This window comes from Pinus tabuliformis, chromosome 7 (assembly GCF_031772625.1).
Source record: "Pinus tabuliformis cultivar Carrire ecotype Pingquan chromosome 7, CPIR1, whole genome shotgun sequence".
Taxonomy (NCBI): domain Eukaryota; kingdom Viridiplantae; phylum Streptophyta; class Pinopsida; order Pinales; family Pinaceae; genus Pinus; species Pinus tabuliformis.
In genome coordinates this window covers 535,462,734-535,606,912 of record NC_142293.1, presented here as the reverse complement: position 1 = coordinate 535,606,912, position 144,179 = coordinate 535,462,734, and the positions used below count along the sequence as shown (strand labels likewise).

Below are 144,179 nucleotides of genomic sequence, written 5' to 3'. Positions count from 1 at the left end.
TACGGCAAGCACCATCAGCGAAACCGACGTGAGGGAACACCGACATCTACAAAGTAGGAAAAAACATAATAAGCATAGAAGTTGCTTGAAAAATAACACACCAAACCACACTATAAAAAAATGAATGACACACTATTATACAAAAGTAACCATGCAAGATGACCTAAGCATAGTACTTTTGAGATAAAGCTCGTTGCGAGGCTTGTCTAAGGGATTGCCCTCATAGTCAATGAGCTCATAGGCCCCTTCCTGTAATACACATTTAACAATGTAGGGCCCATGCCACATGGGTTCGAACTTGCCTACCCCTAGCTTATCATTAGCCTGGTCATACAAAAGAACCAAATCACCCTTAGAAAAGGCTCGAGGAGAGACAGACTGATCAAAGTGGGATTTGACCCCTATTTTTTTGTGCTTCAATCTCCAGAGAAGCAAGAAGACGAGTTTCATCAAGTCATTCTAGGTACAAGAGACGCTCTTCATGGGCTGAGGTCTCGGGGAGAAGTTCGACAGCCAGCTTGAGGGATGGAATTTCGCACTCAATCAATAAAGTTGCTTCCAAACCGTAGACTAGCTGGAATGGTGTGAATCCAGTTGCATCCTTGGTTAAGGTTCAATAATCCCACAGAGCTGAAAAGACAATGAGATTCAAATTTGACTTGTGCATCCCAATGGTGCGTTGAAGCATCATGACCAGGACTTTGTTCATAGCTTCAACTTGGCCATTAGCCTTAAGGTAGTACGGGGTTGAGCCATCGTGGCACAAACCCAACGTAGAGGTCAGCCCAGCCATCATGTAATCTCGAAAATGGGAGCCATGGTCAATGATAATGGCCTAAGGCACTCCAAACCTGGAAATAACATGATTGAATAGAAATTGAGTCGTCGTTTTACCGTCTGCAATGTATGTAGGCATCGCTTTGGCCCATTTGGTGAAATAGTCCATAGAAACGATAATATACCCATGCCCCTAGCCGAACGAGAGTTACAGGTCATATAATTGATGCCCCATTTGGCAAAAGGACCGACAGTAATAACGGGGTGTAGGTGAGCGGGTGGGGCACGCATCTTTCGCTGGTAAATTTGGCATTCATGACACTTGCGAACAGCAAGGATGCAATCCTTGAAGATGGAAGGCCAGAAATAACCAGCGCAAAGGATTTTTTGAGCAGTAGCATATCCAGACATATGACTGCCACATGCCCCAAAATGGCAGTCATTCAAAACTCTCTCAACCTCCTCGAGAGTAAGACATCGGTGAATAACTGAATCGACACTAACACGGTATAAAGTATCTCCAATAATACAGTAGGGTTGGGATTGATTTCGAACGCGTCGGAAATCATCCTTAGTCAACATCGACCAGAACATGGACGTCTGGAGATACATGATGATATCACCGTACCATGGGTCGAGGGTGCTAATCAGGAAAAGAGTCTCGTCTAGGAGCTGCTCATCAACACCAGCAGGAAGGGAAACACAAGGAAGGGAGCAAATTAACTCGACAAAAACCAATGATTTCTTAGATTTGGCAGTAGTAAACACCAAATAAAATTCTTGGAGGATAACAATCCACTTTGAATATTTTCCCCACAACAACTGATGAGTCAGGATATAGGTCATGGGGTTGCATTCTGAAATCACAGTGGTAGTGGGTAAGAGAATGTAGTGTTGAAAGTGTTGAACAGCCTATACAACAGCCAAAGCCAACTTCTCGATGTGAGCATAACGCGTCTCAGTGTCAAGGATATTGTGACTGAGGTAATAAATAACATGTTCATTGCCTTTGTCATTGTCTTCTACCAGTACCATGGTGATAGTACTAGAGGCTACATCTAGATAAAGGAAGTAATTGTGATGATAGTTCGGGGGATGCAGCAAAGGAGCATTGATGAGGACAATATTTAGGTCATCAAAATACTCTTGAGTGACCTCATCCTAGACAAACGGGGTTCCTTGCTTGAGAAACCGGGTGAACCCTGAAGCTAGCTCAGCATAATTTGGGATGAAACGACTGAGGAAATTTGCTTTTCCATGCAGACTCTGCAGTTGATGCAATGAAAATGGAGGGGGTAAATTAACTATGGCCTCGACTTGAAGAGGATCAAGGCAAATTCCTTCCTGAGAGACAATAAAGCCGAGGAATCGTCCGGATTCGACACAGAAGACACATCTATGCGGATTCAAACGAATGTTGTAATGTCTACAGCAAAGGAAAATTTGTCGAAGATGATTAGGGTGATCATGGCGCTTACGAGAATGAGTAGGAAGATCATCCAAGTAAGGCTGAATGATGTTTCGAATGTCGTGGAATGCATAAGACATAGCTCTCTGAAATGTAGCCCCAACATTCTTAAGGCCAAAAGGGAGATTTTTGTACACAAAAGTACCCCACGAGCAAATAAAGGTTGTCTTTTCTTGGTCAGTCGGTGCAATGTTAATATGGTTGTAACCAGAAAAACCATCCATAAAGGAAAATATTTCATTCCCAACACATTCATCAATGATCTGATCAATGAAGGGAGTGGGATAGTTATCTTTGGGACAGGCACAATTGAGATCACGGTAATCGGCGCAAATGTGAATAGTGCCTTGTTTCCTTGTTACCGATACAATATTTGACACCCAATTTGTAAGATAGATCGGATAAATAAATCCATCTTTGAGAAATTTTTCAACTTCACCCTTGATGGCAGCCACTTTTCTAGGGTGCACTGGGCGAAGCCGTTGGCAAACGGGCTTCACATGAGGGTAATTCGGTATTTCATGCACAACTGTACTTGGGTCAATGTTGGGAATTTCTTCATATGAACACACAAACACATCCCGGAACTCTTGGAATAGACGAGTATAGAGCTTGATCTCATCTGAAGAACAAGTTACCCTGATATGTACATTTTCAACGATACCAAGCTTGACAGAAATATCAATTGGCATCGTTTGGGTAATGTTACCTATGTTTCCTTCCGACCAAACTTCATGAGTCATGATCGGTGTCTAAAGAGGTAGGGAGGGGAACTAAGAAGAGAACTCCTCAAGACAAGTAGACATGACCATCGGGCTAGGCAGGAACGAGGAACGATGATGAGTGTCGTTCCAAGGTGTTTCCTCCAGATACATTACTTCCATGATACTCTCATCAGAAAGAAAAGTCCCAGCTAAGGGATCAGGAGATTCTAAAGCACCAAGCCACATGGATTGAGAATACGCATCGAGAGATGTCCTCGACACAGGAATATTAGAGGATATGGAACTTGAGGCTGAAACAATTTCCACATAATTTATTTCAGTCGAACTTAGTGGCATAACCTCGCCCCATGTATCAACAAGATCCGGTGAAGGTATGACCCAAGGATCAGATTTGACTGAGATCATGTTGACAGAGGCAACATGAGGAGGTGGGAGCGGAAAAATTCCCATCAAAGAAGGATCTTTAAAAAGCCCTGCCCCCACACTCTCATAAGGAGCACTGGTGTGCTTGACATATGGAACATTGCCATCTGAGGAGGAAGAGGAAAAGAAGGATAGTTGGTCGACTGTGACTATCTTCCCTTGATGGGGAAAATGAATCACGCAGAACAGGGAGGAGGCTACAGCATGCATGGCATGGGTCCAACTTCGTCCGAGTAGAAGATTATAATTGAGATTAGCGTCAACGATCTCTACTTGAACGTGTAATGTCTTTCCCTCCAGAGTAATGGAAAGTTTGGGTAAGACACCGAATGGTCGTGAATCGTGCTCGTCGAAAGCTTCTAAAGTGTTAGGGTACTGGTTCAGAGTAGGAGAACCAATTTCCTTCCAACAAGTGATTAACATGATGCAGGTAGAGGCAACTTCATCGATGATGATCCTATGGATGGTTTTCTCATTGATTATTAGCTGAATGAGAAAGGTAATCCATTGAGGAAGACGTCGAACATGGTTTTCTAGATCAAAACATATAAGATTTGAATCAGTAGGATCAATAACCCCAATAACTGACAATAATGATTTCTGCTGAGACAAGCAGCTTTGAAGTACCTCGAGAGTAGACATAGTTGATGGTGCATAAGCCAAATCCTCAACAATATTATAGTGTTGAGCAGCTAAAGCGTTGGGATTGTATGAGGACTTTCGTAGCACACCTCGAAAAGCTAGTCGAACAGCGGAATCAGGGTTAGGTCGCTCTATATGAAGAGGACCAAAACTTAACGAGGTAGAAGAAGAATGGGTGGCTTGTTTTTCTTTCCCTGTTGTCGAGGTAGGAGTTTGATAATCTTTTGATCTAGTAGCCACATTAATGGGCATACTCATCATGAAAACTTTTGAACCTGAGGAAGCAAACGACTGAGGCTGGTCTACCATTTGGGTTTGATGGGATGGAAATAGATCTTTTAGGATAGTTGGGGTCCCTTTGAGAAAACGAATAACTTCGGATCATCTGGTACAATCCTTAGTATAGTGATCCTCCTCACAAATGAGGCATGGATACTTAGGCTTCTGTTGAGAAGCATCACCAGCAAATGACTTAGGAGGACCCTGTTTTGGGGCAGCGGCTTTACCCTTGCCTTTGCCTTTCTTCTTACCTTTCAAGGATTTGTCTGCTGTGGTAGACTGAACAGCGTGGACCTCTGAGGTTTTACTAGGGCCAGACAGATTACGAGAAGACTCATTGGAAGCAGTGTTGGAGATCGACTTCTATTTGGAAGAAGATTTTGCAAGGGTATGAGTCACTGAACCAATTACTCCATCAATAGGAGGTGTAGCAGGAGACTTAGATGACGTCAGATCAGATGGTGGTCTGGGTGCATCAGGTAACACATCATATAACGTGCCAGACTGTGAATAGACAAGGTCTAGATACTGGGCACGTGTGATAGCTTGTTCCTCAGTGACACATCCTCCTGTAGCTATGTCCTCAGTAATTTTGTTAGCGAAGGATTTGGTGAACCATTCGGTCAACAACTTATTAGCAATATCGAACTTAATCAGGCGATGCCTACGCCTCCATTCATGGATATGATCGGAGATGTTGGTCGTAGTGTCTTTCTTGAGCGGCGTTAGCAAATGGGTGTTGGTTTCATAGCGAACCAGCAATTGGAAATGTGTGAGAAAGGTCATAGCAAGATGGAATCATCAATGTAAGAATTCGAGGAGTACCAAAGGTGATATGTCATCACATGGGCTTGTGGATCCTCTTTTTCTTTTCCTTCAAACTTTAGAAAATCACTCGGAATCTTGGAAGGGACCGGAGGCCAGTATGGCGAATGAAGAATTGGATCATTCATGAGTCAAGACACATCTGGAAACTCTAGTGTAGCCAAGAATGGCAATTGAGTATTGAAAGGCATTGGAGGTCGATAAGCAGGTCCAATTGGAGGAGCCCATCCCTGCTGGTAAGGATTTTGTCCCCATAATGGAGGGTTTTGTCCATATGGCATTTGATTTTGCCCCCACTGTAGGTTACCTTTCCCATAGGGTGGATTTTAACCTTGAAAGCCTTGAAACTGTCAAGCCATAGGTTGCTGATAAGCAACATACAGGTTAAAAGGTTGTTGAGCATGTTGACCTTGGACATATGGGTGTTGCACCTGCTATCCTTGGACATACGGGTTCTGAACTTGTTGCCCCTAGACATAAAGATTTTGGACCTACTGCCCTAGAACAAAAGGATTTTGAACTTGTTGCCCTTGGACATTAGGATTTTGGGCCTGTTGTTGCAGGACTTGACCCTGACCTTGTCCTTGCAAGGGTTTCCCCTATTGATATGAGTATAAGGGTTGTTGTTGCTCGGTTTGGCCTTGTTGCGGCAAGGGTTGACCTTGCGGCTGAAAATCCTGTCCCTGCAATTGCAAACATTGGCCTTGCCAAGAAATAGGCTGGGAGGTTTTTTGAACATACTGCATCTGCGGTTGCATGGTTTGTTGCAACTTTTAAACAAATTGACCCTGCGACTGTTGTAGTTGTCCTTACTATGGCATCACCTGCCCCTACTGCTGCATGGATGGCCCTTGCTGCAACAAGGGTTGCCCTTGTTGCTGCAGAGGTTGTCTTTGTTGCTGCAAGGGTACTTGAACAATTCCCAGATTGATACCTTGAAAAAATTTTAGCTATATCTGGCCATAGCCATCTGGAATGGTGGACGGACTAGGATGAACATATTGTCCAGGGTGAAGGACGTAAGGTGGATTGACCATTCCTTCGGAACCATATTGAACATAAGGAGTTTGGTACTAAATTTGAGCCTCATAAGGCTGTTGATACTGGAAATTTCTTGACCCAGACGGACCAACGGGATTTTCAACCTGTTGGTACTAGACATTGCTTGATCCAGTAGGACCAACAGGGTTTTGAATAGCACTAGAAGAAGGCTGGTTCATCCCAACCATGTGAGCTTGTGAGCCACTCATGTTGGTTGTGCCTGACACCATAGAAACATTCGGATTCTGCCCCACAAGTGGCACATCCTGTCCACTTACTGGAGGGATTGACGAACCGAGAGAGACATGACTCAAGGTTGTCGATTGAATTAGACAGGTTACTTGAACTGACGAGACAAGAGGATTCGGAACGGTGGGTCGCACCAGGACTGAAGTAACTGCAGAAATCACTGTCTATTGGGAGGTCGGGTTCTGAATGAACGGACCTGTGGTAGGCATAGCACTAAATGCCCAAACAGGGTTATGATAAAGCGATGAGGCACTAGGTGTACCTGAGACCAATTGTGCTAAAGTCACATAATTAGGTGGAAAATCTCAATAAACACTGATGGGAATGCTTCACGGGTAGGGGAAACCTTTAGGTGGAAAAGGATATTCTTCCTCTTCAATAATGTGTGGAGTGGAGACCTCCGAGTGACTCGGAGAGGAGACTGGAATTTTTCGTCCGAATTCCATAGGTGGAAACAAGCGGCGAAAAACGACCGAAGATGTTCGAGGGGATAATTCCAAAGGAATACTCAGTTGAACGTACAGACTGTACAGACACTGCAGTGATATCACAACAGGATTGAACAAAGGATTCAGAGGATAAACAACCAGTCCAAGATGACCTTCAGTAGTCGGGGAACTCTCAGGAGTTTGGACAGGATTGTCTGGAGATTCTGAGCCAATATCAAAAAGTGACCCAGTATCTGAGGGAGGTGGAGTACGAGATGAAAAAGGTTGAATGCTCAAAACAATTATGAGTTCAACACCTTGGTTCTCAAGTGACTTCAGTAATTCAGGAAATGGCTCCTCAGACAATATTTCAGACGGAGGAGAGGAAGAGGAACTAGGTGAACCATATGGTTCAACCACGATGACTTCATCTCAAATAACAAGAAAAGAGAGATAAATTTCAAGGCTTTAAAATGTACTTTAAGGAATACTCACGCTTTGGTCTAGAAAATACTAACAGGGATGTTATGAGATCGTGGGCAACTATTTTTTAACACGCATAAACAAACCGGTGCTCTTTCATGTTTTAAGAGTCAAGAAAGAAACAAATATGACTATCACTTTCGATTTTAAACAAGATCAAAAGGACAAGCGCTCGAATGATATTTTAAGTTTAATGAGTCAAAAAGATCGAATGACTACTCAGCATGATCTAGTTAAAAAGGATTACCAGGTAACCGTGAATTGCAGAATACCTCCAGGCGAACCAAGAAGTACAGGCAAGCAATCTCCTGGAATGCTATGTTCGGTGTATCACGTTTACAAGGCAGCAGACTCAGCTTCCTATGGATAAAGGATTGTAACCTAATGGGGTCTCCCTTTCTATACGCGACGGTACGGGGAGCACAAGTTAGTACTAGCGTTGTCTAGTGTCAAAGCTAACAACATCTATTAGGTTTAAAGACGTCAAAACACGTCTCTGGCTTAGACCTTCTAGATGTGATCGTTAGGTTTCAAATGTGCCTTAGGTTAATTGAGTTCATTTTAAATTTTATCTTGAATTATGTCTCGGTTTTTTAGGTCTTAGCGATGTGACTCGAAAAATCCTATATGCAGCTAAATGAGACAAGACTCTTTCAATTCGATGAATTTTTTACACTAGAGAGAGTAGAAAACACAATCAAATGCAAACAATGAAGCAACTGAAAGCAAAATGATTTTTTCACTACTTTACTTTTTAAAAATAAACTAATGAAAAGCTCTTTCCAATTCCTATTTTCCTAATAAGTGCACTTCAAACAATCCTTTCACAAGTAAAGAGAATTTTTTTTTCTTTTCAAATGCAAATGCAACTCTAGTCTTCAATGATGCTAACTAACATAACATATTGATGCAACAAACTAGAATTATGTAAGTTTCTTCATGATAGGAAAGCATGTCGGGTACACTGTATAGGTCCTCCGGGATCGTAGACGTGGAGTACAAGGACAGTGAAAAAATGATGTGTAACACTCATCTTGGAATTGAGTGAACCCAGAGAGGTAATGTGGAATCATTTCACCTTTTTGCATACAAATATTTCTGAGCTTGTCCCTCAATGTCAATTTCTTGGAATCAATACCATTTTCAAAAATATAAGTGAGGGTCTTCCACATAGAAAATAGAGTCTCTTTTCCAAGTAAATTTGAGACTATGTGGTCTCTCACACCCTCCAAGAAGATCCTCCTGGATTTTGTGGTATCCTTCTTCCACTGGGCTAACTGCTACACATCCGATGCAGTTGGCTTTGGAATGTCAGTTTTGGTGTACTCCATCACACCATTATCATCGAGAATTGCTTCCATCCTATCCTTCCATGCCATGAAATTTGAGGTTCCCTCAAGGACATACTCCAATATCAATCCAATCAAAGACATCTTCCTGCACGAAAGAAAAACGGCTTCACTAAATCTGCAAATTGAAATCTTTGAAGAAGAGGCTCAATAGACCGGTTGCTAGTGTGATTTCCGCTCTAATACCATGTAGAAATTAATACAAATTTGCTACTAATGATGAAATCAAACTGAAATCAAGATATTACAAATTTCCTCTACTATTCTATGAAATGGAAATCACAATTTAGAAACATATGTAATGGCATGCCACCATTAAAACACCATAAGAACACAATGATTTACAATGGAACCCAACTAGGGAAAACCACTCTGTTGTTTTTCATTAATCAGGTGAGCATGAGAAACTATTACAATGTCTTGCTTTGATACTGAAGCACAACTTGCATTGTAAACATGTTCTCATGTTGACTATCATGTGCTCGCCAACACTTAGCCAATTCAAGGCCCCATCTTGCTCCTATTTCCTTGCGCAATCCTGGAGGAAATTAGCTCCTAAAAGATAGGAATTTTCTCCTATTTTCTTGCATAATTCCCAAGGAATGATTCACCTGCTTAACTACCAAGCTTGTACACTCAACTAGTATACAATTGATAATTACAATGTGCATTTTCCTCCACTCTAGCTAGGCAATTTGAATTACATGCATGTTTGGGATATTTTTAGTTGATTGACTAGTTTAACTAAGAGATCATTGAGTTAACAACAGTTCTACTACTCAACTGACTCAACTAGGTACTTGAGCTCAGTTAACTGAGTCAAACTGAAAATAATTGAACTAGATTGCTAAATTTTAACAATCACTACATGCACAACTCTACTTCTAGCCTATAACTCAAATTTACTGAGCAAACTAGTAGACGAGGCCATGTCACACAAGTTAAGTTCCATCCAAGTCATCCTGCTGATGTGGAAAAATGAATTACTAAATTTGACTAAGGCACGAGTGAAATTTAGCCTTTCTTGCTACACTTTCTAACAAAAATCCCTTGTCTCCTGTCTTGGACGTTGTGCATTGTTGAATGGTGTTGTTATATGTTCATGTGATGTGATGTTAACTTACGTTTTAATTTAATGTTAATGATAATCAATGCTATATGAAGTTAAAATTAACTAATTGAAGTGAAATATCAATTCACCCCTCTTTAAGTATTTTCAATAGTCAAATCCCATTTGAAACCCTTTCACCCTCAATCAGGAGTTTCATCTATTGAGAAATCTAGGGGTGACAAGTTAAGTTATTTCTCTTACTTTGATAACTGATTGTGATGTATTTTACTAAACTTAATTAGCTTCTTCTTTCACTTGATTACATTAGTGTTCTTTTCATCAAACAACTACCAAACCATAAAGAACAATAAGACAAGAAGACACAAGATATAGGCGATCAACCAAGGCAAAAACCTCTCCCCTTGAGAGAAAAACCCACAAGAATTATTCTCTTCTTATAGAACCTCAATTGACGAATTCCAAGACCTATGATCCTTGAGCCAAGGCCCCTCTAAGACCAAATCAAACCTTTCCTCCTTGATGAGTTTTACTTCTAGAAACTTCGACCTCGGCAACTTTTTACTTCTAGAAACATCAACCTCAACAATTTCTGCAATTTCAACCCCCAATAGATTCTTCTCGAACTTCAACCTCCAAGCAAATTGTTCTGCAACTTCGACCTTCCATCAAATTCTTCTGCACAAACCCTATACCTTGCATGTGTGGAAGAGATGATGTTTTTCCTTATTTTCACCTTCTCTTGGATTGGTCCTTTCTCCCTGGAAACTCGGCTTGCAAAGAATGACAATTTTATGCCCTAACTTGACTTTTGTAATTCGGTCTTAGTTCTTGCAATGAGTGACTTAGTTTCTTCGCATGTGTGGAGAGTAGTAGCCCAAAACATTCCAAAATTCTCGCTCTTCTTTTCTCCTTCTTATCCTTCTCTTCTTCGCACCCTTTTCTCTTCCTTGATCGAACTTGAGTGAAGTGAGTGAGTCCTTCAAGTGAGGTCGAAGTCTCCCTTATATATAGGTCTTTCTCTAGGTTGAATATCCTCTCGTAGAGGTTGACTTGTTCTTTGCACCATGACGAGGTCTTGGAGGGTCTTTGACTCTAGATTTGACTTAAATAAAAAAAATTACAATATGTAACATGCCCAAAAGGATCTTCCATACATGGAAATGACTCAATTTATTTGTAGACTCAATGACAAGCCTTAGAAGCACTCAATGGGTGCTTGACCTACAAAACAAAATAACCTTGAGCATGAAACACATGCCTCAAGAATAACAATAATAATTTTATTTTTCTCCTTTTCATCAAATACATAAAATCATGATTACATATGTCATTATGAAGACTGAACCTAGTTACATATTTCAACATCATATATTGCTCAATTTGAAGTAAATTTAAAGCTAATTAAACAGCAAATGAAAGGGTGGGAAAAAATGAAGAAATTGGCTAAAGACTAGCATTTAGAGGTGATTGAAAGGCATCTCTAGGATATAGCCACTCAGGAGGAGGAATTTAACACTCCATTTTCTAGAGAGGTTCTCATCAACCTTGAAAAAAGGAAAAATGAAATCCTAACTGTCAGTGAGGAGGAATGGCGCCTAAAAACTAGGGCCATTTGGCCAAAGAGTGGAAATGAAAATGCTAAATTCCTTCAAGATTTTGCAAAGGGAAGGAAAATGAGCAATACCATCTAGTGACTCAAAGTTTAAGTTGGCAAAGAGGTATCATCTTTCGAAGGCCTAGATGCCATGGGAAAGAGCCACTTTGAAAATATTTTCCGTGCTCCAGTAGGAGCCTCAATCATAGAAGTAATCTTCATTGCTCGACTCTTTGCTAGAATGGTCAATCAAGAGGAGAGTAGGGAAATTATGGAGGAAGTATCAAAGGATGAACTCAAAGCAATGCTACACACTGTTCATAAAGACAATAGCTTAAGGTCAGGTAGGTGAGTTGTTGATTTTTTTTATAGGGCTATATGATATACTGAGGAACGATTTTTTGGAAATGGTCAAAGAATCCAGAAAGGAAGGAAGAATGCACTGTGATTTTAACTCGACCTTGATTGCCCTTATCCCCAAAGTATACCACCGTCTATCAGTTTTTGTCTTTCATCCCATCTCCCTTTGCAACACCATATATAATATCATTGCCAAAATTATTGCCTCCAAACTCGAGCCCATTCTCTCTAAATCTATATCCTTAGAACAATTTTCTTTTCTGGAGGAGAGGTAAATCCATGAAGCTATTGGAGTGGCCCAAAAGGGTATGCATAGCATCAAAACTCAAAATCTGAAGGGGGTTATCATCAAATTTGACCTTTCTAAATCCTATGATATATTCAATTGGATTTATATCAGGCTTCTCCTTACCCATGTGGGTTTTAGTCTGGATTTTATCAACTGGGTTATTACTTGCATCCAAATTGTTTCCTTTGTTGTCCTTGTAAATGACTCGGCCTCTCCTTTCTTTCATTCCCAAAGAGGGTTGTGTTAGGCATTCCCTCTCTCTAATTTATTGTTTCTACTTGTAGTAGACGGGCTAAGCCATATTCCGACTTAGGAAACAATGCGTGGGGATTTTCATGGATCACTCGTTGCTCAGATGTTGGCTATCACGCACCTACTCTTTGTCGATGACATATCATCTTTTGCAATGAGTCTTTGAGGGAGATAAGCATGCTATCAAATACTCTCTCCCTTTTCAAAAAATACACTTGTATGGCCATATACATCCACAAATCCACAATATCCTATCACAATTTTGGATCAAGAGATTTGTCACATAAATCAGCGCCTCCCATATGAAACTAAGCCCCTAGAGGAAGACCTGAAGTAATTGGGGTTTCAACTTAAACCCAACTATTACAACAATGAAGAATTGTTTTGGCTTAATGCAAAAGTGGGAAAATAACTGAAAAATTAGTGTCTAAGATGGCTTTCCATGGCGATTCACCAACTCTTAATCAAATCTGTATTAGAAGTTATCCTCATATACTGGACATATCTTGTATGGATCCCTAAACGTGTACTAGAAAAAGTCATAAGAATTTGTTCAAACTTTCTCTGGGAAGGTAAGCAGGGATGGGGGGGGCTCCCTTGGGTCAAATGGGACAAAATTGTTATGCCAAAGCTCCTGGGATGTTGGAACCTTAAGTACATCTTCTTATTTCCAAAACCCTTCACATCCAAATGTGGTTGGAGGTTGATCCCAACGAAAATCTTATGGACATCAGAAGTCGCCCAAAAATACATTGCTCCAAGCTCACTGGAAGATTGGATAAGAAGGGTGGACAATCCAAGAGCCAATATCTTGGTAATATGGAGGGAGGTCCTTAATTATTTTGACATAATAGACAAAGAGTTTGAATGGAAGGGTGGAAAAGGAAACAAAGTGCAACTCAACCTCGATCCCTAGCCTAGCAATGGCCAAATTCACTTGCCCCCCCTCCTCTAACAGAAATTCTGAGAGATGGAGGATACTCAAAACTTGTTCATATTACTAGCCCTGCCAGTTTTTCGATATGGAGAGAAGGATGGCTCTTGTTCAAAGAGTTAGGACGGGAGGAGGAGTACCGATATGTCTGTAAAGGCTACATGCAAGCACTTTTTGATGTCCATATTAGACTAACAAATCAATATGATGAACTTATCTAGACTATCTCCCCTACTGGAAACTACACCCCAAATCTAGGTTATATGTCCCTAATGGCTGAAAGAGTTTTAGTTGTCCAGAGATAGTGGTGGAAAGCAGTCTGGAAAACCAAGTTTCCTGCTAAATCAAAATTGCTAATGTGGAGTCTTAATGGTGAAGAAAGTCCCCACCTGAGACGTCCTGCAAAGAAGATTCATGATTGGGTTGGTATGGTGTTATGTAAAAATAATGGTGAAAATGAATTGTGTTTTTTCATGGCATGCCTTTTTTATCAACAGGTATGGAAAGAATAAAGAAACGCACAGTTCCACACATGTCCATGGGAAGGAGAAGACTTGGATGAGTCTTGGAAAGCTTGGCTTTCAAACCCCAGTTGTCATGTTATTAAAGCACTTACCCTAACCATATGTTAGGGAGTTTGGTTGGCCATAAATAGGGCCATATTCCAAGACAAGCCCTCGATCCCTGAACATATTGCCACTGAAGGCCTTGCTATCTTAAGCCACTTCCATCAAGAAAAAGGCCAGGCCCCCACCAACAATGATCAGACTTGGAATTATTGATCAAAGAAGGACGTTGGGCCTATTTTGATGGAGCCTCAAACAACAATGGTCAACAGAGTGGAGGCAATTTCGTCTTTTTTCTCTCTAAATCCCACCTTTATCAAGTTAAAATAGGTTTTGATCAAGGGACCAACAACCAGGTGGAGCTCCTGGCTTGTAAAAAATTGTTGTTTTTTTCTCTTCAAAAAGGATGCTCTTAGAACCATGTTTTTGGGGATTCTATGTTCACTATTAAGTAGCTCAAAAAAACACAAGTATGCACGAACATTATTCTCATGCCTATTCCAGAGGAGATTGTATGATTCATTGATTCTTTCTTCTCTTTTTCATGCTCTCATATTCACAGGGAGAGGAATCAGATAGTTTATCATCTCTCAAAATAAGGCCTTGATATAGACCGAGGATTGTGGGGTATAAAGGAGAAAATTAATGGGCAAGGCTATAAGTTCTTCCACGGCCCATACAGGGACAATCTTTTTGAATCAACAGAGGCATAAACCCACAAACTTCAAATCAATGCTCTCTATTTTTATGATTATTTTGTTTTCAGCTATTTATAAGTGTATCTCTTGTTTGGGCATAACAATTATGCTCCACATCATGGCTTTAGTTAACAGTTTTCTTGTTTTTCTTGTATTGATTTATATAGTTGGTTAATGGTTAAGCATACTGTCCAAAGGATTTGTTTATTCAATGAGCTCCACAACATATTTTTTGCTTGACATTGAATACACATAGGTGTGTACATACAAAATGTAACTTTCAATCATTTCACAAATGAATGGAATTACGTTTTTCTTTATTTGGAAAATTATTTATAATGTTTTTATTGTTTTTTTCATATTAAAAATGATATTTAATTTAATAATATGTCATGATGATGAAACTTAACTCGTTTTGACTATTTTGAATTTGTTTAAATTAACATATTTGTCTTTCTAAATCAATTTTTTTAATGTTATATAATAATCATGGATGGATAAATTATATAGTAATATGATGTAAGTGATAGTATTGATCAACACGGTTATGAAATATTGAAATGGATATATGTATATCTAAGATGCCTTAACTGCCAGACATCGGTGATGTTAGGGAAGCTACAAATGCACAGTAACATAGGATTGCATCACTATTGTATATAATTAGACTTAAATTAGGGCATTATGATATGTCATGTGATTAATGATACATTTCCAATTTATGATTGTAATAATATTTAATATGTTTGATTTGAGTATGTCCAAACATGGAGAATATATTTGTCAATCAATACATGCATTAGTAATGGGGTTATGTGGAAGACGTACATAATATCACCATAAGAGGAATGGTGTCCCTATTTCCACCTCCTAACATTCATTTTATATTTCCAAGGATGAAAAATTCATGATGCTTTTATCAAAAATTTGCACATTGTCATGTAGGTGGGACAAGATTCAATCACTCACGAAGTTTAAGTCTAAGTCAAGAGGAATGCAAAAAATATCATTATTGTTCTTCAATTATCATTAGTCTCACAAGGTAGGGACGAGTTGAATTAACTTGGTAACAAATTCTCGTACCATTCCCTCCAACAAAGAGAATTAGATGTTTGAAAGGAAAGTATACATATAGCACCATTGGCACTCACTAAAAAGTTGTTCTTGTAAAGGCATTGAAAAGCATGACACATATGATATGTGATATCATAGTTATTATGCATATATAGTGAAATATTTGAATAATATATGCATTTTATTTAAATTAAGTTAAATACATAGATGAATAATTGATTGAACATATAGGTTATTGCACATTTTATGAAAAAAATGTAAATTATTAAAAATTATTAAAAAAATATGCATTTGAAGATGTACATGAAATAGGAAAAAAAAATGCTTTTAATTATTTTAAAAGATAATGAGTAATTCACTTGAAAAATGAAATCAAATTTGAATGGATAGTGGGAAAAAATACATAAACTTGTAAACATTAAGGAGAATATTTAATAAAAACAGTTAGTGACTACATCATCCACTCAAATAGGAAATGCAATAAAGGTCATGAAAAACATTTAAAGTAAATCTAGATAGAATAATATTGTATGATGAATAACCAATATTTTAGATGAAAATAAATAAATAACACGTGGATTGGTGAATAATATGAATTAGTAATTAAAAATTGCACAATTTTAAATAAAATAGACGAGTGACTTTGACCACAGAGCCTATACAAGAAGACTTGAACTAAAAAGTGCATCCACTTTTGGTTGTCTAATTCTAAATAGTTGTCTTAATGCAAAAAAAAAATCACTGGTAAATTGTTAGTGAATTTGGCCTATTAGAGAATGTACATGAGGTTGGGTTTCCTCTTAAACATGAAAGCTTCCCGCTCTTTTCTTCCTAGTATTGCACCTTTCATACAACCCCATTATAACTCAAGGTCCTTGGGAAGTGCCCCTTGGGAATCATTATGGTGGTCAACCAATAGACTTTTTTTATAATTATAACATTGACGCAAAGAGAGATTCAAACACAAATCAAATTTGACAAGTCAAAATTTAAAATCTACAACCCTTGTAAATTTACGTTGTGAATAGGTATTGTTATTATTGAAAAAACCATGCTCAATTCAAATATGTAAAATTATTGATAATAATTAAAAGAAAGTTTGTAATCTTTTAAGGGGTACATTGGTTGGTAGATGAGGCTTAAAAATAATATCATTTTTAATATGATGTTTTGGCTTGAATTACTTTGTATTGTCTTTTCTGAAGTCATGGTAGCAAAATAGAAATATTAGAATAATACTTTCGACAAATTTGAGGATTAGCCTACAAGTGTTGGCAAAATTAAACTTAGTATCTAGTTGAAGCCAACATTTTCCAATTAAATATATTGACTTTCTAATTCCTCATCAAATTTGGTCAAAACATAAATTATTTCAGCCAAAGCCCTCTCCTGATATAACAGGAGAAGCAACCATTAAAAACATTCTTAAATAATTTATTTTCCATGGCTTCCCAAATTTTCCAAATACTTACACTAATAAAAAAGCACCCCTTAAAATGAGAATTTTGTCAGCCTTAACCTCAACCTTATCAAAAATGAAAATTCTAAGTTACTCCAGTTTTTTTTGCCCAAATAAATTTACACTAGCAATACACAATTAGAATAACACTTTCAAAAGGTACCCTATGAACCATTTGCACAATACACAGTTAGAATAACACTTTCAAAGACTACCTTATGAACCATTTGGCACAATACACAATTAAAATAACACTTTCAAAGGATATACCCTATGAACCATTTGGCACACAAAGCTTAAGCGTGAGTACCAATATCTTGTTAAATGTCTTGTTAGTACCAATCTCTTGGAAAATGTCTTGTTAACAACGTGCTTTTTCATATACAAAATCTAATGGCCAAGAACGTAGACTTTGTAATCCATCTATATATCTATTAAATTCTTAGTGATGGTCTAAATCAATACCTTCCACAATCTTCTAGAAAGGCCTGGAAGGAAAATAAGAAGGCCAACCTTCCACGTATCTTCTGAAATCTTCGAAGGAAAATAAGTCGCAAAAAAGTTTATAACTTCGGCTTGTTACGATGACTATTATCCTTTTTCTAGCTAGCCAACCAAACATCTCATTTAACCCTAGAGAGCATTGGTTTTGGACATTTGATTCATTGAACCGTGCAAATCTCTGAGGCAATCAATATTTAATGTCTAGAGTTTAGTTTCATTTTTTTATTCTAGTAAGGTGAGAGATGAATCATTAGCAAAATGGTCATTGATAGGCTACAACCTACGGCTCAAGAAAGGGAATACTTCTAAAAATCTCGTGAGCAACCTTATGTTGCTACAGGGAGACAAGACTTTCGTAGAGAGAACATACAGCACTAGAGCAAGCTAGCAACATTCCCTGATTCACCCAAAAGGCTTAATTTCCATTAATTTAGTTTTGTTAATAAAGACGTCATTATTTTGTCTATGAAGAGAGCTTTTTTCATAGTTTTCAAAAATGTCGACAACCAAACATTTTTAAATTGAAGAATGAAAGGTGAAAATGAATTGTTATGTACCAAGAGATTCGAAGTTGAAATCCCCGACTTACTTGTGTGGAAGGAGCATACATAAGCATTTTATTGGTAGCGGTTGGAATTAAATCTCGTATCACGTGAATACAAAACTGACCCAGTTGTTGATTCCTCTACTTAAATAAAAATAAAAATAAATTTTGCAACAATGAAAGACCATTCCATTGTTATCATGTACCTTTCCAAAGTAAATTTAATAAACAAGGCATGTAGGCAGATAAACATAAGCCCATTTGATAACATGTCAAACAACATAACATTTTCCGGAGTTGAAATGGACTTATAGTGAAGCTAATTTTCTCCCCTCTGAATCTTTGGCAGTGTACTTACAACGCAACCCTAAAGCTTTGACTAACTTACACCTTAACCCTAACACTTTCACTAAGATTTTGTAAGAAACATCCAGTAGAGTGATAGACCTCCAGTTGATAGTATACATAGAATTTTGAACTTGCGTCAAGATCAAACTAGGGGCATCTAGTCATATGTAAGGATAATATTATTCTAAAGCCTTGCAATACAAGCCAGCCTTCAACGTAGATAAAAATATATCATACATGTTACATGTTGGATGTCTCATACTTACTTACGTCTGGCTAAACATTGATCTCACACCATCCCATTGACCATATATCATCCACGGACAGCAGACAATAGAGCTAGTTAAAATCTGAAAGTTCTATGCAAAAGTTTAAAAATTCTTTGTAGAAACTTGAAAGTTCTATGCAAAAAATTGAATATATTTTTAGAAAAATGAATGAGCCTTGCAGAAAATAGAATGGAACTGAATGTACTTAGTAGAAAGCTTAATTTACTTTGCATAAATTTGGATGTACTCTGCAGAAAGTTGAATGCAGTTTGCAGAAAATTGAATATATTTTGCAGAATATTGAATGTTCTATGTTGTTAAAATTACTTAGAATTCAAATTTCTTCTTCACAACTTTTCATATTGGCGATTGTAGATAGAACATAAACTTAAGGATCATATAAAGACAGTCAAGCACAAATATGAGACATTGAGAGTTAAGTCCAATGACCAAGGCAAAACCCACAAGGGGAAAACCCAAATGATTTTTCTTTTATTAGAATTCTTCAATTGTTCAGCAGAGTACAGAGAGAGAAAGAGAATGACAATGAACGAATTCACCGATGTCTGATCAACTTGCATCTAAAGTGCTCTTGCTCTTTGATTAAAGATATTTTCCTTCTCTTAATCAGATCTTGTCCTTCACACTTGCTCCAGCTCTTCCCTTGCTCTTACTCTTCACTTGCTCTCACAATTCTCTTGCACACACTCAACATTAGCTCTCCTTCTTCACAATGAACATGGTACTCTCAACTCTCACTTGTTTTTGCTTAAATAGATAAGGAAAGAGGGGAGTTACAAAATGAATTCATACCTTGAGCCAATAATAGGAGAATTGAATTTCATGAGGGTGGAGTTAATTGAGAAGAAGTGTAACTCATCCCAAGAACAGAGAGTGAAGTACACGTCTTGAGGATTACAATTCGAATTAGGGAGAGAGAGCGTTACTTTGACATGAGAGATTATTTGGTGAGAGTTACAAATTGAATTGAATGAAAGAATTACAAGGCCATTTAATGAGGAGGAGTTACATTTTTGTCATACATTGAATTAGCGAAAGGGAGTTACATTCTATTAAGTGTGGAGTTACTATTTTATTCCAAGAGAGGTCTAATTTCTCAAGTAAAAGATTCTCACTTTAATTTACTTATTTCATGAGAGAATTTGTTTTTATTAATCCATTAAAAGTGGATGAATTTAGACTACAATAATAACAAGTGCTGCATGCAGCCGGTAGTCCCTGCCTAACCATATAATATGCCATTTGTTAAGGCTCATAACCGTTTTACACACATGGTATCCATGGGAGGGTTAGAAGTCTAGCAAAAACTCTATTTCAGGATATCATGAACAAATCACTTTTATCTTCACGTTAGGATAACTTCACACAAAGTTTGGGGTGAATTGAGAAATGTATGATGTGTAAACTAAGGAAGAGAAAGTCAATTTAGGAATTAAGTTGAATGTCTTTGGTACAACCGAAGCAAAATTCTTTTATTTCCTCAAGTCGTACCTGTAACGATTGAAAATAATATAGGGGATTAGTATCTTTAGGTACGAGGTAAAGAGTCAAAAGTGGCTATTTATGGAAACCAAAAAAAAAAAAGACTTGCAACAGAGAATAATATCTAATAAAGAGCACATAAATTTCCTTCCTCCTCAACCTGGGGATATCAAGATAAAAAAATTAGTAATATAAAATAAGAAGAGTAATATTTGAATATAAAACCATGGAAGTGAAATATGTGGAAATATTGAGAAATAAAATTGTTTAGATACATGTTGAAGACAACCATATCTCTAGGTAAATTGGCCCATTCGTACGCATAAACAAAATCAGATTAGTAAACTAAATTATAACTTAAAATCCCTCTCTCTACATAAGAAAAACATAAAAATTGAATGATCTTAATTTATAAAGGTTAAAATGGAAACCAACATTAATTTAGTGTTAGGGTTTCACTACATGTAAACCATATTCGTACGAAGAAATAAAATTGAAGAAAATACATAACTAGTCTATAGTAGGATAGAAAGAATTCAACACTACAATAATGGAAGAAATTTTGATAATTAGTGAAAAAGTATGCCACTCTAGCCATTGTGTGCTATCGTGCTCCACATGACACTGAAGATATGTTTGATATAATCAATTAATATCAGCCAATTATAGTAGCACCATATTCTTTCTTTCGGAAATCTAAAATATTTCTCTAATAAGTATCTTTAGTGTTGTCCATCTCTAATAGTAATGTGGTACAAATAAAAATGTCATGTCTTTTTGAAACTTCTAAAACTTAATTAAATTATTTTCATCATTTTAATAATGAAAAATAACAATTTAAAATATACATATTTAAAAAATAAAATAATGACAATATTATGGTAAAGGATAAGAATTAATTAATATTTACTCTATTTTATTATTATGATAAAAAATAAAAAATAATTAATATTTACTATATTTCTTTTTTCCTTGTTTAATTTAAAATAAATATTTTATATTTATTTATTTAAAATTTTAATTATCGATAATTTATTTTTTATAATTCAAATAATTTTAAACTGTGTAAAATTTGATTTCCACTTATGTTAGTATCACCACACGACGAATAGAAGTGTTGGTATTAATCATCAGTCACCTTTTGGTTGGTGAGTGGTTAAATTAGATTGTTATCATCCTGTTTATCTGGTTTCCATTCCAGAGTTGTATCCAAATTTATAAGGTTCAATATGCTTTCAGTGACTATGTTCAATATGCTTTCTGCAATCTTTAACCAACAAAAAAATTACCATTCTGGAAAAAGTTTTAGAAGCTATACTCTCTGTCGTGTAAAACACTATGAGGTCACAGTGATCACAAACAACATTGTTTGTAATGTCAAATTATAAATTGAATACCCATTTTAAAATGGAGTCCTCTAAAGAGACTCAAGAATTTTTTGGATGGTTAAAAGTGGCTTTAATCTGGGTAAAAAAATTTCAAAAATTTTTGTAAAGGCAGTTTGTGTGTCTTTTGATGGTAGAAATGGATTCAGCGCCATCAAAAATGCTTAAGACACCTAAAATTTTGAAATTTAACAACTATAACTTAGATTTACAAAAATTCATACTTCTCTACATGTCTTTAAACTATGCCTTTTAAAATTTCCCTCAAATTATGATATATAAATCTAACCTGCATTTAAAAAGGTTTGGCATATAGAAATTCGGATAATACTAACCCACAATTGATTCATCTCATTCCAATAATCTCATTCCAATATACATTTTAAAAGGTTTCGATTTGGAATTTCATTTGATGAATATAATATTTTAAAAGATGGCATGAGCCAAAAACATTAAAACCATTTTATACTCGTCTTTCGCTATAGATTGAAGAGGAACATTAGAATTATGTTATGCATGGCCTTTAGTCTTTCAAACCAATAATCACGCAGAAGGCAATGTTCTCCTACACGGTTTATCTTTGGCATATGATGGCGAATTCTTTTCTTAATGGTAAATTAAAGATTCTAGTATGATTATATTTATCATTATTATGAGATTAAAAAATCTCCACTCTAAAATTCCTTGCCGGGTGTTGCGATTCTTGGAACATAACAATAATGGTCAATAAGATATATGGGGGGATAAGGACATGAGTTCTTCGGTTGTTTCATTTCTTAGGAAGTAGTCAGAGAAATGAGCGAATAAGCACATGAGTTTGACCTTGAGAATGAACATACAAGAGGAATCCAAATCAAGGATTCCATAATGTCCAGGAAGAAGCTTAAATTTTTAACTAACCTATTTTCAATCTGATTTGTGAAATAGTTGGGTTGCAATTAGATAATGAATCTCCGCATGTGAAGAACAATTTTACACCGAGAGCACTGGGTGAGTTTCAGAATTGGAGATAGAAGGGCATGTCCATCGGCCCCTATTCTGCTCCATGTACTTCGTTTTCTTTGAAGGAAATTTGGTCCCAGATCAATACTTGCTACTCAAAATCTCCAGATTTAGATCAGCAAACACAAATCCCAGATTTTCTTGTGCTATGATGTATCCTGAGCACAGGGTTACATAACATTCACGCATAGGATGAATTTGATCTTATAAAGACTTCAAACATTTGATGTCATACCCATTTGTTCATGCTAAAGGTACTTTCCTCATTGTGCCTGAACAAATGGCAAACAAAATCATGTGCCTAACACCTCAATAAGCACAGATCAGGTTTATTTCAATCCCAGCAGCAGCTCCAAGTGTCTTTTCGATTTGATCACTGAAGATTTGGGAATGTTACAGCCACTTCTTATTGATAGCAACAAGATTTCTTATGCAAGCATGTGTGCTGCTGCCTTACAGACCCTGACTCTACATCTGGAGATTCAAAAGGCAAATCCTCTCGAAAGGCTCTCTCAACATAAGACTCTTGCTGTAATACGAAAATATCCCCAAACTCAGCAGACAATTTGCGTAGTACCCCAGACTGGAGATCAAGGTTTCCTGCAAACTTTCCAACAGTAGTGACAATCACGCTAAAACCACGTCTCAAAAGTATTCCAAGTATGGTTTTTTTTGGGTACAGAGATATTGCAAATCCTGTAGAAAGGCTCTCTCAACATAGCACTCTTGCTGTAATGGGAAAATATCTCCAAACTCAGCACACAATTTGCATAATACCCGAGACTGAAGATCAAAGTTTTCTGCAAACTTTCCAACAGTAGTGACAATCATGCTAAAATCACTTCTCAAAAGTATTCCAATTATGTTTTTCTAGGTACAGGGATATTGTGCGGAAACTAGTGAGTCCAAGTGTTTGTCAGAGTAAGACAAGATTAGCCTTAATGAAATACTTGAAATTCATGTCATGACATATCTCCCAATTGTCAAATACAATACTCCTAATGAAGGGCACATTACTGGTGTCCGATCTATGGATATAAACAGAAATCTGATTCACCTGTGTATATTCTCAGCACTTTTGTTGCATATTAACAAATGAATATTTCTGAAATGGATTATTCAGTGTTCATGTCTGTAAGAGTTCGTGCTGATAAACAAACAGACCAGAATGTTCTCTATGAACCCCCAAATCCATAGTATCTTGTTGTATATCTTGTTGTTAATCATATCTTCTGTTGAAAATCACAAAAGTTACCTTCATGACCGGTCAGAGATAACAGACTATTTAAAACCGATGCCACAATAATATTCTAAAACATAATTCAAGGCCAAATCTATAAACTGCTTATAATAATTGTGCTACAGATTTCACCCTACAGTTACCTCTAATGAAAATTAGGTGTCCAACCTAATTCCTAACTGTTCTGGTAATTAGCTCAGCAGCGAATTACCCGCAAGTTACTCGCCATTAAGGATCTGACTGACAAGTACTGACAAATCTGCTTTGCAGCTGACGAGTTTGCTGGTGAGCGGAAACTTAAGACTTAGTTAACTAGGCTCGTCAACAAGGCCAAGGAGAGTTTGACTCAACAGACTCAACTAAGAATGAAACCACTTATATACGAGTGAAACGATCTAAATGTGAGACAGGAGAATGATTTCTTTGGAACACCATCCATTCATTTAATAATATGTTAGAACTAGGACAACAAGTGGCAATTTGTAGCAAGAGATCTTTTGCCCTTCGAAATGGGTAGCTATTAGATTCTTAAAGTTAAAAGTAATTTGTCTTTAAATATATAAAAGCATGGGAGAGTTGAATTGATAGACGTTCCTTTGCAAGTGAAGGAGGGATGGACTGGTTGTCTTATTCGGCACATATTTATTAAAACATCATAGAGACAGCGAAATAAAAGAAATAGGGCTAAAGGATAAAGGATTTCTTTTAATGTCATTGAAAAATTAACACATAAATACGATCGCTGATTACCTCTGGCCTTCTTCCCGATGTTAGAAAACAATCCAGGTCCCTTGCCCATCTCTCCGATAGATCTTCCATTTTTAGTCATCCATCAGCACAATGCAGAGATAAAGACACGAATTAATTGTTCCCCCAAAACACATATTATATATCTTAAATAATACTTCAAAATATAAAACAATATCGAAGAAGACGATTGAAAAACCCAGATGAGCCAGAAGAAGTCCCAATAACATATCTGAGAAACCGAAATAAATGCTTTCTGAAATTCCAAAATAAGCTAAAAACTGCAAATTTTCAACCCAAAAAAAGGATCGTGAACAGATAGATGTAAGATGCTCTGGGAATCATCTTTTGTATCGATTAAATAAAAAGATTTCAGGGAATGTGCAATGCCTTTGGTATTCGAGGTCCTCTGACCAAACGAATTTTATTTTTAATGGAAAAAGGTATAAATTCAACGAAAAAATGATGAGAAGATACCGCAATAGCTCGTGCTCGAGGGGGGAAAGATTCAATGGAGCGTCTGGCTGCAAGTGTTACTGGCCGGCCAGTTCAGCTCCACATCAAATAACCATGTTAAACGTCTGTAGAAATTCAACATTTTTTTATGGTGAATATTACATTATATGGGGAATGCTTCTCTCGGAACTTACTCCGGAGAATTAGCTGCTCGACACTCTCTGCATATGCAAACAGCTGGCACTTGCAGGATGCAGGACACTGCATGCATGACACGGAGAACAGGTAGCAAAAACTTAGGACAAACTAACTTTTAAGAAAAGTACACAGAAACTCTTTAGCCTAAGTTTTCAAAAAAGTATACAGGCCACTCCAAACTCTTTAGCCTAAGTTTTCAGAAAAGTATACCGTGCAGCCGGCAATAAGAGGTCGAAACACAAACTTTGGATAAAAATCTATTGAGCAGAAAATTTTATTTCAAACATTGGCTTAAACCTGACATGTACGGGAAATTTTACTTGGTCAAAGCTAATTAATTGCTGGTCAACGATCGATCGATCGCTATTAGTCTCAGGCAGGGACTAATAATAACTTTGGTAAAGTTAAAAATATTAATTCTTGACTTGTATAATTATGATTGATTTGATTTTAAAGTGGATTCCATATGTCGAGATCATCCTTGATCATTTAGACATGACTTTCTATTTTCTTAAAGTGAGTTCCAAATTGAGATGTGACTTATTATTTTTGAAAAGTCATATTAAAATTACTAGAAATGAAATTTTATTATAGGAGGTTCAAACAGAACTAAAAGATGTGATTTCTTCTAAAAAAAATTCATCCCGAGCCACCAAATTTTAACACTCTCTCTCAGGGAGGGAGGAATTTATTTATGCATCAAATATCTTTGCTTCTTCTGATCTCTTTCATTCATCTCAACTCAACTCTGCTCTGTAATATTTGTAACAATGAAGCCGCAATCTAAAGAAAAATCGTCCACTTAACACAAATTTGGAAAGGAAAGGATCATCACATGTCACATAGACCAGGATTAGACTCGGCCAATTTTCATCTCAAAAATTAGGTGATAGAACACAAAGATCACATAGACAAGTCACACAGACAAGAATCAAACACAACCAAGTGTCAAAGTGGTGGAACACCTGCATCCTAGACAAGTGATAATACACCTATTGGCCAGATATGTGCATTCTCTGGTGGATCAATTATTGTGTCTTCAACATACTCCCGAACTTCGTGTTCTTCAGGAGTGATATTTAGCCTTGCTTTCCATAGACCAAAATTTGAAGCATCATTCAGCTTCTCCTTTGTCTTAAAGTAGGACAAAGTCATCTTAATCAAAAAAAATTAGCAGCAAGTAGAGTCTCTTCAGGTGATCTCTGATCTCCTTGGACTTGTCTTCACCAAGGCTCTGACATCATGTTAAAATCTGAAAGTTTATGCAAAAATTTAAATATTCTTTGCAGAAACTTGAAAGTTCTATGCAGAAAATTGAATGTACTTTCAGAAAGTTGAATGTACGTTGTAGAAAATTGAATGGAACTAAATGTACTTAGCAGAGAGTTGAATGTACTTTGTAGAAAGTTGAATGCAATTTGTAGAAAATTGAATTTACTTTGCAAAAAAATAAATGTACTATGTTGTTACAATTACTTAGAATGCAGATTTTTAGTTCACAACTTTTTAGATCAGCAATTGTAGATAGAACATAAACTTAAGGACGGTCAAGCACAAATATGAGACACTGAGAGTTAGGTCCAATGACTAGGGAAAAACCCATAAGGGAAAAACCCAAATGATTATTCTTTTATTAGATTTATTCAATTGTTCAGCAGAGTACAGTAAAAGAGAAAATGATAATGATAATGAATAAAATCACCAATATTTGATCAACTTGTAGTTGAAGTGTCCTTGCTCTTTGCTTGAATATTTCCTTCTTGTCTTGATCAAAATTGTCCTTCACACTTGCTCAAATCCTTCCCTTGCTCTTACTCTTCACTTACTCTCACACTTCTCTTACACACACTCAACACTAGCTCTCATTTACAACCAGCCTAAATCAATCTTAACTCTGGATCTATCAAGCGCCAAGAGGGATCAAATCTCTCGAAGTGAAAAACTTTTTTTTAATGCAAAACTTGAGGAAAGGTTTGCACCTCGAGAGATTTGATCCCTCTCGGCGCTTGATAAATCTGGAGTCAAGATGGATCTAGGTTGGTTTCAATTGTGTGCGACAAAAAAAAATCTAACGAAAAGATAATTGATTTTATCAATAATATGTAAAATCATCTAATATTAATGTAATCATTTTAAATATTCTAAATATGTCTCAGATTAATCCGGTCCTTTTAATTTTGAGATGATAAATATTGTGAATAACTTTAATGATGAAAAATTATGAAATAAAAATTTTGAATGTAAAGTGACAATGTAATAGTGTTTGAATGATAGAAAATGTGAATATTAAGAATATAGTAAATTACAAATAGTCTTCATTGTGATTAATCTCAAACTATTTTCTTCTATTATTCTTATTGTCGCCCTTGTTACTTTTGTTGTCGTAAACCATTTAAATCTTTAGCTCGAGATATTATAGTAAACATCATACCTTGTCTCTCTTTCTCTCCAATATTAATAGGTTGAATTACTATAACACAAAAATCAATGTACATTGTCAATAATTTGTTATGCTTACACTGAAATCAATGCACAATATTAATCCAATCACTTTAAAATTAATGTACCATCATACATCCAATTACATCAAATTAGAAATCAACATCTACACTAAAATCAATACATCTAATGCAATAAATCAAATAATATTAGAAAACAACATTTACACTGAAATCAATGCATCTCATGCAAGCAATCAAATACGATTAGAAATCAACATTTACACTCAAATCAATGCATCTAGTGTAAGTAAAAAAATAGGTTTATAAACCAACGTCTACACTGAAATCAATGCATCTAGTGAAAGTAAGAAAATAGGAATTATAAACCAACATCTACACTGAAATCAATGCATCTAATGCAAGCAATCAAATATCATTCGAAATCAGCATCTACACTAAAATCAATGCATCTAGTGTAAGCAATGAAATAGGATTAGAAATCACAATCTAAACTGAAACCAATGCATCTAGTGCAATAAATATTCTTCCCTCTCCCCCCTCCATCTATATATATCTCCCTCCATCCCTCCTTCTTTGTCTCTCTATTTCAACCCCCCAAACACACGCTCTCTCACTCCATATCTACCAATCTCTTTGTCCCTCCATTTCTCTCTCTACATCTCTCTCTTCACTTTCCATCTATATAAATATCTCCCTTTGTGTTTCTATATCACCCCCAAAACATACACTCTATCCAATCTATCTCTCTCCCTCCCTCTCTCTCTTCCCCTTCTCTTCTTCTCCCCCGCTTCTCTCTCCCTCTCTCTCCATCTTTCTTATCACTCCCTCTCTCTCTCTCCACCCTTATCTCTTTATTTCTTTTTTCTTACCTCCCTCTCTCCTTCTCCAACTCCATCTCTCTTTCCCTCCCTCTCTCCACTCTCTCACATCCTCTCTCTCTCTAACTCTGTTACTATTTCCTTCCCTCTCACCTCTCTCTCCCCCATTCTCTCCATCTCTCCTTCTTTGTCTATTTATCTCACCCCAAACATACACACTCTCTCTCCACTTCTCACTCTCTATGTATTTCTTCTTCCCTCCCTCTCTCCTCCTCTCTCTAAAGTTCGCTCTCTCGTACTTCCTCTCTTTCCCTTTTTCTCCTACCTCCCTCTCTTCCCCCATCACTCTCTCTCTTTGCCCTCCAATCCTCTCTCTTACCCCATCACTCTCCTCCTCTCTTTCAAGTATTGTCTCTCGTTATTCCTCTCTCTCTCTCTCTCTCCAACTATGTTACTATATCTGTCCCTCTCCTTCTCTCCCCCCTTCTTTCAATCTCTCTTTCTTTGTCTCTTTATCTCACCCCTAAACATACTCTCTCTCTCTCTCCATCTCTCCCTTGTCACCCCCTCTCTCTCCACTTCTCACTCTGTCTTTCTTCTTCCCTCCCTCTTTCCTCTCTTGCAATTCCTCTCTCTCATCCTTCCTCTCTCTCCCCTTCTCTCCTACGTTCCTCTCTCTTCCCCCATCTCTCTCTCTCTCCCCCTAACTATGTTACTATATCCCTCCCTTTCCTTCCCTCGCCCCTTTCTCTCTCTCTTTCTTTGTCTCTTTATCTCACCCCTAAGCATACTCTCTCTCTCTCCATCTCTCCCCTATCAGTCCCTCTATCTCCACTTCTCACTCTATGTCTTTCTTCTTCCCTCCCTCTCTCCTCCCTTGCAATTCCTCTCTCCCTTCCTTCCCCTCTCTCCCTTTGTCTCCTACCTTCCTCTCTCTTCCCCCATCTCTCTCTCTCTCTCTCTCTCTCTCTGCCCTCCAATCCTCTCACTGTCTCCCTTCCTCTCTCCTTGTCTCTCTCCCCCTCCATCTTTGTGCCTCCCTCTCCCTCTCTTACCCTTCTCTACATCTCTCACTCATCTCCCTCTCTCTTTATTCCTCCTCTCCCCTATCATTAACTTTATCTCTATCTATCCCTTGTCACTCCCACTATCTCTCCACCTCTATCACTTTGTCTTTGTTCTTCCCTCCCATACATATCTAGAATTAATATATATCGTGATATATTAATATATATTATAATATAACAAATTTAATATTGTATGAATCCAAAATTATTAAATTTAATTATATATATATATATATATATATATATATATATATATTTCACTACTGATTCACGGATACCCATGGATCCGCTACGTCCAGGATCGAACAACGCTAGGGTCCGCTACGTCCAGGATCGAACAACGCTAGGGTGGACCGGGTGGACCCCACCCGAAGGGGGTCACACCCCTTGCCCTATTTACTGACCTAACTCCAAGAGCTTTCAGGTTTCGACCTTGTGACCTCCCATTGGCGAGGCACTTGATTGACCGATTGAGCTAACTCTTGGGGCTTAATATTATAATATATTAATATGAATACTAGATTTAATAATAATAATAATATCTTTTTATATTAATATTAGTGTTAATAATGTTTTTTTAATGGTATTAATAATAATTTAGCCCATAGTATTGGCCCATAGGCTTGCTATATAATTAGATGTTGATTTCTAATCCTATTTGATATATTTTTAGTTATTTATCATACTTTTTTATACCTCTTTTATATTTATTTATTTACTATACCTTTTTTATAAATATGGTATTTGACCCATAGTATTAATAATTATTTGTCCTATGGTATTTTGCTCATAGGCTTTACCTAAATAAAACATTTTTTTTCCAATTTTCGTAAAGATGATTTTTAATCCTATTTGATATATTTTTATTTATTTACCATACATTTTTATACCTATTTTATATTTATTTATTTACCATGCCTCTTTTATAAATATGGCATTTGGCCCATGGTATTAATAATTATTTCTCCCATGGTATTTGGCCCTTATGCTTCACCTAAATAAAACATTTTTTTTCACTTGTAGTAAAGAGCTTTTTGGAATAATATAAAAGGAGGTTTTATTTATTTACCATACCTCTAGTTTATTTATATTTTTATTTATTTACCATACTTTTGGAGTAAATAAAATATATATATATATATATATATTAATTTTAAATAAGGTCTACTTTAAATTAAAGTTTGACATCTACCCCATAAAGAAATTTATGGAATAAATATAAAAAGAGATTTTACTTATTTACCATATAACTAATTTATTTATATTTTTATTTATTTACCATACCATAAAATATATATATATATATTAGATTGATTTTTAAATAGGGCCAACATTAGATATAAAAAGTTAAATGTTAAAACATGTTTATGTTTTATGTATATTTACATTTTACATACGTTTTTATGTGAGATCTACGCCCATATTGGGTTGTTTACATTTAAGTGTTAACGTTTTTATGTGACAATGTGAGAACGACATTTACGTTTACGTGTTTATGTTTTTATGTGAAATCTACCCCACAGGGGAGGGGAGTACCTATCGGCACAATGAACATGCTACTTTCAACTATCACTTGCCGCTTAAATAGATTAGAAATGATAAGAGTTACAGAATGAATTGAGCCAATAAAAAATAATTTAATTCCATGACAAAAGAGTTGTTTGAAGAGAATTGTAACTCATTCCAAGAATAAAGAGAGCTACACGTTTTGAGGAGTTACAATTCAAATTAAGGACAGAGAGAGAGAATATTTGGTGAGTTACAAATAGAATTGAATGAGAGAATTACAAGTGCATTTAATGAAAAGGAATTTAGTGAGCGAGAATTACATTTTCTAAGTGTTGAGATGCCACAAATTTTAACAATGCTACATCTTAAATAATATAATTAAAGAGTTGGAAAAATTTTGAAAATGTAACATATATTACCTTTCAAAAGTATATAAGATGATGCCAGGTAAATTTTGAAAGAGGTACATCTTAAATAATATAATTACGGGGTTAGAAAAATTTTGAAAATGTAACATATGTTATATTTCAAAAGTATACAAGATGCCAGGTAAAGTTCCTGGTTCATAGCCACAAGAGAGGCCATTATGATTTCATAATGATGCCTTTCTGATTTCATAATGATACTTTCTGAAAAGCAAGGTTCTTCGTATCCAAGCCATCCTCTAAATTCTAAATATATACTGAAAGAGACCCTTCTCTTAAAAAGGCATTGACTCGTCTAAGTACATGTTTCCAACAAACCTATGGAGCTCTTGTGAGAGATGTATCACCGCAACCAAATGGTCTTTTATCAAGAAGTTATGCTTCACATCATTAATCTTCCATAAATAGACCAACATAGGACTATTGGGACTCTATAAACTCCATAGAGGTAAGAATTTCACGTCAATATTCTAAAAGCGTATATAATTGATTGATAATTTTAGCTGCTTTGCAGATTTACTCTAAAATAGAAATATAATTAGCCTTTTGAATCATTTATATGATATACAATATGCAGCCATATTTTGAAGATTACTTTCATATATATATGTGACAACATATATAGGCTTACATGGAAATGTTCAGATGGTTTTCTTCTTATTGTGCCTCAAGTGGTGGTAAGCGTTATCAATCTCTTGTGGTGTTCCTAAATGTATGTCACTTGAAACAAGCTCCACCAACTTTGACCACATTGTCATTTTAGTCCACATGTTCATGTCCGGTGAACAATTCATCGCCTAAGAGGTCTGACCAACTATAATTTAGCAACATGAGCATGAAATTCTTGGTCATGGTAATATTTAGGGCTTTGCTCCATTAATTGTTCAAATATAATTGAAAACCATCAGTACCTCTGTAGCTCCTGTGAAATATTTCATCCCAATAATACATGAATCCTGTGACCTTTTGACACAATCACTTCTGTTGCTATTCAACCTGGTACAGTGCTTATACCCATCGCAAAAGCCTGATTCCCAACTAAATTGTGAAAAAAATGAGATTATTCAGGAACAAAATGTGAAAAACAATACATGTGTTCAACCATCAGTGTAGGTCAATTATTAGTGTGGAGAAATAAGTAAAATCCATAGATTGCTGTAGACTTGTCCTCAATCATGGGAAGAAACTTAAAAATGCATTTCAAATGGAAGATTCTTGGGAATACCCTTCTAAAGGTAATAATATGAAGTAAAGTTTAAGCCTGTAGCTTTCCATTCAGACTTAGCATATTACTAAAATTAAGTTATGAATTCTATCTAGAGGAATTACAAAGTCGTCTAGCATGGCCAGTATGCAGAATGTAATCCACGATGATAGAGCTTGCAATAACTGACTTCAGATTCTGAGATCAGTCTTCCATGTTCCCTGTACACTTCGCCTTGAAATCATGTGTCGAGTTTTCAATTTGGTCACTTTCAATCCCAAGGCATTTCGGAGTCTTATTGCCTGTAGCAAAATATCTTTGGGGTCCACATTTCTAGAATCAACCATTCGCACTGTTGGGCACCCTATATATTAGATCAACAACATGCATCAGATAAGCAGTATACATAAGAAGAATGGAAGCTTCTTTTGTTCCACTATAGCTATAATATAGGACAACAAACGGTTTGACTTTAAGAACAAAGTACCAAAGAGGCTCCTTTCTCACAAACTATATTAAAAAACAGGGAGACTGAAAAATAGCAACGCTCACTATAATATCCTCTCAAATGTGGATGCTTCCCACGCCTCATTTCAATGACCACCTCCACCTGAGGGTTGCTCTTCTCGAACGACGGTAGATGAGACTGGATGAACTCTCTACATAAAAAACAATGGAAAATGGTTTTAGGAATAACTCAAACAAATCATAAGATATTGTGCCTTAAAAACTTCAATGTTAATGTGAAGAGAAACTACTATGCTGCTATATGTATAGGACAACCTCATGTACTACATCAAAAGGTTCTTGTAACGGTTCATTTCTCCAAAAGTTACATCAGACTTTACTGGTAAGCTACTTCTCAAGAAAAGTGTGACATGTTCTAAACAAGAGAATGGATAATGTACTGCATATCAATAGGCCTAGCAGAGCCACCATCAACCATGAACTGTCATACTGAACCTAGCCTGAAAAGATACTTTCTTGGCCAAAGAACATATCAGCAGGACCAACACTAGAATAACAATAACTAAGTCATTTAAGTCATTGATCTAACATCAGCTAATATCAAACATGGAGATGATTTTACAGAAACAGCTAAACACAACAAGAAAGCCAGCTAAAGTTACTAATATTGCAATCATCAGTTATCATTGAAAATCATCCCAGATCCAAGTCTACCAAGAATACGTGACAACTTTTATAGTTAAGCTTCTCAAACTATAGAAGGCACATGAACTGTGGTTGTGTTTTCCATCCCTTCCAACACCTGAACCATACTGTATGACCTTTCAACGATTCCTACTAGTATCAATAAATATCACCCTTAGTTACATAATGAAATGTCAGCATTAGCCAAGTCAAATTGGAGAAACAAAATAATATTATGTCACATCAACAAGAATAAATCATGACTAGAGACTTTCGAGGGGTATTTCGCATCTTTTCTAGAGCTTCAAGTGGAACACACTATAAATTTGCTAATTTTGACACCAATTTGAAGCAGGACAGAAAACCCATTTTGAATAAAGTGTTTCAAAGTGTTTTAATAAATTCTTGTGGATCAAACTTCATGGTATAGGCATGTCATTCAAGGCTGTGGGATCTTCTATCTCAGTCATATGGGTGGGTACCTTATGTCAAGTTTCTTTTCTTCATTACATCGCTTCCATCACCTATGGACATAAAGGGTTTATGTTATCTAAAAGAGAGCTGTCTTTCATATTGGTACTATAGCCATTGACCTTACACAAATATTGGAGATTAAAGATTGGAGTCAATTTCAAGGGAACAGCAAATGTAGATCACGTAGCTTGCTTGTACTTAGTAAAGAATGCTTTCTGAATTTATGCAGTTAAATAACTTATTTCCACACAAAATTTGTGAGTGCTGACTGTGTCACCAGTTTATATTCGATTGCCATATAGGAAGATATGCACTTTTTCTTTACAGTTTTGACCGTGCAGCTAGTACAAAAAGCCGAACTGTGAGACCTTCCTTTACAATAAAAAATGATCCATGACTAAACTACAAGTCTAATTTTATTATTTTTCCATTAACAACATTTTGAGGATTCCAGCCAAGACAAGTTAGGATTTGACACAGAGATTTTCTGCTTTGTAAGGCCTTAATTCTCAGACTGATTAGCCACTATTCTATATTATTTTAAAATTTAATAAGTTATACACTTCAGCCCCTTCAATTGCAAATTGAAAGACTTATATTGCTGCATGTGTTTGACTTTCTTCTTGCTGCAGGTTTTTATTCACTGCTTTAGGAAGCATTGAATTGCCATTTATGGCATTCAAGGACTTGAAACTGACTCTTGTAGGTAGTGAGGACAAACATGGTGGCTTTGAAAGTAAACAGGTTCCTCCCAAAGAATTTACCAGAAAGTAATCAAATTGACTCTTATTCTTGCAAAAAGCTTCATTCTTTTAAAACCAGCACACACACATACACACACACACACACACACACATATATATATATATTTGTTGATTTTTGTGTAGCATCAGGAGGTATTCCCGCTTTGCTAAAAGGTCTCCAAGTCAGCCTAGATGAATTAGAAAAAAAATTATATTAGAAGGACAGGTCGGCCCGGGAAGAATTCAAGTAGGACAGCCTATGAAGAGCTGTGTCTCTTGGGTTGTCACACCCCCATTCAACTTGTATAAATAGACATTGTGACGCCTCATTTCAACACCAACAAAGAACAAGTTTTCTTCATCATTCTTAGCCCTCTTGGACAGCCGCACATGTGGAGAAGGAAGACAAGTTTGACCATCTTGACCAAGCTGATCTTACCTCTGTTTTGACTGAGTTTGACTTGCATTGACCAAGTTGTTTTATATCAGATTTAACCACAGGAAGGCCGCAGTTTGACCGCAGGAAAGCTGCAGTTTGACCACAGTTGAACACAGGATTTTGACTGCAGGTCCAAATTTGATCACAGGACCGAACTTGACCAGTCCTATTTTGACCAGGCCATTGACCAGTGTTGAAATTCTGATATTTAACTGGTTTGACCAGCATTGACTTGCCAAAGTATTGACCAGGTTTCACTGGTATTTTGACTTGGATATTGGCACAAATTTCTAGACAAATGGATGATTTGTAAACCTTGCTAAAAAAATAATTGTCTCTACTGTGCATGGCTGTCTTTCTATGATCTTTACTGTTTCCACATCATTTCTGTTGATATTTTCTGAAGTGTAATTATTCAATGATAGTAGTGGCATAAATACCGATTGGAAATCATTAGGAAGTAATTATCTGGCAGAAAATTGTATTCTACAGTACATCTTGTAGAAAATTCAACAGTATTCCATTCACATAGATTATGCTAAAGTTGTAGACAAAACTTAGCCAAGTTTAGATAGGCATTTCCTGAATCATGTTCCACCTGAGGTGACCATAATAACTGGATGAAAGAAAGCTAGGAGGCTCTTGGCCAGAAAGTTGAGATTAACAGAAAACTCACCAACTTCTTTTTCCCATTTCCATCTGTCAAACATGGACATTCAGCAAAAGTTTTCAGGCAAGGACAATGGATGTGTCCCAGTTCAGGCAAACCCTTCTCACCCAACAAGTCAACTCAGGTTCGATGCCTGGTCAGGACTGACCTGCAATTCATGGGCTGTCTCTTTCCCATTTACAAAGTTCATCCAATTTAACTAATATCAGCTTTCTGCTGCCAGACCCACAAACCATGCCAGTTAAAGTCAATATGTCCAATGACCTTAGTGTAGTAAAGCAAAAAGTAGCACAAAAGGTGGACTATATTTATCTGCCGAATTGTTGCTTCCAATGATCGTGATCACAACGTAAGAGTGTTCTTACATGGGCATCCCACATTTGCACATATCAGCCTACTTCACCATATTTTACAACAAAGAAACAACCCGCTAAAGAACAGCTTAAAATATACCCCAGTTGACAAACAAGACAAGGGTTGGACGGAAGTTTATAACAATAATCCATAGTGTCACTCTGCCAAAATCCTTTTAGAACTTAAAAGGACATTAGAGGTACACCTGTTTCTCAGCAGAGTCAAGCAGAACAAACTAAACTTCCCCAAAACAGGGAGCTAGATGAAAGTACACTGCTCAAAGAAGACCTGAGGTGAGTCAACAAGCACACTTCATAGTGTGAGGAAGAAACATCATAAGTTGGCAGGTCAAGGGGATTTTTAGATCAAGAGGAACTGTCCCAAGACTCTTCAGATATAAACCAGGTCTCGAGTACACAGGGATATCAGTTGATGATGCTGTTCCAAACACTTATGCCACATGTACAAAACTCCGATCAAAACAATAAAGAATATTTGAAAAGACAACAGTCTGCATTTGTGAAAAGCTTGAATAGAAGGATTTATACTTTACACCACGTTGCATGGAATTTCTCCTATAGCTTACTATTTAATGGCAAAAAATTAGGGTACTAAGGCCCCACACTTTGACTTGGTTTCAATTTTTATTTTATTTCTTTTGAGTTTTAGAAAAAATGGTCTTTTGCAAGGATCTGCTGCTTTGAACTTTCCTGCAAATGTATCTCAAGCAGATCCTCCAGCACTTCCAAAATGCTATGTAAACTCATTGTGCAATCTCCATAGGTAGATCCTGTGACATGATCAGCAATAATACTGGAGGAGGATGGTAGCAGGAACCAATTATGAGGCAAATTCCAATTATAACAAGAAATGCACTCAAAGAAGTCTCAAACAAAAATCTCGCCATATAGTATTGAAGAGAATCTACTTAGGATGGATTGACCCCTTTTCAATGTGATAGTACTGTTAAGACCTTCCATGATCTTTTCATCCAATCTCCTTAACCAATGTTGTTAATTTTCCACTATTCTATGCTGTTACAATCACTTTAGCCCAATTCTTAAGTTCAATTAGCAATCAATTTGATCTTCCGGTAAAGACTAGCAATTGTAGATAGAACAGTAAATGCAATATACAATAAGAGACAATCAGAAGCTAAGTCACATGACACGAGGACACGAGACACGAAGGACACGTAAATACGAGTATTCAATACGAAACGCAGCGACCTGGAAACATGACACGGGGGACACGTTTTGTATATATATATATATATACCGAAATATAGTTTTTTATCCATATTAAATTGCAGGTTGCAGCTTATCTAATTAAATTAAAATATAATTACTTCTCAAAGTTCATAGTTCACTTTAAAAAAATAAATAGAATCAAAATTTACTATTTAGAAATTAGAATGTGATATGCTTGGTCTTGATTCTTGAATATTCAATGTTCATTGTTCATGTACAACTTACAAGCACATAAGAAAATAACTAAATTCTAATCCTATTGATTTCCTCTGCCCCTCTTGCGAGAAAATGTCACAGCTTTCCCTTTCCCTCTAGATGTAGATGCTAGTGCTGGTGGAGTTGGCAGTGGAGTTTGCTATGCTCTAGAAGCTGAAAAACTAGAAGTAGGAGCTATAGGAGGTAGACCATGTCCTCTACTGGTGGCAGGGGTAGCCCGGGCAGGTGGTGTCACCTGGAAACATTACAATCCCCCAATCCTGAAATCCTGAAAAACTGATAAGTCTGCTGCATTTTGAATGAAATCTAAAATTCTACTTTCTCCATATGAAATTCAATGAGGCCGGAACCACTCTCAAACATCCTGAGTCATTTCATGGTAATGTTAAAAATTTAAGTAAAAGGATGAAAATGAAGATTAAGGAGAATATCACTTACTTTAAGAATTTAACATTACCATGAATAGCATATCAATACTAGGGCCTAGACTTGATCATTAAGCTGCCCCACTCAAAAATTATTTGTTTCTTTCAAAAAAAATTGCAGCTTATGCAGGCAGCGTTTTCTATCAACGGAATACGCGTTTTCCAGATGCATGACACGACAAAAACCGATGAATCCGTTTTACATTTTACAGGATATGATGAAAAACGTTTTCGACACGTTTTAGGGCCGTTTCGTGTCCGACACGTAAAAAATGGGACACGGGACCTTGGAGGACGTGTCCTGTGACTTAGATCAGAAGCAATGACAAGAGATACCAAGATTGTTCAAAGACTAGGGAAAAACCCGAGGGGGAAAACCCTTTCAAATTCTTCTTCTTATTAGATTGTCATAAAATGTTCAGCCGAGAGTACAATGATCCAATCCAACAATGACTCAAAGTCAACCTTTGACAATCCAAATAGACAAACCAATATCAAACCAATAATGAGCCTCAAAAGTCAATTCTGGTCAAATGTCAAAGTCTGCAATTCTGTCCAAGTCAACAGCAGTCAAAGTGTGCCCTAACCAGTCAAAGTCAACGGTCAAAACAGTCCTCCAAGAGCTCGGTCAACAGTCCACAAACTCAGCCTTCAATGCTGGTCAAACAGAGGTCAAAACAGTCCCAAACCAAGCAGTCAAACCTGGTCAACAGAGAGAGATTCCCTGCGGTCGAAGTCTGCAGTCAAGTCTGTGGTCAATGCAGGTCAAAGTGCCCAGATCTCCTCGGTTCTTGTGCCAAATAATGTGGCCTAGAAGAACAGAAATTTTCCCAAAAGATCAAAGTCAAAATATGCCCAAAACATCAAGGTCAATGCTGGTCAAGTCTCCCAAAACAGATGTAGATTTCGGCCAATAGAAAAGAAGACTTCCTGCTTCGCACATGTGAAGAGAACCCTGCAATTTTCAGTTTGTACGAACCAATGAGAGAAGAGAGAGATGCTTGATGTGATGTCTCCAAATGAGGTGCCTTGACTTGTATTTATAGGCGTTGGAGGAGGGCTAATTAGCCTCTTTAGGCCGACCTTAACTTTTGTGCCATTGTGGGTTTTCTCATCAAAAAAACATTTTTCCTTCACCAAATTGAGTACTTCCAGGGGCAATTTTGGGTCGCTTTGAATGAATAATATTGTCCAATGAAGGGAATTTACCCCTGATTTGCCAAATTAACACTCCCTCTCAACTAGGGGGGAATTTCCGACTGCAAAATATGTCCCATGATCCATCTCAAATGTCTCATCATCATCAAGTCAAATGTCATCTCTACTCATCTCTATTCATTTCTTCTGCTCATCTTTGCTCATTTGTTGAACACTCTCGAATCTAAAAGAAGAAGAATTTGACATCATAGGGGAGCTCAAGCTACAACCCTCTATCCAATGACAATAGGCGAGATCCATCTACCGGCAAGGATCACATCCATCTTGTTGTTTAGTCAACAGGCGAGACCAAACTTGCCATATAGGGTAGAGATCACATCCATCCTATCATCCAGTGACAATTGGGCAAGATCCATCTACCAACAAGGATCACATCCATCCTATCATCCAGTGACAATTGGGCGAGATCCATCTACCAGCAAGGATCACATCCATCCTGTTGTCTAGTCAACAAGCGAGACCAAACTTGCCATATAGGGTAGAGATCACAACCATCCCAATGTCTATTGATCTTCCCAAGTTGACCCTGAAGAGTCAAGTGGTAGAACACTTGCATCCTCTATACTTGAGCAAGATCCACTTGCTATGCAAGGATCACACCATCTCAAGTCATCTCAACCCATTGGCCAAATGGGGAGGCAATCCCAACAAGCCCTGCTTGTGGGTAGGATGCATACTGGGGTATACTCTGTCAATCATGATAGGGGGAGATACCCAACTTGTCATAAATGACAAGGATCACAGCCAGATACTACTTACCACAGAGGGTAAGGATCACAACCATCCTATTGTCCAGAGATACCTCAACCCCAGGAGCTCTCAGGCTCAATTCCTATCCCTGTGAGCTCAAACAAGGAGGAAGAACATAGCTCAGTGTTCTCGATCAGTCGGGACCCTTACCTGGGAGGGTCACATCCATTAGTCAGAGTTGCTCTCTAAAGACCAGGAACTTCCTTTTAGGCAAAGCCTTGGTGAGTATGTTCGTTATCTTCTCGTTAGTCGACACATGGTGGAGTCTTACGGCTCCTCTCTATACCATGTCTTGAATGTAGTGGTACCTGATCTCAATGTGCTTGGACTTGTCATGAAATACGAGATTCTCTACCAATCGAATCCCACTCTTGTTGTCGTAATATATCATTGTAGCATCTAGGACTTGCTCAAATAGCTCTCCAAAGAGATTTCCCAACCAAATGCTAGCAACAATGTATTCGCTCTAGTCGTGCTTAAAGCTACGAACTTTTGTTTCCTACTCATCCAAGATATCATAGTGGATCCCAAGCTAAAGCAGCGTCCTAATGTGATCTTCCTGTCAATAATGTTTCCTGCAAGGTTAATTAGGAGCAGGAGCAGGGAGCAACATTTTCAAAAGCTCCCGGTTTGGGAGTGAATCAGGAACAAATTTTTATATAATATATATTTTGATGCATATATGTCAACAAAAGCATGTAGAATGATGAATTAGATATAAAAGGCATAAAAACATGGATTGAACCATATAACATCAATCATCTAGAAGTTATAATCTTCATCAACCACGTCCTCAAGTTAGTAACATACAACATATTGAGTCCCATGATTCATCAATCTTAAAGTTTCAAGCTTTCAAAATTCGATATTTAACATTTATCATCATTGATCACAAAATTTGTAACTTGTACTTGTAACCATTACCATTACCAAGTAACCAAATGATAACAAAGAATATCTAACATGAAATGAAATGTTTCAACTTTCACAAAGCATCATATTCATAATTCATTACCAATGAGTTAGAAATGCCAACTTCAAATTTAAATTGTCATATATTGTTTACAAATAATACCATAATAAATATGAAAGAGTCAATAGTTATAAAAGTACTAGAAACTAGAAGTACTTGCTATTAAAGTTTTGCAGGTACATGATCTTCAAGATGTTGAAGATGTTTTTAATGATGAGATGAGCATGATGAAGGAAGCTACAAGAATGATAAATAATCAAAGATGACCTTGATGTCATGAGAAAGAAATGAAGCAAAGTTACTCTGATATTATAAAAAGGAAGTTGTTGATCTCCCTAAGTTGAGAGGGAGCTTGGATAGAAGAAAGGTATATCTCCCCAGTTGAGAGGGAGGGCATATTATGACAGTCATAATGAATACCTTGAAGAAAGAACGAAACTAAAGAATGAATGAAAGAACTACAGATGGATGTTCATAATTCATTAAGTTGCAAACAAAAGACTTGAGGAGTGAAAGAGGAAAGTTTTCGACAAGTTGTATTTCGATAACTTGATGATGATATTAGTCGCATCAAGGTGATTGAGGACCCCGAAGGTTTGCGTTTACTTGTATATATGTTTGAAGGTTTATTACTAATTGGGGTTGTGAATGTATAGGATCTCTCCATAAAATGGTTGAACGCTTGGAGTGGTGGATATATATCTTATTTAGTTGATAAGGAGAGATGAAGCATATTATGACAGCGAGATGCTTGGGAGGACATCTAGTTGGTTTATGTGTTGATGTCTAGATCCCGAAGTAGGGAGGGTGGCATTGGTCATGGAGCTCTGACCTTGGATGCACACCTAGATCCTCAGGTTAGTGTTAGAGCTTAAAAGCCTAATGGTACCTAGATTGGCTAAAGCTTGAGTACACCATAGTCCCACCCGATTAGAGTACCTTGATCAGGTATCTAATCTGTAGCACTACGTGTGTTGTGACTCTTTATAGAGTATATCATTTGAGATCTTCCATGTACCTTTGTATATATGTAATTATGAATACCTCCCTAGTTAAGAGGGAGTGTTGAAAAATGTAAGTAGTGTCGGTCTTCATAATTGTATTTGAGTCATGATGTAATGTATTTGTCAAAAGAAATAAAAAGAAATTGTATTGTAAAGAAATTAACTTATTAAAGCATGGGTTTCATGCTTGGATCAATCGTTCTTAGGTCAAAGCCTCTAATTCTAGGCTTCTAGGGTTTACGTCAAATGTGTTTGTCCATGTCATAATATAAAAGACCCTTGGGCTTTGTCAATCAATAAAGAATTTTATTTTTATGTAAAATAGGTCATTTAGGCCTCCTCCACCAAGTCGGCCTCGACCTGGACAAGTCAAAAAATTAGGGAGGCAGAATCCACGATAAAAGCGCAACAACTCGACTCATTTGGAGCACATCAACTACAAGTTTGATCTGCAGTCATTGGAGATAGAAAAAGGGTGTGATATTCAAGGAAGAGGAAGAAAACCCTAGTGAAATAGAAGGAAGGCTTTGTCAAGGAAAAAGAAGAAGAAATTTCTCTCTACTCTCACACATGCGAAATTTTGAAGTTGTCGTGGAGGTCGAAATTTTGGATTTGCAGTAGGGCCGAAATTCTAGTTACTAAGAGGCCAAAATTTTGGATTGTTGTTAGGTTGTAGTTGTTGGACAAGAAAAGACTACTGAAGTTTGTTGAATCATATTGCAAGGCTGACTTGGTGGAGGAGGAAGGTCTTTTGGTCTAAGGTCTTGGTCTATTTCAATTTGATTAGTAGAAGAGTTTGACTAGGTTTTCCCCTATAGAGGGTTTTTACCCTGGCTGAGTGCCTACATCTGATGTCATTGATCTTCATGTTTTGATTTGATGATTGCTTGATGAAACAAGAACATGAAGAAAGTCATTAAGGCAACAAGAATATCACAAGTAATTATCAACATAAGAAAATCTTTCTACCTTTCTAATTTTCTAACATGTTCTTCATGTTTGTAGGGTTATTTGAGTCAAAAGAAAATTTGTCATGAGTCAAGCAAATGTATTTGAGTCAAAGTCCCATTTGGACTTGTTGTAAGAAAAAGAAAAATATTTTATTTTGAGTCAAAAGAGTCTAAAATGTCACAACAAGACCAAGTCGGCCCTCCTTGGGAACAAGTCAGCCTGGGCTCCAAGAGCCACCTATTCGACCTCCTGGATGTGTATATATAGAGAGAAACTCGACCATTTTGGAGACCATTCATTCACTCATCATGTACATTGATTTATGTGCCAAGATAAGAAGGAAAACTAGTGAAATTAAAGGAGAAAGAAGGAGGTCAAAGCAGAGAGATGAATAAATTTTTGCCTTAGTTCTGCGAATTTCTCTGAGGTATTTCAAGGGTTGAAATTTCAAGTGGCCAAATGTTGAGAATTCAATAGGGCAATGAATATGTTAACTCTCTTTACTTGACAACTGTTTGTGTTACCTTTTACTTATTTGCTTTGTTCGTTATTATTCCAATGTGCAATACATCAAACAGCTACCAAAACAGTAAGAACAATGACACAATATATAGGTTGCAAGCCAGGGCCAAAACCCCTCCTCTTGAGGGGAAAACCTGAAAATCTCTTCTTATCTTTCAGATCTTTCAATTGACGAATACCATGACCTAGACTCAGACAAATACCCTCCAAGATAAAGTCTTACGTGGCCTCCTACTGCAACATCTTTGATCTCCCAGTAGATCTGAAATTCTGCTCCACAGCAACTGCTATAATTGTTGTTGCTTCTCTAGGAGACTTCGATCTCCCTCTAACAACCTTCCTCTTGACTTCATTTGCTTGACTTGAGTCCTAGGACTAGTAAGATTCCCCAAGAGACCTTTGCTTGCCTTCCCTTCTCTCTTGCTTCCAAAATTGAACCTCAAACTATCCTAGAACAGAAACCCTAACTTCTCACTTCCACAAGAATAGAGAAAGACCCAAACACTTCAACTTCTTCAACCTTCTCTTCTTCGCACTAACTTCTTCGACTTCCTTTTCTTCTGTCTTCTTCGCATAAGAGATGAGAGAGTGAGTGATTCAAATGGAGGACGAGTTCCTCTTATATATAGGCTTCCTCAAGGGTGGACATGGATCTTCATGTAGGCTGACTTGACAACTCATTAGGCCGACTTGATCTTAGAGGTATTTTGACACTTTCAAGACAAAATATTTTTTTCTTTGCAATTTACAATGTGCCCATAAGGTCTTCCATATATGACAATGACTCTTATACCTAGGGCAAACCCTAGATGCACTCAATGGGTGATTGACCTATAAAATAAAAGAACTTGATCATGAAACCCGTGCTTCAATAATAAAAATAATTTCTTTTTCATTTTACATTTACAAGAATACATTTCATACTAATGAAGACCGAACCTAGTTACGAATTTTTCAACACTCCCTCTTAACTAGGGAGGTATTCATAAGAGATACATGGTCATTCTCAATCTGAAGAGATCTCATAAGAAGAGTCAGATTGGTAGTCTAGCATCATAATAACCAGCATTGTCACATTAGCAAGGCCTTGACTAATAGCTCTATATCTCCACAAGATCAGAGCACAATGTTGGTGAGACCAATGATATATATAGACACCATCATCATTGTCTCTCAAGGCACATACACCACCCAGGTGTTCACAGAGTATGACCTTCCATTGGACTATTCTTATCTTGGGTAGCTAATCCTCAAAGAATATCGATCCACGACTACTCTTGTCTTGAATGCCCTACCACATTCTCAAACAATATCGAATGTCAGATGGTTACTCAATCCTCCATTCTTTCTTCTCAAGTGAAGACAAGAATGTCGTGTCTATCTCTCCCTCTCAACGAGGGAGGGCCACCAAACCAAGCTTGTCCCTTAAGTATACAAGCTTCTTGTTTGGAAGTAATTTCGTCAATATGTCAGCCACCTGCTCATTAGTGGAGATATACCATATAGCTGCAACAGACCATTTTGTACTAGCTCTTGAATATAGTGATACTTGTTGTTGATATGTTTTGTCTTCTCATGAAACACTGGGTCCTCAGACAAACGAATACAACTGGTGTTATCACAAAGTATCATTATAGAGTTCATCGGTCCTTCAAACAAGTCAGATAGCAGTTTCCTTAACCATACTGCTTCCTCGCTTACTTGACATGTTGCAACATATTCAACCTCAGCACTACTCAAAGCAACGGTGTCTTGCTTTCTGCTCATCCATGAGACCATGGAGGATCCCAAACTGAAACATCCTCCCGTAGTGCTTCTTCCATCCTGTTCACTGCCTCCCCAGTCGGAATCTGTATACCCAATCAATTGGACATCATTCCTTCTATCATACTTCAGACAGTAGTTGATGGTTCCTTGTAGATATCTCATAATATGCTTTGCTGCTATCCAATGATCATGCTTCGGCTCTACTTGGAATTGATTGAGTACATTTACTGCAAAACATATGTTTGGTTGAGTATTCACCAAGTACATCAATGAACCAACAAGTTGTCTATACCCAAAAGAATCCACAAGGCTTGATTCAGAACTCCTTAGTCTCTTCAAGTTTGTGATCATCGGAGTGGTCATAGTTTTACAGTCCATCATGTCGAACTTCTTTAGAATCTCGATCACATACTTTCCTTGACCCAAATAGATTTCATTTGGTCCTTGCCAAACTTCTAGTCCCAAATAGTAATGCATCAGCCCAAGATCCTTCATGTCAAATTTTGTTGCCAATTGCTTTTTACATTCTTCAATTCGACCTTCAACACCTGTCAAGAGAAGATCATCTACATACAGAAGAATAATTACAGGTTCATTGTTCACAACCTTAATATGAAGGTTTGAGTCGGCAGAACTTTTTGTGAAGCCTATTCTCTGTACGTATGCATCCATTCTAGCATACCATGCCCTTAATGCTTGCTTGAGGCCATATAATGCTTTCTTCAATCTACAAACATATGCCTTCCTATCTTTGACTTCAAATCCCAAGGGTTGTTCTATATAGACTCATTCATCTATAGTGCCATTCAAAAACGCAGTCTTGACATCCATTTGATGGATGTTCCATCCCATCGATGCTGCCAGAGAGACTAATGATCGAATCGTTGTATATCTTGTTGTTGGAGCAAATGTTTCTTCATAGTCCATGCCTTCAAGTTGAGAGAATCCTCTAGCCACAAATCTTGTTTTATACTTATCTATACTTCCATCAGTTGCATGCTTGATCTTATAGATCCACTTGGAAGTAACCACAAATTTATCTTCGGGCCTAGGTACGATCTCCCAAACTCCATTCTTCATTATAGATTGATATTCTTCATTCATGGCATCCTTCTATTCTCGATGTTCTACAGCCTCTTCAAAGGTGTAAGGTTCTGCTTCTATTAATTTTGTCATGTATGCAGGATACCCAGAATATTTCCTAGGTGTCTTACTTTCTCTAAATGATCCTTGTGCTGCCCCATGACCTTCTGCATCAAGTAGTGTAGATTTCAACCAATTAGGTCTTTTCCTTGTTTCGGGAATGACCACAAGTTGAACAAGTTCACTTGGCCCTTCTTCTTCATGGTGTGATCCTTCTCCTCCCTTGTCAACTTCTTCCTCAAATATTGGAAGTTCTTCGTCATCAGAATCTATAGAAAGTTCTTTTGATTCCTTGACTGTTATACTCTCATCAACTATGACATTACAACTAACTTCAATGTGATGTCCATCTCTCATATAGATTCTATAGGCCTTTGATGAGTTACTATACCCAACAAAAGTCCCCTTTATACCGGAAGGATCCAGCTTCTTTCTTTTGTCCTTTGGTATATGAATATACACAGAACACCCAAAGATTCAGAGATGATCTACAAATGGCTTCTTCCCAGTAAACACTTCTTCCGAAGTTTTGTTGTCAAGAGATCCGTGAGGACATCGATTTTGAATGTAGACCGTTGTCTTGGTTGTCTTTCCCCACAGAAACTTAGGTAGATCTTGATTGTGTAACGTTGCTTTTACACTTTCTTCAATGGATCTGTTCTTTCTTTCTGCAACTCCATTTTGTTCAAGATTGTATGGGACTATCAGCTCCATCTTAATCCCAGACACCTTACAGAATGCTATAATCTCATTTGATGTATATTCTCCTCCATTATAAAATCTTAGTATCATGATTGTTCTCTCTGTAAGGTTCTCCACTTTAGCTTTGAATTCTTGAAATTTTATAAATACTTCATCCTTGGTTTTCATTAGGTAAACCCAAGTCTTTCTTGAATGATCATCTATGAATGTGACATAGTATAGATGGCCTCCAAGTGATTTTGGAGTCATAGGGCCACATACATCAAAGTGGATAAGATCCAAGATTTCTTTCGACCGCAAAGCACTGCTTCCAAATGGTCTCTTGGTAATCTTACCCAATGCACATCCCTTGCAAACACCTTCATGATCTTCCTTTAGATTTCGGATTCCATCTACTATGGAATTTAAAGTTGCAAAAATTTTGAAATGTAGCTGACCAAACCTTTGATGCCAAAGTTCACATGGACTAATCTCAGTGTGAACTAGGGCTTGGTTTACAGGAGAGATTAGTCTATAGAGCCTTCCTTCTTGGATACCAATAACTTTAGCTTGATCTATGCTTGAGTCCTTTCCCCAAATAACTACCTTTCCATCAATGAAGGCTACTCTATCTCCTTTATCTTCTAAACTTCAAATAGAAAGTAAATTTTTGTGCAAACCTGGAACAAATAGAATCTTGTTGAGGTGCATGTCGCTTCCATTCTTGAGTTTTATGGAAGTTGATCCAATGCCCTTCACCGGATAGCTTTTGTTGTCTCCAAGTTCCACAGAGTAAGCGGAATTTCCTTTTGATAAGGTCTTCAATTGGTTGGAGTGACCAGTCATGTGCCTTCATGCACCACTATCAATTAACCAAATGTCTTCGTCTTGGAATGTACCAGAGAGAGGCGAAAAGAGACCTTCATCCCTTTCATTGATTGATGCCTTCTTTGAAGAAAATAAGAGACTCCATGCTTCCTTGATACCTTTCTTGAGATGGCTTGCAATCTTCTTGATGAACTTCTTCATTGTAGAGGAGATCTTCATGATGCCCTTAGAGAACCAAAGCTCTGATACCATGTTGAGAATTCAATAGGGCAACGAATATGTTAATTCCTTTTACTTGATAATTGTTTGTATTACCTTTTACTTATTAGCTTTGTTCATTATTATTCCAATGTGCAATACATCAAACAGCTACCAAAAAAGTAAAAATAGTGACACAGTATATAGGTTGCAAGCCAGGGCCATAACCCCTCCTCTAAGAGGGGAAAACCCAAAAATCTCGTCTTATCTTTTAGATCTTTCAATTGACAAATTACCATGACCTGGAGTCAGACAAATACCCTCCAAGATCAAGTCTTCCACGGCCTCCTGCTACAATATCTTTGATCTCCCAGTAGATCTGAAATTTTGCTCCCTAGAAACTATTGCTACTTCTCTAGGAGACTTTGATCTCCCTCTAACAACCTTCCTCTTGACTTCACTTGCCTTGACTTGAGTCCTAGGGCTAATAAGATGCCCTAAGAGACCTTTGTTTGCCTTCCCTTCTCTCTTGCTTCCAAAATCGAACCTCAGACTATCCCAGCGCATAAACCCTAACTTCGCACTTCCAGAAGAATAAAGAAAGACCCAGTTGTGGCCATAACCACCACCCTATTAAAACCTGCTCTGGGGGCAAATTTGAATGGGTCCCCTAAGAAGTTTGATCTTTCATTTCTTCGAATGATAACTGGAGTTGTCAGATGGAATTATGTATTCAAAGCTGAATGGTTCAATGGTTTAATAATTATGGTTGCAATGCGTTTTGAGATTAAAATGGAAACTGTGATTGTGCATGCCTGAAGAGTGTCACGAAATGCTTGATACTATAATTCGTGGAATCAACCTAAAGGTTCCTAAAGGTTGAATCGTGTCCGGCGTTGAAACCTCGCCTAAGATGGTAGGAGTCCGCGATCGTCGTGTGATCGCTACCCTAATGCCTGAACTCTAGATTTCGGGGAAATTCCTTGAGGGCTCTCAGTGCACAGTACCGAATTTGAATAAGTGAAAACAAAATTCGAAAGAGATGCATCCCCACCGTGCCGAAAGACTTTAACCATTTCATCGCATGGCTATCCGTTTTGCTTTAATCATCAGTTCCCCATTGCCTAGCAAGTTTAGAGCCATCATTGTGCCGTGACCAAATAAAGATCACCGCACCCTCTTGAGACTTAGAGCCTGAACGACTCACAGAGCTCCCAGTTATAGAGTCTCTCTCTTTATGAAAGTTTTAATGAAGGCAAGGTTTGCTTTTGGGCGTTTCTATCATATCTCTCATAATCATAGCTAATGTTACTTATTTCTGCAGGCGAGGACCAAGAGAAGAAAAGCAAGGTCGACAAGCTAATACATAAGCATCAGGAATGGCTACGGGAAAAAGATGCAAGCGAGACCTAGCCGAAACAGAGGAATTTATGACAAGCAACAGGGAAGGCATACACAATAGGGAGCTACGCAACAGACTACGGTGATTTCTTGTTGCTTATCCTCCGTCCAGCCCTTCCACTCCTGTAACAGAGCTTTCAATTACAACTGCCGACTTGCAAAAGGATCTTACATCCTCAAATACCTGTCTAAGAAAAGGAGGTACAGGCTCAGAGATTTGTTTCATATGTACAGTGTTCTGTGGATCCTAGAAAAACGCCTTCGTCTACTGGATCTGTGCAAGTTTGATAAGGCTCGATGGATGGAAACAACTACATAGCACTCTACCTCGCAATCTGTCGAAGAAACGTATGAACACATCGAAGAAACTCTGAATGAGTACGAAGTCATTGTTGATCGCTGGCCTGAATGCTCGGTTGATTTGAAAAATGCAATCACAGTCATAGAGAGGTAAATACACATGGACAACATATAGCTAAACTCTAAAGAATTCTTCGAGATGCAAAGGGATTGGAAGGTGGTAATGAAATTCGAGAAAGCAACGCAGCCTTTAAATGATCATAGCATGAACAGTACGCCTAGTCCACATGATACCTCTACCAGCTGGATTTTGTTGCCATGTGTCATGGTTTTGGGACAGAATGGGGTAGGACGTCCTAAAATTCTGAGAAGACAGGAAGTAGAACAGATGTTGGTATAAGGGTTCTTGTGTTGCTTTGGGGACTCTAGATGACACCTTTGCATCATCGATGTTGGTGTTGCAAAGACATACTCCGCAAGAAAGGGATATGGAACCACCACATTGTATAATGGAGGCACGCTCTATACTAAGTAAAGGTACTCCTGATAGCGCAGATCCATCAAGTTATTATTACCTTCGGATACCCCTTAAATCAAGCCAGATGTTAAAAAATGAGCACACTATCTGCATTTGCCTTCAAGGAATAAAAAGGAATAACATTCAGTCAATACGTGTGCAAAGGGATGGCATGCCGTCATTCCTCTTTCTACAGACATCCGTTCATTTTTCTTCAGGAAATAGAACGCTCCAGTAGCAATGGATTCAACGTGTTCGTTGTTTCATTAACCGTTACATTTTGTATATTTTAATTTGAATATGGAAAGGACGAGGGAAGGCCGAAGGTCGGGAGAAACCGACAGTCAATTCTCTTTCTCCATAAGTATCACCTCTGGATAGAAGAAACAAGACTTTTTTTGGTAGAACATGGGTCGGTTTTATCGTGCTAATAAAGAAGACTATTTCGGTCAAGAAGAGGCCTTTCACAGTTTCAGTTTTTATGTTAAGAATGAGAGTATTGTCGAGGGCATGAGGAGATATATGTTTTGTTTTTATGCATAGTAATGACATATAGTTTATGACTAGTCTTGGTTATCCGAATATAATTCGTTATCATGGTTAACTCGTGAGCAGTCTCTTATTCGAAACCATATTAAACATCAGTTGCAAGTTTGATTTGTAGGAAAAGGAATGTGTATTCCCTTTACGAGTAATTAGATTGCAATTAAGCTTAAATACAGCCTTGTTCATCGGTGAACCCAGTAATTGATTCATTTGGACCTGGAATCCATATATGATGTTTAATCTCTTTTGATTATGCTCTTGCAGGATAGGTTAGAATAGTTAAGATTAACACAAGTAGGTAGAATCAGTATAGGTAGAGCTTAGTGCATATAGGTTAGTTGTTTCTTTTGTTGATTTAATTGAAGTCTTCCTCCAAGAAGCAATCTTTCAACACCTATAACAGTTTACGGGATCCTTTAAAACCCGTTGGAACTAGCCACTCCAAACGAAAGCGGATCTATTTGGGGTCTGCGATCAAGTTGGTTCCCTTTGTTGGCACAACAAACATTCGACGTGACAACAAACCCAAACACTTCGACTTCTTCAACCTTCTCTTCTTCGCACTTCCTTCTTCGACTTCCTTTTCTTCTGTCTTCTTCGCATAAGAGATGAGAGAGTGAGTGATTCAAATGGAGGACGAGTTCCTCTTATATACAGGCTTCATCAAGGGTGGATGTGGCTCTTCATGTAGGTCAACTTGACAGCTCATTAGGCTGACTTGATCTTGGAGGTATTTTGACACTTTCAAGACAAAATGTTTTTATTTTGCAATTTACAATGTGCCCATAGGGTCTTCCATATATGACAATAACTCTTATACCTAGGACAAACCCTAGAAGCACTCAATGGGTGCTTGGCCTATAGAATAAAAGAACTTGAGCATGAAACCCATGCTTCAATAATAATAATAATTTCTTTTTCATTTTACATTTACAAGAATACATTTCATACTAATGAAGACAAAACCTAGTTCCACATTTTTCAACACCAAAAAGCAAGAGCCGAAATTTCAGGAGTTGACTAGATTTCAACAATTTGACTAGCATTAACTTTTGTTGACTTTGACCTATTATGAAGGAATAAAGGAAGGTTGAATTGGAATCTTTGTGGCAGTATTGGTCTTGGTTTTTGGGTCTCGAATATCTCACTTTGATCTGATTCCACAAGAAGAGAAGTTGTTTGGCTTTTCCCCCTTGTGGGGTTTTGCCCTGGCTTGGAGCCTAATTTGCTATGTTCTTTGTCTCTTGTGATCTTCAAATTGTGTAATTTTTGGTGATTGCTTGATGAAGAACATAACAAATTAAATAAGAAGCCAACAACCATTCACAAGTAATTATCATGATAGAGAAATCTACACTAATCTACAACACATTGATTTCTCAAAAAGCACATTATGGGGTTGTTAAGAGCAATACATTCTCTAGTCAATTGGTAAATCTTCGACAAAGAGGTTCAATTGCAGAGCACATTCAACAATTCCCAAAAGTTGATCTTAGGGTAAAGAACATTCCAGTAGATAATTTGTTAAAACATTGTATGGAAACTTTCAAGGAAAGCATCCAACATGAGGTGCATATCTTTGAACCTAAATCCCTAAAGGATGCTTTCAACTTGGCAAGGAAACTTTGGCTACCAACAAGTATAGAGAGCATCATGCTCCCTCTCCTAACCTCACTCAACCAATAGTGTTAACACCTCAACAAATGGATTAAAGAAGAGCAAAGGGACTTTGTTTAAATTGTGACAGAATGTACAATAAAGGGGCATAAATGAAGTGAGAAGAACTTATTCTACATACGCTTTGAAGAGGAAGATGATCGGCAATTAGAACCATGACAAGATTTACAACTAGAAGAGACTAATGATATTTTGTCATGCATTAGCTGACACTAGGTACTCCACAAACCCTCGAGATAAAAGGATATGTCAAAATGAAAAAGGTGACAGTGTTGGTTGATTCAGGTACTACCCATAATCTCATCAATTACAAGTTAGCAAAACTTCTCAATTGGTTTGTATTCACAACACCAAAATTTGAAGTAATGATTGCAGTGGTTACAATCATTGGGAACAGTGTCCCTTAATTTTCAACATATTTTCATGAGATTTTCCTTAGAAGGTAAAAAAAATTAGCTTCAAGATATCCAAGGAAACCTTCTAAAGTAATAAGCTTTAACAACATGACCAAATTACTCAAAACGGGACACCATGTTGTAGTTGCACAATTGTGCTCACTAGATATTCAAACATTTATATCCTTTGCCCCAATGGATCTCCAAAAAGTGATCAACAATAATTCCAAGGTATTTGGAGGGGGGATGCCTAAGGGTCTTTCATCTTCCACCTACTCAAGATCGTTACCATGTTATCCATTTGCAACTTAGAAGCACGCCACTTAACAATAGGCCTTTATAGGTATCCATGTGCACAAAAGAGTGAAATTGAGTGTTTGATTCAAGAACTATCAAAGACTAGCGACATTCAACCTAGCCAAAGTGCTTTCTCTTCACTAGTGGCGATCACTACAAGTTCATCCAAGTTGTAGATAACTCGTCAAAATGACCACTACAGATAAGTTTTCTATTCCCATCATTGATAAATTATTCGATGAATTGCATGGAGTCATGTTCTTTATTAAGTTGGATCTCCATTCAAGGTATCACCAAATCAAAATGAGGCAAGAAGACATTCACAAAACAGCCTTAAAAAAATGAAGGTCATTATGAGTTTTGGTTAAGTCATTTCGACTTATTGAAGCACCTTTAACATTTCATCAATTGATGAATTCTAATTTCAAACCCATCCTTGGAAAATTTGTGTTTGTATTTTTTAATGACATAATAATCTGTAGTAAATCTTGGGAAGAGCATGTACAACATGATGATATGGTCTTAAAGTTATTGGCAAAGCTACAACTATATACAAAACCTTCCAAGTGTGCCTTTGAGGTTCAAGAAGTGGAATACTTGGGTCATATTACATCTCATTAAGGTGTCAAGGTGGACCCTAACAAAACTAAAGCAATGGTGGAATGGCCAATCCCCAAAACCATGAAGAAACTTAGAAGATTCTTATGATTAATAGGTTATTACCGCAAGTTTGTCACATCTAACAACATTATTAAATATGGAAGCACTTTCTTAGACTTTAGAAGCATCTAAAGCCTTTGAAAAAATTGAGAAGGTTATGTGTACAACTCCTATCTTGGCCATACCTGACTTCACAAAACCTTTGTTGTGGAGAGTGATGTCTCAACCCATAGCATTGGTGCAATTTTAATGCAAGAAGGAATTCTCCTTGCCTTTAAAAACAAACAACTTAAAGGAATGAACTTGCTCAAAACCATTTATGAAAAAGAAATGTTGGTCATACTACATGCAATTAAAAAAAATGCCCTTACCTAACTCCTATCTTGGCCATACCTGACTTCACAAAACCTTTGTTGTGGAGAGTGATGCCTCGAGCCATAGCATTGGTGCAATTTTAATGCAAGAAGGAATGCTCCTTGCATTTTGTAAACAACCAACTTAAAGGAATGAACTTGCTCAAAACCATTTATGAAAAAGAAATGTTGGTCATACTACATGAAACTACAAAAAAGTGCCCTTACCTAATAGGAAGACACTTCAAAGTAAAAATAGAACATGATAGTTTGAAGTACTTCTTGGAGCAACAACTATGTTTAGAAAAGCAACAAATTGGATTACAAAGATGCTAGGTTATGACTTTGAAATTTTATAGTAATATACAAAAAAAGAAAACATAGTATGGTGGCAGATGCGCTTTCAAGGAAAGAAGAAAGAATAGAAAGCTTACTATGTGTTATTCTATTTTGCAATCTGATTGGGTGGAAGAAGCAAGAACAAAATGGAAGAAAGACCAAAAGCTATGCAATATCATTCAAAAACTACAAGACAGCCCAAGTACATTAGATACATTTGTGTGGAATCCGAATAATCATTTATTGTGGTATGAAGATCGCCTATATTTATGTAAGAATTCCAAACTCAAACAAGAATCCCTTTTGGTAATGCACACTTCTCCTAGGCGAGGACATTCAAGGTTCCTGAAAAACTTACCAAATGATCAAGAAGGAATTTTCCTAGGAAGACCTTAAAACCGATGTTCAAAAGTTTTTGGTTGAATGTGTGGCCTGCTAACAAAATAAAGGAGAGAAAATCAAGACCCCAGACCTCTTACAACCATTAGCTATACCAAGTCAACATTGTGAAGAAGTTTCAATAGATTTTATTATAGGTTTACCTAAATCTGAATGGAAGAATGTCATCATGGTAAAAGTAGATCGGCTGACAAAGTATGCCCATTTTTGCTCTCATTCACATCCTTTTCAAACAAGTACAGTGGCAACATGCACACAAACAATTCAAAAGCTACGGATTGGTGTAAGTGACAAATCTCCAATTTTCACCAGAACTTTTGCATTGAATTATTTTCTTGTTTGGATAATCAATTGGCTCACAACTCATCTTATTATCCTCAATCTGATGGGAAAACTAAGATTGTGAATAAATGTTTATAAGTATATCTTTGTTGCTTTTCATATTACAAACCAACATAATGGGTCAAGTGCTTTCCCTTAACACAATGGTTGGACAAAACATCCTTCCATACCTCCACAAAAATGTCCCCATTTATGGCATTTCATGGATATCATCCTCCATCCATTGCATCACACTTGAAAGTAACTACAAAGGCTCAAACAATGGAGGACCACATAGCACACCAACAAGAAGTTCTAAAACTATCGACGAATAACTTGGTTATAACACAAACTAAGATAAAACAAGCATATCAGCATTTAAACGAAAGAGAATTTGAAGTGGGGAATTGGTTATTTTGAGGCTACAACCATATAAATAGATGTCCCTCAAGCAACATAATGACAATAATTAGCACCCAAGTATCATGGCCCCCATAAGGTGTTGCAAAAGGATTGCAATTATGGCCTACAAATTGGAGCTACCTCCATCTTCAAGTCTACATCTAGTCTCCCATGTTTCTTGCTTAAAAAAGGTAATTAGTGTCAAGATCTTAGTCCAAATTACCTAAGATAATGGAGGGGGAAATATCATACTAGAACTAGAAACAATCCTTGAAACGAGGAAGATGTAAAGTGGGAAGATGAGCTAATCATGCATAAACACACAATGAGTGAAGTGTTGAGGACAACATTGTTTGAAGGGGAGGGGCATGTTAAGCACAGAACACCTTATGAAGCCCTAGATATGGCGTTATTAATTTTTAGTGTTATATTAGTAGGTAGGCCAAATTTTTCATTTTACCCTTTCATTATAATTGCACCCTTTTTCTCTTATGTCTATACCAAGGAGACCTAGTCTTAGCAACATCTCATCTTATCTTTCGTATCGGTTTCTTTGTAAAAGGAGGTTTCCCCCTCCAAGTGGATTGTATTCATTGATTTTTTTATCATTTTTAAGGCACTTGGATCATCACATTCTCTACAATGTGCCTAGGAAGCCCTTTGTTTTGATTCCCCACGCCCCCCCAAAATAGCTCCTTGCCACTTTTTTTTACACAAACATCCATAAGGGCATCTGGTAGATGAGCACCAACAAAGCGATAGATAAGGAGCAATTCCAAACCAAGCTTTTCAAACATAATAGACCAACACTTCTTAATCACGTCATTGATTTGTTTAATCACGATGTTTTTTCAAATTTTTCCTAGACACAGTCTCACCATATCATTCATCAAATTCATAAATCGAGATCCAACTCTAATCCAGTCAAATGCCAAATGATAATTGGTCTATCACACTTTCTCTAGGCTATATGCAATAGCCTTGCATTATTGTTATCCAAGGAGATTGAGAAAAGATAACTTCAAGCTAGAGGACAACAAGCACCAGGCTAGAGCACCAAACCATTAATCATATCGTCACTCCTAGAGACATCATTGAGGTGGCGAGACATAACTCTTCAAAATCCTTTTGTTGCTTCGTCAACTTTCAAAATGTGTTTGACTTTGTGCCAAGAGAAGCCCTACCCCAAAGGCTTAGAGATATTGACATCTCAGATATTCTTATCACAACTATAATGTGCCTCTGTGAGTCCACCCTTAACCAACTCCACACAACTCACCAAAATTTTGGACTTCATTAGGAGCATCATTGGGGTTAAATAGGGAAATGATGTTAAATAGGGCTTCCTTCTTTCACTAACTTTGTTTGGGATATAAATTAACAAGCTTGAGTATTTTTTCATGCGCATATTCAACCAGGGGACTCAAGTTTTGATCCCTATCCTCCTCTCTATAGTTGACATAACTCTCTTGTCCTCCACCCCTTACGGTTTGCAAAGACAACTTGATGCCTTGTCCAAATTTTGTGATCTTCGTCAATTGACAACCAATTTAGGAAAAACCACGGCTATGATCTTCAATAAGACAAGGATCGTTATTTCAAAGTATCATTTTTACTTTCAAGGTGTGGCAATCGAGATCACCACAGCTTACACCTACATAGGTGTTCACTCTTCTTGAGCATCAATGTTTCCGAAACCATTCTCAACATATTCAACCCAAGATGGACCTCGTGGAAAGACTCGTTAGAGTCATAATTCTTTATGGTTTGGGGATTTGAGAGCGCAATTTGTCAGAGTCTAACGAGGCCATGAGAAAGAGGATTTAGCTCCTTGTGCTTCATTGCATCATTAGATGCAAGAGAACTATTCCTCAAGCCATTATTCAAGCATGTAGTCTCCCCTTTTAGGATCAAGACTATTTTTGGACTAGTATTCCTTTTGCACCCAATTCAATGATTTGTAGACTCTTCCACAAGTAGATCCATTGCCCCCATCTCGCTTGCAGCTCTTCAGGACCATAACTACTTCTAGTACTCCTAGTCAAGCTCATTGCTAGATTGCAAAGTCCTCTTCTCTACTTCATAGTTGGTCAATATCTCAATTAACCATCTCCCCCCATTCAAGTACTCTCTTGATGTCCTCAATCAACTCCTACATAATAAGCAAGAGTTGAATAAGTGAAGGAATAACTCATACCTATGATGTTTAATAAGTTAATATGATGTATTTATAACAATGGAGACCAATTCTATAAGCCTATGTAAGAATGAGATTGAGAAATAAGAGAAGTTAGGGTTAAAGATCTCTTGAGAGACTTATGGAGATATTATGGAGATAGTTATGGAGTTGCTTGAACTAAATGTCCAAGTATGACATAGTTGTTATGGTCACCTACAATTATATAACGGTACCATTTGTACAATATAATTACACACGAGAATAATATTCAATATAATTTCCCCTTCGAGGGTTTCTTAAGTCTAAATTCTTTGTGTCCCTTGCTTTGTGATTGGCTATTAAAGCCAACAATTGGTATCAAAGCGATAGTTGTGGTCACTGTGTTTGTAAGAAAGCATGACAAAGAGGGGAAAGGACAATGCAAGGATCACGTATTACATCTCCATGAAATCCATCTATTTGTTTTGATTTGTGTCCAAGGGATACAACCCAAAGGATTATTTCCAATTTATTTTTTATCAGTTGGAATGAATACCTAGGGAATTAAAATAAATCCCTAGAATGAATTAGTTGCTTAACTATTAATCGCATCTAGGGATTAGTTAATTATGCTAAGCAATTGAGATTAAAGACATGTTTGTCAATAACTCACCAGGCAGCGATCAATGCCATTGCCATATGAAGTAATATGCAAAGGGACCCTGGTTCGCTTGAGGCCAACATGGAACTGCCCAAGGAAGGTGGAAAAGAGGAGAATAAGTTAGACAAGAAGTTATCAAGAAAGAATCTGAGTTTCCAAATGGTTGTAAGCAGCACATAGTGATCAGCGATCATCCAGACACTAATGATGCAACAACTTAAGAAAACTCTAATGAAGAAGCAATAGCGATAACTGAAAAATATGTGTACCACTATTGCAATGCTTTCAAGTCTTTTGGTTGAACATTCTAGTCACAAAGCTTCTTCTTAGAGCATGGAGTACTCTATTATAGTGAAAGTCAGAACAATACATATAAGCTATGGTATTTTTGCAACAAAGAATCATTTTTTATAATACTTTCAAGTGCCATACTAGAGAGAATCCCTTCCATCACATATATGTGCACAGGAGAGACGATTCTCCGGACCAATTTTGAACGAGTTCTAAGTCAGCAACTGCTCAGCGAATTGGAGATGTTTATTTTGGAGAGAGATAGATAAGTCATTAAATTAAGGACAAGAAGCTGCTAGACCAAATTAAATCTAAGCAAAATTGATGGTTACCAACAAGATAGAGTTGTTGATTTTGACTGAATGATTTGCAATTGGTGAAGAAGACTATGATGTGAACAAACATTTTTTTTTGGTTGTTTTGTGACCTTTGTGCACTATACTAATGTAAAAAACAAAGTTTGTATATCCAAAAAAATGCTCTGATACCAATGTAATGAACAAGTTCGTTTACGCAGAAATAATCTCAGGATACTTCGAAGATAACAACATCCATTATAGGATAAGTAATTGTATATTGAATGTTATATAAAAGAATTAATGTGATGATTACAATGGAGGTGAGGGCCTAATTATATCCCCTAGGTAGATACCTCTTCACCAACAATCATGTCCTTAAGGACACACCTCTTCATTAACTAATTACTAGTTAATTAAGCATTATTTATTACTATTAATGTCTACATTATTTGTATTATTTTGTATATATTTATTCATAACATTGCCTTCCTCTTCAAAAAGCTTTGTCCTCAAAGCATACTGATGAAAAGGCTTGATCTCTTTTTCCGTTTTGAATGTCTTATCGTCTCTGAACTGTCAGTTCTTCCGTGGCAACTGTGGAACAGGATGATTAGTTCTCCTGTGGACTAGGATGATTTGTTCTCCGTGGCGACTATGGAACAGAATGATTAGTTCTCCTGTGGGCCAAGATGATTTGTTCTCCGTGGCGACTATGGAACAAGATGATTAGTTATCCTGTGGGCCAGAATGATTAGTTCTCCGTGGCATCCGCTGACAGGATGATTCATTCTCCTGTGGACAGGTTGATTAGTTCTCCTGTCGAGGCATCCTACCCATGCAGTCTGGGACTCATGGGAAGTACCTCTCATCTGATCAATGAGTAGGGAAATGAGGATAGGAACCATAGTAGTACTATTGATGGACGCATCACTGTATCTACCGTACTCCCTATGCTAAGATGACCTCCATTGATCTAGGATCAGTATGAGTGGTTTGAGACACTCTCTTGCAGTGTAGATAGTATCGGCGAAATATCGTCGAATAGCGTAAATATCGCGATATTTTCGACAAGCCAAAATATCGCCGAGAAAATATTGCGATATTTCGGCAAAATATCGCGCGACGATATAAAATATCATCGGGCATGTTTTTCCGCCGCTACAAAAAGGAAAAATTGGTTTTTTTCTTCATTTCTGTTTCTAAGTGTTGGAGAAGGATGGGAAAGAGTTTTGTGGTGCTTGTCAAGGAGGGTTTGAGGATCAAACAACAATTATCACCACCAATTAAGATTTTTTTGTGGATCAAAGATTGAAAAATAGTGAGACAAACTTCATTTCTTCCATTAACAGGTATGTTCTTAAAAACCCTTATGTTAATGATTTTTTCATAGATTTAGGGTTATGCTTGCTTGCCTCTTTGCCTACCAACATTTTGTTTCTTTGTTTTTTTCCATTTGCTATGATTTTCATGCCCATGAACCAATGCAAGGGTTTTCTCCATATTTGGACAGCAAGCTTCAATTGGACAATCATCACTATCAGGGATCAGCAGGATATGTGATGTTATTTTGTTTGAGTCCTTGATTGGACAATTATCAGGGATCAGCAGGATTTGGTATCGCCTTTGAAGTTTGATGTATCATTTCTATTTGACATCATATATATCAATGCCTTCTTCATATTTATGTGCCAATGTGTTTAGTTCATGTTGTTATTTCTTTATATGTTTTGAAATCTGAAAAATAAAAAAATTAAAAAAAAAATGAATATATTATGCATTTTTTATGCTTGCCGATATTGCCGATAAGATATTTTCTGGACCCTCGCCGATATTTTCCCGATACCGATATTATCAACACTGCTCTCTTGTGACATTGATCTGGGATCAATGAAACTGATCTGGGATCAGTATGAGTGGTTTGAGACACTCTCTTGTGACATTGATCTAGGATCAATGAAACTGATCTGGGATCAGTATTAGTGGTTTGAGACACTCTCTTGTGACATTGATCTGGGATTAGTATGAGTGGTTTGAGACACTCTCTTGTGATATTGATCTGGGAACAATAAAACTGACTTCGGGTCAGTAGAGAATGGTATGAGACATTCTCGATCAATTCTTTTTCTTCATGGTTCAGCAGAGCAGAGCAGAGCTCAGCAGATCAAAGCAAAGCAGAGCTCAGCAGATCAGATCAGAGCAGAGCAATGCAGGGCACTGATGGCAGAGATAGTACAGTCGGACATATGGATCAATGAATGGAGTTCTCCCTAGTTGAGAGGGAGTGTTAAAATTAGCAACTAGGGCCAAACTCCATGTGGGTCATCTTATTTATGGCAGTTGATATTGTTCTTGGATCCCTCTCATCGAGAGGTGTAGGATTGATCTAAAGATCATCCGATTCTGATAAGTATTCATGGAGTTATGAATTTATTTGTGTTATAAGACAATTCGTCAAGGTCGGCCAACAACCAAATAAACCCCACACGTGCTCAACGTTTTAGTATAAGTAGAGGTGGCCTTCAAGTCATTTCAACAAACTTGGGATCTCTTCCTCTCTCTACTTGTCTTTAGGTTTTAGTAGGAGGAGAGATCCTAAGGAATAACGTTGCCCTGATCTAGAGGGCAGAAAGCTAGAACTACCGGAAAAACTAGAAAAGCCGGAAAAGCCAGAAATGCCAGAACTACTGGAAAATCCGAAAAAGTCGGAACTATCGAAAAAGCCACAACTGCCGAAAAAGCCGAAACTGCCGAAAAAGCCGGAAATGCCGAAGGAACTACCGGAAAAGATGGAAAAGACGAAAAAGTCGGAACTGCCGGAAAAACCGGAACCGTCGGGACTACCGAAACTACCAGGAACAACCAAAACAGTCGGAACCGTCGGGAACAGCCAGAACTGTCGGAAATGCCGAAACAGTCGGAGCATCTGTCTCCGAAGGAGAGCAGCATGCAAGGGACAGCTAACTAACATTGGGACGGTTGTATGTTACTTAGCAGCAAATACACCAAACATGCAATGTTACAGCTAGCATGCAACAACAAGCATGCTAAGGACAACAAGCATGCTAGGGACAACAAGCAAGCAAGGGACAACAAGCATGCAAGTTTCAGCCAACACATAGGTCAAGATGGCAACATGGTGCAACAATGGCACATAATGCAGTACAGTGATGGGTACAATCATGATTAATGAAGCGTGATGAGATGCAGCATAGTGATGATGGGTGTAGCATGGTGCAGCGCGGTGAGGTGCAGCATGACGATGAAATGCAGCACAACGATAGGTGAAGGAGTCACCTTGGAGAATTAGTTGAAGCAGCATGTCTTCAACTGATCTCATGTATCATCTTAGAGATGATCTATGCTCTTATCTAGATAAGTCAAAGTGTTGACTTCTGTTGTAAACGTACTATCTCTCTCTCTCTCTGTGCTGAACTATTGAAGAACATATAAGAAGAATTGATCAAGGGTTTACCCACATTGGGGTTTATCCCTAGCTAGCACCACATCTTGTGTCCTCTTGTCTTGGCTTGTCTTCTGCGATTTATGTTTATGTTCTATCTGCAGTTTACTTTAATGCTAATGTGATTGCTAATCCGGAAAAGATATTGAGCTAACTATGAAAATTGAAATAAATTGCTCTAAGCATAGAACATACCTAAAATTAACAATTTAAGACATCTTGATCTATGTCACATGGTTCGGGTTCGAATTCGAGTTTGGAAACAATTAAGTTCGATTCGAATTCGAATTTTTCGATGAGGTTCGTATGAGGTTCGACATTAAGTTCGACTATATATATATATATATATATATATATATATATATATATATATGACATAAAATAATAAAAAATCAAAATCAATCAATACAACTATATGAGTAGCAGTGAGCACCCACGAGCCACAAATCATGACCACTATTAACTTCATGCTCCAGGCAGCAAGGACAAGCAACGTCTAGAAATTGAATTCAGGAAATTGCAGAGAATACAACACACAGCGACAGCGCTAAGCACAATAGAGCTACACTCAGACTGAAGTTGGATTGTGAAAATCTATCGAAAACCATGGTAAATAAAGCCAAACCAGTGTCCACCGCGGAAACTAATTAGTGGGAAGCGGAACAAGAGAAAACCATGTGTTGCCGATGGTTTTTCTCATAAACCTTAAAACAACTCACAAAAACCGCCCAAAATCTAGCCTCAAACCCCAAAATAAATTTAAAAAATTATAAAGTTGGGCTTCAGGTTCGAATTCGTTGATGTTCGAATTTGAGGTTCGACTATCAGGTTCTAATTCGTTGAGGTTCGAATTTGAGGTTCGACTGTCAGGGTCGAATTCGTTGAGGTTCGAATTTGAGGTTCGACTATCAGGTTCGCTAAACCTAAACAAATTTGAATTTCTTTTTTAGGTTCGCCGAATTTCGAACCTCAAGGTTCAAATTCAGCGAACCCTGTGACATAGATCTCAATGATGTGGACTTACTTTGCGTTCTTCATTCAAAGAATTAATAAGCTGTGTTGAAGATTAACCCATTGTTTATCGAACATCGTTTGGTTGGTTGGGGTTTTTACAGCTTAGTTTATGATGTAATAAGTCATCCCCATGATCCATGGATACTCCTTGGCCTGTGGAATGACCTTGGGCATTCACTTGGATCATCATTAGAAGGTATTTAAGCATTATAACAGGTTTTAAGGTGTTTATTTCATGGAGGTCGTCCCCTTGATGGAATATTAATTCCTTGATATTTGGACTCACTTTGTTGGCTTGGGGCTTTTAAACCCATTTTGTGACTTGAAAACTCACTTCCTTGAATCAGGGAGATGATTTGACCCTTAGGTATTACCATGAGAACCTATTTGAAATGACATGAAAGGGTATTGCACCACCGTATCCCATATTTTGTGAATATGTTTCCACAAGTGATGTCAATGCAAGGAAGATCAAATGAGTATGTTGCACAAATCAAAGATTCAAACTAGTCATTGGAAGTCATACATGGGTGTCAAAACCCATGTAACGTGAACATTAGAGCCTTGCATATTTTCCCACTTTACAAGCATTTTCGGACTAAATCAAGCACAAATCAAGGCAAACGTTGAATATTCAAGGTGGATAAAGCCCCCTTCTCTTAGCTACTGAAATATTCCAAGGAGACATTGGGCACTTTCTCAAAAGGAGCAAGCATTTTAAGGAAAATTTTAGCCTCGATCAAGTCAAGCATTGAAATATTGAACCATTTCTTCTCTCTATTGGGTGGATCAACCCTCTTTCTTGTGAATTTACTCATCTCTTCATTGTACATGTGGCTTGGCCACTTTCATTTTCAATGATGTGTTAGTTGTAGGAGTTAGATGGATTTAGCTTTTTCATACTAGATCTAAGGAATTCCATGAGAAATTATTATTTTATTGTAAAGAAAGTTAACACCTCCACTATATAAAGAGAGGTACTTCCTCATTTATACTTGTGGTTACATGGTGAGAGTTCTCCCACACTATAGATTAAAATAATATCTTTTTGGTCTCTGTTGGTGTTGAGTGTATTTCTTATGCATGTTATTCACAAAGCGATCTTGTTCTTCTTGCTTCCAACGGAGTATTTTTAAGGGTTTCCAACGGAGTATTTTTAAGGGTTTCAATTGTAACTAATCCAATTGTATCACAAGGTTGTTGTGATTGATCTACAATAAAGTAGAAGAGGAAGTCAAGTCTCTAGCTCCCATTTTCCCTTTGTGGACTAGGTGAATCTCGAACCCCTTATTAAAAAAACCCTCAAGGGGGTCCCCTCAGTCAATTTTGTACTCACCAACTCCACAATCAATCCTTGGATCAAGGACAGTCCTCTACGGCCCTTCTCTAGTGCGTTTTTGGCTTTACGATTGACCATAAATGGTTGAGAGATTACTCATCCTCTAGATCCCAACCCCTCACCTAATACATCATTCCAAGAAACTAACAAAGAAGGGTTGTGCTTCTTCATTTCCTACCATCATTTAACACCTATTGACTCCATAGCCCTTGGGTATTAGCACTGGTCCTCACATCCCTCCATCATTCTTTTTCTTATAACTCTCCCAATCCAAACCTATTTATTGAGATTACTTGTGATGTCACTTGATTCTCGTTGCTTAGCCTTAGTGGACTCTTAGGGAAGCCCCACTTGAGTAGGACGAGAACCGGCCTAAAGTGCAGACGTAGGTCGTTGAAGTGACAAGGGTGACCTCCCTAAGTTGCACTTAGATTGTACAGCGTGGATTGGGGCTCTTTTTCATTTACATACAATTTGGGTGGTAAAAATGTACAATGTGGAGTGTGAGGTCATTCCAATAGATTTTCTGATAATCTACATGGCCAAACATATCACCATGGTCAACATGCAATTTTAAGATGGTTAGCATAATTCCTACACTGTGTAAGGGAAAACAAGTGTTAGAAACACTGAGGGGGGTGGGGTGAATCAGTGTGTTTCATTCTCAAACAATCCATGCTTAACTTATGTTTTATTTTTAAAACCTCCTTGAACCATTAGCGACACATTATGTTGTAGATCTATGCATATTACAAAACATGAGCATCATTCAACATGAGAGTAGATAAACCATAAAAGTACAAAGCACCATCAACACATAGAGACACCGTATTTTTAGGTGGAAACCCAAGATGGGAGAAAACCACCGTTGTTGTTGTCTGCTTTGTCTTCTTATTATTATTGAAGAAATTCTTTACATCTTGCACTGGTGCAGGCTTTTGCCAGTGCGCAGGCTCCTACCTGTTGAAGGCTCCTACCTTCACTGAGTTTTCCAGCTGCTACTGGAAGGAAGCAACTACTCCCTCTAACTTCTTGTGATCCACGTTTCAGAATTTTTCAAACTGGGACCACCTACAAATAACACTCAACTGATAGGCCACTTTTGGACCCACAAAACACCAAGAAATTTTCTGCACTCAAGATCAATGTTCAAACACAACAGCCAATCCTTCTTTGCTCAAATTGAATAAATCAAATACCATCATAACAACAGAAATTTTGAATACTGTTTACAATCAGAAAGATTCATCAATCAGCTTCAATACACAGATAAGCAAGACAACAGCAGCATATAAGGATCTGAGGCAATGGTTAACTTTTGCTTTCCTTTGTTCTGTGGATTCTATACCCTGCACACAATCCTTGTCATTGAAAGAACTCTGTCAAAACAGGTCACGTAACTCTGTCACTAGAACAAGAATAGTATTGCGGTCAATATCAGAGATCTTCAAACGTCATCAGCAACATACAACTTATCACTATATGCATAATCCAAGTCTCGTTATATCGCCAAAGCTTTTATACATTCGGCAACTCGCCCAAAGAGAAATCAAACTCAGGTTTAGTGAAGAGCTATTCTGTCAAAGCAGTGATCTTTGCATACTACAACACAGTCAACCCACCTATTTCTATGCTTTGTGCAATCACCATAGATCAAAGAAAACTCACAAACTTGTGCATTCAGCGAAATAGACAGTCACACTACTATTTTTTAAAGCACATCAAATATCAACCATATGACAATCTACAATGTTGAGATGGATATGTAATCATAATGCGCATAGGGCCAACGCACTTCCAAAGCTTAAGAGCTTGATCCACGAAATAATACTCAACATATAAAATTGATTTTAAAATATATGGAACCAATAAGACAACTTCAATGCTCAAAACGATTTCTCGTCTATGCTTTAACCAGATCGTGCACAGGACCAACACACTCTTCTAAATATATGAGATCGATCAGAAGAAAATCAAATCATTCAATGCACTCTAGCAATCTGCAAAAGAATGCCCCTGTCGCATAACAGTTTAAACCCACCATTAAATACAAAAGCCAAGATAAATAATTCCAGATTTCAAAAGATCTTCAGCGCACTAGAATGTGCATTGCTCTTTAACGAATGACAGAGTGAGAGGCTAAGACAATTGCATAGGTCGATTTTCCATTACCTACGCTCTGGCCAGATCACTGTGATTAAAAGATCTTTAATGTTGCACATAACCGTGCAAAAACTTACTAAATCTGTAGTGTGATGAGTAGATAAGAAACACAATGCATGTATAATATCCCTATGCCTCTACGATGGTCATAACTGCCCTCCAGGTATTCTACGCACACATTTAGTGGATTTCAGATCTGCCCAAGAGGTCTGTACATAGATCCTTGCAAGAAAACTTCACAACATACCAAATCGACTGTGGATCGCAATGCTCTCACACAATTGTCACTTCTGACATGAAATTTTAACACAGATTTAAACACAGTTGATTGCAATGTAATACTAATGCATCTACGCTCCACCCAAATCCAGATCAATCACATTAGTGTCATTCAGAAAAGTTAATGGGCTCATAATATTTAAAAACAGCGACCACACCTCCATGCATCAACAAGCCATGTCACACCAACTTACCACAGCCTGATCTATCCCAAAACAAAAGAGATTTGAAGCCTCAAATTGATTATCCTGAGAGCTCACTCAAACTGTGCCAGACCATAAAAAAAAGAGAGAAAAAAATGCCAACAATGAGCTGAATCAATCTCAGAAGTGTGCACACCATGCTTCTTAGAATGTCGAATATATAGATTTGGAAAGCAGTTCTTGAACAAGTGAAACCACGGGCTCGAACAGTTGAAAGATTGATGGTATTTGACCATGTCCCAAAAATAAATATTCTATTTGTTACAAGACAAATTTGACGCCAACTTCAAGAGCTTTTTTTTAAATTACGAATCGTGACCTCAATCGTCGAATGGCCAACCGACTCTTCATCCTTCAATAAAATATTCTTTGTGAAATAATATAGGTCCAATAGTAACTAATGGTAACCTCCATCATAAAGTATGCAAGTGGAAGTGGATTGGACCATTATAAAGTACTCTTTATGACAAAAGATTGGTCCACAATGGCTTGTAATCTCCAATCGACATTAACCAAAATGAATTATGATGATTAATTGTAATGCCACACACCATAGAGATCTACACCTGTACTGTTTCTGTGAATGTTGTAGAGTTCCTGTGAAATCATCTAGGTTGCCATCAAGGACAACATATAGCCATAATGCCAACAAAAAGTACAAATTCAGTTCAATATTTTTGACTAATCAAAAATTCATATTGGCCAATACACCTCAATGAATTGCCTTACTCACTTTTCCCTCAGATCAAGGATTGGTTATCCACCAATGGACATGTCCAATCAATCATCTCATCAATCATCAAAAGGGCCAATCCCTTTGGAAGGAATGCCTCACATTCCTACAAAGGTCTATATAAATGATCATTTTTAACCAAACTGCCTAAGACCACAAGCAATGCACATCTAACCAATGTTCCACCAAGTTTGTAGATATGAGATTGCATGGACAACTGCAGAAGTAAAGTTTGACCTGCGTGGACTAGAAGATCTACTCATCTGAACTATGTTGTAGGTTCATCTGAACCTCCTCTGAAAGCCGCAACTTTTGGTGGTGGAATCAAGTCAATCCGGCAGACGGTTTGCAAGATATCGACTGCCCTAGTTTGAAGGAAGTTGCTGAAACTGACGCTGCAACTGCAGAAGTAAAGTTTGACCTACATAGACTAGAAGATCTCCTCATCTGAACTGCACTGTAGGTTCATTTGAACCTCCTCTGAAAGCCACAACTTTTGGTGGTGGAATCAAGTCAATCCGATGGACGGTTTGCAAGATATTGACTGCCCTAGTTTGAAGGAAGCTGCTGCAACTGAATCCGCAACTGCAGAAGTGAAGTTTGACCTACGTGGACTAGAATATCTCCTCATCTAAACTGCGTTGTAGGTTCATCTGAACCTCCTCTGAAAGCCACAACTTTTGGTGGTGGAATCAAGCCGATCCGACAGTCAGTTTGTGAGATATTGTCTGCCCTAGTTTGATGATGAAGCCGCTAATGCTGATGTTGTTGATCTAGGGTTTTCTACTACTAATATAAATCAGATTTATTGTACTATTTCTCTTTGCTGAATTATTGAAGATAAAATAAGATTTGATCAAAGGGTTTCCCTACACATTGTGGGGTTTGTTCCTAGCTAGCCGCCACATCTTGTGTCTCTTGTCTTGGCTTGTTTTCTATCGATCGTTTAATGTTCTATCTGCACTTTACTTTATGAACATGTGATTGCTAATCTGTGGAATATAATTAGAAAAAGAAGTAAATTGTTATAAGCATAGAACATACCATATCTTAACATGGTATCAGAGCTGAGGTGAAGACAAAGCCCGAGCAAGAGCAAGAGCAATCACCGAAGAGAAGATAGGCAAGGCTATTCTAAAAGAACTATGGGGTCCTCAACACTCTTTCCTGCCAAAGACAAGCTCCGTGAGAACACTGACTATCACGGATGGGAGATATCTGTCGATCTAACCCTAGAAGATCAAGGAGTGTTGGCCCATGTAAGAGGCAATATTATTGAGCCTCCATCAAATTCATCCGCTGTTGCCTGGAACAAATGGAAAAACGGAGAATTCAAAACAAAGAAGATCATCCGGGACTCTATCGACAAGCACTTGGTGGCCTACATCTCTGACCTGAACACCTCCAAGGAAATCTACGATAGACTGGTGAGTTTATTTAAAGTTAATGATGCAAATCAAGTTTTGTTTCTTAGAAATAAGCTGAGGGAAATCAAGAAGGGTAAAGATGAGAGTATGCAAGCATACTTCTTCAGAATCACCGAGATCAAGAATGATCTCCTATCTATAGGGGAGACGATTACTGATAGGGAAATGGCACTCACGGCTCTTGGAGGATTACCATCCGAATGGTACGTGTTCAGGACTACTCTTCTGAACAATCATGTAATTCCTGGTTTCAAGGAATTAATGGCTAGATGCATTCTAGAAGAAACAAGGGTAGAAGAGCAAGAAATGCCCTTGCCTAAAGGTCCTCCTGCTGCCTTTTCTTCTCATGCTAAGAAAAGAAATAATTCCGGGACTAAATCAAAAGGAAAGGTTGGACCTAAGGGTGGAAGAAAATGACGATGTTACATTTGCAATAAAGCAGGTCACTATGCAAGGGAGTGCCCTGATAGAAAGGACTCACACTGGGACGATGATCAAAATCACTCTGATGGCAATCAAAGGAATGACAAATTCAATAGCAAAGGTAAGAGGAGAGTTGGGAATCAAGGAAGAGGACAAGCATTGAAGAAGGCTAGAAATTCCAGGATGTATTAAATGCACCTAACCTCCGAAAGAACCTGGTGTCCATCTTCGCAATGGAAGACAAAGGCTACAAGGTAACCTTCAGCGATGGCAAGGTACGTGTATCGAAAAATAATGTTAAAGATGCCTTTACTCTTCGGTTTCATGTTATCAAGTCGATGAAAGTCAGGTAGGTGTCATGTCTTATGACACATCTCTTCAGTGCAAACTTTGGCATTGGAGGTTTGCCTACCTTCATTACAAATATCTACTCGATGTAAGACATATGGTAACAAGGACGCCCGAATTCCGAGTAGAAAAAGGTGTATGTTTGGGATGTGTTGAAGGAAAGCTCAAAAGGGGACCATTCCCCTCAAGCCTAAGCAAGACCTCCGATATATTACAGTTGGTTCACTCAGGAATACCTGAGGTTCGCATTAAGAGGGAGACTACTACACCACATACTCCAAAGCATAATGGTGTGGCACCGTACGATTGTGGAAGCTATCTCTATGATGATGTAACAATTCCTAATGTGGAAGAACCAATGGATCCTATTTATCCACCTGAGCCTTCCTCTTCCAGGAAGAGGCCTTCATGGCTTAGGGGAATACTTGATGATGCTGAAAGACAGGCTGCACCCCGAGGAACCTTCCGTGAAAGTAAGAAACCCAAAAGGTATCAGGGATACCTGACCAGTATGAGCACAATCATACAAAATGAGCCTTCATCATTCTCAGATGTCGTCAAGCATCAAGTATGGAAGGATGCTATGACCATTATTGAGAATGATGTCTGGGAAGTAGTAGTTCCCAGACCCCAGGACAAGACAATTGTTACTTCAAAATGGCTTTACAAGATAAAGTTGCAACAAATGGAAGTACGGAATAGTATAAGGCTCGTTTTGTTGCTCGTGGTTTCTCCCAGAAGGAAGGTATAGACTATGATGTGATATTTGCACCTGTTGCCAGATATACGACCATCTGTTTGATCATAGCCCTTGTGGCTTCACAAGGATGGAACCTACATCAGATGGATGTCAAGACCGTGTTCTTGCACGGTTCGATCAAAGAAGAGGTCTATGTGGAGCAACCCAAAGGATTTGAGATTTAGGATTGAAAATCTCATGTATGTAGGTTGAAGAAGGCTCTCTATGGGCTGAAGCAAGCACCCCAAGCATGGTATGAAAGGATCGATAGCTACTTGATGAAGTTGGGATTCACTAGGAGTGAAGCTGATCCTAACCTTTACCTTAAGGTTGAAGATGACAAGCCTCTCATACTGGTGTTGTATGTGGATGACCTCTTTCTAACAGGTGCAGACCCTCTCATTCACAAATGTAAGAGGGAGTTGGCTTCTGAATTTGAAATGAAGGACCTAGGACCGATGCACTATTTCCTAGGACTTGAAGTGTGGCAGAAGCCAAGGGAAATTTTCCTATCTCAAGGAAAATATGTGGTGAAGATTCTGAAAATATTTGGTATGATGGACTGCAAGCCTGTGACTACCTCAAGGATCTTAACTTTCAGAAGTTATATGGTAGTGATGTCGGACCAGATTTGGGAAATGCCTATGAGTTTCAAAAACTCATTCGCATTGATGTTCTTGGTGAACCTCCATCCGAACATATGTTTTGCAGTTAGCATTGTGAGCTCATATTTGGTTGAGCCTCACTAGATTGGTGCCAAGAATCTTCTGAGATGTCTTCAGGACACAATCTCTCATGGATTGAGATACATTGCCGGAAATATGAAACTGCATGATTATTCGAACGCTGATTAGGCAGGTAGTGTGGAGGATCACTGGAGCACTTTTTAGTGTTGTTTCTCTTTGGATTCTGCTTCGATATAATGGATGAGCAGGAAGCAGAAGTCGGTTGCCATAAGCACCGCCGAGACTAGATACATATCTACAAGTATGATCTCGTATGAAGCTGCCTAGTTGGGGAAGCTCTTCAGTGAGTTGTTTGAATACATACCACTGTGATTCTCTGTAACAACCAGAGGTGGGATTCGATTATTGAGGAATCCCATATTCGTCGATTGCTCCAACAAATAGACATCATCTGGGATATGATAAATCGATGAGCAAGGAGGCTCCATCGCATTAAGATGATTTATAGGTCGATACACCTTGTCAAAGCCGCGAGGAAAGATCTAGTCTGTGATTTTCCCAAACGACTTGGAGTCATCAAGAAACCCTTGTACAAGGGTCCTGCATGTTGCATACATTGAGCTCTGGGAGCTCTAAGGACTTGCGGTTCTTACTAGAGCAACATATGACCACAGGGTGACTCACCCTCCCCTAGTGGTGCGCACTGGAACAAGATGATTCGCTCTCTTGTGGGACAAGATGATTCTCTCTCTTGTGGAACAAGATGATTTGCTCTCCTGTGTAGCAGGATGATTAGTTCTCCTGTGAGGCCTGGATTGATGTGTTCTCCATGGCGATTGTAGCAGGATTGATGTGTTTTCCTGTGAGGCCTGGATTGATGTGTTTTCCATGGTGATTGTATCAGGATTGATGTGTTCTCCTGTGAGGCCTGGATTGATGTGTTCTCCATGGCGATTGTAGCAGGATTGATGTGTTCTCCTGTGAGACCTGGATTGTTGTGTTTTCCATGGCGATTGTAACAGGATTGATGTGTTCTCCTGTGAGGCCTGGATTGATGTGTTCTCCATGGCGATTGTAGCAGGATTGATGCGTTATCCTGTGAGGCCTGGATTGATGTGTTCTCCATGGCGATTGTAGCAAGATTGATGTGCTCTCCTGTGAGGACAGGATTGATTAGTTCTCCTGTCGAGGCATCCTACCCATGCAGTCTGAGACTCATGGGAAATACCTCTCATCTGATCAATGAGCAGGGAAATGAAGTTAGGGACCATAGTAGTACCGATAGACGCATCGTTGTATCTACCGTACTCCCTACGCTAGGATGACCTCCATTGATCTGGGATCAATGATACTGGTCTAGGACTAGTGGTAGGAGTTGTACCATACTATGACACTGACTTCGTGTCGGTTGAGACTGGTCTGGGACCAGTGGTAGGAGTTGTACCATACTATGACACTGACTTCGTGTTAGTGCAGTACTGGTCTAGGACCAGTGAGAGTGGTACATACTATGATGCTGACTTCGAGTCGGTTGAGACTGGTCTGGGACCAGTGGTACACTCTCTGAGACTGCGATACTGGTCTGGGATCATTAGTAGGAGTGCTACTTACTATGAAGCTGACTTCGGGTCGGTTGAGACTAGTCTAGGACCAGTGGTACGCACTCTGAGACTGACTTTGAGTCAGTGGAGGATGATACTGGTCTAGAACCAGTGGATTTGTACTCACTATGACGCTGACTTCGGGTTGGTTGAGACTAGTCTGCGACCAGTGGTACATACTCTGACACTGACTTTGAGTCAATATGATACAGCCTCAATCATTTCTTCTTCTTCATAATTCGGAGAAAAGCAGAGCAGAAGAAAACAAAGCAGAGCAGCGCATAACAGAGCAAAGCCGCACAGATCAGTACAGGGCAGAACAAGACAAAGCAGAACAGGCAGAATAGAGCAGAGCAGGGCAAGGGTCAGGTTATACAGGGCAGTGCATTTGATGGATGAATAGTAACGACCGATAGACAGATTGTAGATGAAGTTCTCCCTAGTTGAGAGGGAGTGTTAAAATTGGCAACTAGGGCAAAACTTCATGTGGGTCATCTTATTCATGGCTGATAATATTTTTATTAGATTCCTCTTGTCGAGAGGTGTAGGATTTATATAAAGATCATCCGATTCCGATAAGTATTTATGGAGATATGAATTTATTTTGATTATGGAATTATTATCAAGCCGACCTACAACTCATGTAGGCTCAGAAGCCCAACAGTCGCATCTATTCAAACATTATCAGTTGTGTATAAATACAAGAGGACTTTTCCTCATTTGCATTCACTCAACTCATCACATCTTTCTCTCTCTACTGCGCAGATAAGAGTCTCTTATCTATTGTGCAGAAAAGGGTCTCTCCCTCACACATGTGAAGCCGGAAGCTGCTAAAACTGAAGCTGCAACTGCAAAAGTAATGTTTGACCTGCGTGGACTACAAGAACTCATCATCTGAACTGTGTTGTAGGTTCATCTGAACCTCCTCTGAAAGCCGCAACTTTTGGTGGTCGGATTAAGTCAATCCGACGGACGGTTTGCAAGATATCGACTGCCCTAGTTTGAAGGACGCTGCTGAAACTGAAGCTGCAACTGCAGAAGTAAAGTTTGACCTACGTGGACTAGAAAATCTCCTCATCTGAACTGCGCTATAGGTTCATTTAAACCTCCTCTGAAAGCCACAACTTTTGGTGGTGGAATCAAGTCAATCCAACGGACGGTTTGCAAGATATCGACTGCCCTAGTTTGAAGGACGTTGCTAAAACTAAATCTACAACTGCAGAAGTGAAGTTTGACCTGGGTGGACTAGAAGATCTCCTCATCTAAACTGCGTTGTAGGTTCATCTGAACCTCCTCTGGAAGCCGCAACTTTTGGTGGTGGAATCAAGCCGATCCGACGGTCGGTTTGTGAGATATCGTCTGCCCTAGTTTGATGATGAAGCCACTAATGTTGATGTCGCTGATCTAGGGTTTGCTACTGCTAATATAAATCAGATTTATTGTACTATTTCTCTCTGCTGAATTATTGAAGATAAAAGAAGATTTGATCAAAGGGTTTCCCCACACATTGTGGGGTTTGTCCCTGGCTAGCCGCCACATCTTGTGTCTCTTGTCTTGGCTTGTTTTCTGTCGATCGTTTAATGTTCTATCTGCACTTTACTTTATGAACATGTGATTGCTAATCTATGGAATATAATTAGAAAAAGAAATAAACTGTTATAAGCATAGAACATACCATATCGCACATCTAACCAATGTTCCACCAAGTTTGTAGACATGAGATTGCATGGACATGGGAATGTATTCTCGAGGATATGTGGAGAAATCCCCCAAATTTCTTTCATGATTTTGGACTGCCATTTCTTTAGTCAATTAAATCCCATCTTTACATATAATCCATTTCTCCTTTGTTCCAATTGCCTTCCTAAATCATCATTGCAATTTTATTTCACAAATTCAAAAATTAGCAAATTAACCTTACTCCACTAGAGATTTATGGATTTTTATTATTGTATTTATGACACTTACGATTTTCTAGATGACAATCTTAACCATGAGGTACAAAGATTTTCTAATATATTTTAGCTTCAAGAGACACAAGAGGAGTTGTATGAAAGTCTTATGGACCCAACAAAGGGGGACTTAATGGATTCGTTAGAACTTGGTAGTAATCTAAAATGTACATCACCCTACTTTTCAAATTCAAGTTTTACCAAATACGAAACCTAAGCAAGACTCAACAGGTACAAAACTTTTCTAATGATTATTTTACTTTTAAGTGATATTGGATAAACTTGTGCTAATATTTCATAATGCCTTTCTACTTCTATGGACCCAACAAATGGATTGGAAGAAGTAATCTACAAAAGTCTTTTGCTTCTGAAAATAAGTTAAAAAAATACTTGAGTTTCTTAATTGCCCACGTAAAGAGCACAACATCTCCTAGGCCCCTATACTCCTTTTTTCTTTTGATTGTTTATTGTTATGACCTTTTACGCAATAGGATCCATCGTAACTACATATTGACTTTTGGGATGGACAAAGAGATTCAAACATTCTTCGATGAGAGTTCAAGCATGTCTAAATGAATTTGATTTTGATTTTTCAGAAGTGCATCATAGCATGCTTTGATCATATAATTGTCAAATGTTTTTGGTTTTCTCCATCACCAATAGTCTTCCTCCTCTCGAGATAGGGGCTTCAAATTTGTTATCCTTAAAATTAGGATTTTTAACTCCTCATGATAAGGGGGTGAAATCCAAAGAGTTATTTGAACTTAGACCCACCAAACTAATAGATGAACCAACTCTAGGAGGTCCCAAATCTGAAATCATTTAACACAAAGTACTATTCCCAAAGTCAATTTCAGCAGAAATTCTTCCATTCGAAGATCCTTAACCCCAACCTTGGATGATAAGAGTGAGAACCTTCTTCAATCCAAGCCTCCTATCAAGGTTACATAGTCAAACCCACTCGACCTGAAGTATTCCTTGGATGACATTATTAGGTGATGGAATGGCCCCTTAATAATGATTAATGACTTGGTGGGCAAGACTGCTTCTTCCTCCCCTTCTTCAGCTCCTCAATCACCCACAGCCTTTAGTTCCATCTCACCTTGACATCTCCTCTTTCTACTTGTCATGGTTTTGTTTCTACACTAACCTTCTACTTTCATTGGCTATACACTTGGTGCTTTTTCAATTATTCTTTTCGGCTTTTCAATATTTAACAGAGTAACAATAGGAGATACTTTCGCACTTCCACTCTCTTTCCAAGAAGTCCATTCACCCCTACATGATGATTGATGAGTCGATGTGGAAGCCTTCATCTCTCTCCCATTCTTCAACCCCTCATTCTACCTCAACCTCTAGTTCTAACACACCTTGACATTTTCTCTTTGTAATTGTCATGGTTCTTATTTCTACAATGATTTTGTACTCCCATTCACTAGTAACTTGGTGCTTTTTCTTTAGATCTTTTATGCTTTTCAATGTTTGATAAAGTAGAAATTGGAGATGCTTTCACACTCCCACACTCTTGTAAATAAATAGCATGTATTCTTCAAATCTCATTAACCTACTTTTATGGTCATTCGTTGGACTTTAATAGAAATTATCATCTAGAGGGTACATAGTTGAGCACTTCTGATAGCAAAATGGCTTAATCAAGATAGCTCTAGCTTGGAGATTAAGCCAGTTGTCACTCCAACCTTGTATATTTTTATTAAGTTTTTTCCAATATTCAATCCCAAATAAAATTAAGCAGTTCTAAATAAAAAAAGTCAGGAAAATGACTTATTCAAAATAACTATAGTTTGAAGAATAAGTTTGGTGTTACTCCATCCTATCATCCTTTTTTTCCAGAATTAAAACCCAATCTGATTTATTATTCTTTTCAATGCTATCTGTCTACTCTCCAGAAATTCAAGATTTCTTTTATCCCAAGGATTTCCTTCTCAATCAATGGTTAAAATTTGCACTCTATTAGATTTTTCAAATTAACAATTAACGTTTTCTTTATTATTCTTTGGCTACTTTTCAGTCTTTTAAAAGACTATTTTTTTGTATCACAGATTTCCTTCTTGCATGTGCAAGAACAAATATATAATACTTTGTTCCTAATGACCAGAAACCTTCTCCTTTTAGATGTTCTCTCCAATGTATTTTATTGCAAACAAATACTAGATACATATTGAAATTGAGTTCATCAATGGGATACATCCAGTTTACTTTTAATGTAGCATGAGGAACTTACACTAATGCTTTACAACATCAAGCATTGAATAACAGTAGAAAATTGTTTCTCTTGCTATGTGAAGCATTGTTATAAAGTTGCAGACAATACAAGTAATTCCAAAGTTGCATATAGTTAATATCTATGGTAGAACCAAATAATTAGGGCAGCTACGTTGGACTGGACACAACAATATCAAATAGCATATTTTAGTTATTCTAAAGGCCAATTTGAGGAACAAAATGCGAACCTTATTCCACGACTACTTCCTCCCCAATCGCAATACCTTACTACCAGTTTCTTAAGCTGCCATATACCATTAAGAGCCATTATTGCATACGCCTTGCTTTACCCTGAAAATTGCAAAATGTTTTAACAGACGTTCTAAATGAATTCCATAAATCAAATCAAGAATGTCACCAATAATGAAAGAGGGATTTTATAAATTTGCATATCCTATAGTCAACAAAATTCCCAAAGGTTAGAACCTTTTGTGCATCCAAATTTTTATGGTGTAAAATACCTTTACGATTATAAAGGCCAAGAAAAATAAATGCATAACCTCTATTTTTATTCTTTTATTTGACAATGCTTCCAATTGACTTGGCAACAAGTGTGCCCTTCCCCTATATCGGAATACAATAATGAAATGTAGTCGAGTTACAACCCTTGGAAACAACCCTTGATTAATGTTGAAAATTGTAACTAGGTTCGGTCTTCATTGTAATCATGACATTGTATATTCTTTATAAAGAAAGAAAGAGAAAGAAAAAGAAATTATATTTTATTTTTGGGGTATGGATTTCATACTCAAGTTTGAGTCAAAAGCATGTTCTTCATGCTTTTAGGTCTTCTAAGTCTTTCTAGGATAAAATAAAGAATAATATTGGTCATGTGTCATAGTCCCATTTGGAGTCATTGTAATGAAGAGAAATATTTATTTTATCGAGAAAAAGCCATGGATAATCCCAAGAGCCAGATCAAGTCAGCCTAAAGGAGGAGTATTCGACCCTTAAAAAAGGCTATAAATACAAAGGAGCTCAACCTCATTTGGAGTTTAGATGCTCATCTCAAGCAAGTTAGATCTACAATAGCGAAGGAGAAGAAGAGTAGCTGGGAGGACGAAGAAGAAGAGCAGAAATCGAAATCTTGTCAAGAAAGTTTTTATCATCTCGCTAGGGTTTGTGAAGCTGCTAGTTGCAGAAGACGAAACTGTGTAGTAGTTGCAGGGAGCTGAAATGGCAAGGCTAAAATTTTGTTGTAGGGATCGAAGTTGCAGTAGCAGTGTAGCAGTATCGAAGTACTGGAAGTTGTCTCAAGGAAGATCTTGTTGGGGGTTGGTTTGGGGCTTGGAGGGTTTATTGTCATGGGTCTTTAGGACTTGGAAGTCTCTTTTGTAAGCAAATTCTAAAGAAGAAGAAAAGCATTTTCTGGTTTTTCCCCTTCAAGGGGTTTTTCCCCGGCTTAGAGCCTATATCTTGTGTACTCTGTCTCTTTATGATCTTCATTGTTTTGGTAATTGCTTGATGAACAAATCTAAATAAGTAATAAAGAACCAAATAACATCACAAGTAATTATCATGACAAGGAAAATAAGTTCTAATCTACAAGTATCCATATTTTCCAACATCGTATCAGAGCTAAGGTGCAAGAAGGAGACTGAAGATCACATCTTTGTTGGCACTATGGCGAGGGTTATAAGGGTGGGTTTTAAGGCTCTTAGAAATCTCACTACATCTATCAATAATTATCTATTGAAGATCATCTCCAAGCTCGCAAAGGAAGTAACAGATGGAAGCTTGTTCTCAACTTTATCTGGCACATTCAAGGACAAGAATGTATGGGTTATTGACAATGGCACCTTCAAACATATGACGAGAGAATGCAATCAAATCCAAACCCCATCTAAGGGAAACTCATCTCACGCTATCGAACTTGGAGACAACAAGAGCTATCCAGTGAAAGGCATTACATCTACATCATTGGAGCTTGAGTCAGGTGGAAGCATTCACCTCAACAACACTTTATATGTTCCAGGTTCGAAGAAAAACTTACTTTATATTTCTTGTCTAGAGTGATAGAGTTGCCTTTGTTGATGGCAAGGTTTTGGTTTGGGGTAAGGACTCTAGTATTAATGAAGCAAGGGTGATTGCGATTCGTGAAGGGGCATTGTATAGACTCTATACTCCCCTAGCTCAAGCCCTAGTTCACCTAGAAGTGAGTCCTTTTGAACTATGGCATAGAAGGTATGGACACCTTCATTATAAGATATTGCCATCTCTTACTCAAATGGTTAATGGCATCCCTGAAATAAAAGAAGGTCATGAAGGGATCTGTAAGGGATGTGCTCAATGCAAGAATGTAAAGAAACCATTTGCAAGTAGTGACACCAGATCTAAGGAAATTTTAAATCTCATACACTCGGATGTATGTGGACCTATGGCAGTAAAGTCTCTTGGTGGGCATTAGTATTATGTAACCTTCATTGATGATTACTCAAGGAAGACTTGGTTATACCTTCTCAAGAACAAGGATGAGGTATTCAAAAAGTTTCAAGAGTTCAAGAATGAAGTGGAAAACCTAACTGAGAGAAAGATCAAAATTCTAAGGTCAGACAATGGTGGAGAATACACCTCCAAAGAGTTAATAGCTTTCTGCAAGGAAGCAGGAATCAAGAGGGAGCTCATTGTTCCCTATAATCTTGAACAAAATGGCGTGGCAGAAAGGAAGAACCATACTATTGAAGAATGTGTCAGGGCTATGTTACATGATCAAGATCTCTCTCAATCCCTATGGGGAGAGGCGTGCATGACAGTTATTTACTTATAGAATTGAAGTCCTCACAGGATTCTTAACAACATGACTCTGGAAGAAGCATTTACAGGAAAGAAGCCAAGTGTGGATCATCTTCAGATATTTAAGTGTCTTGTGTATATTCATATACCCGAGGACAAGGGGAAGAAGCTAGATCCAACCAATCTGAAGGGCATCTTTGTGGGATATAGTGCTTCATCAAAAGCATATAGAATCTATATCAAGGAGGATCGTCGAATTGAAGTAAGCAAGGATGTCATCTTTGATGAAGCAAAGATTACAAGAAATCAAGTAATGTTCTGGTTGACTTTGATGAAGAAGAGATACCTATCTTTGAGGATATCTCTAAGGAGAATGATGATTAAGAACCAGGACCTACTCAAGAAGATGTTCAAGGTCCTTATAAGCCTATACAACAAGTAATTGTTCCAAAAAATAGGAAGAGACCTATTTAGCTAAAAACTACTCTTCAAGCGGAGGACATAAAGCATCAGGGACATCCAAGGAAAGTAAGAGACCGAAGAGGTATTCTGGGTATGCTACTTACATAACAAAGCTTTTTGAAACGGAACCTTCTTCCTATGGAGATGTAGCTAAACACCAAGAATGGAGGAATGTTATGCAAGAAGAATACCAGTCCATAATGAAGAATGGTGTCTGGGAAATTGTCTCGAGGCCAAGTGGCAAGTCTATAGTCACTTCAAAGTGGATTTACAAGATAAAACACGCTGTAGATGGGAGCATAGACAAATAAAAAGCAAGGTTTGTAGCAAGAGGCTTCTTACAGAAGGAAGGAATTGATTATGAGGAAACCTTTGCTCCCACAACTAAGTATACAACAATAAGATCGCTTGTTTTGTTGGCTACTACTATGGGATGGAACATCCATCAAATGGATGTCAAGACAGCTTTCCTGAATGGGACCATTGATGAGGAGGTTTACATTGAGTGGCCTCAAGGATTTGAAATAAACTAGGCGGAGACTCATGTCAGCAAGTTGAAGAAAGCTCTATATGGCTTAAAGCAAGCACCTAGGGCTTGGTATGCAAGGATGGATGCATATCTATTAAGACTTGGTTTTACCAAGAGTACTATAGATCCTAACCTATATATCAAGGTGGTCCAGGATGAGCCAGTTATCATACTCTTGAATGTGGATGATCTACTAGTTACTAGTGTAGAGCATCGGATTCGGGAATGCAAGAAGTAGTTAGCAACAAAATTCAATATGAAGGATCTTGGGATTATGCACTATTATTTGGGACTAGAGATATGGTAGAAGCCAAGAGAGATAAAGATGCCAAGAGAGGTCAAGGTAAGTATGTGATCAAGATGCTTCAAAAGTATGGCATGATGGATTGCAAGCCTATGATGACTCCTATGATTACCAATTTAAAGAAGTTGAGGAGTTCAGAATCTAGTCCGGTGGATCCTACTTGCTATAGACAATTGATTGGGTCTTTGATGTATCTGGTGAATACTAGACCCGACATTTGTTTTGCAATAAATGTCCTAAGTCATTGTCAGATGGAACCAAAACATGATCATTAGATTGCAGCCAAGCATATCCTAAGGTATTTACGTGGAACTATATATCACTGCCTCCAGTACACTAGTAATGAAATCCAACTCGTGGGATATACAGATTCAGATTGGGGTGGCAATGAGACAGACGAAAAAAGCACAACAGGTGGATGCTTCAGCCTAGGATCATGATCGTCTCATGGATGAGCAAAAAGCAGGATACAATTGCTTTAAGTAGTGTTGAAGCTGAATATGTTGTTGCAAGCAAGGTCTATCGGGAAGCAGTTTGGCTCAGGAAGTTACTATCAAACTTGTTTGAAGGACCACTTAGTTCTACATGGATACATTGTGATAATCAAAGTTGCACAAGATTGACAGAAGGCCCAGTGTTTCATGAGAAGAAGAAGCATATAAACAACAAGTACCACTACATCAGAAGCATAGTACGAGACAGGGTCATGGAGTTGCACTATCTACCTACAAATGAACAGGTAGCAGACACACTGACTAACGCATTACCAAACAAGCTTGAGTACCTGAGAGGTAAGCTTGGTTAAGTGGATATCTCTTCCCTAATTGGGAGGGAGTGATATCAGATAGTTCTTGTCTTTATGGGACAGGCACTAGACTAGCTCTAACAGTCGTAAGTCTTGGTGAAGGCCATAAAGAAAGAATGGAGTCTGGAGGATTGGATAAGCATCTAGATTGGAACTTCTTATGGATGGTAGACAATAAAATCCAGGGAAAGAAGTTGTTGATCGATGCTCTTTAAGGATGAAGTAGGGTATCCAAGATAAGAGTATTCGAAAAGGATCGATATTCTTTGAGGATCCAAGTTTGGGAATCCAAGATAAGAATAGTCCTAAAAGCCTTGTAGACATCCAGATAGAGTATGTGCCTTGAGAGGTGGTGTGGCAGCTCACGTAAAGCCTCCCAATATAATGCTTATAATTAAAGATGAGCTTGTCCAGTTAAGGCTTTCAGGGACAATGTTGGAAGATGGCTTATCAATCCACCACTTCTTGTGAGAATGCTTCAAGATTGAAATTCCTTGTACCACGAATACCTCCCTAATTAAGAGGGAGTGTTGAAAATTGTAACTAGGTTCAGTCTTCATTGTAATCATTGTTGAAATATGTAACTAGGTTCAATCTTCATAATGACATATGTAATCGTGATTTTATTATTTAATGAAAAGAGAAAAATAAATTTATTATTGTTATTCTTGAGGCATGGTTTTCATGCTCAAGGGATATTTAATTTCAATTCAAGCGCCCATTGAGTGCTTCTAGGGCTTGTCATTGAGTCTACAAGTCAATTGAATCATTGTCATGTATGAAAGACTCTTTTGGGCAAGTTACATATTATAAAGAAAATTTATTTGAGTCAAAAGACCCTCAAAAACCTCGTCATGGTGCAAAGATCAAGTCGACCTACATGAAGGGACAAGTCGGCCTAAAGATAACAATTCGTACCCCTCAAAAGCCTATAAATAAGAAGGAACTCGACCTCATTTGAACACACTCTCAAGCAAGTTCAACCTACTCAAGATAAAAGCTGGAAAAGGATGAAGAAGAGCAAGATCAAAGTTTTGGGCTCTCTCTCTCTCTCTCTCTCTCTCTCTCTCTCTGTTAGGGTTTCTACAATTACTGGGCAAGACGAAATTCTGACGCTGCATTGAAGTTGTGAAGTTGCATCAAAGTTGTGAAGTTGCATCAAATATGTGAAGCTGCATCGAAGCTGTGAAGATGCATCAAAGTTGTGAAGTTGCATCGAAGATGTGAAGTTGCACCGAGGTTGTGAAGTTGCAGCTAGGTCGAAGCTATGAAAGGTCAAAACTGTGAATCTGCTAGAGACGTCGAAGTTGCAATAGAATCTGTTGGTCGAAGTTGCAAAAGAATCTGTTGGAGGTCGAAATTGCAGTAGTTGCTAAGGAACTAAAGGAAAGCTCATCAAGGGACTTGGTCTTGGAGGGTCTTGGTCAAGGGTCATAGGTCTTGGAATTCATCAATTGAAGATTCTATAAGAAGAGAAGAATTCTTGTGGGTTTTCCTCTCAAATGGAGAGGTTTTGGCCCTGGCTGATTGCCTATATCTTCTGTCCTTTTGTCTCACTGTTTATGGTTTGGTAGTTGTTTGATGAAAAGAACACAACAATAATTAAGGTGAAAAAGAATCTAATCAAGATAAGCAAAACTATATCACAAGCAGTTATCAAAGTAAGAGAAATCACATAATCTAGTAGCCCCTAGATTTCTCAACAATCATGACATTGTATATTCTTTATAAAGAAAGAAAAAGAAATTATATTTTATTTTTGGAATATGGGTTTCATACTCAAGTTTGAGTCAAAAGCATGTTTTTCATGCTTTTAGGTCTTCTAGGTCTTTCTAGGATAAAGAATAATATTGATCATGTGTCATAGTCCCATTTGGACTCATGTAATGAAGAGAAATATTTATTTTATCGAGAAAAATCCATGGGTAATCCCAAGACCAAGTTGGCCCAAGAGCAAGATCAAGTCGACATAAAGGAGGGATATTCGACCCTCAAGAAAGGTTATAAATACAAGGGAGCTTGACCTCATTTGGACACTCATCTCAAGCAAGTCCGATTTGCAATAGCGAAGGAGAAGAAGAGTAGCTGGGAAGACGAAGAAGAAGAGTAGAAGTTGAAATCTTGTCAATGCATTTTTTCTCCTGTCTCGCTGGGGTTTGTGATGTTGTAAAATGCAGAAGGAAGAAATTTTGTAGTAGTTGCAGGGAGCCAAAATTTTGTTGCAGGGGTCAAAGTTGCAGTAGCAGTGTAGTAGTATCGAAGTATTGGAAGTTGTCCCAAGGAAGATCTTGCTGGGGGCCGGTTTGGCGCTTGGAGGGTTTATTGTCTTGGGTCTTTGGGTCTTGGAAGTCTCTTTTGTAAGCAGATTCTAAAGAAGAAGAGAAGCATTTTCTGGGTTTTCCCCTTGGAGGGGTTTTGCCCTAGCTTGGAGCCTATATCTTATGTACTCTATCTCTCTGTGATCTTCATTGTTTTGGTAATTGCTTGATGAACAGATCTAAAGAAGTAATAAAGAACCAAATAACATCACAAGTAATTATCATGATAAGGAAAATAAGTTCTAATCAACAAGTCTCCATATTTTCCAGCAATCAACGTGTTGCAACAAAGGGGAATCTACTTTGCCAAATTTCCCTAGGAATTGCACCTCGCCCCATCCACATGAAGGCTTGCATATAAAAGCAAAACAACTCATGCAAGCAAGCCAACCATGAGGGTAGAAACATGTCTCTGAAGAATTTGAAACTTGGTGGCACTGATGAAACACCTCTACTTTACCATAAAACCAAGGCCTGATTGCATATTACAACAATTTTGTGTTGATCTGGGGTAGCATCGGATGTGCTCTAGCCATGAAAATTGGTGGAGAGGCTAAAGCACATGAGATGTCCAAGACATAGAAATGGTTTGGGCAAATTTTAACCGGTTTGGGAGATATTAAAATAATTAACATTTTTAATGGAGTTCCTAAGTCTAAACTTAGGAAAAATAAAATATTAATGGGTATTAATATAAAATTGGGTCAGGTTCCAAAAGTCATGGATCAAGCCAAATCTAATCTTAGTCGTTGATTAGAGATTTAATCTCGGTCGTTGAAGGACCAACAGGAAAAGTATAAGAAGAGGCTTGAGGGTCAGTTGGAGAACACAGTGAGGGAGACTAGTCAATTCAATTTCTAGAACGGGGTTAGCTGAGAAATTCGAACTAGTGGTCTGGAGAGCAGCAGGAGGCAAAAAGTACGGAATAGAGAGTCGGGAACAGCACCAAGGGAACAATGCAAAGGTTGGAAAGGCAAGCGCAGATCCTCTTAGGCAGACGTAGAGGCAACAAACTACGCAATCACTAGAGGGTCTGTGTCACCCCAGGCAGACGCAGAGGCAGCAGACTACGCAGTCACTAGAGGGCCTACGTGGGTGACGCATAAAGGCCAAGTGCTGACACAGAGAGGAAGGGGTTGATGCAGAGGGTCTGGGACCTACGCAGAGGTCAACCAGGCTGACGCTGAGACTCGGAGAAGTGCTGAAGAATTTTCTCTCTGTTGGGTAAGCCAGTTTGGCACCCAGTTGTACTGAAGAATTACTGAATAATAAAATCCTCCCTTGCTACACCGGTTTTCCCACATTGGGTTTTTCGGGGACTGTTGTCCAAAATATCTGTGTCGATGTGTTAATTCTTGTGCAAATGTTTGTTTCTGTATTATGGTGTGATATCTGCAACAAAATTTATTTTAATGTTTAGTGAAGGATTTTCATAAATAACTTATTGGGAAATAAGTAGGTAAAATAAATCAGTTGTTGCAGTGATAGAATTTTCATATTTGAATCGGCTACAATTTGAGTTTGTCTAACCATGAACAATGTCAATAAGGTATTTGGTTGTGGATTACTATTGGCTCTATCTAGAGTGAATTTTACACACAAAATTCTTCATTGGTTGTTAATATCAATATTTTGAGGATATGTTCCAATTAATGTCTCTCAATTTGATATTGTTAATGATAATATTAAAGGGAGATGTCTTTATGCTTGGGGTAACACTAGTGTTATCCAAGGGTATGTTGTTATTCCTAGCTAACATACTCCTACTTCCCAACATAATACAAAGACATCCATAGCATCTTCAATTGTATAGGATGACTCAACACAATCCTCGAGACACTCTCTTACTCCATCGCTCTCTCTCAAGTTGGCCCCTTTCATAAATGCCATTCCTATGCATCACCCTAGTTAAACCCTTTTACAAATGTTTTATATGTAAATACATAGATATATGGGTGAAGGTGTTGATGATGATAGCTCAAACGAGTTCTTCTACGTAGGCTAGGTGTCAGGCACGTAGAAGATGTCCAAATCCCTCTTTAGGTACTTGCTTATGTTAAGTGACTTTTACGATTTATTTCCTAAGTTTTAACTTAGGAAAAGCACATTGACTAATTAATTAATCAATGTTGGTTATTGGGCTAAAGTTTTCTAAGGAAAAGTGATTTAATCACTTTAGTGAATTAGATCTAATCTCTACAATCGATCTAAGTAGGTTAGGATTTTATCCTAGCCATCCATCACTTTGGAGATCTAGGGTTAAGGATCTAGTTGAGCCATCCATCACTTTGGAAATATAGGGTTAAGGATCTAGCTTAATCAGAAATCATAAAAGATGTCTAAGGAGAGGTGGAAGACACAACGAGTAACTGGGAAAACAATTTTCTCAAGGGAGTGTGTCGCAAGGAGATTCCAGGAAAAGAATTCGAAAGGGTCAAGTTCTTGGGTAGAGGAGGGCGAGATTTTGATAGGTGGCCAAAAGTTGTAAAGAGGTCAACTTTTCCAACTAAGGCTTGTGCCCTTTGCTAGTTGCTTCGCCTTGTCAATAGCACTGGCTACTTCAAACTTCGATCAGTCTGCCTCCTTAACTCTTGTAGCTTCTGTTTATAACCTTTTCTCGCCCTCAGCCTTCAATAATATCACTTTAGCCATCCGTTGCCTAAGGGGACTTATCCTCGGGTAGGCCTGTCTTAGCCTCCCGCAACCACAAGCAAGCCTCTATTATCCAGTATTATCAGGACTGGGTCCAATTGGTTTGAATCAACCGGTCTAACCATTTTGAGGCAAAAACTAGTTCAAACCGGTGACTTGAACCATTTTTGGCCGGTTTGGTAAAGTCACGTAGAACGCAACCTGTTTTGTTTTTTTTCTTTCATTTTTTGTCTTAGTTGGGCACTAGTCCACAATAGGTGCCTAATATTCAAGCCTATGGCCCTACTATTGCTATGTAATTCAAGGTAATGTTAAATTCTTAAAGTAAAAAAATTTAACATTACCATGAAATGACTCAAGATGTTTGAGAGTGGTTTTAACCTCATTAGATTTCATATGGAGAAAGTAGAATTTTAGATCTCACTCAAAATCCAAACACTTAACAGTTTTTCAATATTTCAGGATTGGGGGGGTCGTAATGTTTCCATTGGATTTTGTCATGTATGAGGGTATCGAACTAACATTTAATCAAGAGCACTAGTCCTTCTATGTACCTTGATTTTAGTGGCATAGATTGTTGAACTCCTCTATCAAGATCCTACTAAAGATGTACACATCACTCAAACAAAATCTTGAATCGACATGCTAAGCATTTTTTATCTTATTTTAATGCTTAGAGAGTGATATTGATGACAAAGATCCCAATATAAGCAAAGATTTCGATGATATGTAAGTATTTGTTGTTACATGATTTTTTTTTGGATGTTAGCGAAGGCCAAGCAAAACCACGGTGGAGGAGCATCTTCACAAAACAAGAAGGAAAAGGACATGAGCAAAGTAAAATCCTTTGTTTGTCATAAGTTCGAGCATTTTTCTAGTCAGTGTCCTAACAAAAAGATGGGCAAGGGTGAGACTACTACAGCTTCTACTGCGCAGATGGAAGAGATGGCAAAGAAGTTTGAGAAAAACTTCGCCTTAGTATCTTGCCTTTCTAGAACCGTCACGAGAGGTGTTTAGTTCGTGGACAGTGGAGCATCTCATCATACGACGGAACCTCAGGACTTCTTCACCAACATGACCAGGGGGCCAGAGATGTAAATGTGGTGCTTGGTGATAAGGCCCAAGCATGTAGTCGAGGGCACTGGGAGTATCGAGTTCCAGATGGACTCAAGTGGTATCGTTGAGGTGAACGAGGTATTATATGTATCGAAGTTGGAGAAAAATCCCCTTTCAATTTCTGCCATGGAAGACAAAGGATTGGAGGTCAACTTTACAGGAGGTGAAGTGGTTGTTGGGCCGAAGGGGACTGATTTCAATAAGAAGCGGGTGATGGTAGAAGGGAGAGGGATCTTTATCTGTTGAGAGGACAGTTGGTGAAAGCTCTCATTCATAAGAGTGACAGCCAGAGTGAGATTTGGCATAGGAGGATGGGGCACCTACATTGCAGAGCTCTTTCTATGGTGCAACGAATGGTTACTAATTTTCCAAAGATCCAGGTGGAGCAGGATGGAGTGTGCAAAGGACGTGTGCTTGGCAAGCAGGCCAAGGTTGTTTATCCTCACAAAGAAACCAGGTCAGAGGGAGTGCTGACTTGGTGCACTCAGATATTTGTAGTTTTATGTCTGTAACGTCAATCACAAGGTACTTATACTTCGTAATGTCCATAGATGATTATTCTAGGAGAACTTGGATGTACTTCCTCAGGACCAAGGATGAGGTCTTCGATCAATTACAGGAGTTCAAGGCTCTTGTGGAGAACCAAAGAGGGAAGAATATTAAGGTGCTAAGATCGGATAATGGGGGCGAGTATAACTCCAACGAGTTCCTGGATTTTTGCAGGGAAGCAAGAATCAAGAAGGTGCTCACAGTGACTTACAACCCTCAACAGAATGGGGTTGCCAAGAAGAAATACGAGACCACAATGGACGCGGCAAGGGCAATGACCTATAATCAAGAGTTGCCTATGTTTTGTGGGCAGAGGCTTGCAATACAGTTGTGTACATGTAGAAAAGGTGTCCTCGCAAGATATTGGAGGACGTGACTGTTCAGGGGCTGTTTAAAGGAATGAAATCAGATGTGAATCATTTTCACATATTCGATAGTCCAGTTTATGTTCATGTTCTTATAGAGAAGAGGACTAAGCTACAAACCTTATTTGCGAGGGGCGTGTTTGTTAGCTACAATGAGGTCTCAAAGGCCTACCAAGTCTACATTCCAAGACAGAGAAACGTGATCTTGAGTTGGGATGTCAGATTTGATGAGGGCATCACCCACAGGAGATCTCATGAGAGGGAGCCAGCAATGGTATAAGAACAGGAGCAAGAGGCTCCTAAGGCTGAGCAAGGACCAGTGGCACCAGCAAGGACACAACCAGCAGATTCGAAGGATGAGCTAGATATTCCATCAAGCTCTACCAGGAGGAGGTCGATATGGGTTGAGCAAACATCGAGAGATGTTGAGGAGTGTGTGTTGGCTCCTAGCAGCACTTTCAGGCATAGCGGAACACCGACAGATATTCCAGTTATTTGGCACTGACGAGCAGAGTCAACGAGTCTAAGCCTTCCACTTTTGAGGAGGTTATAGATGATGAGCAAGTTTGGAGAGCTATCATGGTAGAGGAGTATAGCTCCATCATGAGCAATGACGTTTGGGACATTGTGTCGAGACCAAAAGGAAAGTTTGTAGTCATTTCTTGATGGATCTATAAGATCAAACATGCAGTTGATGGCAGTATTGAGAAGTATAAAGCGAGGTTCGTGTTTAGAGGTTTCTCCCAGAAGGAGGGAGTAGACTGTGAGGAGACATTCGCACCCATTACCAGATATGCATCTATTAGAGCAGTCCATTGCTTCATAGCTGGGGTGGAAGATACATCAAACAGATGTGAAGACTGTTTTCCTCAATGGGATTATTTAGGAGGTGTATATTGAGCATCCTCAGGGGTTTGAGTTATATGGGAGAGATTCCCATGTATGCAGGTTGAAGAAGGTCCTTTATGGGCTGAAGTTGGATCTACGCACATGGTATGCCAGGATCAATAGATATCTTCTTGGTTTGGGCTTCACCAAGAGTGAGGCGGATCCCAACTTGTACTATGTACTCATTGAGGGTGAACTGCTCATCTTGGTATTGTATGTGGACGATCTCTTCTTGACAGGATCAAAGAAGCTCATAGGGATGCGTAAGGAGGATCTTGCTTCGGAATTCAACATGAAGGACATCGGCTTGATGCATTACTTTTTGGGATTGGAGGTGTGGCAGTAACCAAGAGAGATTTTCCTTCGGCAAGGCAAGTATGCAGTGGAGACCTTGAGGAGATTCAAGATGGAGGATTGCAAGCCTATGTCTACACCTATGATCACTAACCTGAAAAAGTTGAGCACTTCTGAAGGTTAATTAGAGGATCCCACCTTGTATAGGCAGTTGATAGGTTCCTTGACGTATCTTGTCAACACTAGGTCAGATATATGTTTTGCTGTGAACACACTCAGCGAGTTCATGGTGGAACTGAGACAAGTTCATTAGGTGGCAGCGAAGCATGTGCTGAGATACCTGCATGGCACAGTAGACTTTGGACTGAGCTATGTCGGAGCTGGGGGAGTGGAGCTACAGGGGTACATAAATTTTGATTGGGCAAGGAGTGTGGTGGACAGAAAGTCCACATATGGATGTTGTGTTAGCTTGGGATCAGCGATGATCTCATGATTCAGCAGGAAGCAACAGTCAGTGGCACTCAGTTCAACAGAGGTAAAGCACATCGCAACAAGTATGGCAAGTTGTGAGGCAGTTTGGTTTCACAAGATGCTTGCGGGATTATTTAATCTATAGATGGGGCCAATGGTGATCAACTATGATAATCAAAGTTGCATTAAGCTCTCTGAAAATCATGTGTTTCATGATCGGTTCAAGGATATCAAGATCAGATATCACTTCATCAGAGACAAGGTCTAGAGGGGTGTTGTGAGATTGCAGTACATTTCTACATGTTGAGAAACCAAGTGTTAGATAGTTTAATGCTTGATTCCTCTTTCTTGATAATTACTTGTGAATGTTAGTTGTCTTCTTATTAATTTTATGTTCTCTTCATCAAGCAATTATACAAAACTTCAAAGCATAAAGATCACAAAGAGACAAAGAACACCAGAAATTAGGCTCCAAGCCAGGGCAAAACCCCACAAGGGGGAAAACCCAAAAATCCTTCTCTTATAGAATCATATCAAAACGAGATATCCAAGACCAAACACTGCCACAAAGATTGCAAGTCAATCCTCCTCCAAGTCTCCGCCAATCAAGTCAAAGTCAACATTAGTCAAAGCCTCTGAAATCTGGTAAAATCACAAAAAAAATCAGTAGAGGTTGAATTTCGGCTCTGTAATAGCCTCAAAAAATCATAGAAACTTCGCATGTGTGAGCAAAACTAGGGCAAAAAACTCGTCTCTTTCTCCTTTGACTCCATGTTAAAATTGGCAACTAGGGCCAAACTCCATGTGGGTCATCTTATTTATGGCAACTGAATTTTTTTCTTAGATCCCTTTCATTGAGAGGTGTAAGATTGATTTAAAGATCATTCGATTCCGACAAGTATTCATGGAGTTATGAATTTATTTGTGTTATAAGACAATTCGTCAAGGTCGGCCAGCAACTAAATAACACCCACATGTGCTCAACATTTTAGTATAAAAAGAGATGACTTGATTGTCATTTCAACACACACTTCACTCTTGATTTCTATCCACTTGTTTTGGGTTTTAGTGGAAGCCCTAGACGTTGGAGGAAAGGAGGTTGCCCTAGCCGCAACAAAGAAGACAGGCCAGCGAAGCTATGGAAGGGATCTATGTTGGCCTAAAGGAGCTCATGGAAGAAGTTTAACGCATCTATGGAGGAGGCCTTAACAAGACCTAGCCACAGTCCTAAAGCAACCCTAACGCTGTCTTAAATTTGCCCTAACCACAGGTCTGCCCAGCCCTAACCGCAGGTCTGTTCAAGCCCTAGACGCAGGTCTATTGAGGTGTCTTGGGTGCAAGAAAGGGCAACGTATGATGCTACAAGAAGAGGCCAAGGCAGCGAGGGACTTAAGGTCTGGTTCAAGGCTAATCGAGCTGTTGTTAGAGAGCCAAGGAGCTGAGCTTGGAGGCCGAGTTGAAGAAGGGTGATCACAGGGCTGTTTGGGGCAGCGAAAAGGTAAGGGAAGCCATGAGTGGGTTGTAGGCAACAGCGTGGGACTGTGGTAGGACGCAGTCCTAACCATCTCAAAACAAGGACAACGTGGAGAGGTTAAGGGCTCAAACATGCCCAGAACAACAGCATGCTAGGGCAAGAGTCTCGTGAGGATGTGCCGCAGTTTTCCTAAGGGCTGTTCAAGGACTGTGTGAGGAGTTTAGGGTTGCCCTAGTGCCCTAACCAAAACAGCCACAAACAGCAGTATACAAATATATTTGGAGGAGCGTTTGTATGGTGTGTTGGCAGCTAGATACATGGGACAACAAGGTCACTTAGTGGAGAAAGCAATAGGACAGCAATCAATGACATGGTGCAACAAGGCTACAATGGGACAACAGCAATAGGATAAGTGCTACAAACTCATTAGGACAGTAGCAAGGTACAGCGTGCCAAATGGGACAACTAGGCAATGGTGCTTGTTGGAGCATAGCAAATGGGACAGCAGTATGCCAAACATGGAATGGCAATATCACTAACAGTGGGACAGCAATATGCCACATGCAACAACAGTGGCTAGCATGGTGCAACTATGGCACATGGGACAACTGTGGCAGCATGGTGCAACAATGACACATGGGACACTAGTGGCAACGTAAGGTGCAACAGGATGATGTGTGCAGCATGGTTATGAGGTCCAGCGTAGTGATGATGAGGGCAGCATAAGGTGCAACAATATGATGTGTGCAGCATGGTTATGAGGTCCAGCATAGTGATGATGAGTGCAGCATGGTGCAGCACAATGAAGTACAGTAGGATGATGAGGTGCTTCACAATGATAGGCGCAGCATGGTGCTGGAGTCACCCTGGAGAATCAGTTGAAGCATCATGTCTTTAACTGAGTTCAGCGACCTCGTGTATCATCCTCTTAGAGATGATTTATGCTCTTATTTAGATAAGTCAAAGTGTTGACTTCTTTGTATATGTATTATCTCTCTCTCTATATTGAACTATTGAATAATGTTATGAATATAATTCATAACAAGTAAATAAATAAAAGAAATGTAAATATTAAATAATCAAAATTGATTATGTTAAATAGTCATTAAGTTAAGTGAAAAGGCATGTCTAAAAGACATGCCTAATCATGAAAGGTCACCTGCTTAGGTATAAAAGCAGAGCTTCATTGTAACATTCATATCACTTATACATTTTTATATATAATAAATTATTATTATCAAATACCTCTTGTGTATTTTTACATTTAAGTCAACAAGCTATCGGTTTTTATGCTTCAGTGGTATCAGAGCCATGGTGCACAATATAATGATGCGAGTCTTTGAACGGTGTTCGCAGCACAATGTGCCATTACATTCACGTCCTAATTGCGTTGAGCAGTTTAGTAAAATTCAAGAAGCATTTTAGCGTTTAGAAAAATCATGTGCAGAAGTTAAAGCATGTCGAAAGGAAATCGATAATAAGGAAAATGATCTAGATGAGGATTCAAATAAAGATAATCTTGATGTGAATGAGGATGATCTAGATCAAGATAATGATTTCGATGAAGCTGATATAGATCAAGAAGATTTTGATCAGAATGATGATAATGTTGAAGATGAAGGTGTTGCAGAAAATAAAAAAGATGATGATCCAAAAGGAAATGATAGAGATGACATTCCAAGCTTAGGAGCAATTGTTAAAAAAAATGTGGCAGACACTTCAATAGAGGTTGATATGCCAGAAAAAATCCAAGACACCCCAAGAAGCATCTTAAAGAGTTCTGATATAAGCAATGGTAAGAAGGAACCAAATCTCAAGCCTGACAATGATGAGAGGCCTTTGTGGGTGTGCTCTAAAGGGTCAATTTTTCTTGAAACCTCCTCCGAATTCTTCAAGTCGGCCTACGAATTTTGCATAGCAATTGTAGAGCCGGAGAGCAGGGTTCAACAATTTCACAAATATAAAATCACGAGCGCGTCTTTGTATGGTGTGGCTTCCGCGGAGTTGGATTAAAGAAGAATTATGAAGGTCCTCAATCCGCTGTGCAAAAGCGAGCTTCCCAAGGATGTTGTTAGATCAATTCGGAGAAACACAATAAACGTGGGGAAACTGAAACTGTACTTGAAGGAAGGCAGTGTGATTCTAGATGGCGACACAACACGCGATGTTTCCACCATTCTCAGACAGCCCAATGTCAAAAGTGGCATAGAAGCTCAACTAAGTGCTAAGAGTCTCCAAATCGATTTGACTAAATTGGTGCAAGTGAGGAAAAAGTGTAGAGAAATCAATTATCCTCTTGTTGAAGAATACGACTACAAGAACAATACTACTTGCTCCACTCTGGATATAAAGCTCAACCCCAAGGCGGTGCTTCGGCCTTATCAAAAACGGAGCATGGACAAGATGTTTGTGAAAGGAAAAGCGAGGTCGGGCGTGATCGTGCTACCCTGTGGTGCAGGAAAGTCTCTGACAGGAGTCTATGCCACAGTTTGGTTGGGGAAATTGGTTATGTGCTTTGCGAACACAAGTGTATCAGTTGAGCAGTGGGTATACCAGTTCAAGCAGTGGAGCACTCTGTCGGACAGGCGAATCCAAGGGGTGACGAGAGACAGCAAGGCCTCAGAATTCAACCCAAGGGCCGACATCATGGTCACCACATACAGCATGTATGGTTACACCGGTCACCACTCCAAGGACTCGGAGGCCATAATGAAGGCCATCAAGGGCAAGGAATGGGGTCTGGTTCTCATGGACGAGGTCCACGTTGTGGCCGCTAAAAACTTTCGTGAAGCCGTTGCGCGCACCAAATCTCACTGCAAGCTCGGCCTCACAGCTACTCTTCTCCGAGAGGACGAGGCCATCAACGATCTAGAGTTCATCATCGGCCCCAAGTTGTACGAGGCGAATTGGCAGGACTTGGTTCAAGCGGGGTACTTGGCAGATGTCACCTGCTACGAGATCTTGTGCTCCATGCACAAGGATTTCCTCAGAGAATATCTACAGCTCTTTCTCTTCACTGGATTTGGGAAGGATGACAAGCGCGCAGTCCAGCACATGCTCTATAGTGCCAACCCCTACAAGCTCATGGCCTGTGAATATCTCATCAAATTCCACGAGTCGCGCAACAATAAGATCATCGTCTTCTCGGATAATCTGTTCGCCCTAGAAAAAATGGGCATCATGCTGAAAAGACACATGATTCGGGGTGACACCTCGCACGATGAGAGGCTAGAGGTCCTCGACATGTTCAAAAAGGCCCCGGGTGGCTTCACAGTCTTTCTTTCCAAAGTGGGAGATACCTCTCTTGATCTTCCAGAGGCATCGGTGGTCATACAAATCTCATCTCAGGGCGCCTCCAAGAGGCAAGAAGCGCAACGTTTGGGTCGTGTGTTGCGTCCCAAAATCATGTCAGCCCTATCCGTAGTTCTTCGCTCCTGCACCGACGACAAGATCGCACGCAGCATCATTAAAGACCAGGTGTCAAACGACATGCTCCAACGGTTGGTGTCTTTTTCGTTTGGGCGTATAAGCTTAAGCCATCCGATTAAGCGTATAATCATAATCGATTCGGATAGCAGCGTATAATTAAATATAACTTAAGTAAAATATATTAATTAATTCATATAGATTAATTAATGTAATTAATTAATTTATATCATTTAATTAATAAATATATAAAATTTAATCATTTAAAAAATATCTTATTAAAAAAAATTCTTAATTATGATTAAACAATAAAGATATAACAAAAAAAAAAAAGACTTAAAAAAAAAAAATTATTTAAAAAAAAAAAATAAAAAATATTAAAAAAAATAAAAAAAATAAAATTCCAAGGGAATATCACTAATGAGCTATAAGACAAGAGGATGGCCAGATTATACGCATCGAGATGACAGACACTAAGTGAAGAAAAGCCACAGCATTAAAGCTTTGAGGACAAAGCTTCTAAAGGAAGGGGCTACGTTATGAATACAATTCATAACAAGTAAATAAATAAAATAAATGTAAATACTAAATAATCAAAAATTGATTATGTTAAATAGTCATTAAGTTTTGATTATGTTAAATAGTCATTAAGTTAAGTGAAAAGGCATGTCTAAAAGACATGCCTAATCATGAAAGGTCACCTGCTTAGGTATAAAAGCAAGGCCTCATTGTAACATTCATATCACTTATACATTTTTATATATAATAAATCACTATTATCAAATACCTCTTGTGTATTTTTACATCAAGCCTCCAAGCTATCGGTTTTTATGCTTCAAAGAACATATAAGAAGAATTGATCAAGGGTTTCCGCACATTGGGGTTTGTCCCTGGCTAGCGCCACATCTTGTGTCCTCTTGTCTTGGCTTGTCTTCTGTGATCTACGTTTATGTTCTATCTACAATTTACTTTAATGCTAATGTGATTGCTAATCTGGAAAAGGTATTGAGCTAACTATGAAAATTGAAAATTGCTCTAAGCATAGAACATACCTAAATTTAACATGGTATCGGAGCTGAGGTGAAGACAAAACCCAAGCAAGAGTGAAAGAGCAATCACCGAAGACAGTTGGGAAAGGACAAAAGGATCAATGGATTCCTCATCCCTCTTCAAATTCACCAAGGGTGAAGTCGAAGCAGAGAACATTATCAGAATGGCACAACGGAAGCTTTTGATGACCTAAAGATCACTTCAATGGGAAGTCTGGATCTAAGGGTGGATGGAAAAGCAGATGCCTTGGGTGTAATAAGTTCGGCCATTATGCGAACAAGTAGCCGAGGTAGAGACACATCACTTGATGATGATAACAATCATTCCAGGGACATCTTCAATGATCAGAGGAATGACAGGTAATGCAGGTCATCAAGGAAACGGCCGACTCTTCAAAGAAAGCAAGGAACCCCATGTATGAAGAATCAAATATTGTTTCTGATAAGATAAAGATGTGTTGTCTTGTATTGGCCCTCTCCTTCAGACTCTTTGGGAATTTAGCTTATTGATTGTAGTACTTCAAAGCACTTCAACGGATAGAAGGATGCTCTCTCAAATTTGCTAGAGATGGAAACAATCGTGGGATTATACTTGGAGTCGATGCCACCTATCCCGAAAAGGATGTAGGGAATGTTACCCCTCAATTGAATGACGGTAACTTGATTCATTTACAGAATCTCTTTTATGTACTGATCGCAAGAAGAACCTGGTGTCCATTTCAGCAATGGAAGTCAAAGGTTTCAAGGTGGCATTCATCGATGAAAAGGTACGTGTTTGAAAATGGAATTTTCAAAGATGCTTTTGAGTTCAGGGTTGGCAGTTTGTATCAAGTTGCAGGATGGTCCATTGGGGACCATGTCAGTTGTCACATCTCATATATAGCACCGGAGGTCTACTAATTATGGAGCCTTACCCGATGTGAGTCAGATGATGACAGGGATGCCCAAATTCAAAAGGAGCATGAAGGTACATGTTTGAGATGTACCGAAGGAAAATCTTACAAGGGGACCATTCCCCTCATGTAGCAGGTCCACAGGTTTGGAACAACCCGAGGGGTTTGAGATTCATGATCGGGAATCTCATGTATGCAGGTGGAAGAAAGCCCTTTATGGCTTGAAGCAAAACACCCCAGGCATAATATGAGAGGATTGATAGATGTCTGATGAAGCTGAGATTCACTAGGAGGGAAGTCGATCCAAACCTTTGCTTGAAGGTTGTGGATGATAGACCTCTCATACCAACACCTTCTGAGGATGACCTCTTTCTGATAGGTGCAGACCCTCTCATTTACAGAAGTAAGAGGGAGTTGGATTCCGGATTTGGAATGGTAAACTGCAAGCCCGTGACTACCTCGATGGAGCTTAACTTTTAGAAGTTATGTGGTAGTAATGCCGGACCAAATTTGGGAAATGCCTCTGAGTTTCATTAACTCATTCGCATTGATGTTCTTGGTGAACCTCCTTCCAAACATATGTTTTGTAGTTAGCATGATGAGCTCATAAATGGTTGAGCCTCACTAGATTGGTGCCAAAAATCTTCTGAGATATCTTCAGGGCACAATCTCTCATGGATTGAGATACACTACCGGAAATGTGACGCTGCATCATTATTCGAATGTTGACTGGGCAGGCAATGTGGAGGATCGCAAGAGCACTTCTGAGTGTTGGTTCTCTTGGGTTCTACTTCGATATCCTGCGTGAGCAGGAAGCAAAAGACAGTTGCTTTGAGCACCGCTGAGACCGAATACATAGCTACAAGTATGATATCGTGTGAAGTTGCTTGGTTGTCGAAGCTCTACAGTGAGCTGTTTGTACACATGATGGATACCACCGTGATCTTCTGTGTCAACCAGGGAGGGATTTGATCATTGAGGAATCCCATATTCTATGATTTCTCCAGCATATAGACATCAGATACTACCTTATCTGGGATATGGTACGTCGATGAGCGAGGAGGCTCCATCGCATTGAGACTGATGTACAGGTCGTACACATTCTGTCGAAGCCTGGGGGAAAGGTCAAATTTGTGACTTTCCCGAACGACTTGGAGTCGTTGAGAGACCCTCTTATAAGGGTCCTGCATGATGCATGCATTGAGCTCTGGGAGCTCCGATGGGCTTGGGGTACTTCTTGGAGCAACAAGCAACCATTGGGTGACTCACCCTCTCCTACTGGTGCATCGTGTACAGGGTGAACGGTTCAACCTTCCCCTGTGATACCCCGTGGCGACTTATGGACAGGATGAGTGGTTCTCCTGTTGAGGCACCCTACCCATGCAGTCTGGGACTCATGGGAAGTACCTCTCATCTGGCCAATGAGTAGGGAAATGGGGTTAGGGACCATAGTAGTACTATCGATGGACGCAACGTTGTATCTACCATACTCCCTATGCTAGGATGACCTGCATTGATTTGGGATCAGTATGAGTGGTTTGAGACACTCTCGTGTGATATTGATCTGGGATCAATGAAACTGACTTCAAGTCAGTAAGAGTGGCATAACTCACTCTCTTTTGGAACTGATCTGGGATCAATAAGAGTGGTATGACACACTCTATTCATATGGAACTGACTTCAGGTCAGTAGAGAATGGTATGAGACATTCTCGATCAATTATTCTTCCTCAAGGTTCAGCAGAGCAGAGTAGGGAAGAGCAGTGCAGGGCACTGATGGCAGAGATAGTACAATCGGACAGATGGATCAGCGGATGGAGTTCTCCCTAGTTGAGAGGGAGTGTTAAATTTGGCAACTAGGGCCAAACTCCATGTGGGTCATCTTATTTATGGTAGCTAATATTTTTCTTGGATCCTTCTCATCGAGAGGTTTAGGATTGATCTAAAGATCATTTGATTCCGATAAGTATTCATGGAGCTATGAATTTATTTGTGTTATAAGACAATTCGTCAAGGTCGGCCAACAACTAAATAACACCCACATGTGCTCAACGTTTTAGTATAAAAAGAGCTGACTTGATTGTCATTTCAACACACACTTCATTGTTGATTTCTCTCCACTTGTTTTGAGTTTTAGTGGAAGAGAGATCAAGGAGTGGAAGCCCTAGACGTTGGAGGAAAGGAGGTTGCACTTGCCGCAACAAAGAAGACAGGCCAGCGAAGCTATGGAAGGGATCTACGTTGAACTAAAGGAGCTCATGGAAGAAGTTTAACACAGCTATGGAGGAGGCGTTAACAAGACCTAGCCGCAATCCTAAAGCAGCCCTAACGCTGTCCTAAATCTGCCCTAACCGTAGGTCTGCCCAGCCCTAACCGCGGGTCTGTTCAAGCCCTAGACACAGGTATATTGAGGTGTCTTGGGTGCAAGAAAGGGCAGCATATGATGCTACAAGAAGAGGCCAAGGCAGCGAGGGAGTTAAGGTCTGGTTCAAGGCTAATCGAGTTGCTGTTAGAGGTCCGAGGAGCTGAGCTTGGAGGCCGAGTTGAAGAAGCGTGATCACTGGTCTGTTTGGGGCAGCGAAAAGGTAAGGGAAGCCTATTTTGAGTGGGTTGTAGGTGACAACATGGGACTGTGGTAGGCCGCAGTCCTAACCACCTCAAAATAGGGACAACGTGGAGAGGTTGAGGGCTCAAACATGCCCAAAACAATAGCGTGCTAGGGAGGAGTCTCATGAGGATGTGTCGCAGTTTTCCTGAGGGTTGTTCAAGGATTGTGTGACGAGTTTAGGGCTGCCCTAGTGCCCTAACCAAAACAGCCACGAACAGCAGTATACAAACATATTTGGAGCAGCGTTTGTATGGTGTGTTGGCAACTAGATACATGGGACAACAAGGTCACTTGGTGGAGAAAGCAATAGGACAGAAATCAATGACATGGTGCAACAAGGCTACAATGGGACAACAGCAATAGGATAGTGTTGCAAACTCATTAGGACAGTAGCAAGGTACAACATGCCAAATGGGACAACTAGGCAATGGTGCTTGTTGGAGCATAGCAAATGGGACAGCAGTATGCCAAACATGGAATGGCAATATCACTAACAGTGGGACAGCAGTATGCCACATGGAACAACAGTGGCTAGCATGGTGCAACTATGGCACATGGGACAATTGTCGCAGCATGGTGCAATAATGACACATGGGACACTAGTGGCAGCATAAGGTGCAATAGTATGATGTGTGCAACATGGTTATGAGGTCCAGTATAGTGATGATGAGGGCAGCATAAGGTGCAGCAGTATGATGTGTGCAGCATGGTTATGAGGTCTAGCATAGTGATGATGAGTGCAGCATGGTGCAGCACAATGAAGTACAGCAGGATGATGAGGTGCATCACAATGATAGGTGCAGCATGGTGATTGAGTCACCCTGGAGAATCAATTGAAGCAGCATGTCTTCAACTGAGTTCAGCTACCTCATGTATCATCCTCTTAGAGATGATCTATGCTCTTATTTAGATAAGTCAAAGTGTTGACTTCTGTTGTATATGTACTATCTCTCTCTCTCTCTGTGCTAAACTATTCAAGAACATATAAGAAGAATTGATCAAGGGTTTCCCCACATTGGGGTTTGTCCCTTGCTAGCACCACATCTTATGTCCTCTTGTCTTGGCTTGTCTTCTGCGATCTATGTATATGTTCTATCTGCAATTTACTTTAATGCTGATGTGATTGCTAATCTGGAAAAGATATTGAGCTAACTATGAAAATTGAAATAAATTGCTCTAAGCATAGAACATACCTAAATTTAACACTCCAAATGTCTTTTTCTTCTTGTTTAGCACAGAAATCGATGTGATGTCATAAGTGAGTGAATGATGTGATATATATATAGTTGTCCAAGAGGGTTGAATCGCTGCCACATAGGCTAACATGTCAAGGAGGGCCGACTTCGTCTTTGTTTGACTTTTTGAATCAAAATAAAATTTATTTTTCTTTTCTTACAAAAGACCAAATGGGACTTGAATCAAATACATTTTTCTTTTTCACTCATAATAAATTATTTTTTACTCTTTTGACTCTATAAGCATGAAGAAGATGCTTTGACCAAAAATAAAATAATAATAATAATAATGAACATAATAATATTTTTATGATGAAATTACATTACATTATGAAGACCGATACTAGTTACAATTTCGACACTATAGAGGAATAGGTGGCAAATGTTCTCACTAAGCCTCTAGTGAAAGGGAAGTTTGTGAAGTACCGAGATAAGTTGGGGGTGGTGGAAAATCCATTCCTTGCTAAGGGGGAGTGTTGATGTGAGTGGTAGCTTCAAAAGGTCTTCTACATAGGGTTGGTGTCTTAGCATGTAGAAGACATTATGTGTCTCTTCTAGTGATTTATGACTTCTTTCCTAAGTCTAACTTAGGAAAAGTATAACAATTAAAATCATTTAATTATTGTGGACTATTAAGATATTTTCGAAGGATAAATAATTTAATTATTTAAGTGATTTAGATATAATCTTAATCGTTTATCTCCAATATGGTTTTAGAAGGGAGATTGGGGTTGGATTTGGACTCAATGAATATTATAAAGGAAGCCTAGTGAGAGGTGAAAACACACGAAGAGCACAAATTGTGTGAGCGAGTCATCATTCAGAGAAAGCGGTTTTCTCTAAGTGTGAGTGGTTCAGTGGACCAATGCGTAAAGAAGGAGAAGTGCGAGTGGGTTTGTGCAAATCCAAGAGAGTCAAGTAGGAGGAGATTGCAAGGCTTTGTTGTCGAACGGAGATTGAATTTATCTGGAGGATGCCGAGTTGCTAGAGGGCTAAGTTTTCCCTAGTGTGCATCAATGGCACATAAGGAGGGTACAGGTAGAGTTGCTAACAGAGAAGTTGGGTCGAGTTCTCCAGGAAGATTTCATCAGAGGCTAATTTTCTTGAGGCTAAGTTGCCTTGGGATGAATTCATTCTAAGGGAGTCATGTTACAAGTTCTGGGGTTTTGTATCTTTCCTTATCCCTGTGGGTTGAAAAGCCCAGATTTTCTGGATAATGAAATAATGAAGAATTGTTGTGGGTGATTTTATTTTGCAATGTATCATTGATCTCTGTGTTTATTTTCACTGCATATATTTAATTCTAGAAGTTAAAATAGCAATGATTTTATTTTTTTATGATGCAGTAATTATTTGGGTAAATAAATAAATTGTTGGGGATAAATGAAATTGCCATGAGAAAATAAATTTGGCTGGTATTAGAAATTTAACGAGCCTAAAGGAAGAAAGAAAGATAAAAGGAAGCCAAAAGAACTTAGAACTATAACCACCAATCCCCAAGGGTTACCGGATGAGAAGTAAACAAATATCCAAATAAATGTAGTGTTGGTGGCATTTTGCATGTTTCAAAATCTTTAAATATCAATTTTTTATGTACACTTGAGGCTAGCAGAAACAACTATGCAAAAGTGAAAGTAGCAACCATCATTGTGATCATTGCAATGGACAAAGGGTTAAGAGAGTTAAATATTTATGGTGATGAAAAACTAGTAGTACAATGGTTTAAGCGTTTGAGAACATAAAGATGTATTATAAAACTTCATGGGCAACTCCAACATCCAATAGGCAACTTTCATACCAGTGCAAATGGAGACTGGTGCAGGTTAGAGTTTCCTAAGTTGATGGTCGCTTTGCCCGTGCTTGTGTAACACAATGCGGTTTTGGGGGACGAGGTTGTCACCCCTTTTCTGGTCTACTCAAGATGGCATAGTGTCTTGTGGGTGGCAGTTTCTTTTTCCTCAGATTATCTCTTCTTTTCGAACAAAGATTTTTTCTGGTTAGCTCTCTGAATACTTACTTGGGGGCTTGGGGCTCGCTGATTTAGCACCCTTGGAGTGGTGGGAGCATGGATGACCAGGACGTGGTTGACTAGGACTCGGTGACCCCTTTTAAAGGGGCCTATTTTTGTCCGCTCTAGTGGTTATGGTCCCTATGGGGAGGAATACAGTTCTTACGTTGGGAATCTTAAAAGGAAGGTTCCACTCTCTAGTGGGTTTTCTTGGTCAAAGGAACGTCTACTTTCTAGAGTCTCTTAGTATTCCAACGTCAGGGGTCAGAAGTCTTTGTCGTTGGTGTCTCATGTAAATCATTTCTTACCGCCCGTTGTTATTCCTACTACAATAAGTGAAGGCAGGTTTACTATTCTAATCCCTCCCTCTACTGAAGAAGGGTTGTTAGGGTTTTTTGGGACCTTTTCAACGAGATTTCCTATAATGGGTTTTCCCTTCGCTTTTGTCAGTGGTGGGGTTTCATCATATCTGGTATCTGCATATTATGGTGGTTTTTTGGTGGTAATGGAAGCTTTCTCAAAGCTCCCTTGTCAATCGTTGCTCTTCCTTCTGTAAATATCATTCTTCCCTAGTTTTTTGCGCCTCTGGTGGGTTCTGTTCCTCTAAATGATGGGTCTAGCCTAATGGCTCCTAAGGTGGAGTTGGGAAACCCTTGTGCACATGTCATGGGAGAAAAGTGGAACCATCCAAACAAAAAGAAGGTTTGGGTCTTAAAGAGTGAAAAATCTTTGATTCCATATAATCTTTGTTTGGGGGATGACGTGGAGATGTCTCAAGCTATGAATTTAGCAAAGAAATCGTTGGTGGGCCGCGCTAGGGGCCGTAAATTCTGTCTAGAGACTCTCGTTGAATGGTGGAACCAGAAGGTAGCTTTGAGGGTTGCTAAGGTTCCAGAAATCCTCCTATTAGTAAAGAGTTGGATCCAATTAGTTTCCAAGAAACACAAAGCAGTAGAGTTAGTAGCAAAAGAGGTTTGGTCCATCGACTCCACCCCTGAAATCTTCAAGTTCTGGTCCCCCTTATTTGATGCAAGCAGGGAAAAGCTTGATGTGATTCCAGTGTGGATTTGTTTCCCTAGTTTGTCGACCCACATGTGGAACCCCCAGAGTTTCACAGACTTGGGAAATAGTTTGCGTTGTTTTCTAGAGGTGGACTATCTTTTAAAGAGACAAAGGATGTGTCAGTGGCCAGGGTGTTAGTCAGTTTGGATATTTAGAAGAAGCTCCAAAAAACTATGAACATTGGAAAGGGTTGTGCCAGATTACAAGTACTATATTATGAAGGCCTATTGTTCTATTGCAAGAGGTGCCATAAATATGGTCACCTAGTACAAAATTGCAGTCTTCCCTTCAAAAATTTCGCAGCTTTTGAAAAGGTCTCCAAAAAACAAAACACTGAAGGAGTGACCCAAGTCGAAGATGTGGGTTTTCAGTCAAAAGAAGGTGTGGGGTCCAAATTCCAAGTACCGCTGCGCTATATGGTGCCTAGTTCCATGTTGACATCTCTTGTGGTCTCTCTGTCGAAACATTCATCCTCAGCTTCTATGGCCACAGACATCCAGTCAGCAGAAGGCACCTCGACCACTAGTATTGCTAATCCCCTTCCTCCTGTCTCTCAGCTCGTTTGTTCTTTTTCTGATTTTGGAAAAGAATGGGGAGTTTTTTCTTTTGGTTTGGATTCAATGGTTTCTCAAAAGTTGTTACCTCCCTTATCCCCTATAAATGCATATTGTTCTATTCCCAAGCTTCTATGGCCATGGACTTCCAGCCAACGGCAGGCACCTCGACCATTGGTACTTGTAATCGCCTTCCTCCTATCTCTCAACTCGTTTGTTCTTTTTCTGATTTAGGAAAATATTTGGGTGTTCTTTCTTTTGGTTCAGATTCAATGGTTTCTCAAAAGTTGTTCACTCCCTTATCCCCTGTAAATACCTCTTGTTCTATTCCCCTTTGGAACTTGGGTTACTCCTCTCGAGGGCATCTGCTTTCTCGAGGGTTTTTGGTGATTCAAAAGGCAGTGATATCTTATCCAACCTAAGGTCGAGGCTTTTCCTCTCCGAGTCTAAAGGCCTTCATGGTGGGTTGGGACAGGTCTTGTTGGAAAATTGCAATATGGCGGTTATCAATTCAGATTTTAACCTTAAAGGCTTAATAATTGCTTGTGATCTTTATTTATCCTTTTGTGGTTACTTTATTGGTTCGAAGGCAGTGATATCTTATACAAACTAAAGTCGAGGCTTTTCCTCTCCAAGTCTAAAGACCTTCATGGTAGGTTGGGACAGGTCTTGTTGGAAAATTGCAATATGGCAACTATCAATTCAGATTTTCCTTAAGCTTAAAGGCTTAATAATTGCTTGTAATATTTATTTATCCTTTTGTGGTTACTTTATTGGTTCTTCTTCATCAAACAATTACCAAGAGCAAAATAATAAAGATAGCAGACATCGAAATTAGGCTCCAAGCCAGGTCAAAACCCTCCAAGGGGAAAACCCAAAAAATCTCTTCTCTTCTTATCTGCTTCAAATGAGACAATCAAGACCCAAACCCTAGACCAAGTCCTCCTCCAAGTACTAAGTCAGCCCTCAAGAAGTTCTTTCGATAGGATCATATCAACAAGGCTCAATCCTGCTTCAACCAACTTCAACTTTGACCTTGCAAGTTCAACCCAGTAGCTGCTGCAAAAAACCCTAATTCGGCTCTTCAAGAGGTCCTTCTTTGAGCAAGACAAATTCTCCCAAGGTCAAAACAAAGTATTTTCTAGATATCACTTTTTGGGTTTCAACTACATTAAGTAAGTCATTCATCTATGACCATTTCCATGAGAGGTAGTCATAACTGACTAATTTCTCATGATTTTTTAATAGTCCACTTAGCACTCATTGCATCGAGTGATGTTCATAGGGTGAAGAAGTGGGATCGAAACTAGTGAAATGAATCACATAGCGTCAATCATCACTTCCGGGGCTTGCACCCGATAGCCATGACTTCCCAGGAGGTCACCCATCCTAGATCGCCTCTGGCTCAAGCGCGCTTAACTGTGGAGTTTTCCCCACAATCAAGCCCACTTAGCTTGCTACCCCATTTTTCTCTTCTAGCAACTTGATCTCCTGCTATTCGAACCTACAATTTCGATCTTTCTTGAAGCTGTAGAAACCCTAGATTTCTAACGTGTGAGAGCGATAGAGCCCAAAAACAGAGTTTCTTCCTTCTTCTTGGATTCTCCTTGCCTTCTAGACCTTCGCTCTTCCTTTCTTGCTTCTCCTAGCTTCATATCGAACTTCTTGAGAGATCGAACTTGTGAATGATTGCATGCCAAATGAGATCAAATCTGCTTCTATTTATAGCCTTTCGAAGGGGTTGAATTCCCTCCTTTAGGCCAACTTGTAGCTGATAGGGCCAACTTGTACTTTGGAGGTTTCCAGAACCTTCTAGGCTCAAAATAAATACTTTTACAAGGTACATCTTGCCCAAAGGGTCATATAATCATGATGTTGACTCTCTTGACTCGTGACAAAATATCCTATGACCTAACAAACCCAAGAAGCATGAAGAACATGATTTTACCTAGAAGACCATCAATAATGAGCATAAAACCCATGCTTTAAAATAATAACTTTTTCTTTTCTTCGTTTGTTTGTTACATAAGATAAATTTTGAAATGAGTACAATAACAATTATGAAGACCAAAACTAGTTACGTTTCCAACACTCCCTCTTAACTAGGGAGGTATTCATAATTGTACAATCAGTACAACATCATTCTCAAACTTAAGAGTTCTCATTAGAAGAGTCGGATTGATAAGATAGTTGTAAGCATCAACATTATGACCAGCACTGTCATTGAGGCCTAACTTGACAAGCTCAAACTTCATTCAAGAGCATTATGCTGGAAAGCTTTATGTGTGATTTTGCACTACCTCTAAGGCACATACCCCATCCATATGTTCACCAGGTATGTCCTTTTAGGACTATTCTTATCATGGATTCCCAATCCTCCAAGAATATTGGTCCTCTTCGACCACTCGTCTTGGATACCTATCCTATCCTCAAAGAGTGTCGGTACATATCCTTTCTTGGATTGTCTATCCTCAAGGAAACCACAGACGCTTATCCAATCCTCCACCATTGTTTCTCCATGGCCTTCACTTAGACTTTCATTTGTTAGTCTAGGTCAAGTGCATGACACATGAAGAAGAGAACGCACATGTGATGTCCATCATCACTCCCTCTCATCTAGAGAGGATATCCCTATTCCCTCTTGACTAGGGAATAAATCTTAGCTCTTGTTCAAGGAGACTCTTTTGCTCCCTCTTAAATATAGAGGAGATCTCTGACTTCTTTCCAATATGAGAAGTCATAACCACAAGCTCTCTAGCTTGTTTCCATAAGAGTATCAGCTACTTGTTCTTTCTGGAGATAGTTGCATGGCTCCCTCTTTCCTTTGTATTTCATTATATTGAGCTTTCTTCTTTCCTGGGTATCATGGAGCCATCTTCTCCCTTCAATCTTGAAAGGATTAATCTTGCACGTCACTTTCATCTTGTCACTATCAATGAAGGCATTATATTGAGCCTTATCGAACTTCAAGTTAATCATAGCTTCCTCATGAAAGTGATCTCCTTTGTATGAACTTGAACTTTAGGTTATCTTCTCACACTGCTACCTTTCAATCCCAACATAAAAACATCTTGACTTCATGATTGCCAAAATCATATGTTGAGCTTGCCTCAACATTCTACATATATTCCTGCAATATCCTTCCAAGTAGCAAAACAATATGTTAACCAGATAACCAATAAAATTATTAACATTAGACTTACCTCATCATGATGACCTTCTCATCAAAACATCAACATCCTCATGGTCCATATTCACAAGAGTCTTCCTTCATGCATCAAAGTGCCCAAGGATCAAACTTGATTACCAAGTTATAATATTCTTTTGAAGACTATACTAGATGTTGAACACCATTCTATACATTCTAGTGAGAAAGTCTTAATCTTTTATTCATTCTAGAGTAAGTCAAATTCATCTTTTAGGCATCATATAATCAAATGAAAGATTCACCATGCATGATTTATGACCAACTTCTTTTACAGGATTTTGTATATATGAATCCTACCCAAAAGTTACATTAAATATGCATTCCTATGCTTTCATACAATCATCTAGCTATATGCCCTAAAATGAGCCTACAACTTGACCAACTGCATCCAAAATGATGGTTCTTACAGGATCATGATGATCCACCTTAGAAAAATGACTACCTCTAACATAATATTAGAGAATGTCTGGATGAACAATAATATGCAAAATGGTCCAATTTTAAAGACTAGATGATTTCTACAGAGCAACTCAATCAAGTAGACTCTAACTATGCTACTATCACATGCTTCTATCTATGATGCCATGCTTTTACAACAAAAATCTTCTAGAGTAAACAACAATGCATGTTATTCTAAAGTAAAGATCAACTTCATAAAGAACATGACATAGAGGATGCCTTCTTCAATAGTAAATATCTTTCACATCTTCTTTCTTTCGTTTCTTCTTAGGTTCTCCCATTTCTTCAGTTGTGTGAGCTTCGCTTCTTTCCTTTATTTTGTCGTTTTGCTAGTTTGGGCAATTCCTCTTAGAGTGTCCAAATTCATTGCATCCAAAACATTGAACCTTGGACATATCTGGCTTCTTGGACTTTCCAAACTTTCCCTTCTTCAACTTCTTAGTTCTTGCAACAAAGGCTTGAGATTGTTCATTTGATTCAATGTCATCCTTTGCCTTGATCCTAGTTTCTTCCAAGATGCATTGAGCCCACAACTCATAAAAAGGAGTTGAGTCTTTCTTAGAGTAAATGCTAGTTGCAAAACTGCTCCATTTTGGTGGCAAGGCATTCAGTACACAGATGGTCATTTCAGAGTCAGAAATTGTCTCCCCAAGCCCCTGCAATTGATCTCTTATTTGAGAAATCTTCATTAGAAAGGAGGCCATGTCCTCATCCTTCGATTTCTTCATTTTATATAGTTTATTTCTCAAAGACATATTTTGACATGATGTACTTATAGAGTACAAATTTACTAACTTGTCATACATAGCCTTAGAGGTCTTCAAATCAGTAACAAATGGAACAAGATGATCCTTACTAGATTCCACAATGATCCTTTGTGCCCTGACTTCTCCTTTCTTGTATTTTGCTAGCTCTTGAGTCATGTCTTTGCTAGGTTCGGCAATTTCACCAAGGACATATTCCATTACTTCATGTTTTGTAAATGTCAGATCAATCCTTTTCTTCCATGCTAGAAAATTTGTTGAGCCAACAAACTTATTGATTTACTTGCAGAAAGAAACCATATGACCTTTAGATTCAGACAAAGAGTAATAATATGATACTTACTTGTCAAACAAGAGTCTTTCCTTCTTTGATGATGTCTCCAACTCTCTTGATACTTTCAAGATCTCCAAAGATACTTCAATGATGTCCTAGAAAAATGTCTTCTAAGATACCTTCAACAACAACTTCAAAGAGTGATGAATGATACCAAGATCCTTTGATGTTTCCTTCAAGGATGCCTTCTAATGAGCCTTTGAATAGATCTCCTTCCAAGATCAACAATCTTCTTGAAATTTTCTTTGATGAGAGTTTGATGTAGATTTGATCCTTCTACAAGTGATTTTCCTTGGCAAACCCTTCTTGTGTCCACAAGATGATCTTCTTTGTTGCCTTCTAGTGTTCACCTTCGCTCTGATACCATGTTGGAAAATTGCAATATGGTAGTTATCAATTCAAATTTTGATTAACCTTAATAATTGCTTGTGATCTTTATTTATCCTTTTGTGTTTACTTTATTAGTTCTTCTTCATCAACTAATTACCAAGAGCAAAATAGTAAAGGCAGTGGACACAGAAATTAGGTGCCAAGCCAAGGCAAAACCCCTCCAAGGGGAAAACCCAGAAAATCTCTTCTCTTCTTATAGAATCTACTTCAAATGAGACAATCAAGACCCAAACTCTAGACCAAGAACTCCTCCAAGTACCAAGTCAGCCCTCAAGAAGTTCTTCCGAAAAGATCAAATCAACAAGGCTTAATCTTGCTTCAACCAGCTTCCAACTTCAACTTTGACCAAAGTTTCGACCTTGCAACTTCAACCCTGTAACTGCTAGAAAAACCTTAATTCAGCTCTTCAAGAGGTCCTTCTTTGAGCAAAACGGATTCTCCCAAGGTTAACGAGGTCAAAACAGAGTATTTGCTCTTCTAGCAACTTGATCTCCTGCAATTCGAAGCTGCAATTTCGATTTTTCTTGAAGCTGCAGAAACCCTCAATTTCGCACGTGCGAGAGAGATAGAGCCCAAAAACAGACTTTCTTCCTTCTTGGATTCTCCTTGCCTTCTAGACCTTCACTCTTCCTTTCTTGCTTCTCCCAGCTTCAAATCGAACTTCTTCTTGAGAGATCAAACTTGTGACTGAGTGAATGCCAAATGAGGTCAAATATGCTTCTATTTATAGCCTTTCCAAGGGGTCAAACTCCCTCCTTTAGGCCAACTTGTACTTTGGAGGTTTCCAGGACCTTCTAGACTCAAAATAAATTCTTTTACAAGGCACATCTTGCCTAGAAGGGTCTTATAATCATGATGTTGACTCTCTTGACTCATGACAATATATCCTATGACCTAACAAACCCTAGAAGCATGAAAAACATGCTTTTACCTGGAAGACCATCAATAATACGCATGAAACCCATGCTTTAAGATAATAACCTTTTTCTTTTCTTCTTTTGTTTGTTACATAAAATACATATTGAAATGAGTACAATAACAATTATGAAGATGGAAACAAGTTACATTTCCAACAGGTCTCTACCTCTTGGCTTCCTACGAATGGTAGGGGAGGAAGTCTCATATTTCTCAGGCTAAAGAAAAGGCCCGCAAGGAGATGGTTGCGAGTAGACAAACTTCTACATATGGGGCTCTTAGAGCATTGATAGCCCACCATGGGGTGCCAAAATGAAAGTTCTTTCCTTCAATTTATGGGGTTGGCAAGTAATCTCAAAAATCTTGCTCTTTGGAGGTTGTTGTAGGTGGAACTTCCTGATGTGATTTGTCTTCAGGAACCTCTTGGGGTGAGGGGTAGCATTTCAATTTTTTTAGAATCTATCCTCCCTTCCTAGAAATTTAATGCATTGGATGTTCGAGGTCGGTCGGTGAGTCTGGCTCTGGGGTGGGATATGCAAAAATTTCAGTTAATAAACTCTTGGAGTACCTCCTCTAGTCTCGGCATGGTTGGCTTCTATGTGGAATTGGAAAATACTTTTACTTTCATCAATCTATACCGTCCAAATGAGGATCGGGTTTCTTTCTGGAATGATTTCTTCAGCAAGTCTCTTATAAATGTGTAATGTCCTCTGTGAATTGAGGACGAATGGACTTAGTAGCCTATCTGCTCCTGTAGGCTATAGTCCTTTATAAAGCGGATAAGAACCCAAAATACACATTGTTGGGCAAATTTTGGGACACATATGGGCGAAAAAACCCAAAACTGGGGTTTTGAGTAAGGTTCACTCAATCAATTAAAAGAGATGAAACCCCTTAGAAAATCTATAAATAGAGGCTTGAATACATCTGGAGGCATCAATTGTGGATCATTTCATTATGCTTTTTTTGTGTTAGCTCTGAGGGTTTTAAGACCCCTTGACTTCTTGACAATTTCGGTGGTGAAAGATTCCACCCTAGTTGTCATCTTCCTTTTTGTTTCTCTCTTTCAAGTACCAGGATTTTGTTTGAGGCAGTGAAGTTTTGAAGACTAAACTCTATTTGGCACAGGAACTTTGTAAGGGAAAAACCAAGGTCTGGATCGATGTTTCGTCTTTCCTAGACTAACTGGGAATTTGGGTTTTGGTTGAGGCGGTGAGATTTCTCCTACCTTAGTTTCATTCTTTTGAATTCTAGACAAAGCAGCAGATTACCTCTGTGATCATTGTGGGTTGACAGCGGAGGCCTTTTACTCTCTGTGGGGTCACGATTATACAGGCAGCGAAGTCTTCTCTATCCACAAGTAATTTTTGACAACCTGGAGGACACCTTGATTCCGTCTAGAAAAGAAAAGGGGTCGCGAAGGAGAAATAAAAAAAACATATGGGAATACAACGTGCCATCCTAAGCTAGACGAAACGATTAGGGCCTCACACAGCATAGAATTTCGTCTGCAAAGTTTGTTTTTATCAATGGCCACTAATTCAGCGATTTGACAAGAGGAAGCAAGGTTCTAAGTTATCTGTGATAAGCGACCAGCGGCATTACTCTCTCTCTCTTACAGGAAATGCATTTTCGTTCATCTTGTTTGGCATAGAATGAAATGCGTCGAAGGAGACCGGAAGAATTAATCCTTCGAGAAGGCAAGCAAGTTCGTGGCTAATCAAATTGTAGCAGCACAGATTTTTTCTGTGATGGAGCAATTGGCATTAGAAGGCCGAGTATGATCGACTTGTGTCGAGAGTTGTGGTTGAATATTGAAATATATTCGCCTTTCAATCAGTTATGCTACGTTTTCATTAGTGTGGGGACAATTACATTCTTTTACTTATCTGTGCTACATTTCATTACGTGGAAGTATTTGTGCTACATTAGTGTGGGACTATAGTGAACAAAATAACTATATTTATTATTTATTTCGTCGCTTATTTAAGAGTTGTTCAAATTGTCGCATCAATAATAAGGTTGATTGTAGATTCTACTAACAACATAAGATTATTGTGTATTGGGAAAAATTGGTAAAACCCTAGCATATTACAAAAAGGTTACCCTAGTATATTACAGTGGTATCAGAGCGCAAAGCATCCTGCCAGCTGTGAGTACATGAGCTTTGTATGCTTCCTGTGGATAGAAGCAACGTCATTGTAAGGAAAATGAGGAATACCCATCGTTCCGCCATGGGAGACAGAAGAGGTCAAGGAGAACATGACCTTGGTATTCTACTTCAGGAATTGATACAGGGACAGCAGCAGATGCATCAACAACTGCATCATCAAGGGCAACAAATGATTCAAGGGAAGCAGCAAATAGCACAGGTATTGACCCAAGGGCAGCAACAAATCGCAATGTTGATCACTCACCTCATAGGATAGCCAAATGTCACTGCTACCAATAGAACTACCATGGAGGGAAGTGGAAACCATAATCCTGATCCACACAACAACTAAGCAAACAACAGAAAGAGCAGTCGGCCACTTCTACCACAATTCACAGATAATCAGGTGCCAACAGCACAAGAAGCAGTTGAGCCAAATCAACTCCTTAACAATTATGTTCAGGATTATGCAAGATTGGAAGAAAATACTCGAGCAGTTGTGACCTTCAATGAGTATAGCAACTTTCGATACAGGAATAGACCCCAAGGATAGCTTAATGAAGAATTAGCTCACAAGGTGAGTAAACTTCCTTTACCCTCATTTGATGGATCATCTAAATGTACAACAAGGGCTTGGGTGCAAAAATTGGACACCTACTTCAGGCTCAAGCCTATGGCCGAAGGTGATGCAATCCAATTTGCCACATTACATTTAGAAGGAGAAGCACATGAGTGGTGGCATCATGGTCTAGTGACTTTGGGACACATGCCAGCATCACTTCTTATGAAGAATTTACACAAAGGTTGATAGAAAGATTTGATAGGAAGAACCCATAAATCCACTTCAAAGAACTGGCAATACATAAACAAACAGGGTCATGCGAGGGGTTTATTTCAGAATTTGAACGCATTGCAGTTATCATAACAAATATATCTGAAGAGCGATTAGTTATGCTTTTCACCAAAGCATTCATTGAGCCCCTACAAGGCTGGGTCAAGGCATTCAATCCCACCACTCTTCAAGAAGCCATCAAGAAGACTCGAGACATGGGAAATGCAGCTGCTAAAACTAAGGCTCCATCCAAGCCTTTCATTCCTCCAAAAGATAAGGAAAAGAAGTCTTTCCAACGTGATGGGCCCAAGAGGGATGAACTATATGAGGAAACTCAAAGTGAACTAAGGGAAAAAAAGCTATGTTTTACTTGCAGGGAACCATGGGAACCTGGACATCGCTATTTAGGAAAGCAAAAGATTCGTTACATCAAAGTGTTCTCTAATGATGAAGAAGAAGAAGAGGCCACTGTAAGCGTCGATGAAAAGCCACCAGAAAAGGAAGCAAAGGAAGAAGAAAAGCCTAACAGCCCCAAGGAAAATTAAAATATATCAAATCTGAAGCCAAACTATTATAAAAAAAGAAGATTGGTTGTGGTTGATTGCTAAATTAGAGAAAATACTAAAGTGTTAGATTTTTAGATGGCTTCCTAGAGCAGGTAGGCTAGTCTTAGTTAAATTTGTTCTTGAAGCCATCCCAGTCTACTTGATGTCTTTGGCTTGGATTCCAAAGGGTGTGTCGGAGAAAGCGAGGAGGATTTGTTTCAAGCTCTTATGGGAAGCTTCTCAAGGCCATTTTGTCTTACCCTGGGGCAAGTGGTCTTGCCTTGCTATGCCAAATTTGTTGGGTGGGTGGGGGGCTAAAAAACATTTTCATGTTCTCCAAGGCCCTTGCTGCAAAGTGCGGGTGCAGAGTTATATCTACAAATAGCCTTTGGACATGAGTGGTTTCCCAAAAATACATTGCTCCATATTCTTTGGTAGATTGGGTGCAGCTTCAAGACAAGCCGATGCAGAAAATTTCAATGGTTTTGCAGAATGTTCTAAATTTTTTTAGCATGATCTCTTCTAGTCTAGCATGGAAGATTGGGAATGGTTCCAAGGTTAGGTTGGGCTTAGATCCATGGCCAAGGAGTGGTAATAGTCATCAATTGTCGCAAGCTCTTGTCAATTCGCTCATAGATCAAGGTTTCTCCAGAATTGCACATATCAATAATCTTGCTCAGACTACTCTTTGGCATCAAGGTTGGTTGTCAAGTGCAAATTTAAATCTTCAGGGGGTCTTTTGGGAGGAATGGTCCTATTCTTGAATGCTCTGCTTTCAACCCACATAAGTTTATCCGAAAATGAGGATGAATTGGTCTGGGCAGTTGCTCTAGATGGTGTATATACACCAAAATTAGGATATATACATTTAAATTTCTGGCCCAAAGTTGTAGTTCTTAGATAGATCTTTCTAATGAGATATTGCGCGCGTCACCTAGATCCAGGTGGACATTGATGGCCACCCGCCAAGTCCACTTGGACCCCCACCATTGTTTCTTTCAGCTTTTCAGTTTCCTTAATTGTAGCACAGTTCATTATTTTTTTAGCAATTTTTCGGGTCCTTAACTTCCGGGGCCATTTTGAGGCCCTAAACGACGTTTTTTGGGAAAACTGGGAGCAACATGGATCCATGGACCGATGTTGCTCTTCCCAAAGTTGTAGTTCTCAGATAGATCTTTCTAACGAGATATTGTGCGCGTCAAACGGAGATCGTATGCCAAAGTTACGACCCCAGGAAGTTGATGTACCAATTTACCCAAACAAGGCCCACAGTTTGGCGTTTCATCTTTTAGGGTTAGGTTTTTGGATGTTTAGGGTTTTCCATTGTTTCTCAACAATAAATACACCTTTGAGCCTCATTGTAACACAGTTCAGAGGCATGTAGCTGCCACATCTCTTCTCAAAGATAAGCTACCATCGCCCTAGCTGTTTATTTCCATTTTCTGTTTGTAAGCGTATCTCAGTGTTTTACATTAATGAAATGAAGTATTATTTCCGTTGCATCTTGTGTTTATGGTTATCTCTGTAATTTGTTGCGTTCTTGTTTAAATCCGGATCAGTGGTATCAGAGCGATCTGCTTTTTCTTTGTTTTTCTTTGCATGTCCCCAACGAAGTCGGGATATAAGGAGTTAGGGCTTGAGCGGGTCGAACCTTTGCAAGACCAGCCTCGCAAATCCCGACGGCCTCCCATGGCAAATGAAAAGAAAGACGAGGAGGCAAGAGATCCTATCAAAATCTTGCTCAAAGAAGCCCTCGAGCAACAAAGGAACACAATGATGGACAGCTTTGCCCAGATCCTTCAGCGGCTACCCAGGGGCGACGCATCGGCTTCCAACAGCTACTCTAGAAACGCAACACTATTTAAGGTACAAGTTAATTTTGAAATCCCCATATTCGAGGGTCAGATAGACACAGATGTCGTTGATAAATGGTTAAATCTGCTAGAGGGTTATTTTTCTGTTCATGATTTTTCTAGTCGGGAAAAGATTATTTTCGCTCTTCTCAAAGCAGCCCCCTACGTCAAGGACTAGTGGGAAACCTACTGCGAGCAGAAGGATGAAAGTATCGGCTCATTATTTTTAGTCGCACCCACCTGGAATTCATTCCGGGATGCCATCAAGGAGCAGTAGTACCCTGTCAGAAGCTATGAGGATCAATACATAAAGTGGACCACGTTGCGGCAAGGAAGGGACCAAGACGTGCCGGAGTTTACCAATATTTTCCATACCCTTTGCACAAAGTTGGGTATCAAGGATTCGGCGCAGCATTTGATACTCAAATACCGCGGCTGCCTGCACAAGTACAACCAGGAAGAAATAGAATTCCTAAACATCTCCTCGCTCGGCACAGTATACCGATATGCCGTCAAGGTCGAGCAAAAGTTTAAAGAAAAGAAGCGAGAATTTGAATCTGCGAATCCGAAGCAAGGGAAAGGTGCCCCCAAACCGCAGAACAAAGGACAAAGCCAAGGCGGGGCGGCCCAAGATAACCCGCCAAAGCCGCAAGCAAAGAACAGTGCTACAAAGCCGAAAAAGGACATGAGAAAATGGTGTGGGTTCCATAAGAGCTCCACTCATAACACAAGTGAGTGTCGGGCCAAGCAGTCACTGGTGGCTGAGCTAAAGGTTTCAGAATCAGATGCATGTTCCGACTCTGAGTCAGAACCCGATAAGGGGAATGACAAAGGGAAGCAGATTATCGATGCGGAGCCCAACGGCACCGTTGCCACCACGAAGATCCAAAAGGAGGAACCCAAGGATCCAGAGGAGGAGGAGCGTCTCTTCCACTCCCAGATGTGGGTAAAGGGATCCCCGCTATAGTTCATTGTCCACAGCGGGAGCCAAAAGAACCTCATTTCGGCAGAGATCATGAAGCGGTTGGGCTTACCGACCACAGCACATCCACAACCGTACACCATCGGGTGGCTTCACCAAGGATGGGATCTTCGCGTGGGCCAGCAATGTCGCCTTCCATACAACATCAAGCCCTTCACAGATGAGGTATTGTGTGACATTGCTCCCCTTGAAGTTTGTGATGTATTATTAAGACAACCATACTTATGGAAGCGACATGTTGTGTATGAATCAAGGCCCCGTGCTGTTATTATTACTTTGGGAAATAAGTTGTACAGGATACCGAAGGTAGCACCACCTAGCGCCATCTCTTTGGTTACTATAAAACAATGCAGTAAGCTCATTCCAAAACCGAGAAATTTGTTTTCCTGATGATATGCCCTCAATGAAAGAAGAAGACGGTGGCCACGACCTCCAGACAGGGCCCCTCTGCACGACAACTACAGATGGACAAGGTCATGGAGGAGTACGAGGACATCTTCACCTCCCCCACAGGGGTTCCTCTGCACTGTCAGGTCAAGCACTCCATCGATCTGACCCCAGGTGAATCGCTGCCCAATGGACCAATCTATTGGCGCTCTGTTCTGGAGAACGATGAAATTAAGAGGCAGATTCAGGAGATGCTATAGAAAGGTCACATCTGTCCGAGTTCATCGCCCTGTGGGAGCCCGATCGTGTTGGTACAGAAGAAGGATGGGACTTGGAGACTCTGTATTGACTATAAGGCGCTGAACGAGATCACTATCCGTAATAGATACCCGATCCCACGGATTGATGACCTCCTGGACCAACTGAAGGGGGCAAAATATTTCAACAAGATCGATTTGAAGTCAGGATATCACCAGGTACCAATCGAACCCTTCGATGTGTGGAAGACTGCCTTCAAAACCAAGGAGGGCCTTTTCGAATGGTTGGTTATGCCTTTCGGATTGACGAATGATCCTGCAACCTTCATGAGGCTAATGGATGACATCTTATGGCCATTCACCAACTCATTTGTAGTGGTATAATTGGATAACATCCTGATCTTCAGCCAGAGTTGGGAAGAGCACCTCCACCACATCCGACAGGTTCTCCAAACACTGTGGCAACACAAGTTATGTGCCAATTTGGAGAAATGCACTTTTGGCATGACCCAGGTTCAGTATCTGGGATACATTATTGATGAACAGGGGGTGCATGTGGATCCAGCCAAGATCCAAGTCATTCGGGATTGGCCCTCTCCAACCACTCTAACAGAGCTCCACAGCTTTCTAGGTCTTGCCAACTTCTACCGCAGGTTCATGTTGGGATTTTCTCATATCACTTGGCCCTTGAGTCAAGTCACCAAGGGAGGAGCGAAAGCAAAATTCTTTTGGTCTGAATCTCAACAAAAGGCATTCACAGAGTTGAAAGATCGCCTCTGCTCGGCACCAATGCTCGCATTACCAGACTTGCAACAACCATTTGAGGTCGAGACAAATGCCTCTGACTATGCTATTGGGGCAGTCCTTACTCAACACGGGCATCCAGTGGCATATCATAGTGAGACACTTTCAGACACAGTCCGGAAGTATCCCACTTATGGCAAAGAGATGTATTCCATTGTGTAGGCCTACCGACAACGGAAGCATTACATTTTGGGGAAGGAAACGGTCATCCACACAGACCACCGACCCCTCCAATTCATACAAACCCAAGGGAAATTGCAGAATGATCGCCATCAGAAGTGGTCCACATACCTGCAACAGTTCCATTTGAATATCAAGTATAAGAAGGGCAGCACCAATAATGTTGTAGATTGCCTCAGTCGACCACCGATCATGGCATTAACCACTGTGCTCAACTCTTGTGGGCACGAGACTTCTCATTGGCCACTTCTCTACAAAAGCGACCCAAAATTCGGCCACACATACCAGACACTCTTGGAGGGTCGACATGTTCCAAATTTTCACCTCCAGGATGCCCTGTTATGCCACCTGGGTCACCTTTGTGTTCCTTCAAGCAAGCGTGCCAAGATGATTTGGGAAGCACACTACAGTCGGGCTGTTGGGCATTTCGGGGTCGAGAAAACGGTGGCAATACTGCAGAAGTATTTCTATTGGCCGAATCTTCAACAGGATGTCGAGAAGTACATCAGATCATGCACTGCCTGCGCCATTGCCAAACCAACCGTCAAAAAGCAAGGCCTCTATACCCGCTGCCTACCCCTAGTCGACCTTGGGAATCCATCTCCATGGATTACATGTCAAGCCTTCCTTCCACTAAGCATGGAAACGACTGTGTTTTTGCGGTCGTCGACAGGTTCTCGAAGATGGCCATTATGGCGGCCTGCAAGAAGAATATCACAACAGAAGCCACTGCTAAACTCTTCTTTGAACGAGTGTGGGTACACTTTGGGATCCCACAGTCTATCATCTCAGATCGAGACAGCAGGTTCCTTAGTACATTTTGGTCCAATCTCCAATCGATGCTGGACACCAAACTCACTATGTCCACAACCTTCCATCCTCAAACTGATGGCCAGACAGAGGTTGTCAACAGGATGATCGTACACATTATGGCGGCTTCTACACATGTACAACTCAAAGCATCCACGCACATGGGACGAGAGCCTCCCCTATGTTCAGCACAGCTATAACCGGGCTCTCCATAGCTCGACTGGCCACAGCCCTTTTCAGGTGGGCTTGGGATTCCAGCCACTATGTCCCATTGATGTGGCCATGCCATTTGCAACTACTCATGTAGATTCGGCTCATGTCCAGTCCGAAACAGATAAGGCAAACAACTTCATTGAGCACATCCAACATATTCGCCAACAAGTCCATGACATTCTGGAGAAATGAAATGCCAAGTACAAGCAGCGACATGATCAACATCGAGTGCCACACAAGTTTCAGGTGGGCGACAAAGTCTGGTTGCATTTGCAAAAGGAATGCCTTACTAGAGCCTATCGGAAACTCAGACCACTCCGATATAGTCCTTACACCATTACCAAGGCTGTGGGAGACAATGCATTTGAGCTCAGCATTCCCCCATTCCTTGGCCTGCACCCAGTGTTCAATGTGGACCTTCCACCATTACTAGACACGTCCGACATTGCAGAACAGCTCACACCCACAGAGTTAAATCCAAATTGCATGGAACATGTTGCAACTAATCGGATCATGGACACACAGATCAAGCACACTCGCCAGCAGAATATCCAACTGTATCGAGTTGTCAAAGCAGGCCAACTCCTTCACCAAGGCAAGTGGCTCACCAGGGACCAAGTTCAGCAGAAGTTTCCTCATCTCATGGAGGAACTCAATGCAATGGGGACCATTACTTCCTAAGGGGGGAGGAATGATCCAAGTGGATATTGATGGCCACCTGCCAAGTCCACTTGGACCCCCCCATTGTTTCTTTCAGCTTTTCAGTTTCCTTAATTGTAGCACAGTTTACTATTTTTAGCAGTTTTTCAGGCCCTGAACTTCCGGAGCCATTTTGAGGTCCTAAACGACGTTTTTGGGACAATGTTGCTCTTCCCAAAGTTGTAGTTCTCGGATAGATCTTTCTAACGAGATATTGTGTGCATCAAACAGAGATCATATACCAATTTACCCAAACGGGGCCCACAGTTTGGTGTTTCATCTTCTAGGGTTAGGTTTTTGGATGTTTAGGGTTTTCCATTGTTTCTCAACAATAAATAGGCCTTCGAGCCTCATTGTAACACAGTTCAGAGACATGTAGCCGCCACATCTCTTCTCAGAGATAAGCTACCATCGCCCTAGCTGTTTATTTCCATTTTCTGTTTGTAATCATATCTCAGTATTTTACATTAATGAAATGAAGTATTATTTCCGCTGCATCTTTGTGTTTATGGTTATCTCTATAATTTCTTGCGTTCCTGTTTAAATCCGGATTATATAGCCTGGTGGTGGTGAGTTTCCTAGAAGTCGCAGTGCCCCTCAAAGTCTCGGCTTCTAATTTGGTGCATCATCGAGCAAAAAGTCCCCACTTGGGATGTTATGCAGTGCAGACACAAAATTGGCTTAGGGTGGTGTGCTTTGTGTAAAGACTGTGCAAAGCCCATTGATCATCTCTTTGTTCAATGCTCATTTACTCGAAAAGTTTGGTCAGTTTGTCGAGCTCTGCTTGGCCAGGAGTGCATCTAGGAGGGGCTCACATATGTTGAGATTTGGGAAGCTTGGGTTGAGAGTAGGGCTACTAAACCTTTTTACAGCTCTCCCACTCATTATCAATTGGGGTATTTGGCTGGCAAGAAACAAGGTGATTTTCCAAGATAAATCTTCCTATCTAAATCTGGTTGATGCAGAAGGCTTAGATATCCTTTCTCACCATCCTCAGTCAAAGGTTTCTATTGGAATTGAAAACCCGAATGTCAATATTCCTTGGGGTTTTTTTGATGGGGCATCTCAAGAGGATGGATCTCTCTATGGTGGGGGTTTTGTTCTACATTTATCGAATCACCATTCTTTTCATGTCAAGATGGGGTTGGGGCAGGGTTCCAACAATTGGGAGAAATTAATAGCCTGCAAATCCCTCATTGCCTTTGTTCGAGAAAAAGGGTGTGAACAACTTCAAATCTTTGGGGAGTCTTTGCTAGTTATGATTTGGGTCAATGAGACTCAAGTATGCTAAGACATTTCCCTTGCTCACATCTTGGTGGATATCATAATACTGAAGCTTGTTTTTAATTCTTTTGTGTGCAAACATGTTTTCAAGGAGCGGATTGGGATTGCTAACAAGATTTCTAAGGAAGGCTTGCACATGGATCGGGGGTTATGGTAGGTGACAAAGATGGTTGGGGCTGAACATTATTAGTATTTTCACTGGCTTTTTATGGACAAGTTCCATCCAACATCACATGTTTAATTTTTTGTTTATGATACATCTATGGATTTTTGTTTCTATACTTCGGACATATCTCAGCATTATTGTAAATATTCTTCTCAATACTTTTTTTATTGCCACTGTAAAACAATTTATGATGCTAAACAACACTTTTACAGACTTACCTTTAGTTGGTCTACAGCATATGGATATACTACTCAGATAGGACCGCAAGAAACTATTTTGTTTCGTCTTTCTGGTTTTTTTTGCCATTATAGGATCCGAGCAAAATCCTAGTGAATGCACACCTTTATGTGTATATACAAAATGTATTTTCTTTAAGTTTTATGAATGAAAGTATGATTTTTTCCATGGATAAAAATTAAATAAATAAATAAACTTTCTTACCAATCCATTTCCATCAAATCTACAAGGAATACAACCAAGAGGTAGACAATATATCCAAGAAAGCCTCCAGCAACAATCTACGTTCTCTCTTGATATGAGCGTTCAAGATGGGAGGAAGAGACTTTTCCCCCACAATTGATTCATTTATGATCTTTTAACTAATCATATCTCAAATCAACATCTTCATCTTTTGTTTAATGAAGGAACTTGATGACGACACTTGTTTTTCTTTATATTATGAGTAGACATGGTGTCCATTTTACGAATGTAGCCTCTTTTTATAATGCCCCGGGATGAACATGAAAATGTACTCCTTTTATTTAGTAATGGAAAGGATCACAAGATTCTATGCACAAAAATAATAGACATACAGATGTTTTATAAGGTGTTGTAATTTGATTGAAGAGGCCACTCCAAGCGCCCTCAAATCTCATCCTAGCATTTCAATCTCACCAAACCTTAGTGTAACATAAGTTAATATCATAAAAGAATGACACCACTATTGCTAGTAGTTTTAAGTACAAATTTATCGTATAATAAACATTCTAAGCACCTATAACTCCAACTCTTGTGCCTCACACCACCCATAGCTCCAAGCTACTTGTATCCTTAATCCCTTGTCTGAACAATGAAAACCATGCAAACCCATATTTCGTACTCATTCTGATGTTTCATATCCTTTGCTTTGGTTATCTAAAAAACTAAGTAAATAAGTTTGTTGTTTGGGCATATAAGTTATTTTTGCAATTGCCATTCAAAATAATTTTATGTTAAATGTTTATAATATTTTGTCTCAAAGAATTGTGATGAATCTAAATATAGAAGACATTTATTTTCCAAGTCACGATATGTTATATCTTATATTCATTGGGTTGTGTTCTCGTGGTTATTTGGAGTGATTGTTGGGAAGATGGCCTATGTGCAAACCCTAGCAAGCATGCTCCTTCCCTACATGGAGTCCATTGAATGTAACTATTGTCAATTGACTACCTTTCTTTGTGGTTGTGCTTTCTTGGGCCTTGTGTTAATTCGCATTGTGCCAACACACCCTCATCCTTCCTCAAGTGTCGAATGAGACAAGTATATTTCCAAGTTTTCAACCCAATGAGTTGTTTCTCATTTTCTCACTGTTGTAACCTATGTGATTTCTACATTTAAAATGTTTTCTCATGTTAGACACCTAATCCGTAGGGATTTGGTAAATTGTAAATATGTAAATAGGAGAAATTCGAATTGTCAGAATAAGGAGAGATGTCGACCTTGGAAGTTGGACCAAAGGTCATCAAATAATTGTATATATATATGTATGTTTAGGTTAATGGAAAATCAATGAAGGTTGCATTTTTTCCTCTAACCAATCTCCAACAGTGGTATTAGAGTTGTTGTAACTCCCTTCATTCAAGACTGTGTCTCTGCCATATTCCCTGCCTAAATGACTATTTTTGTGCCATAAGCCTAACCTCTGAAATCCACAACTCTCCAATTTTGGCAATTGTTTCATTGTCTAGCCATCAAAAACCCTTGTAAATACTTTTCTTTCACTCTGTGTTCCACTCATCCTCCTCCTCGACCTTGTCATTCTCCTCCTTTTGGTTCTTCACATAGAAGGCCTTGTGGGCAATCTCATCAATGAGAAGCTCGTAGGTTGTTCACATCTTCTAAAAAAGGGTGATGACGTTGGGGCTTTTCTCAAGATGGAAAGCAAGGGCTTGAGCTTTGTAGGCCTTGCGTATATTGACCACCAAAAGCTCTAAACCCCCTTGTTGTAATCCTAACAATTGGTAGTGATCCTCCTCCATAACTTCAAGAGAAATGAAGAGTTTACAATGGTAACACTATTTTCTATGAAAAGGCCAACCCAATGTTTATATTTTCCCTAGTCGTAATATAGTTATTGCCAAGGGAAGGGTTTGTCGTTCGATCAAGGTTTGTGGCTCGGGAGAGGTTATGGACACTCAAAATTGGGAGAACCCACACCATTCAACGAAGTGAATGTAATCATTGTGCTTGTGAATGTAATCTTGTCAGAACTTGCTAAAAGGATTGGGAAACTTACAAAATATGTTGCTCAAGCATAATTACCGCTATATTTATCCAACTTATAGGAGAGCTTGTGTCTATGTATGAATTATTTATTTTGAGACATTTCTTAAAAGATGGTAAACTTCTAAAGAATTAAATTGTTGCCTCTATTCATCTGGATATTTTCTAACTCCATCTCCTTCATAGTTGCTGGTATCTAGGGCATCTTGACATAATAGGTGAAGATTATTGTTATTACAACATTTTCTTCTTATCCAGACCTCAACTCTGAGCTTTGTTTATAAATGCATTCTATCATCTTCATTGTTGGCGTGGTGCTAACTAACAAACAAAACTACTCAAAATGGTTTAGAAAGATCAAAGACACGTTGTTTTTTAATAATTTATGGGATGGGATCTATGAAGCAAACATTGAAGGAGGTAAGCAAAGGAAACATAATGGACCTACAAAGCATGTATCAGCTAAGGAGTTTTTCATTTGGAAGAACAAAGACAAGCAAACATATGCCTTGATTTTTGCAACAATAAGTGAAGAGGTGAGATGCTATATTACTAACATCTATAATTCGTATGGAGCCCTAAAAAGTTAAAGGACTTGTATGATTCTCACTAAGAACTAGAAATTGTTCAACTACTGGTGAAGATTTTCAACCTAGTGTTGAAAGATGATGATCCCATGAATTTCGCCTCCAAGATCTAAGCCATCATGCATGACATAGATGCCACTAGAGTGAAGATAGATATACCTCTCACAGCTTTCATCAAGGCTCTCTACCCTACATACACACGCTATCTTGAATCCCTACAATCTAGTGACCAAATGAAATCCATCTTATTTGACTCCCTGCTGAAGAAAGAAGTAGAACGTGAGAAATCTCTTAGGACAAGATCAAGGATAATCCAACTCAGAAAAAAAAAGAGACACAACATTAAACTTGGCGAAAGATAAATCATTTGAATCTACTAATTACATTGTTGCCCATTGCAATTTTAAAATGCCAGACTAAGAGATGTAGCCAAAGCCATAGTCCATCACCATCAAGTTTGTGGTCAAGCTTAAACCACCACTCACTAGAAGACTTCAGGCTTCTGCGAGACATCAGTTTATGGTCATCTTAGAACCATCATCTTGTAGAAGACATCAGCTTCTGCCAGCCATCTGACCTGTGGCCATCCCAAAACCACTAGATTCTGAGAGCACATTTAGCCATTGGTAGCTATCCTTCATCTCTCTGTGTCGACTCACAAATACCCCTTTAGATAGGGGGATGTTAGACACCTAATCCTTGGAGATTTAGTGAATTGTAAATATTTTATACATATGTAAATAGGAGAAATCTGAACAGTCAAAATTGGAAGAGGCATCGACCTTGGAATTTGAAACCAAAGGTCACAAAATAATTGTATATATGTGTATGTTTGTATTAATGGAAAATCAATGAAGGTTGCCGTTTTTCCTTTCACCAATCTCCAACATCTTGAAATCCTTGGCACTTATTTTCTCTCAAAAGACAATGGGTAACTGCCCATAATTTTGTATTAATCAACCGAGTACAAGGAAATGGGCTTGTATGCGTGTATTAAAAATGCAGAAACGATGCCAAAAATCTGTGGGAGAATTACCCCATTAGAAACCCCAGAAAACAAACCCAACCAGCTTTTCAAAAGGAATTTGTTGTTACAGTGTTGTCGCAATGCCCCAAGCCGCATAATACAAATCCTAGAGAGCAATAAAAATAGAAAATGTAAAAGGGTTTTTGTCTTAGTAATACTTACGATCTGCCGGGATATTCGACAACGGCTTCTCTGCTTCCTCCAACGATGAAATCGCTTAAAAGGCAGATATGAGACAGCCCGGTAAATAAACTTACCGGAAGAAGTAATAATAGTAGTAACAAAGGGCAGTTTTGGAGGGCAAACAACGGTATGAGAGGCAGTTGGGCTTTCAACGAACGGTTTTCTGAGACAGGAAATGCTTGCTTTGAAAAACTGTAAATGGCCAGGTAACGAATGAAGCCTTACAAGCAAGCCGTGGAACCTCACAGTCCGAATTGGATAGGTTGGCTCAGGAAGCCTCACAGACAAGTCGTGGCGGAGGAGAAACGGTGTGTAGGTATTCGGAGAGGAGCGTTTGGAAGCTTTTGTCGAGATGTCGTCGAGCCGGACGATTAAACCCCGCTCTGAGTTCGGAAGGCAATCTACCCCAATAGTTGTCTAAAATGCTAGAAGTACGGGCACTATTAAGGTTGACGGACAAACCCACATCGATCTGACATTAGAAATGTGATTGTTCAAACCCCTTAACGAAAAACAATGATATAGATAAAGAGTTATAGTGATTTATGGATAAATTCCTTGAAGATCTCTATTGTGGTTCGTGCTAGAGCATTTGTGAGATTGGAAGGTATTTGTTCATCGGCATAAGTAATCTTAGACTCTTGTGGGTGAGAGTTAATTATGAGGGTTATATTTTCTAAATGAGTCTTGCACAATTCTCAATTCTAGGGGCAATTTCATGTTATTCGGTAAATCATAATCTATTCTCAATTCTAGTCGCAATTTTAGTTGTAGTGGAAACTTCATGATGTTATTGGATAAATCATAATCTATTCTTGTATCCAACATTGAGGTCGACTTGACCTAAACCTATTTTAGTATGAAAAAAACAGATAAACGCTATATTTAGTAGCGAATGTCATTAGTGGTCAATCTTTTTCTCTAATAAAGCTTTAGTTCAGTAGCAAATGTCATTAGTGGTCAATCTTTTTCTCTAATAGACCTTTAGTTAAGCTTGAGAATTCATCAAAGAAGGAATGTGTTATTGGAAAAATCATAATCCCTTCTTATATCCAACATTGAGGTCGACCTGACCTAAACCTTTTTTAGTATGAAAAAACGGATAAACACCATATTTAGTAGCGAATGCCATTAGTGGTCAATCTTTTTCTCTAATAGACCTTTAGTTTAGTAGTGAATGTCATTAGTGGTCAATCTTTTTCTCTAACAGACCTTTAGTTAAGCTTGAAAAGTCATCAAAGAAGGAATGTGTTTCTCTTCCCATGACTCCTTTCATATTTATTTAATAAACATGTGAGGAAAGAGTCTTTGATGAACTTATCTTCTAAAGGTCGATGTGGGTCCAAAGCTTCTTATTATTCTTCTTCACCACCATGATTGATGACACCCTTCAAATTATCTTAATCAGGTGAATGATCATGGTGTCAAGGATCTTCTCAACCTATTATGGCATCTTGGATTTGTACTTTAGACTCATTTAATGTAATCATTATCTTACAAGTTTGGCTTTTGGTTCAAGTTCAATAAAAATTCTTTCGATATATCCTTTAGATCTTGATACTTATAAGCAAATACTTTAGAAAACTCAAAAAACAAGGCAATAGCTTTGGCCACTATTCAATTGTCTCAATAACAAGTAATTTCCAAAAAAAAATTGGCTCTGCATGTTATTTGGCAATATTGATCTTCTTTGGAGGGCCTCGCGCCTCTTCAATCCGTTAATAATCAATATGTTTCTCATTGATTAGAGATGTTGTCTCCTCACTTGATAAAAAATTTAAGATGAATTCTCATTTCAACCAAAAGTATGCTCCTATGCAAAGTGGCAAATATTCTTAAGTAAACTTGCTAGGGATCCAATGTCATTAACAAGTCCTCCATTTATATCAATAGCCAATTGCCTCCATAACTGTTGAGTCTTGTAATTGCCATGTATTTTCATTAGAATCTTGAGCTTTGATGTTAATTTATTGCTTTTTTCCTTATATTTATGTTTCATCACTTAGCAAAGTTTAAGATTTAAATGGATTAAGATTGTTTCCATAATCTCGTCTTAAATAAAGCTATTTTATCTATAAAATGCATCACTAATGTGTTTGTTGGAGGCTTTATTATAAATAGGGGTTTTAGAAGCATATTGAAGTCTGATTGAAGTTGATGGTATTCAAAGAAGCATACATGGTATATTCAAGCGAGGGTGATTTTAAATTAAGAAGTTAGTTGAAGATATCATTATCGATCTCATCACAAGGAGATATTTGATCGATTTTAATTAGAGAATATCGATATGAGAATCTTTGATTATCGTATTGATCCTTATTCTAGATATGTTTTGTTGTAATTGCTCTATTTTGTAATATAAAAAGTGAGGGGAGTCGACCCTGTGCGGCTAAGAAGAAACAAGGAGAGAAGTATTGTGATTTTAAGAACCAAACTAAGCTTGAGTTGTAATTATTCATATAGTTTAATGTGAGGATCCTCTTTTATGTTTATTTCAATTTACCAATCATTTTATTGATCTGAGCTTTTCCTAGACAGTCTGGTTCCTGGGGGTTCAGACCCACTTCATGGATGAGCCATTGTCTTCTTTATATCATTAGTTTCATATATTTGCTTACTATTTGCTTTTATGTAAATCGAGTGGTATGGTTCTTTAAGCTCTGGTTGTGTCATAATATTAAAGAGAGTTTGATTATACTTATTATTTCCTATGAGAACGATATTTATTTTAAGTTGTTTCTTTAGTTATTGTTTGTTGTTTCCTTAGTTACTACTTGTTGATTCTTTAGTTAATTATTATTTCCAATTGTTGTTTTCGAGAATATAACTGATTTGAATACACATGGGGCTAGTTTTCGAATGATTATAGTAGTTTTAATTTCAAATTAAATTACATCCTAGCTTCTCGTAAGGTTTTATTATAGTTCTTGTAAGTGCATAAATAATTTGATAAGCGTATTCTTTAATTTAGGTGTTGATTTTTATCATTGAATTAGTGGATAAAGCATTTTAAGACCAGTACTAGTTCATAGCAGTCTCTTGCATAGATTTTGTCGATTACCTTGAGATAAAAAGATGATTCCTTGGGTTGATATTAATGTTGATACTTGATTGTTATTTTAAAACAAATTAGTAACCCAACATTTTAGCGTCATTGTCAAGGAGGTTGTCAAAAGAGAGTGCTACTATACTAAATGTATGGTTATAGTTGCATACATGATTCCCTAGGGAATGGATATTAAAGGCGGGAGGTAAGAACCTTTGCACGCACCCTGGCAAAAAGAAACTTGTGGTGGTGTCTACCCTCGGCTAACAGATTTAGGTCATTTAGTATGCATAACTAGGAAGAAAACTAGAGATAGGAATCAAATAGAAATAGATCAAAAATCTACTTCAAAAAGTACTAAAAAACAAGGTCAGTTCGGCCTTGGACGAGCGATCTCTATAGACAAAATCATCTGAAGAGCAGAATCTCAAGCCTCGATAGGCCCCCAAACGGTATTCGAGAAGGGCTCTATTGTTATTGCCCCTCCTATAACGAAATCTTATGTTGAGGTTCACAACAAAACTGTGGGATTTGAGAAGAGCTTTCAAGGCTTATCAAACTAACATCTAGACCCTCTTAGCAAGAGCGAGGGGCACTCTTGTAATTTAAAGGAAGGGAGAGGTGAAGCAAGTGACTTACACCTTTAACCTTATGAGTAGGATCCTCTTGCAACACCTGTTGTGAAGGAAGGAATTAAAATTCCTGATTCAAGTAAGACCTAGACAAGGTTTAGAGTCTCGCCACCATACTGTTATTTTTTCTTAGGGTTATATTGTTCTTTGCTTTGATAATTGCATTTCTTCATTTACAAATTAAATTCACCCCATAACATCATAACATTATTCAGATTTACATTATTATTCAGCAGCATATGCAACTATATCGAAAGAACAATATCATCATCAATGCAACAGAACATAAAGGAACAACAGAAGAAAAGCATTCACACATAGAGACATCAGGATTGGTCAGAGACCAGGGAAAAACCCACTATGGGGAAAACCCTTTCAAATTATTCTTCTTGTGAGATTGTCATTTAATGATCCAGCAAAAGAGAGTACAATTATCCATATCTTCATCCATACAATTACCCAACAAAAAAATCACTAAACAATATCCATGAGATGAACCAAAACATGCTCATACTCAAAACCTTGATTCAGAAGCCTGTAATGAACTGTCATTGTCTGCGATCAACTACTAAACACTGCGGTCAATGAGCGAAAACTCTGGTCAACAGAAAAAATATGACTTTAGGTCCCAGTCACAGGGAGGAAGTGGGCATGCAAGTGATTGGGGGGTTTCAGTCGCTCCCTTGAGCCTGCAAGCCAGCGACTAGTCGAATTTGTCCTTTGGTAAGCCTGCGACTAAGAAACAAAACCCTAGAAAAATACACACAAGCTTCAAACCATGTAATTTCACCTTCGAGTGAACCCATTTCTCTATGATCCTGCCTCAGACTTGTGCGAGCCAAAAAAGCAAAAGAGAATAGAAGAATTATCCATGACGATATCCAAATGAGGTAGAGGTCACTTGTATTTATAGCCTACCAAGGGGGTCTAATTTGCTTTAGAGTTGACTTGATCAAATATGCACATGTGGGCTCATAATTCAAAAATATACTTTCTTTTGTCTAAAATATATGATCTTTGAGTCAATTTTGGTCCTCTCGAAAAGAGGAATTCAATGCAATCATCATATCCATCAAATGAGTTGTCCAAAGTTGATTTTGGCTATAGTTGCCAATTTTAACACTCCCTCACAACTAGGGAGAATTCCACCAGCATCATGTCATGTGTATCCTATCATCAAAACATATCCAATCTCAAGTATCTCATCATCACTTATTGTCACTGTTCATCTCGATTCATCTCTTGCTTATTCGTGCTTATATCTTGATTGTCCATGCTCATATGTTGAACATTCTCGAATCTAAAATAAGAAGAATTTGACATTGGAGGGGAGCTCAATATATGTTATGCAACCAACTCACAAAATAGAAGAAAAGATAGATAAATGACTTCAAAATCAACCTCTTTGAGGGGGCAACCTCCTTTACATTACACAAATGAACAATTATTGGATGATACAAATGACAAGATCTCCTTTCTATATATAGGAGTCTAAGGGGTCACAATATAATCAAAGTTGACATAAAAATAATAATTTAAGGGCACAACAATAGTAATATTGGGCTTTTATGGGGCACAATAATAACAATATGGGGACTACATTGGCACAACAATACAATAAGGGGGTTGCACCAATCACAATAAGGGGCTACACTAACAATATAGGAACCTAACAATCTACCACCCTCTATCCATCGGGGAGCCACTGCTACCACCTAGAATCTCTTCCAATGAGGAGCCTAATGCTACCACCCGAGAAACATTAGCGAGGAGCCAAATCTATGACCCACATCAACAACAAAGAGCTTAGCTCAATCCAAAACAACATTGGGGATCTTAATCTCAACACAGAATCTCATGGGGGAGTTAAACATCTGCAACCCTATAACAACCAATAGGTGATATAGGGGAGCACATCTCAACCCATCCTATTGCTTGTCGATCTTCCCAACAATGACCCTCAAGAGTCATGTGGTAGAACACCTGCATCATAATTTGATCTTGGGCTAGATACCTGACTTACCAAAAGGTAAGGATCACATGCCTCAAGCCTCCTCAACCCATTGGCCAAATAGGGAGGGACAATCCAAACAAACCTGACTTGTGGGTATGATGCCAACTAGGGTATAATTTGTAAAGACCAAGATAGGGGAGCAACATCTCCAACCCTATGGGTAACAAATAGGGGTGATACCCTATTGTCCAAAGATCTCTCATTTCTAGGAGCCCTCCATCTTAATTCCACACCCTGGGAGCTCAAACAGGGGGGAAGAGTTAGCTCAGAGCCCTCGATCAGCGATGCTCTCTATAGATCTTAAATATATCATCGTGCTCATATTTGGTAATCATCATGTCTTAGTAGCAACAATCTCCTGTTCATACAGGTCATCAAATCAAATATCATACCAGAACAAATATATATATATATATATAGATATATATATCTCACAAAAAGGATACCATATTCATCTTCCCTCTCCTACGGACTTCTCATCCAAAACATCATGGTAGATCTCACACTAAGGCAACACCCAAGTGTGCTTATCTCATCAACAAAGATCCCAAACAACATCAGTACATCCATGCAGTCACATATCACAGGAAGAATGTCTTAGACCAAAAATAGATCATCCCATGCAAATCTCTTGAAGTGAACTCGACGGTAACCCAATGTCTATGAAGCGGACTGGTGCTCACATGGAACATCAATGCTTCAATCAACTACCAATTGCCAAGTTAGGTTCAACAATATCTTTTCATAACTTCTTGAAATTTGATCAGAGTGTCCAAGGATTTGCATTTCCACTTTCTTTAATAGCTTCACTATCTAGATTTTCTTTTCCCAACTTCAGGATGTAATACATCATGCCATGATTCTTCATTTCGAACTTCAAAGGCCATCTCCCTCTTACTTTGATCATCAAAGGCTCATTTCCTGTCAAGAATAGACCATCAATATATAAAACCAAAATCAAAGCCATACCTTGGACCACTTTTGAAGTAGAGGTTTGGATCGACACATCATCTTGGCTTCACTAGATAACTATCAATGTGGACATATCAGGATAATGGATCTTGCTTCATACAATGCTTTCTGCAAACATAGCACTTGACCAAAGCAATACGTTTTACCTTACACATATCAATATTGTGCAATCAAATCAACTAAGTCAACTTATCAAATTTTAGATGCCACATCAAAACTAATATCAAATTCATCAATATCACTTTAACAAATTATTTGGACCAAGTGATCGGTAGACTTCATATCCAAATGTCAAGTTACAACACCTTTTTATTTACCTAGCATTATTCAAACAAACTTTATCAAGCCATACTCATGATCATAGCATGAATCATTTTTTCTACTAAATATGAATGGATACATCAACGATGAGTTTCATTCATACAAGTTTCATCTATTCATAATGAGATTGTTGCATACTGAATCACAAATGTTTATACTTCAATCAATGTGTCAAAGTTAATGATGTCAATGCAGAATATCTATTGAATACCAATAAGTCACTGAAAATCACTATGCCCATATTGCATTGTTATCAAGGCAAATCATCAGCCTCAAATCAAATCATTAGTCATCAGGTCAAAACCCAAATTTGCTAACACAGTGAGATCTATAGCCCAAAACATATCTCAACATCAAGTCAAAATTCTAATCATTATCAAACATCATGTCAAAACTCTAAATATTGCTCATCTATATCAATCAGCTAAATCTAGTCAAACCCTTGCAATTGTTATCAAATATTGACATACACAAGCCTCAATAATGAAATATTGATACGCATATTATGGCCCTTGCAAACACAAGTTTAGTCAACGCATTTACATTCTCTATAGTAAGTCAAATATTCAAACTTCCCTGCTCATAGAACTTTTAGTTGACAACTCCATGTCTATAGGATTGTCATCTTTCAGGTGAAGTTCTGATTTCATGCATAAAGCTTCACTTTTGTGTCTTATAAGCATAAGTGCACCCATATGCTTCTTCCTTGCAGTTGAGGCTTTGAGTAAGGAAATGTCTTCCTTCTTAGACCATAATTTTGTTGCAGACCAACAATATCATATATTTGTCTATTCATGTCCATAAATCTTACTTCAACAATAAATAATCTTCTATACATATAATGCAAATGATAATAGATGTAGGGATCTTATGAAGAGATTATCCCTCTTAATGAGCAGCCCTTTCAACCTTTAATATTCAAGTCATCAACTTGTCTATAATACTATCATGCATTAGCATAACTATTAGAACATGAAATCAAACCACGTCCAATTCTAACACATATATTCATTATGGTCATAACACGTTAGCATCAGTTACTTCATCATTACATCATGTCATCAATCTTTCATCAAGGGTTAGTGTCAAATAGCTAATAGGAGTATACTTCAAGAATCATGATCACAACATCACTTCTTCATCAAATAACTCAATCCATCAAGTTAGGGCATTCAATTTTACCATATGTCATAATTACTAATCTCATCAAAACTTAACAATGGTCAACAAAAGATCTTAAATATCAATACTTCTATCATCATGGTTATCATGCTTATAAGAATCATGGTTATCAAGCTACCATATATAAGAATCAATGTGCAAACCTTCTTTATGAGATCAAGATATCCAAAATAGTAGATGTTAGCTAAACATCAATATATCAAAAATCATTATTTCTAAGTAGCTTAATAGAATCAAGAAATTCATCATGTCTAAGGAGTAAGATGTTGGTTCAATACCAAGTGCACCATTTCATCATAAGTACCATGCATCCAAATCACTTTATATGCATGCGTAAGCCATTTATGAAGGAGATATTCTCATAATACCGTAGGGCTTACCTTGTCATATATATTGCAGCTAAAACATAACATTGAAACAATACATCATATGCACCTTGTAGTATTCAAATACATGTGCACCTTCTTATTTAACATAGGCAGTTGTATCATTTTGTCAACTTTTCATCAAGTGCCTCTTTCCCTTTTCCAATGCTAGTTCTTCTCTTCCTACACTATCCATGATCCTCGAGAAGGATCCACTTATCACAACTCATCAAGATCTTATAAGCATCCAAATACTCAAATATACATGCAAGAAGTATAAGTAATAATCAAAACAATAATCAGATCCATTAGTCTAAACAAAAATAAAGACATAAAGGAGCATGATAAATCGGAAAGTATTTATCTTCAATGAGAGGTGATCATCTCCCTCTTAAATCAACCTTCAAGAGCCATCATTGTCCATTGTCCTTCAATATTTCCACCAACTTTATCAACAACCAGGCATAATAGAGACTATCCCATCTAGGGCTTCATCAAATACATCATAAGTGCTTGAGCATCTTCACATTGAACATGCTAGGGTTTCTATATTTCGTATCTCAAATCTTTGCCACAAACCGGGGTTTCTCTCAAACCCTAACCTCATAATATCCATAAAACCCCAATACACAAATTGCCTAAGGTTTCCTTCAAACCCTAGCATTATTTTAGGTCTCCACCATATGTTCTTGCTTCCATTAGAGGTGTCTCTGTAGGGGTGATCTTCAATGATTTTTCTTCAGCCCACCTTTGATACCATATTAATTTTTCTTAGGGCTATATTGTTTTTTGCTTTGATAATTGCATTTCTTCATTTACACATTAAATTCATCCCATAACATCATAACATTATTTAGATTTACATCATTATTCAACAACATATGCAACTATATCGAAAGAAAAATACCATCATCAATGCAACGGAACATAAATCAACAATAGAAGAAAAAAATTCACATAAAGACACCAGGATTGGTCAGAGACTAGGGCAAAACCCACTATGGGGAAAACCCTTTCACATTATTCTTCTTATTAGATTGTCTTTAAATGATTCAACAAAAGAGAGTACAATGATCCATATCTTCATCCATACAACTATCCAACAAAAGATCACTAAACAATATCCATGAGATGAAGCCAACCATGCTCATACTAAAAAACCTTGATTCAGAAGCCTATAATGAATTGTCAGTATGTGTGGGCAACTGTTGAACACTGCGATCAATGAGCGAAAACTTCGGTCAACAGAAAAATACAACTTTAAGTCTCAGTCGCAGGGAGGAAGTGGGCATGCGAGCGACTGGGAGCTTTCAGTTGCTCTCTTGAGCCTGCAAGCCAATGACTAGTCAAATTTGTCCTTTGGTGAGCCTGCGACTGAGAAACAAGACTCTAGAAAAATATGCATGAGCTTCAAACCCTGCAATTTCACCTTCGAGCAAACCCATTTCTCCGTGAACCTGCCTTAAACTTATGCAACCCAAAAACAAGAAAGGGAATATAAGAATGATCCATGATGATGTCCAAATGAGGTAGAGGTCACTTGTATTTAATGCCTTCCAAGGGGGTCCAATTTGCTTTAGGTCCGACTTGATAAAATATGCACATGTGGGCTCATAATTCAAAAATATACTTTCCCTTGTCCAAATTAGATGATCTTTAGGTTGATTTTGGTCCTCTCGAAAAGAGGAATTCAATGAAATCATCATCTCCATCAAATGAGATGTCCAAAGTGGAATTTGGCCCCAGTTTCAAATTTTAACACATACAGGCCTTTTTCAGTTAGTACCTCCTGATTTTGGGATTCCCGAGGGTCTTTGGCAGATTTTTAATCAAATGGTAGGGTAGGTGTCAGGCACACAAACTTCAATGATAAAGTTTCCTATTGTCAATCCTCAAGCAAATGCACTAACGAAAGTTTTTCCTCTTCATGGTCTTCCTAATTTTCATGGGTTGGCCTTAGAAGATCCAAATGCATTTTTGTTTGAATATGATGTTTTGTATCAGGGATATGATTATGCCACTGATCCTCAAAAATTGAAGTTGTTTCCTTCTACTTTGAAGGGAACAACTCTATGATGGTTTATGGGATTGGCAGGTGGTATCATTAACTCATGGGATGGAATGAAACAAGTCTTTCTCACCAAGTACCAGGATTAATGTTGATCCAAAGATCTAAAAGAAGAAATATTCAAAATTACTTATGAATAAGATGAAACTCTAAAAGAATATGTAGAAAGGTTCCAGCATTATTTCAAAAATCACCTTATACTAATCTTCCAAAATAAGTATTAAAAGTAGCCTTAATTAGAGGAATGAAGGATGAATGGTTGGAAACACTTAATCTAATGGGGCAGGGAGATATTTCTCAGGATGATTATGATGATATTATCAAATTATGTATAAGTGTTCACATGGAAGTAGAAGAGGTAGACGTGGCATACATAATCCTCTAAGAAGAGCCAGAAGGGGTATAGGAGGGGGAATTACTCGTGCAAAAATTGGTAATCTGTTAGAAGATTTTAAAAATGATATATTAAGCACAATGACTACACAATTGGACGTCTTGCAGGAGAAGCAAAAGTAGGCTTAAATGAAATAGGCAAATGACTACACAATTGGACGTCTTGCAGGAGAAGCAAAAGTAGGCTTAAATGAAATAGGCATTGGAAATTTTATATCCTCATTATCGACGGAAGCATTGTCATAAAGAATGTTCATTGGATGCAATAGAAGTTTGTGTTATTTATGCAAAATAACATTCGACCGACCATTGTCCATCTCTCCCAGGATTAAAAGTTGTTTTTAAGGAAGTTAAAGAGGAACCCGAACCAACATATCTGGTGGCTCAGTGACGACAATGGTAGTCTCGCCCCCCAACTATGACACAAGAACCTTCTATGTTTTTTTCTAGCGAATACAATCAACATCAGTATTTTGGGTCACAATGGCAAAGGCAATAGTATCTTGGAAAACAAAACAATATCCTTCACCATCCTGGCCAAATCAATCATTTTCTGGACCTTCATGGCAAAATCAACAAAATCCTGGGTCATTTTGGTAAAACCCAAAAAATCCTCCATATCCTCCTCAATGGGTGAATCAGCCTCCTCAAGGCCCAATGTGGCCCCATAATTGGTAGCGTCCCACTGGCCCTATCAACCAATCATTAGGAGTGTTTCCACAACCACAACCATCGCCACAACCACCACTCCAGTTACCTTCAAACACTCCACCACCATTATGACCACAATTGCCCACACAACATAATCGAAATCTGAAGAATATACTAGTGAAAATTCTTGAAATTGTTGATACTTCGTATTGTTTTCCCCCTTCTATGGAACGTAATGAGATCCAATTAAGGTCAGGGCAGACAATTGTCACAAAAATTCTCCAACAAACCTTGAACAATTAAAAAGTACAAAACATAATAAAGAGCGAACCCAATCCTAAAAACCTTCGACTGTTGCAACTTACGGTGGAGCAAAACCAATCGATGAACCTATCAGAGATAAAAAAATAACAAAAGTTACAGTTGTTGCTCCTTTGTTTCCGGAAATATTGATCATAAACAAGCAACCAATATATCTTGAATTTGACTTGATAGGAGAGTTACATAACCTTTGTATCAAAATCCCCCTTCTTTAAGCCATTAAGGATGTACCTATTTACGTAAAGACCATTAGAGAACTATGCATTAGAAGTCTCGGGAGAAAACCTAAGGATCCTCCTACTGTTCATGTGGTGGGAAAATTATCTGATATGATCCTAGGAAAATAAATTTATGCAAAATATGATGATCACGGGGATCTTGTAGTTACAGTTCAGGTGCATGGTGTTAGTTTCCCAAACACTTTGGTAGATATAGGATCTACCATCAATATCACAACACTTAAAGTCTGCATCCTTCTTGGATTGGATACATTAAAACCAACCCCAATTACGTTGGAATCAGTTGACAGATCCGTAATTAAACCATAGTGAGCCCTTGAAGATATCATTGTCTCTATACTCTCGTGGGAGTACCCAACCGATTTTCTAGTTCTCAATCCTAGAGATAAATTGGACGGACACCCTCTTATATTATGAAGACCCTGGCTTGCCACAACCAATGCGTATATTGGATGTTAAACTAGAAATATGACAATAACAAAGATAACTGCCACTAAAAGTCTCACTCTTTACACACCGGCTAAACCCAGTAAGGAGATTGGTAATTCAATATGGTTTTCTCCTGATTATGAGAAAGCTAATTTGCGTCATGTCCTCACTATTGATAAAGCCCTTACTTTTAAACAACAGACCAAAGACGATACTATTAACAATTTCATCAGTAAACCATCTACTATCGAACATCCAAATTGTCAAATGTTGGGGGCAATTTTGGATAACGAGGCCCAAGTTGATCCTATGGATGGACCCACGAGTGATTCCATCCCTATAACGGTGGTCCATAATAGTATTCCTATTGAAATTGAGACCGGAAAGATATTAAATACTAATGTTGGCCTTACAGAGTCTTAACGTGAATGATTGATTCAAGTCCTCTCCAAACACAAACAAAATTTCGCTTGGGAATATGCATATATGAAGGGTGTTAATCCACAATTATGCACACGCCACATTTATCTTGAGAGAGATGGCTGCCCTTTTTCATCAACCCCAAAGGAGACTGAACCCGCACCTTACGGATGTAGTTAAACAATAACTCCAGAAACTGCTTGATGTTAACTTTATATATCCCATATCTGACAAACAGTGGGTTTCACCATTAGTTGTAGTTTCTGAAAAGAATGAAAAATGGATAGTTTGTGTGTATTACGGGGAATTAAATAAGGCCACATAGAAAGACCATTTTTCTCTTCCATTTATAGATCAAGTCCTTGATGCCCTTGCTGAAAAGAAATATTTTTCCTTCCTGGATGGATTTAGTGGATACAATCAGATTTAGATTGCTCGAGAAAATCAAGACAAAACCACAATAACCCATCCTTAGGGAATATTTGCATACAGAGTCCTCCCATTTGGTCTTTGTAATGCCCTATAACCTTTCAAAGAGCAATTCTGAGCATATTTTCCAATCTAATTAATGAAGGTATTTAACTTTATATGGATGATTTTACGCCTTATGGCGATGAATTTGATGCAGCATTAAGTAATTTGAAAAAGGTTCCTTTTAGATATATAGTTGCCATATTATGATTAAGTAATGAAAAAGGTCATATGATGATGACCAAAGGTGTAGTACTAGGACACTATATATTTGTTGCAGGTATTAAGGTAGATCTGACAAAAATTGAAGTAATTCTTAAACTTCCTATTCCTCGAACACCAAAAGAGGTACACATTTTTCTTGGTTATGTCGCTTTCTATCATCATTTTGTAGCTCACTTTTCCAAAATTGCAACATATTTATATTCATTAATAGGACATGTAGAGTTTGATTTGACTGATCAATGTGATGTTGCTTTTGTAGAATTAAAAGAATTACTATTTACAACACCAATATTGAGAGGTCCAAATTGGAAATGGTCATTCCATATATCCTCTGATGCATTTGATACGACTCTAGGAGCAGTGCCAGGACAAGAGGAAGATAGGAAGCCTTATGCTATATAGGAGGCATTAACTTAATCATCTAGATTAGGGATTACACAAGAAATAGCAACAGAGCAATTTGATCTAGCTGGAGGAGCAGTCAATTCAGTAGTTCATGGTCGAGATTTTGATCAAGAGAGCCAGTGAATTAGTTCCAGAGCCAGAGAGAAGCAGAGATGCAGATTTTTTGGAGTTTCAGGAGGTAGTAGTAGCAAATCCTGCATAAGAACTACGTAGAGGCCGACATAGAAGGAAGTGGAATTGCTGAGAGACAGTTTCGAGAGTTGAGATCAGTTGTGGGGTGAGGAAAAATCCTCACAATAATTTTTCGAATGATTCTCTCAGATTGGATTGCCATTTTGGCATCCAAATTATTGTACTTATATTTACTACTGCATAATAATAAAACCCTTATCTACTGCACCACTTTTCCTGCATTGGGTTTTTCCCAGGAAAATTATCCAAAAATAACGATGTCAATTTGTGTGTGTGATTGCTCTAAATTTCTCAGTTCTGCATATTTTATTTCTGCAACGTAATTTTTATTTGTGAAGAATTGCATTGTGAATTATTCATTATTTGTCGTAGCAAATAAACTGCTTAATAATTGACCAGTTAGAAGAATAATTTACAGTGGTTGCATTTCGAGGAATTCTCACAATATATATAGTTTCATCCAAATGTAAAACATCACTAGATACAAACACAAAAAAGAACCTTAGCATGGAAGTCAAACAAGAAATCTAGAAAATAAGCCACCAAGAACCTTATCATGAAATCCAAAAAATAACTTGGAAATTTGCCATTATCATCGTCGTGGTTATTGTTGTAATGCCCCCTTCCACATTTACCCTATTTCATCGACCTACTAGGGTAAACATGAGACAAAGAGTTACTGACAACTGACAACATCCCTTAGTGCTACAGGACACTTGGGGACCAAAGAACCACCCCAGGTGACCAAACCTTGAGTTGGGGCTCCTTTTCACTGACCTAGGCTCCTAACCACATGCATGACAAGGCCTGAGTGTGGTTGAAGGCCTCCAACCACATGCACAACATTGCCTAAGTGCGGTTATGACCCAAATTGTCCAGTTTAAAGGGTGCGGTCTCGAGATCTAAGCCACAATTCCAGGTCAGCCTCTAAACCACTTCCCAGAAATTCCTGAGACTACTTAGAATCATTATTGACATGAAAATAGAGCTAAACATTCAAAATTGAACAAAAAACTTGACCTAGACTAAGCAGAACATACTAGGCATTTTGTCAAACATATGGCAAACATGTAAGCTACATGTCATGAATCCATATTTGATCATAAAGGCCTAAGATTCATCTGAGAATTACCGAGAAGGACCTATTCCCTCTCCACATAGCTGCAACAACATTTATTTGTCCATACATTCATCAACCGATCAATAACTAAATAATTAATGATAAGAGGCATAGATGATACACATCATATAACCATAAAATAACCAGCTTTGAAACCATGGAAACTCAGCCATAATATTTCCAACACAATCCCTACAAATATACATGAATCACGAAAGAATAATAACTCTTATTAATATATGGAAATACCAACCATGTCAGGAACGTCCACATACCACCTGACCATAGATTGGGTTGAACCAAATCTCTCTTTCAGCTAATTGCCCCCGTGCCATATTCTAAGCATGAATGTGGAATCTCATGGAATAAACCAAACAAAACTAAACTAAGGCTTCTAGAGGCCAAACTGCCTCAACCATCAACTATTGATTCCACCTCATAGTCAGACATCACTAACACCAGCCGAATCGGTCTCTACCCAAGCTATCTAGGGCTCCAAGAACTAGTAACTCAACCCACATCCTTTCAGGTCTCCAGGAACTAGTAACTCAACCCACATCCTTTCAGGGCTCTAGAGTGTTTTTCCAACCTAACTCCAAGGACTAGTAAATCAACCCAACAAGGGATCCATAGTGTTGGTTCCAACCCACGACCATAAGGAATTATGAGCACCAATCAGAAAATAATCAAATGGAAAAACCCACAACGTCATGGCTATCTAGGAAATGGCAAGGCAAGGCCAAAACCACTGTCAATCCAAGAAATCCTCCATGCCAATGACAACACATAACCAAATAATCACATGCATCCATAAATCAACAAGGAAATCACACATGCAACCTATTACCTGCAAAGAAATCCAAATATAGTGGTTGATCCACATGTTCCCTTGCACTTTCTTGCTTTTCCTTTGCCTTCTTTCTCCAAATCCAATGTATTCCAAGTGCTCCAAAAATACTCTAATTGTGAAAGAGTATGAGATAATGAATGAGAGAGACAAATGCTGAATTGAAAAAATCTCAATTGACAAAAGTTGTGGACTGATCCTTAGAATCCTTTTTATCATTGATGCCTCTATTTTCTTCATTTTCCTTCAATTTCCCTCTCATGCAAATATGTGACCTTCATCTCCCTTTTCTCCTATTTTCCTTTATTTTCATAGATAAATGTCAATTAATGTCTCTTTGCCTTTTCCAATTTCCATAGCCATTTATTAATCACTAGTGATACCCCATCACTATGTTTTGCCCAACGTTAAGCTTGGAATATGTGTCCCATGAATTCATGGGGTGACACATATTTGACAATACAA

At 38.6% G+C, this 144,179-nt stretch overlaps 2 protein-coding genes and 1 long non-coding RNA gene across 3 annotated transcripts; 1 reads left to right on the top strand and 2 right to left on the bottom strand.

Moving 5' to 3' along the window:
• Positions 1 to 24,563: 24,563 nt before the first annotated feature.
• Positions 24,564 to 25,099, bottom strand: LOC149248430 (uncharacterized). The gene is made up of 2 exons (XR_016265723.1): positions 25,007 to 25,099; positions 24,564 to 24,594 (listed from the first exon to the last, which is right to left on the bottom strand). It is a non-coding gene; the product is annotated as an uncharacterized LOC149248430 (long non-coding RNA).
• Positions 25,100 to 32,556: 7,457 nt separating this feature from the next.
• LOC149248428 (mitochondrial ribosomal protein L51/S25/CI-B8 family protein) lies at positions 32,557 to 127,830 on the bottom strand. Its single transcript, XM_089458423.1, has 4 exons — positions 127,381 to 127,830; positions 78,281 to 78,383; positions 33,221 to 33,327; positions 32,557 to 33,032 (listed from the first exon to the last, which is right to left on the bottom strand). The coding sequence occupies exons 2-4, from the start codon at positions 78,358 to 78,360 to the stop codon at positions 32,860 to 32,862; spliced, it is 360 nt and encodes a 119-aa protein (XP_089314549.1). The 5' UTR covers positions 78,361 to 78,383; positions 127,381 to 127,830; the 3' UTR covers positions 32,557 to 32,859.
• On the top strand, positions 88,994 to 115,485 carry LOC149248429 (general transcription and DNA repair factor IIH helicase/translocase subunit XPB/SSL2-like). The gene is given in 6 exon segments (XM_089449901.1): positions 88,994 to 89,227; positions 89,392 to 89,468; positions 89,600 to 89,892; positions 94,596 to 96,602; positions 114,242 to 114,328; positions 114,983 to 115,485. Coding segments are annotated over 6 exon segments (3,201 nt in total).
• Positions 127,831 to 144,179: the final 16,349 nt, after the last annotated feature.

Excerpts from the sequence above, each read along its gene's own strand:
- LOC149248428 (XM_089458423.1), bottom strand. The coding sequence starts at position 78,360 with ATGGCTCTTAATGGTATATGGCAGCTTAAGAAACTGGTAGTAAGGTAT. Across the intron at positions 33,328-78,280 it reads GGAAGTAGTCGTGGAATAAG|AGAGTTCATCCAGTCTCATC; the intron begins GTTCGCATTTTG and ends TTTTTTATGTAG. Across the intron at positions 33,033-33,220 it reads ACATTTGAGAGGATATTATA|GGTGCCCAACAGTGCGAATG; the intron begins GTGAGCGTTGCT and ends TCTAATATATAG.